The 144,179-nt window shown below is 43.2% G+C and overlaps 1 protein-coding gene and 1 long non-coding RNA gene across 2 annotated transcripts; one reads left to right on the top strand and one right to left on the bottom strand.

The window, feature by feature from the left end:
• Positions 1-77,238: 77,238 nt before the first annotated feature.
• On the bottom strand, positions 77,239-102,369 carry LOC122457000. Its single transcript, XR_006276257.1, has 4 exons — positions 102,314-102,369; positions 80,836-80,897; positions 78,390-78,462; positions 77,239-77,538 (listed from the first exon to the last, which is right to left on the bottom strand). It is a non-coding gene; the product is annotated as an uncharacterized LOC122457000 (long non-coding RNA).
• MYL10 (myosin light chain 10) lies at positions 99,133-127,159 on the top strand. The gene is made up of 7 exons (XM_043499615.1): positions 99,133-99,255; positions 106,326-106,415; positions 113,118-113,193; positions 114,819-114,923; positions 118,528-118,606; positions 124,799-124,847; positions 126,591-127,159. The coding sequence occupies exons 1-7, from the start codon at positions 99,253-99,255 to the stop codon at positions 126,687-126,689; spliced, it is 501 nt and encodes a 166-aa protein (XP_043355550.1). The 5' UTR covers positions 99,133-99,252; the 3' UTR covers positions 126,690-127,159.
• Positions 127,160-144,179: the final 17,020 nt, after the last annotated feature.

Genomic DNA, 144,179 nt, shown 5'->3' with positions numbered 1-144,179 from the left:
TTTTGGAGCAATTTATTTGTACATTTTTATTTAAACTCCACAAGGGAGGACTGGGACGATGCAAATTAACTATTTGTTCCTTACAAATGTATACGTCTACTGCCCAGTAGCCAAGGATCTGAAAGCACTTAACAAATATTAACAAATTATGCCTTGTGAAATGGCTTGTTATTTTCCCCGTTTTACAGGTGCAGAAACTGAACCACAGAGGGCCCTGGGAGAAGGGCCAAAGTTTTCCAAAGGGCTCAGTATCCACAACTAAATCCAGACTTTCAAAAGAGCTTGGCACATTGGGTGCTCAGCTCTTTAGAAAATCTGGCCACTCCTGTCACAGTGGGAACTGCTGGGTATTGGGCATTTTTGACAATCTACCCTTTATTTAGGTGCATAAATGTGAGATGAGCTCTTTTAAAAATTTGAGCTTAATTGTGGATATTGAACAATTGAAAATTGGTCCCTTAGGTCTTTTGGCCCCCACATTAAGTTTCCATGCACAAAAAACAACATATTTACTTTCACTCTAGAAGGACTTTATTTTAAAATAAGGAAAGTCAACAGGAAGACAAAAAGTAAAGTTTCCATGGGCAAGAGCACTTGATGTGTGTGACTCCTCTGTAACAGACAGCAAAAACTCTGTGAACAAAATGTATTGTTATCTTGCTGAATGTAATGCCACCTGAACCATGGAAGGAGATTGAGTGTTTCAAGGGCCTGATAGATTTCAGATTTATTAGACACAGGTTATACGTCTACACTGCAGTATAAAGCCAGCATTGATAAAACTCAAGTCAGCAGACCCTGGGTTTGTTAACCTAGGGCTTGAGTGTCTCCACTCATTTGTAATCCAAAGTTTGGAATTTGTTGAACCCTGGGTCCCAACCTGGGGTTCCAGTGCCTACACTGTATTATGTGGGACCAAGTCCAGCCACCATATTCAAAACTTCCTAGCACCCTCCCAAACGGTGGCTTCTTTAGCCCTTTGTTCGTGGTGCTGTTGGGGAAAACTTGACTGTCCAGAGGACAAAGAAAGTCAGCCCATGAGACTGTGGGATACATTTGGTGAACTTCCAGACCATGGTCTATGCTGCAAAGCAATAGGGCTTGAACCCAGGGTCCTGTCTTTACTCAGGCTGGGCCCCTCCACCTCCATGGGGTCCTGGGACCCTGGGTCCAAGTGATTTGCCTGTAAACAGAAAGGGGTTTAGGCTTGAGCTTGAGTTCAAACCCTAGGCTTACACTATAGTGTAGACACACACTAGGATTTCCTGCCGCCTTTCTTGTCTATAAGAACACAGTGTGGAAGATGATAAAGGGCAGACACAAGAAGAGCAGACTTTGTAGCCCTTAACATGAAAAAGACCTTTTCTGAATTGTGAAAATGTCTTTGCATGAAAAACTAGCTTCATTGTAAATGTTACACTATTCTGTAAACTTCTCCCTTGGAAGAGGCATTTCACTACTGCTGACACAGCTATGGCTGTGTGACAAATGCAACTTATTTCTTAGATGAAGAAAAACATAATTACAAAGCACAGATGGAATATTTATGCTGTAAGATAATACACATGTAACTGTAAATAATGAGGGTGAGATGTGATATTTCAGCTTTAGTTTCATTACTCATGATCTATGCAGCTTTCAAGATAGATTTGTTATACCACCACATTCCAGTATATGTTTTCCCTCCTTTAACCTTCTCTGTCTTCTCTAGCACATACATTCTATACAGAATTGGCAATTTTCTCAGTGGTAACACATACACACTGTATAAGCTACACAGAACTGGCATCTTTTTCAAAGGATATATTCATGATCCATTTTATGACGTTAACAAGGCTGAAAAAAAACTTGGGGTGTGGGGATATAATTTCAAATACTTTTTTGGAATGTTTCCTATTCAGAGAAGAGCTCCAAGGTGCAACTCTAATGAAAGGCTGCTTTATTCTAGTGTTACAGGATTGTTCTCTTGAACTGCTTGGACACGAATCACAACAACAACTGTCTGCTCCCATGATACAGAGCTTTGTTTCAGTGTCTACATGTTCGGTTGTGACATGGAATAACTGAAGTCTAAAATTAATAGCTCTAATATATTAGAATCAGCATGAAAATATATATAAGATTACTGTTCAATGAAAGGTTTCAAAGTAGCAGCCGTGTTAGTCTGTATTCGCAAAAAGAAAAGGAGTACTTGTGGCACCTTAGAGACTAACAAATTTATTAGAGCATAAGCTTTCGTGAGCTACAGCTCACTTCATCGGATGCAACTGATGAAGTGAGCTGTAGCTCACGAAAGCTTATGCTCAAATAAATTTGTTAGTCTCTAAGGTGCCACCAGTACTCCTTTTCTTATTGCTTATTGCTAACAGTAGCCAAGTCAGTAGGCCGTACTGAACCCTTATTGCTAAAAGTAGCCAAGTCAGCAGGCCATAAATTGGCCATGCAGTGACCCTAGCTTAACCAAGGCAGGAGGGAAGGGGGTTTTGGGTGCCACAGAAAGGGTGGCTTGACCCTGTGTCCTTCCTGCTAAGAATGTTGAAATTCCTGATATATGTATTTTAGAAAAACAGGAAGCTTGTCTATATGTGCCCTCAGGAATGTGTCTGTCAGGGCCTCAAGACCTGCACACTCTGAAAAAACACATCTGGTTAATTGATGATCAGAAGGAAACCTCTTGCGTGACCTTTAAAAACCACTTGTTTAGCGAGTTTTCTTTAAATGACATGTAATTGTATTACTAATGTATAAATACGGGGAAAAAGTTTGTGGTAGTTAGACTCTCCAGGAGAGACTCTTCAGGGACTCTCCCTCTGGATGCATCTTGTGGTCCCCACTGGCAGACAGAAGATTGGTCACCGGAAGACTGTCGCTGTGCCACTTGAGAGCCACACTCAGCTTCAGTAATTATTGAGGATTGGGGGTGTTTTACTAACCTGTTGCGGACATGTATAAGTGCTTGAGACTAAGTAACGTTTACCTTTAAGTGAAAGCACTCTTGTGTTGTCCTGTTCGTGCCAGCCATCTATCGGTCGGACGGCCGTGTCTCCCTTGATTTATTTCCTGATACCACCTCACACAGAGTAAAAGTTACCAAGAGCTTTGGGTTGAGTGAACCACAGGTAACACTGCCACTGGCCCATCTTGCCTCAATTTGCCAGTGTATAAAAGAGGGATGATTCTTCCTTTCCTTACCTTGTCAGAGAGTGTTGTGATGTCTGTAAAACTTCTTAGGCCCTCAGATAGCACCTAAGTGAAAAATGCTAGTATTAGTCAATATAAGAATTTCTCTTTACAGGCTATATTTATCCAAAGAACCCTTCCCTTTTGAAACACCTTCCCTCTGATGCACACCCCAGATAGCTGTGCCTGTTTTACCTGAAGGATGAGATGAAGATCCCTTTATTGTGGAAGCAAAATATCTTCCTGTTCATATAACTCCAGGAGAGAAGTTATATTAACTCTCAAACTTCTTCAAGTGATTTCCAGGAGACTTTGCAGGGCCCAAAGCCCACTTGCCTTAGTCAAGGGAACAGTCCCATTAAAGTCACGAGGAGAGTTTGAACCATTGAGGGGCACAGGAGGATCAGGCCCCACTTGAAGAGAACTGAGGTAAAATTGAGGTAAAACACTACTGTAATTTGCGTTGGACCATTCTCAGTTAGAATGTCAAGATTTTTAATGGGTTTCAGAGTAGCAGCCATGTTGGTCTGTATCCGCAAAAAGAAAAGGAGGACTTGTGGCACCTTAGCGACTAATAAATTTATATGAGCATAAGCTTTCGTGAGCTACAGATCACTTCATCCTATGCATCCAATGAAGTGAGCTGTAGCTCACGAAAGCTTATGCTCAAATAAATTTGTTAGTCTCTAAGATGCCATAAGTACTCCTTTTCTTTTTAAGATTTTTAATGTGTATTACCTAGTCTCCTTTCCTCTCCACCCAGTTTAACTTTGACCCACAATTATTGGTGGAAGTGTGCCTGTCCCAGAGGGCCATTAGTCCTTCTCAAGTGGCCTTCCAAGGAGAACCCAAAACATGGCAGGGGCAGAGAGGAAGGTCTCCTTGTAATAATACCTCTCTCCACCTCTGTGAAACATTCACACTGATTCACTGTGTGCAAAAATCACCCCTTATGCATCTATGGGAATTATTTTCACAGCTGGTTCAAGCAAGTATGGGACTATTTGAATGGGCTTTTCAGTAGCAATGGCCAATAACTTGCATGTGATCTTCTCCCTTCCTGTCCTACTCCATGGCCAACTGGATGGGCTGGGGTGGAAGGGATCAGTCCTGCAGAGAGGTGTATAGGTGATTGGTCACGAACTGGGGTATGTGCATTTGTCTAGGGACTTAAGGCAACAGGGGATGGAGGCTAGTATTAACCTGGAGGAAGGGGAGCCTGCAATGTGCCTCTAACCAGAGCCAAGACAAGTGTTGAGATGTCTGGATTCCTTAAGGGCCTCAAACTCAGTGCAGGGCTCCTGGTCAGTACAAGAAAACACTCTCTCTAAAACATACAACACAGGAGCATGAGAAGTAAACTTCCCACTAGCATCCTAATCTGTGCAAGCTAGGGTGGAGGAAACTGCTGTAGATTTGGCAGAATTGTCTGACACTGCCCCTTCTACTCTTCCATCACACATAGAGCTGGAGTTTGCCCGGGGGAGCACCATGGCAACTTGGCCGGCTGAGAACCCTGCTCTTAAATCTGAACTGAAAAGCTATAGAATGAAAGAAAGAACTAGTCAAGGTGCCAGATTAATAACTTCATTTTTTTTAAGTTAGTGACAGAAGCATTCTGAATTCTGCAGGGCAGGAAGGGTCTCCATTGTACAAATTCCTCGTGCTCTACTATATCAAATACTCACAGTACAGGAAATTCACTGGGAAGAGACCTACAGAAGGCTTCTGTACCATTTCATCCTCAGTTAAGCATGCACAAGCATCTACCCAGGAAGAACATGGGGATTACACCATTGGTCAGCCATAGAAAGTCTCCCAAGTATGAAAAAAGAAAATAGGGATCTGCTTTTCTTGTGGAAACACTATCAACATGCATAAGGGTTATGGACCAAGATCCACATACTGCAAACACATATACACGTGCTTAATGTTTATACATGAGAGGAGTTCCACTGAACTCAGTGGGATTGGGGCCATTGTTAGCTGGGTGGGAAAACCCAAAGTTTACGTTTGTCCAAATGCATAACCCCAACAGATATATTAAAAAGAGCCTGTGGCAGAGTAGCCGAGTCAGTATACACTGGTTAATCTGTTCAGGCTATTATCACTGTAAAGAGCTGTGATCAGATTTCAATCTACTGCTGAATCTCCGACTGAATTTAGCTCTCACCTCTAGTAACTCCTCCCCAAATATCTACAAAAAGTGCAGTTCAGGACCCGCTGGAAAAGAAGAGACTAAAGGAAGGGTCCCTTTCTTATTGTTACTGCTGCTTCCAGATTTTGTGATATGTTATTTAAAGCTAACAAAACCAGCTGTTCCTGCAAACTCTATTCCTCTAGAAAAGGTAAGTGGGATAAAGGCATCTTAAAACACCAGGGAATGCAAGTAAATTTTAGACACTGAAGGTCTGTAGGCACTCGAAGGTTGTGGTGGAAATGTGCATTGTGCACTCCTTATTTGCCACATAACACGTAACTTTTTTTAGTTTAGTCCTGGTGAAAGGGGCCTGATTGCCAGCCCGGGAGAGTGAAATTCTTTATCCCCAGGACATGTCCTGCTCAATAACATTTATATTGTGGTAATGTCTAAAGATAACAACCAGGCTTGGTACCCATTGTGCTAGGTGCTGTACAGACACATAATAAATGACAGTCCCTGCCCAAAAGACCTTACAGTCTAAAGGGGGCAGTACAAGTTTCCCCCATACTGTCCCACCAGTCTGATGCAATGCTACTCTGAAAGAATGACCTCTAAGGCAAAAAGGGTATTTCAGTCTGTGGCCTTTTCACTCCCTGATATCTCTGTAGGGCAAGGTTTAGGGGAAGGCCATATCAATGTTACCTAAGATAGCTCAGTTTTAGAACGGACTCCAGGCTGGCCACCCACTCATCAGCTGGGACAGCTTGGGTGGAGGGGAGGGAGCCTGCTCCATTAAGAATGCCCTCCCATCCCAGCCCGTTGAAGCAGCAGCACTAGCAGATGGAGCAGGAAGTTGTTGCACCAATGCATCTGTGCCCTGGATGCCACTCCCTCATCCAGACAAAGCTCACAGAGTCTGTCCCTTGAAGGGCACATTCCCTGCTGGGTAGAAGCAGTCTAAGACACCAGAGCATGAAGATCTGGCCCCACCATCTGTGGCATAACACTATAATTATTTACCCAATAGAAACACACCAACTCACTTCCCATGGGGCACTGAGCAGCCATCAGATGATAATGAGTTTCGGTCAATGGCCTGGATTTGAACTGATGCCTAGAGGTGAAAAGATCTGTATTCCATTACCAGTCTTCCGAACCATCCAGTGTCCCCAGGGTTAAATATTTTTAGCAACAGCTTGTTTACATGTCAAATTTATCAATGAGCTTCCGGGGCACAGCCACCATGTAGCTGTGTCAGAGGCTGGCCAGCAAGCTTTCTGAAGGGCTTGTCAGATATATTCTTTCTTCCGTGTTACAAGAGCAAGACTAATTTAAAAGAAACACTCTTTATTTCTACTTAAAACTGCTAAGGAAAATATCCAGTGCTGTCTTTTTTCTTGTCATTTGTTCAACAAGTGTCTCATAAAACAAATCGAGAGGTTTAAATTTCCTGAGACGAAAATCAATAAGAGGATAAAGTAAAGAATAGGAGGAAGTCAGCAGGCTGAGATTTATTTCCTTGGAAATATTTTTCAATGGATTTACTAATAAATCTAAAGTGGCTAGTGCAGCCACCTTTGATATACAATATCCCCTTTACTTAGATGAAAGTTGCACATGAAAAGGAGCCTTAAGGATTGATTTTTACAAAGGTGTTAGTCAGCAAAGCCTGTTGCATTAAATGTATCCTCAGCATATGCTTCAGGTTGAAATTGGGGGTGGGGGATTCTGTTTGTGTGGCAGGATTTTTCAGTGAATTCCCCTCCTTCCCTTGCACTTTATGGTAGCAACTAGAGGGCCCAATTGAGATCCAGGCCCCATTGTGTTCGGCACTGTATTTACATGTAAGAAGAGACAGTCTCTGTCCCAAGGACTTCCCATACAAATACTTCTAACTATAGCAAAATCCTCTGCAGTCCAAGACAAGCAGTGGAGATTACTGCCAAGGTGCAACCTTTGGTTGTCTTGTAGAATTTCAGGCTGCACCATATGGATGAATGTTGAGCAAACACAGAATGGAGGCATCTGGGAGCAAAGTCTGGGAAGGCTGCAATAAACGGAGAGGGCTTTGGGAAATCCAGCATGACAGGCACATTCCCTAGAGTGATGGGAGACTTGTTAGAACTTAATGTAAACAGGTGAGTTGAGACAGATAGTGTAGACAGGTGTCATCCCATGGTGCCCCCTCATGGCCTGAGGTGGTCCTGTGGGCATCCTGCCTCAGTTTCCCTCTGAGTCCCAAAATAATTCACATATACCCAGAGTCTTTAAAACAATATTACGCCTCTCTGAGGGGACTAATATATTTAGATGACTGGCTTGGAGCCTCTCTTTGACTCCCTGTCAAGTCATTTAATCATTCTCCTAATCCTTCCCAAGTGAGTTTAATAAGCCCAAATGCCTGTCTGTGTTTGTCTGGGAGAGAGGGGAGCCTTGCCCCACCCACTCTACAAGGCTTCTGGTTCCGAGTCCTTAAATGGCCTGTGATCTGGGTACCTTCCTGACTGTTCCCTGAGACCAACTCTCTCTCCATCTAACTGTTTCAAGGCCCTCATCCACTTTCCCGGCACACATGGAACAGGGCAATTATCTCTTTTGGCCTTAAAGGGACAATATCCCATTACAAGAAGAGAGTTGGAGGGACGCTTAGTGGAATAGGTAGATAGAGGGGGAAAATGTTAAAGCAGTCCAGAGAGGCCAGTAAGAGTTGGGTTGCTGCAATATATGGGCTAGACTCAGTGCAAGAAGGAATATTGTCATAGATGATGGTAACAATGGTTGGTCACTTTGACATGCTCACCTAGCAATGAAAGGCTGCGTCCCTTTACCAAGACCCTGAAATGTCCAGTCCTCCTGGCCGGACGTACCTAAAGATTTTGATCGTTACAATAGCCCAGTAGATGAAGAGGAAGCTATAATGAGCCCTTGGTTGAGTAATATTAGTGGTTTCCTCTGATTGACACACAGTGACGGATGGCTGTGGGTACAGAGCCAGTAGCTGGTGTGTGCTTATGTGTGCATATACACCGGGAGGGGTTCCAGACTTGCCATGGCTGGCTGTTCTATTTCAAATGCAACAAAGAGCCTTGGACAGATCTTCAGTGTCAAATGGGCAACCTGCCAGAAGCTAGCTGATATCTTATTATCCCTTCCTCTTAAATCAGTCTCGTGTTGCGGGAATTATTTCTCTGAACTACATTTCAGACGTGGGTACACTTAATCATTTCAATTTATCGAATCTGATGTTAGGCAAAATATCAAGAAATCAGAATATATCAATGAGATGGCCATATTAATCTCTTTATATAAATTGGATGGTCTCAAAGGAGACCAATGATTAGCTCCAGAAACTGGTATCTCTGTACTCTGAGTTGATTATTACTGGTATTATTTTTCTTAATTGTCTGTTTTCTGGCTATACCACCCACTTATCACTGGAGAGTGGCAGCACCAGCATATTTAGGACACCTAACACCTTCCATTTAAAAATTCTTGCTACTGTTATTGTGAAGAGCTTTAGCACCTCCCTGGCTTGCAGCAGGACTTCGAAATTGAAATGAAGCCATTGTCCTGTGAACAAAAATCATATATGATCAGGTAGTTAAGGACTGTACCATAAAGCATATGTATAAGGGGGTTGAATTAAGGATGCATGGGCAACCTTAATTCTGGCAGTTCCACAGGGCTTGATTGTGCAACCTAAATAACTGGGGGTTTTATGTAATATAAAGGATGATAATATGAGTGGATATCACACACACACACACACACACACACACACACACACACACACACACACACACAGAGTTTACACCCTCATCAAAGAAAGGAGAAAAAATAATACTTGCCTATACCACAGATCTATGGGTGAAGCAGTCCTGGCTGTACAGAAATCAATGGGAGTTTTGCCATTGACTTTAATGGGGCCAGAATTTCACCCAATATTTCTAGCATGGTATATAAATTGTGACCATATTTTATCCAGCCATCCACGTACCCAACACTTTGCAAGTATTCCGTTCAGCTCTGCAAGATGGGAAAGTATTATCCCCATTTCACTGAGGAGGAAGCAGAAAATTGCCAAAAGCCATCAAGCAAGTCACTATTAGAGTCAGAATTAGAACTCAGGGATACAATGCCTACTGGGGCCAAAGAGCATCCAGCAGACTTTTATGACCACAGCTGGTCAGGGCGTCAGTTTCACTTCTCATCCAGAAGGCGGCACTTCCAGCAGAACTCACATGGCTCTTGGTTCAGTAATGACTTCAAGGGAAGAGCATCTCCCTCTGAAGCATCCACACCACTGAATGTCCCATCCTGGGTTTTCATTGGAAGATTCCCTCTCCATGTCCAGACCCTACTTGGCTCAAGCTCAAAGCCCGAGGTAGCTGAAAGACACACCAGTGAAGTGATTTATCCTCACAGGACCTTGATACTTGTGGAGTTTTTTCTCCAGGAGATGCAGACACTGGCCAACTCAAACTCTAGACATCTTTCTTCTCCACACAGTTCCCTGCTCATAAAATGCAAACACGGGCCTTGTTTCCAGCGTGGCTTTTCTAGATTTGTGTGGGACACAAACAAACGCCATTGCATGGAGAGACATGACAAAATGCTGCAAAGAGGAGAGAGATATTAACTATCCTGCTCTATTAGCATTCTAAGATTTACTGTAATCCTACCCAATTAAATAATATACTCAGGATTCACTTCCCATTGCCCTTGACCAGACTTTCAAGCTGGGGCTAGGAGAAGCAGACCACCTCTTTTCCCAGAGCAGAGAGCAATCTTGGATAAAAGTCAGTTTAATTGAGAGAAAGAAGTAAAACAAAAATAGATCTTTTCCATAAACAAAGCTGCTTTCCATTAACTAACGTAAACAGGCAGATGCATTAAGAGATCATGCCATCCAGGCCCTGGAAATAGGAACAGTGAAATTTATTTCCGAGAGTTCTGCTGAAGGTGCAAGGATGGCTTGGGACTTACAAACTGCTTTACCCAAGGACAGCATGAGCCAGAGTTGCCTAACTCACACCTTGTGTTGCATCCACTAACCTGTTTTTATGCATTCAAATCAAGCACCTGTACATGTTTGCTTGTGCAATGTGGGTTTTTACAGCACACCTCATTTGTTTTGCAAACAATTTAAGACCCCAGTTTTGAAAGTTTGGTTCAGATATGGATCTGGCTGCATAGTGATTAATACTGCCTTCCAGGAAGTCTAGTGCCGGGAATTACTGGCTGAGAGCAGATCGGCTGAGGACCAAGCAAGTGTTGCTTTTAAAAGTTCACCAATTAAATTAAAATGCCATTGCCCCAGGAACTATAGGCGAAGAGATGAAATGAGAGAAGGTAAGAGAAAAGAAGAAAGCAGCTTCTTAGTTATGTTCTGGAGACTCTCTCTGCCTAACCTGCATCAAGCAACTGGGATAAAGCTAGGTTTTTTGGAGCCTGATCCTCTCCTTTTGCTCACCTGCCCTAAATCCATAACTCAAGTCTCTCACAGTAAGTGAAATCCACTCCTCTGCAGCACAAGGCCCATGTACTTTTTAAGCCATCAAAATAGGGCTTAAATAGTTGAGTGAGGAATACACCTTGTACTTGCCTACATGGGGGTGAATTTCACCCTATTATATGTCTTCTGTAACAGCTTAGATGGAGATACTTTGAGCTGCATTTCACAACAGAGTTAATAGAGGTGCCATAACACTGAGCCTTTCCATATGTAACATGCTCACCGGCAATCTCTCAATCCCTCTCTCTCTAGCTATCTATTACCCAATCACTGTATCATCTGACAAATAGATACCACAAGCCAAGTTCTGCACATATTTACATGGCTCTACACAGGGAGTCATTTCACTGAAGCCAATAGAATTACATGAGTAAAGTGGGTGTAAAAGAGATAAGTGAAGCTCCACCTCTCTTCTCAGGATATGACTATAAAGTTAAAGTGGTGCAACTCTCTTGTAATCAGTTTAAAAAACGTGTCATGAAGTTGGTACAAAGAATGGCTTGCTGTTTAGCTTAGTCAACAAGGACTTTAAGATGTGTGGCCAGTGGATTATGCACTGGACTAGGACCCAGGATACCTGGGTTCTAGTCCTGGCTCTGACACTAACCTGCCATTTAACATCGGGCAAAGAAAGGGCCCCCTGTCTGTGCCTCAGTTTCCCCATCTGTGAAACAACACTAATGATACTGACCTCCTTTGTCAAGTGGTTTGAGAGGCAAGAGAGAGGTATTATTGTTAAGGAAAGTTTGGCATTTGGATGCAGCCTAGATAAATACCTAGTATTTGAATGTTGCTTTCTTAAACTATTTAAACATCCTCTGGCTGGAAACCAGGTTAAAAATCAAATGAGAACACGAGGATTTCTGTTTTTTCCTGTTTCCTCTTGGGCCAGAAGAGCCTTTTGCACAAGGATTTTCACACCTGGGCCCAGGTAGCACCTGGGAGGTCAGAGCTGTGCAAATACAAAATAATTTAAAAACCAATCTGCCCCACCCTTTTTTCATTCTCAGAGGACCATTCATTTCAGGCTGAGTTTGAGATCTGGGGTAATATTGTACCTGATCTGGCTTTGCTCATCTGTACTGAGAGCCATTCCCTCCCGGCCCTGCCCCTCTTAGAAATCACTATTTGGCTGGAATTATTTTAGCTGAAACTGTCCCCTGGGTTCAGAGTAGCAGCCGTGCTAGTCTGTATTCGCAAAAAGAAAAGGAGTACTTGTGCTCAAATAAATTTGTTAGTCTCTAAGGTGCCACAAGTACTCCTTTTCGTTTTGTCCCCTGGGGTATGCCCTCTCCTTTCTCCTTCTCTTCCCTTCCTTTGTCATTCTTCAGTTCCCATTAAGAACAAGTCAGTGACTCATAATGATGCATTTCCAGAGCTCCTTCACTACAGAGGATTCCTTGGTGCTTGATCTTTGCCACTAAGACACACACAATTCTGTGGCCTCTTTCAAGGCCAAAGGAAACTCTACAAACCAGTGATTCTCTGTTTCCCTCAGGAACAAAACTGGAGCAGTGTGGCTGCTGTCTAAAGGCGTGTAGATCAGCCTTAAACTGCTGACCTGTTCAACATTTCTAGGACCCTTTGAACTGGGGCTCTTTGAAGTGGAGGCTGTAACAAACTAGTGTATAATAAGGTGGAACCCCATGCAGGGAAAAGGGGTGGCATCATGGGTTGATGGAAGCTTTTGAAAAGCACAGAATGCTATTAAAAGCTGAGAGGGATAGAAGTAAATCTCCTTTTCCAGGAGAGAAAAAAAAATGTAACCCTGAATTGTCACAATCTAACCTTTGATAGTTAGAGCTGGGATCACCTACAAAGGCACAATATGGAGCCAAATTTGCCCAGAGTTTCAGGGTGCTTGGATTGGGGGGTGGAGGGGTTGGTAGGGTTGGTTCTGGCCCATCTCTACTCAAATTAAGACTCACCATTAGAAACATTTCTCAGCCAATAACTCCCATCACCCTCCTGTACTGATTAATTACTAGGGATGGCAGAACTGGTTTGCGTAACAGCAATTATCAATTGTGTCAAGCCTTTTTATCTTCAAAGCCCTTTACAGACTCAAACTTATTAATCCTTAAACCAACCTTGTGAGGTAGGTGGGTAAGTATCATAAACTCTCTGGTCTGTTTCCCCATCTGTAAAATCGGATAAAAGTAATTTGCCTAAGGCCACAAAGGGAGTCAGTGTCAGAGCTGGGAATCCAGGAGCAGCCAGTGTCCACTCACCACCAGCCCACGCATCTCTAATAGGAACAAAACTTAACCTTCCTCCAAACCTTGAACCTAAAGGAGCACAAACCTTTTGGTGAGAGGGTTGAAGAAGTCTGGTTAATTCTTTCCTTAGAATGCAGTTCTAATATGAAAAGTGACTATGTAATAATGGTAACTTCTTTGCCAAAAGAGTTGCTCCCCTATGTATTGCAGGTAGAACTAGGCAACAATATTCAGCCAAAACTTTTTTCCAGCAAATAAAATGAAGATTCGGTGGCAACAAAATGTTTTGCCAATTCATGTAGATTTTACTGAATTATTCGCTCACGGGAAAGGAATTCTGAAAAAATTGAAATGTTTTGTTTTGGCATTTTCAAAATGAAACATTTTGATTTTTCATTCAAAGCGACTTTTCATTTAGAAAGTTCCTTTAATTTTATTTAGAAAACTCTCAAAACAACTGAAAAATATACAGAATAAAAAAAAATGCTTCCAGTCCAAACTCCGGACCCCACTTTTCAATTAGCTGAAAATAGAAAAATGTGTTGTTGGCTTCACACACACACCCGCAGCAATTTTTTGGCATCACCCCCTCCTGTTAGCCCTACAGAATCAGCACATCTCAGAGTTGGATTCTCTTCCTCCTTGTTTCTCAACATCAGAACTGTTTACTAAACTCCAGTCAGCTACCCCTGTGTAAACACATTGACAGCCATGGAGCTGTGCAGATGTCACCGAGGACCCAGTCTGACCCACAGGACCTCATTCCTGGTGATTGGGTATGAGATGGAAAGGCCCCAGCTTGACTCTCAGGGCTTGATTCCCTGTTGTGCTCAGCTGCTGAGCAAAGCAGAGTTGGGGGCTGTCGGCAAGCCAGTTACAGCTGCCTGGTTTACTGTGCCCCAGCTCATGCGCAGGCTACAGCAGCCTGGCAATGCTATAAAGTGCTCCAGCTGGCTGCAGCTCCTAAGGGACTATCTGCCTGCTAGAGTGCATTGGACACTGACCATTCCCTTTCCACATGTCTGCTGCACCAGGAGGGGTGTAGGAGCTAGCTATGCCACTTGGGGACTCCACCCTCCTGGGCTGGCAGTTAGGGAAAACAAAACAAAACTCAACTCATCTCTCCACTAAGCTGTGGAGATTTGCTCTGGAATCAAGACCCAATTGACATGATAGCCTCCATGATGCCTCTTTCACAAAGTCTCTTCTCAGAGTAGAATTGCACTTGTGGGACCCGAGTTTTGACAGAGCTCAGGGTCAGGTTTTTGAGTGTGCAGTGCCCACAGTTGGGATTAGGTCTTCCCCAAAAGCTCAGCTCCCATTTAGGCACCAAGATAAGGGCCAGGTTTTCAAATGCACAGATGCTGCAGTGGAAGGCAGGTTTTCTAACATGCATTCACTGTGATCAGCACTTCTGAAAATACAGATACTTATTCTGGTGCCTAAATGGGAACGTAGCTGCTTTGCAAATCTGCCTCTGATAGTGGGTGAGGAGACCTTCTGAAAGTTCTGGCTGTAACGTCTCTGCACTCTTGTACTTTCTTGTTGAGAGAGGTATTGGGAGCGGCAGTACCAGAACAACTTTAAGAAGGCTATCTTCACATGCCTGATGATCCTGCCTGATAACCCAGGAAATATGGGGAATCTCACAAGACAGCCTGTCCATTTTATTATTATTTATTATTTGAATTACAGTAGCACCTAGGGATTCCAGCCGTGGAGCAAAGACCTTGTGTAAGCGCTGTACAAACGTGTAAGGAACAGGTGCTCTCAGCTCTGACGAGCTTACAGTCTGCATACAAGATAAGAGACAAAAGGTTTATGCAACATAGTGAGCACAATGAAACTGAGACAAAATTCTTGTGAGCATCTCCAGCAATGTTTCCACAGCAGAACAGAACAGTTAAAGATAAGCGGAGATGCTTACAAGCGGAGATGCTTTTTGGCCCGAGGGCCATATCGGGGAATAGAAATTGTATGGCGGTCCATGAATGCTCACACAATTGGGGTTGGGGTGTGGGAGGGGGTGCGGGCTCTTGGGTGGGGCTGGGGATGAGAAGTTTGGGGAAAAGAAGGGTGCTCTAGGCTGGGACCAAGGAGTTCAGAGGGCGGGAGGAGGATCACTGCTGGGGCAGGGATGCAGGAAGGGCTGCAGGTTCTGACTGGGGGTGCGGGCTCTGGGGTGGGGCTGGGGATGAGAGATTTGGGGTGCAGGAGGGTGCTCCAGGCTGGGATTTAGGGATTTGGAGAGCGGAAGAGGGATCAGGGCTGGGGTAGGGGGCTGGGGCAGGGGAAGAGGCTCAGGGGGTGCAGGCTCCGAGCGGTGCTTACCTCAAGCGGCTCCTGGAAGCAGTGGCATGTCCCTTCTCTGGCTCCTACATGGAGGCACAGACAGGCGGCTCTGCACACTGCCCCATCCACAGGCACTGCCCCTGCAGCTCCCATTGGAGTGCGTAGGAGCTAGAGCCAAGCCCTGGCCAGAGCGCTGGAGCGTGGCCAAGCTGAATGGTGCGGCCCCCAACCCAGTGCCCTAGCCGGAGCAAGGCCGAACCATGTGGTGCAGCCCCTGACCCAGCACCTGGTTGGAGCGTCAGAGCAGGGCTGAGCCTCATGGTGTGACTTGTGGGCCAGCTTAAAACAGCTTGTGGGCCGGGCTGTAGTTTGCCTACCCCTGCCTTAGCTGAACCACTTTAAATCTTTTGAAATTGGCCCATAACAATTAACTACTCCTTTAACTGGACAAGATGATTCACAGCTACAGATGCTGTCTCAAAGCTCAGGCTCTAAGCAGATTTACTGTAACTAGTGGTGGCTGGATTGCAAAAAACTTGGCATTCAGGTTCGACTGAGATAACCAACCCTCTTACCCCCCTGCACCAGCTCTAAAAGTCTGGAGGCTTAGAGACAGCATGATTAAGCAGGGATTGACACTCAGGAATGGGAGACATGAGATCTGGGTTTTCTTCCTGCTTCTGGTACAGTGAGTTCTTGAGCAAGTTTCCCTCTCTGTGCCTCAGTTTCCTCATTTGTAAGATGGGGTTAATGATCCTGACCTGTCTCTTAGCTAAAGGGCTGTGAAACTTAGCTCATTAATATTTGTAAAGCTATCTAGGAGAATGAATCAGAGCCCATTGCCTGGAAATGACACCTATTAACTTCAGTGGGCTTTGCATCAGGCCCTAGATGTTTAGACAGAGAGTGCTATGAAAGTACAAAGTGTTAATTACTGTTATTAATTATGTCTGATCTGGATTACTCCTCCCTATTTAATGTCTACTCTGCATTTCTGAAGCACCTTTCATCTCAGGATCTCAATGTACTTTACCAACACTAATGAATTCAATCCTGCCATACCTCTGCAAGAGTAACCAGGCTGATAGATTAACATAGCCGGAAGGAGAAAATTGCCAAGTCATGGCCTTCTGCAGCAGCTGAAGCCACAACTGCCTGCAAGACACAGAGCAACAAAATGTGACTTCCTGGTGCAGTCCCCCAGCCTCACCTAAACTGTGGGGGGGGGGGGGAAGAGAGAGAGAGAGAGAGAGAGAGAGAATTTGTAGGGAGGGAAGGCAGCACAAAGGAACAAGTGATTTGTGCCAATCTGCAGACCAGAAGCACCAGAGAAAGGCTGAAATTCCTCATGTCACCCAAGAGTGCCCCCTTGTGGCTGACCAAGGTCCTGAAGGGGATTGTGTAGTGCTCTTCATGGCAGTAGCTACAATTGTGGGGGAGTGCATCTTCAGGCCGTGGGTAGGAGGAAATAGTAGCGAGGTCCTTAGCATCTATTGAGAAGATGTAAGACTCTTCTTGGAAAAGGGAGAGAGTCAAGGATGAGAATGAAAAGAAAATGGAATCGCGCTTGTTCTCGGACTAGAGCTTCTTGTTTTCTGGACTCTTGACTAATAGTAGAAAGCCTCTCCTGTGTTTGCTGGCTGCGCTGGCGAAAAGCCCTACGTGCAACACAAGAGCTAGTGCTCCAGTGAGCCCCTTGACGGGGCTTGGGCTACTGTGCCTGCTGGTGCCCTGCGACTCCAGGGAACATGGTGTGCCAGGCTGGGGCATGGCTAGGTCCTCAGCTGGCTCATGCACACACACGCTGCCCCATTTTGGAGCAGCAGAAATGGGCACGAGGCAGGGCTTCTCTCATCCAGCTTGGGCTGAGCCCTCCTGCCGTCTGTTGGCAAGACCTTAGGTTTGACTAGTACCACTCAGCTGCCCAATCCCAGTGCATGGCTGCTGTATGAAGGAACATTTCACCCTGTTATTAATCACCTCTTGTCTACAACTGCTGTACCCCAGGGCCCCGGCTGCTCCCTGCTGATCTCACTTTCTTAGTGAGGTCTCATTCAGACTGCAAGTTTTCCAGGACAAGGACCGTACTTCTCTTATGTTTGTAAAATGCCTAGCATACTTGAGGCATTAAATAATAACGCAGTGTAACATTAGTCACTCATATTACAACAACAGCGCACGAAATCCCATACTATTCACAGAGCACGTATGTACACATATGCAATTACAAATAACTGTATTTGATAGCTGAACTGAAGGGCTATTATACTTGCCAAGACGGAAGTCCAGACCCTAGGTTGAGATTTCTATTTCCCCTACTTCCGTTGTGGATATTGCTAAACCTCAAAAGCAGCACAGCATGGTCATCCCCTACCCTATACCTGGAGCTAGAGATGTTAGCAGTCAGAGGGCATGCAGAACCCTGAGTGCTAGAACTCTGGTCCCGGCAGCTAGGTGAAGGAGGAACTAATTTTAAGCTATTTTGTTTTGAAAGGTAGCGAGCTCACACTTAAGTCTGTGACATAAATGGTTTGCGATTTCAGTCAGGGATTTTTTGGGGAGGAAGGAGGAAGGAGATTTTGAACGGCATTTAGTCTACTTGTAAATATAGCTTATTTTTTTAAAGAAAGAAAGGAAAAAACAAATCGAGCTATAAAAGGCACTGGGTCAGTCTTTACTGGTTTAAATTGACTTGAAAAAAAAAAGATTGAGCAAGGATCATGCAGGGGGTTGGATGCTAATATAAGATTTAGAAGATGAAAGTTCAAATCCCTACTCTATTACAGACTTCCTGTGGGGCCTCTGGTAATACTCTTTGTATCACAGTTCCCCCAACTTTAACATGGGGATAACAGCACTTTGCTACCTCAGAGGGTAAAGATTGTGAGATACTCAGATTCTACAGTGATGAGGCCATATAAGTGCCTAAGATAGATCAAAACGGAGGTTCTGGCAGACTTATTAGCAGCTTATTTATTATTTGTATATTTTTAGCAGGGTTTCATTGACTAGACTAGCCACAGAGATCTGTCAATTAATGTATAATGAACTGAGTGTGTCTGCCCCACTGCCCTCTACAGGATGGAGTCAGAACTGTTCAACTGTGTATCATAGAGTCATAGATACTAAGGTCAGAAGGGACCATTCTGATCATCTAGTCCGACCTCCTGCACAGCGCAGGCCACAGAATCTCACCCACCCACTCCTACAAAAACCTCACCTATGTCTGAGCTATTGAAGTCCTCAAATCGTGGTTTAAAGACTTCAAGGAGCAAAGAATCCTCCCTCAAGTGACCCGTGCCCCATGCTACAGAGGAAGGCGAAAAACCTCCAGGGCCTCTTCTAATCTGCCCTGGAGGAAAATTCCTTCCCGACCCCAAATATGGCGATCAGCTAAACCCTGAGCATATGGGCAAGATTCACCAGCCAGATAAACAGAACTGACAGAACTGCTCCCAACCCCACCTCGGAAGCGTCTGTTAGTAACATAAATTCCCTATTAAAGTCCGGGGCTATGAGTACGGGGTCATTATAGAGGGTCGTCCAAAGGTCTGCAAATGCCCCCTCTGCTGCGTCGGTCCACTTTACCATGTCTGGATTTCGGGCCTTCACCAGGTCTGTTAGGGGACTTACCCTAGTGGCGAAGTGGGGAATAAACCGTCGTAGTAGCCTACCACACCTAGGAACGCACGGACCTGCTTCTTTCGGGTGGCCGGGGCCAGTTTTGAATTGCCTCTAGTTTATTCGTTTGGGGCTTCACTATGCCCCTTCCCACAATATATCCCAGGTACCTAGCCTCTGCTAGCCCTATGGCGCATTTAGCGGGATTAACAGTGAGGCCAGCCCACCTTAAGGTGTGCAGTACTACCTCAACTTTCTCCAAGTGGGTTCCCCAGTCTGGCGTATGGATGATGACACCATCTAGGTATGCAGCTGCATAACTAGTATGGGGGTGCAGCAGCTTATCCAGGAGGCTCTGGAATGTGGCTGGGGCCCCATGTTGCCCAAAAGGGAGGACGGTGTACTGGAATAGCCCATCCAGGGTGGAGAATGCTGTCTTTTCTTTAGCTTCTTTGGTCAGATGAATCTGCCAGTACCTTTTGTCAGATCCAGTGTAGTCAAGAATCGGGCACTACCCAGTCAGTCAACCAGTTTGTCAATGCGTGGTATGGGGTATGCATCAAACTGGGATATTTCATTCAGTTGGCGAAAGTCATTACAGAATCTCATGGTACCGTCAGGTTTAGGCACGAGAACAATTGGACTGGATCGCTGACTGTAAGATTCTTCAATAACCCCTAATTCTAACATTTTCTTTACTTTGGCCTTGATTTCCTCTCTTTTGGCTGCTGGGATTCGGTAGGGTCTCAATGTTACCTTGGCTCCGGGGATCGTTCGGATATGGTGATAGGTCTCAGTCGTCCGCCCTGGTTTTGTAGAGAACACATCTCTGTTGCGATTAATCATGTCGGCTGCCTCGATCTTTTGGATCAGTGTCAAGTCGGATGATATCCTCACTTGCTCGTGTAAGTTATCCTCCTGGGGAAGGGTCTCCTGAATGACTAAGCATTCCTCTCGATCGTGCCAAGGTTTTAGAAGATTGATGTGGTAAATTTGCTCCAATTTCCGGCAGCCTGGCTGCCACACCTTATAGTTCACCTCTCCCACGGTTTCGATTATTTCCCTGCCACTGAGCCAACAGTTTACTTTCTGCTGTGGGCACCAGTACCATCACCCAATCCCCTGGTTGGAATCGTCGAAGCTTCGCTTGGTGGTTATGATGGGTTCGTTGGGTCTCCTGTGCTCTCTCCAAGTGTTCCCGTACAATGGGCATAACTCAGTCTATCCGATCTCTCATCTGCAATACATGCTCAACTATGTTCCTTCCGGGATTTGGCTCCTCTTCCGAGGCTTAACCTACATGCATCCGACCAAATGGGTATTCACCCACAAAAGCTTATGCTCCAATACATCTGTTAGTCTATAAGGTGCCACAGGACTCTTCGCCGCTTTTACAGATCCAAACTAACATGGCTACCCCTCTGATACCATCTAACAAAGTGTCTCCTATAGCTGAAGAAGCAATGCCCTGTGCTGTTTGGAACAGAATGGTGAGCGTGCTAGCCCTGATCTCACTGTGAAGTTGTGCGTGGCCACATGGTACAGCATAGCAACGAATAAGTCTTAGATACCCTGGTTTTAATATATTCATAATACCTTTTGAAAGCATTGTTTTAAATATTGCCTATATCCAGATATAGCAGTGACCAGTACTTAGAGTCCCTCTTGCAAGCTGCCTTGCAATAGGATCAGGAAACACTTAGTTATATTGCTTTCAGAAAGTGATGACATGTAAAAAACTTTGTTCCTGGAATGCTGGCTGGCATGGAAGTCTCTGCAAATATGCAATTTTCATGCTGCAGCTGGACTCTAATGACCTGACAGGTACTAATGCAATGCAATTGGAATCTTTAATTATTCTGGTGACTAATAGGAAACCTTTCAAAAGGGTCTAGAAGAAAGAGCCTCAATCTTTGCTGAGAGTTCCAAAATGGGAACAGACAAATGGCAAGCCTGAGCAGAGACTTGGCTCCCAAAGGAGCAGAAGCTGAGAGATGGATGGTTTCTCTTTCCTTTGACAATTAGCTTGTCATATGTGATAAGCAGAGAGGGAGAGAGATAGAGAATAATATGCTGGGCCTGTTATTGGCTCAAACTTATTGGTACCTAAACTTGTTCTGCATCTCACCAGTAACTGGATAAACCTGCTGATTAAATGAAAAGATTTCCATCGGCTCTGTGTGCGTATGTGTGTGTGTGTGTGAGATAGATAAAAAGAGACAGAGAACTACCTACCACCTGCTAAATTAACAGAGACCATCAGACCTTAATATAACCCACTTGATAGAATTATTCAGACATTTTTTTTAAAAAAAAACCTTCTTACATCAGTGCTCAGTTGAAAACAACTAGCCTATACTTTGTGCTTGGTTACTGGCTGGTTGTCACACTGATCTTGAACTACAAGCATTCATCTTCACCAGCAATGGGTAGAAAGGGAAACAGAGGTGAAGTGGCTTATGTACGGTCACTCAGTACTGTCATAAAAATAGAACCAAGTTCTCCTAACTTATGGTCCAAAGCCCCATCCATTAGCTCACACTGTCTCTTCAGAAAAGGCCTAGAAAAATACAGTTTGAAATTGTTACACAAGAATGTCAGAGAATCACAGATTTCCAGGACAGAAGTGACGACTATGACCATCTAGTTTAACGTCCTGAATAACAATATTTCATCCAGCAGTTCGTGCATCAAGTAGTGGAGGAATTAGGTACCCGCTAAGGAGGAGGAGAAGCAGCAAGGTCTATGAAAACACTGGAGGACCTGAGAGGACTTTAAGGGTACATCTACATTTAAAAGAAAAAAACCCACAGCCGTAAGTCTCAGAGCCCAGATCTATAGACTTGGGCTTACGCTATGGTGCTAAAAATAGCTGTGTAGACATTCCTTCTTGGGCTAGAGCTCGGTCTCACAGCCCAAATGGGAATGGCTACACAACTATATTTAGTGTCATAGTATGAACTTGCAAAAAGAAAAGGAGTACTTGTGGCACCTTAGAGACTAACAAATTTATTAGAGCATAAGCTTTCGTGAGCTACAGCTCATTTCATCGGATGCATTTGGTGGAAAAAACAGAGGGGAGATTGATATACACACACAGAGAACATGAAACAATGGGTTTATCATACACATTGTAAGGAGAGTGATCACTTAAGATAAGCCATCACCAGCACCTACTGCAGGACAGGCCCAACAAAGAAAATAACAGAATGCCACTAGCCATCACCTTCAGCCCCCAACTAAAACCTCTCCAACGCATCATCAAGGATCTACAACCTATCCTGAAGGACGACCCATCACTCCCACAGATCTTGGGAGACAGGCCAGGCCTTGCTTACAGACAGCCCTCGAATCTGAAGCAAATACTCACCAGCAACCACACACCACACAACAGAACCACTAACCCAGGAACCTATCCTTGCAACAAAGCTCGTTGCAAACTCTGTCCACATACCTATTCAGGGGACATCATCATAGGGCCTAATCACATCAGCCACACTATCAGAGGCTTGTTCACCTGCGCATCTACCAATATGATATATGCCATCATGTGCCAGCAATGCCCCTCTGCCATGTACATTGGCTAAACTGGACAGTCTCTACGTAAAAGAATGAATGGACATAAATCAAACGTCAAGAATTATAACATTCAAAAACCAGTTGGAGAACACTTCAATCTCTCTGGTCACTCGATTACAGACCTAAGAGTGGCTATCCTTCAACAAAAAAGCTTCAAAAACAGACTCCAACGAGAGACTGCTGAATTGGAATTAATTTGCAAACTGGATACAATTAACTTAGGCTTGAATAGAGACTGGGAATGGATGAATCATTACACAAAGTAAAACTATTTCCCCATGTTATTTCTCCCTCCCACCCCCCCCCCCCACTGTTCCTCAGATATTCTTGTTAACTGCTGGAAATAGCCTACCTTGCTTGTCACCATGAAAGGTTTTCCTCCTTTCCCCCCCTGCTGCTGGTGATGGCTTATCTTAAGTGATCCTTACAGTGTGTATGATAAAACCCATTGTTTCATGTTCTCTGTGTGTGTATATCAATCTCCCCTCTGTTTTTTCCACCAAATGGATCCGATGAAGTGAGCTGTAGCTCACGAAAGCTTATGCTCTAATAAATTTGTTAGTCTCTAAGGTGCCACAAGTACTCCTTTTCTTTTTGCGAAAACAGACTAACACGGCTACTACTCTGAAACCTGTCAGTATGAACTTGGCAAGCCCGAGTCTGTAGATCCAGGCTTGGAGACTCATTGTGTTTGGGGGTGGTTGGGTTTTTTTGCAGTGTAGATATATGTGAATGGGAAGGATGGAGCACACTAGGGGAGGCGTAGAAGAGTTCTAACAGCAACATTAACTTAGTGCCATTGCACGTGTTGTAAAGTATGTATGTGCATTACTGCTCTCTACTGTATGGAATTTGAACAGCTCAATTGTGTTGCGTCATATGCCCCAGCAAAGACCCTGATGTGTTATGGGCCTTTTGAAGTAGAAGGACTTGAGTTCTATAACCTAATGCATCCGATGAAGTGAGCTGTAGCTCACGAAAGCTTATCCTCTAATAAATTTGTTAGTCTCTAAGGTGCCACAAGTACACCTTTTCTATTTCCTACTGCCTCCATGAAAGCCTGTGTGGCCACAGATCTGTTTGAAGAATTATTCATTTCTATTCCTGCTTTTCTGGTTAGATGTGTACAGTAATATATAATGGTTGGTCATAAAACATGCACCCATAACTAAGCAGGACGGGCAATCCAACTGAGTTAATGTTGAAGAAATAACTAGGATATTTTAAAAAATCATGTGATATTGTTGGTGACTCTTCTCATGGATGTGGCGAAAGAAGTGTGACTTTAGGTGAGGTTTTAAAGAAGGTGGCTGCTTGGTGGACTAGCAGAGGGTCTTTCATATCCAGGTGGCAGCTTGGTAAAAGCACAGAAATGGTTACTGGGGAAGCAGACCATTGGTGGAGAGGAGGGGGTGATAAGAGATTAAAGGGCTGATTCAGATCTCCTTTGCACTGATCTCAGATTTAAACCACTGTAAGAACGACTGGAGTTTTGCCCAAAGAGAGAGATTACTCGTGGGGTAATTCTGCACCACTGTGTGCATGCAGAATTCATGTTCCCTGCAGATTTCTTTGCTTCCCTGCAGAAAAATGACTTTCTGGCGGGGAAGCGAAGGAAAGCTGCAAGAGCAGTCATGCACCACTCTCTAGCAGCACAGCTACATCGTTTCAGGCACCCGGAGCAGTCGACAGAGATCTAAATCACCGCTGCACTGGGGACACCCCCGGCACTGGCTCCTACCCTGAGTCAGGATCAGCTGGTAGTCGCAGCTGGGCTGGAGGCAGGACAGGATGGAACTTCCTCTTCCCCTGCAAGGAGCGGCTGGGGCTCTGTCAGACCCACCCCCAGAAACCTCCTCCAGCTGCAGGAAGCTCAGCATCCTACCTTGCTACCTCCCCCCATCACTCCTCAGCTGTTGGGGAAGGGGTCACTGTATGGGAAGCTGCTCCCCCATCTGCCCAACCCCTCATGCATCCGGACCTCCCAGACACAGACACCCCCACCAAGCCTCATCCCATACACCCAGAATCCCCCTAGCACTCCATACCCAAACCCCACCCCACTAAATTTCAACTCCTGCATTTGGAGTCCCCCTGTACCCATACCCCCTGCCTCCAGACCCCCACCGAGCTCCCTGCACTCAAACCACCATCCTGATGAGCCCCACCCCCAACACCATCTTGAGCCCCAACATCCAGACCCCCACACCATTGACTCCCAACTGGTCGCACCCAGACCCTCACCCCACCACGTCCCACTCCCCCAGCATCCAGACCCCCCCCCCACGCTGAGACCCCACATCCAGACCCTTCCACTGAGCCCCAATCACCTTCACCTGAAAGCCTCTGCAGTGTCCCCTTACCCTTGCACCTGGAAACCCCCCCCCAACGAGCCTCTGTGCATCCAGATTCCCCCACACCTAGACTGCCCACTGAGCTACCTGCACCCAGATTGTCCCTCACAGAACCCTCTCACCCCACACTGAGCCCCCCTCACATTTGGATCCTGCCTGGTTGAGCCTGCCTGCCCCATACCTGGTGTGCATGGCCCAGGTCTTGTGCTATGTCAGGGTTGGGTCTGAGTCTGTTTCCCAGGTGTGGGGGTGCTGTAGGGTGATCTCCCACCTTTGTGCAAACAGTGGCCTGTGCTCCCCACTGCCATGCTGGAGTCTCTGCATTTATTTATTGACAAATAAAACTTGCAGAATTTTAAAATATTGTGCACAGAATTTTTAATGTTTTGGCACAGAATACCCTCAGGAGTAAGAGATGTAGGCATTAATCATGATGGGATGGGTTTTTTAATATACATTTCCTATATAGAGAATGCCTTTGTCTAAAGAGCATTCATTCTCTGTTCAATAATGTTTAGACTTTCTGCTTCTTTTTAATAGCTAGGTCTGAAGTTAGTTTACAAGAGGAATCACAGCTGATCAAGTATGCGGAAGGAACAAATGTGTAAATCTGTTCCTGGAACTGCATAAGCCTGCTTTTATGGTCTTTGTTCCCTTCAGTTCTCTCTCCCTTCAGTTCAATAACTTTGACTGCTTTCTAGAGCTTCCCCGGCCATCACGAAGCATCTGAAGGAGAGCGGGTGTGGCAGTTAAGGTGGTGACTGTTATATTGATAGCAGTAAATGAGACAGTGAGAATACAATGAGAATTTTAAATGCTAGAGTGACTGCACTGCCAAGACCAAAAGAGACTTCTTGTCAATGGTTTACTGAGCAGGAAGGACATGAACTGGGGGAAGAAGAGGAGGTTTGAATGGGAATCACTGGGGTATCTGCTTAACAACTTAATTTAGGTATTCCTGTGTGTCTGCTTTTAAAAATCACAATACAATTTGATTTAGACTCTTATTTACATGCTGTTCCAGCAGCAAGCAATAGCAGACCTACATCCAAACTGACAGCATGCCCAGACGCCTTCCCTAAAGTGATACCCTCCCAAAGAATCACTCAACTTCTCTGTTCCCTGCCTGCAGGAGAACTGTTATTTACTGTTGGTATTGTGGCAGAATAACTCACTGGTGAGTGTTACAAGGTCCCCTCTGTGCCACAGAAGCTATGAGCCTGTTACAGCTCTAAGTACCTAAACTGTCCCTTTAGCTACAGCAGCTCACTTATTTTTTTTTAAAGCTCTGCACATCACTGATTCAATCACCACCATGTTGGCCAAGATGGCAGCCATCACAAGACACCTCAAGTCCCTAATCAGGGATTAGGTTCCATTATATGAATCACTGTACACACCTCAAATGAAAAGGTGCTCTTTGCCTCAAAGAATTCATAACATAAGGCCTTATGTACATGGCAAGTTGCACTGGTTTACCTTTAAATCAGCATAAAAACAATTTTATACTGGTACAGATAAAGTCAGCCTAAAAATGGACACAAGACAGACAAATCACATTAAGAGTGCCCACTTCAGTTTAACTTAGTTGGCTTAAAAGTGACTTATTTAGCGAGACTGCTGGAACTCTGATTATAGATAAAGCCCAAGTAAATTGTGAGACATGTGGGTGGGTGATAAGCATTTATTCCCCTCAATTCAAGCACTACTCCGAAAGGAAAGTGTAACCCACCGCAAGGGCTGGGCCCTCACTCAGTTTTTACTCAAGGAAATCTCAATAGGAATTTTGTCCAATTGAAGATGTAAGCAGTTCCCCTCACCACCATAATGCCTGCTAGTATCGGGTCACGGCATGGCATGGGTCCCATCCCTAGTACCCTCTGATGACTACTTCTTTGGCTCCAAGATGGCCTGTCTGTTTACATCTTCCATGGCCCAGGCCTCCGATAAGGTTGCCTTTCAGTTCATTCCTCTTCCAGGGTAATAAAAGGACAACTAAGGCATCAAAATAAACATCCAAACAAGTGATTCTTCTGCCAGGCGTGGGGTATATTGAAGTTCCCTGCTCTACAGCTTTACTCCCAAGCACTATAGAGTTCCTCCTTAGATTGTACACTGCCTCCAAGGGCTCTTTGCAGGTAGGCCCTTCTCCTAAGCAGGTTTCCCCACTGTATCCCCCTGCCCCAGGGACTCCAGCAGCTGCACCCAGAACCCTTCCTACTTATTAGAGGACCTCTCTCAGAAGCCTCTAACCTACTGCCTGTAGGTCTCCCTTGCCTGCCTCCACCAAACTCTTCCCCAAGAGCAGGTACTCCCTTTGCTCCTTTCTCCTAGGTCTTGTCCACCTCTCTCTTTATGTTACCCTCCCTGAGCCTTTCACAGCTGGGGCCACTAATGGTCATCAAGCCACTTGATCAGAAGCAGCTGGGGGATAACTGCTATGTTACAGGCAAGGCTGAACCCCACTCCCCTTGAGGGGCCAGCTAGCCTATGACAGAAGACAAAGTAACTCCAGTGTAATGACTTAATGATTTATTCCCAAACGAACAAACACACATGTAGGAGTTGTAAGCATCTTTCTCAGCAACCACACAACTCAGATATGAAGCAAACCTGGGAGAATGTCAGGGAACTTTTGCCTTCAGTCATCCATGAGTTGGGCAAGTTTCCTTCCTTCACTGATTTTTAGATTGGATCACAAAAAGGTTGGTACGTCTTTCTTTGCATATTTCAGCAGTTTAGCAATGAGAAAGGCCATAATTTGACTGGAAGTTCAAGAGAGAAGGGAGTATATTACTAGGGACTAGAAAGCCTATCTCTTCAACTACATGCTGTCAACCATAAGTTATGTCTATTAAATTGGGAGCAAATTCCTCTACACTAGGAACAAAAGTTTAAAAAAAAAAACCCAGCCACCATCATATATTTATCTAGATCTATTGTCTGTTGTATTTCCTTTATAAAAAAAAATATTATAGTACTTTCCAGTCTTCTTCTTTTTTTTTTTTTTTTTTTTTTTTGTATGGCTTGGGTAGGTAGCAACAACTACAAATTTATATCTAAGTTTGAGAGCCAACACATTGCCACAGCAGTGAGCTGGTGAATGTCCTTCAGGCCCGCAGCAAAAGAATGCAGGGGACACTCAGATATGATGTGCTCTATTGTTTGTGCCTGGTGACTACAGTCGCATACAGGCATTTGCCTCATTTTCCATTTAGTCTGCATCTCCTGTGAGATGGCCTGATGCAATTCAATCTGCGCCAGTCTTTCCAACATAAATCAAAACCTGGTGGTTCCTCAACAGGATCAATGATTAACTGTTTTGAGTGGTCCAAGTGCTCCGTGTGACACTCCATTGAGCCTCAGCATCAAAGTTCGGTGTAAGGATCTTGATATAGTTCCATAGAGGGTTGTGGGATTTTAATCTTGTCTTTGGTGGGTTCTGCGGGTTATGGTGTAGTGGATCCTTGTATTTGCATTGACATGATTAAGAAAGGTTTCAGAGTAGCAGCTGTGTTAGTCTGTATTCGCAAAAAGAAAAGGAGTACTTGTGGCACCTTAGAGACTAACAAATTTATTAGAGCATAAGCTTTCGTGAGCTACAGCTCACTTCATCGGATGCATTTGGTGGAAATTTTTCCACCAAATGCATCCGATGAAGTGAGCTGTAGCTCACGAAAGCTTATGCTCTAATAAATTTGTTAGTCTCTAAGGTGCCACAAGTACTCCTTTTCTTTTTATGATTAAGAAAGTGAGATGTCTGAGCAGCTCTTCTAATCTGTGGAGGGCGGATGTGCGATAGGACCAGGAGCCAGTCAACTGGAATAGATTTGAGCGTCCCCAACACTATGTGCATAGCATTATTGAGTTGAGTGTCAAAGAGTTTAGTGTGACTGCTATGAGACCACACTGGTGCACAATATTCAGCTAAAGAATATACCAAGGCAATTGTTGTGCTTTTTAAGGTCTGTGGATTAGAGCCCCATAATGTTCTGGCCAATTTTTAGATAAACGCAACACAAGACCTGAACTTATCGTGGGGGTTCTTGAGGTGCTGTCGAAAGGTCAAACTCCAGTCCAGTGTAACGCCAAGACACACGGATTAACTTCATGGCTGACGCTCTCACTGCAGAACTGCACATTAAGTTTGGTATTAGCCATTTTATTGTTCAGATGAAAAGCAGTTAGCATGGGTTTTTTGGATTAGACTTAAATTTCCAGCATTGGAAATAACCAACCATTGTGCTAAGATCCTGGGTTAGGGTGCAGCTGATGGTATGGAGGCTTGTATGCTGAACAGCTAGGGCAATATCATCCTGAGGGATGCCCAAGTTAAGAGTTCTTGGTCTATTGATCTGGCCATTAAGGTGTACCTTAAAGCGGCAGTGCCCAGTCATTGCCACCAAGAGGTGTATCGTTCGCCGGCAGTGAATGATGCAGGAGACCTTGAGGAGGAGGCTCTGTCTCCAGACAATGGTCTCTTTCCACCCTTCCAGGCATGCTGAATTCAAGGACTCAAGCAGCGCACTGGGTTTATCTGGGTTGCCGCTCTTTTCATAATTCCATCAGGGGAGACTCTGGAGATTCTTTTGTCCAGCAGTGGGTGAAAGCCTTATAGTGACCATGCGGGATGTAGCGGTTGATTTTAGGATATTTGTAAAATGACCGAAGTGTCTAGGTATCGGTTCGAGCCATGGGATCCGAGGTTTCTGAAGTGTAGATGGGCCAGTCAGCCTTGCAGAAATTCCAACGTGGCTTTGGCACAGACTGCAGAAGAGGCACTTCAAGACCAATCTGAAGGATGATTGGCTGATGTTGACTATGTGGGAAGTGACTCAGGATAGTTCTTCCTGTGGCCAGTGGGACACCTGGACTATAATGGGTCACAAAACACAGATCAGGGTTGTCATCTGTTGTCCACTCACAGACCAAAAAGATCCAGGTTGCTTCAGATCACAGAGCGGGTGGAGATCTTCAAGAGAGGCCCATTCTGTGATCTGCTCCCTAGCTGTGTCATTTGGGCACTATCCCCAATCTTTGTGATGGTTGTTAAAGCCTATGTAGATGGCCGGATGAAGAAGGGAAGATGGGATCAGGCCACATGATGTTAGGTGGCTTGTATATGTTTACTATAATGATGTCAGTTTCAGAGTAGCAGCCGTGTTAGTCTGTATTCACAAAAAGAAAAGGAGTACTTGTGGCACCTTAGAGACTAACAAATTTATTTGAGCATAAGCTCATTTGTCCCTAATTCTAACCATGTTGGTCTCTCTTCCACTGGTCGATGATTCTTCCAAAACTTCCACATCCTCTAATCCATTTCACATGTACACTGCTAGCCCATGTTTTGGATAGTTGACAGCAGCGATTTTGGAATATTCATAGATTTTATGTCTGGCGGCTTTATCTTCTTCTTTCGTATGTGTTTCTTGGAGGGCCACATTGTCAATGTGATGGTCTTTGAGGGTTCTCGAGAGGTAATCTGCTTTTTCCCTGGACATCCCTTCTACATTAAATTGGTATATTCAGAGGACTGGCCCAACTGTTCTTTTTTGGTCCTGGAAAGGGTTGTTTGAGGAAGTATAATTGTTGCTACATTCACTGGTAGTTCGGTAAAACAACATCCAGTGGCCAATTGACGACATTGGTATTTGCACAAAACAGAGCACAAAAAACACCAGCACTTAACAGAAGCACCATGTGAAGGTTATGGTCTTGCTCCTGTACTTTCCAGTAATGCTCCCAAACACTGCAGTATCTCTTTGGTAAACTGGAGTATTCTGGATTCTTACTGTAGGACACTAGTACAATTTTACATACAGTTCCCTCTATTCCCTTGTGTGGCTCACAGGACTAAATGCAGCTATCCCCAGTTCTTACCCAAACAGAACTCTCACTTACTGTGGTTGGAAGTCTGCCCAAGTAAGGACAGCAGGCCTTAGTCCAAAGTGAGGGTAAAATTCATCCCTAGGTGGAGGAACACCCCAATGCCTATGTATTGCTTAAGCCATATCACCAACCCCAAGAATTCAGAAATCACGAGTCATGAGATTAGCTTAAAAATCATCATTACAAATATAAAATATTGTATTTTTATTAGTGTTCTGTTTTTTCAAACCCAGATCCAAAGGTATTTAGGCACCTACACTCCCATTGGTATTTCCAGTGGGAGATAGATGCCTCAGTTTTTAGAATCATATTTTCAAGCTTTACTCTACAACCACAAGGGATAGAAATTGACTTTTTTTAAATACAAGCTCACACGCAGCTAATCATGCAACTCCAGAAGCTGGGGCATGTCTCTCACTGCTGTGTTTGCCCAAGCTATCAACTGGAGTACAAGGCCATAATCATAAGGGATAGGATAAAGCAGAGTGAGTAGTGTTGCCAACTCGTGATATTTCTTGGTTTTCTTAAAGCCCCAGCTATGCGAGTGATGTGAATATATGAGAACCTCAGCTTTCCTTTAAAAAATTGTAAGTTTCTACCTTCATGGTTGCAGAGAAATGCTTGAAAATGTGACCCGAATGTTCCCCTCCAAGATTCAAAAATCAGAAAGTAAATAAATGGAACCCAAAATGTATGTTTTAAATCTCATGACTTTTAAGCCAATCTCTTGATTTTTCGCGGCTTGAGTCATGATTTTTGAATGCTTGGGGTTGATAATACAAGTAAGCTAGGTGTAACCACTGCAGGACAGGTCCCGACAGCTCCTTAACAAGTCATTTACTAGCTCTCATTCCCTTTGTACTCCCTTTTGTTCGGTGTGTTTAATTAATTAATTTTACATGTTCTTTCACCTGTCATTTTTTTTTTAATACTTGCAATTCAGAAAGGCAATAAAAATCCTTTTATTTGAAAATTGGAAGATGAAAACTAGTGTAATGAGCTTGCCATTTCCTTAAGTTCTGGTAACTTGGGTGTGATCTGATGATATAGATGATTCATAAGGAAAATTATAGACTTATACAGGTGTGTACAAGTGCCTGGGTGGGGTGTAGGCAAACAGGGAATTTTATATGATAATAAACATGGGCATGTGGTATAAAATCCTCACAGCCCTTTAAAAAATTGATAGGAACAAATAGAACAAAGCTGCATTTTTTCTGGTCAAGGAGAAAATCACCACTTTGCTGTGACTTTGGACGAGGCCGAAAAGATGGGGGTGGATAACCGTGCAGTACTGTCTATCTGCAAACAGGTGGAAGTGTCATCCAGCTCCTAACACAGCAGCAAAACAATGGGCTGTTATTGCCCAAATTCACCCATTTCTTAAGGTTTGCCTTTATTCTCGATGTAAAGCAGGGCTGTACTCAAACACTTTCTCCCAGATCTTCAAAGGGATTGAGGCTCTTCACTTCCATTGAAATGAAATCAGTAGAAATGAGGAGCCTCAATATCTTTGAGGATCTGGGCCTTAGCTCCTCCACCCCATGCTTCCTCCTGAATAGGGTGTTCTTAGGGTTTCCTCCCCGCTGGGCCTCCTGTCCCTCCCTTTTGGCTCGGAGAGGGACTCTCAGCCTTCTTATGTTCCTGAAAGGTGCTAATAGGATTCATCTGGTCTGACTATCAAAGATGATTCAGCTCTGCCCCTCCAAAGAGTACCCTAAAGTCTGACACTGGATCCTAATGTCAAAAAGTGAAAGTCAGGAGGCTGCAGATGGAGAAATCTGGTTTGCAATGCAAAGCAAACAAAACGTGTATCTACTAACACTGATTGTACAGGACTTGCCTCTTGCCCTCTCGGCATCTTCTGCTCACGATATCATTGGCTTCTTTGCCAGCTTTCCCACAGCCTTGCCACACTGTTTGTCCTTCTGCTCTGCAGCCCCTGCTGCTCAGTGCAGCCTCCCTATGCCTGTGACTCACTGCCTCTCCTGATTTCAAAGCTCATCTGAAAAAACCAGTGCCAGCAACTCAGGTGGTGTAACTCCAGGGAAGTCAGTGGAGCTAAGCAAAATCCTTGGAGGACCTGGGCCACATTTTCTCCTTTGTCCTATAACTTACTTCCTCTCTCCCTCTGCTGTTCATTATCATTCAGCTCAGTACGGCATTTGAGAAGTAAGGCTCTGATCCTGCTGTTGGAACCCTGCATGTGTAGGGGGCCACCAAGGTCAATCCAATCCCAGAACTGGGACATAAGGTTGTCTTGCACCAGGAGAGGGGAGGCAGAGCCCCATTGCCCAGTCTGTTGACTGACTGGGAAGGAACTAACCCTTCTGCCTAGGTGCAGCCTCAGCAACTAACAATTACAGACACATGCAAGGAAGGGTTGCATGACTGAACAGCATCAGCTGATAAATGGCCAAGCTCTGAGTTCAGTGGATAAAGAGGCCTGTAGAGAGCAGGATAGTTCTTGTGTATCAGGACTAGGTGGGTGAATGGAGGCGTCTTCACAGTGGGCCAGGAAGAAGGCCCAGGAAATGGAGCTTTATTTGAAAGTGGTTTGTGGTTCTGACAATAGACAAACTTTGATAAAACTCGTGCAGTTCCCAATCATCTCCTTCTGAAAGTTGCCATGGCAGATGTTGCATGTCCAACGGCAGGCAGATCTGCTTGTATGCATGTGGTTAGGAAAGAAAAAAACTGAGTCAAAGGAGCTGAAATACTAGCCTTGTTTACAGGACTTTCTCCTAATGAAAGATCCCAGCACTGAACATTTACAGTACCTGCCATGGCAGGAGGAAATGTTTAGAAAGGCACCATTTTTGAATTCCCTTAGATGTGACAATAAGATGGTGGGTGCGTATTTTACCTCACAGGAGGACCTGTAACTCAATTAAAGCAATGGGTCTGAAACATGATCTGCAGGCGCTTATGTGAGATAATTAGGATGTTTGACGGATGCTGATTACTCGTTTCATTTTATGCTTCTTTAAAGGGGATCTACAGAGAGGGGAAAGAACTGAGGGGAAATCCTATGTCTGGAGGGGGCCTGACACAACTACTCTGCTCAGAGAGAACTGGGGATCTGAGAGGGCTTCAGGCTCTGGCTCTATGATACCATTGGAAGTCTTGAGGAAAAGCTCACTAGGACTTTGAAGCCCTGCTTTGAAGGTGATTGGGGAAGCCTGGAGGAGGGTCAAAAGTATATGAAGCGCTCCGAGCTCTGGTGAAGAGATTGATTGTTTGTTTGTTTGTTTTTAATGTCTGGTCACCACTGGAAGTGTGGGGGTGTCTTGACTCTCCAAACAAATAATCATTTAGAAGCACTGGACTTGGCCTATCCAGGACTAGGAGACTGAAGTGTCAGGAGCTGCTGGAGGGGATTCAGCCAAAGTTAAGCACATATGGAAGGGCTTAGCTGAACTGGGGTCCTTATTTGCCCCAAAACCTTGTTTTGGAGAGATTTCTGATCTCAGACTGTATATGATTGAGAAAGGCCCGGTATGGAAATAGGGAGCCTTCAAAGGCATATTAGCAGGAGCTCAGGAAATGGGCCTCTCACTGAGAAAGAAATGTACTAAGAGTGGAAAGGAAGTCCTGTGGGTGGTGGGGGAGGATAGAGCATGAAAGGCCAGGGATATAAGTCTCCAGGTCAAAGCTACTGATGAAGGAATCATGCACTCACACCTTGAGGAGCCTCATCTGGGTTCAGATTCTGAAACCGCACAAAATTCAGGCCCATCTCCAACATATATACAGACTTGTGGGTGCTAATCCAAACTGAAACCGAGGCTCACGCACCTCCGCTACAGAAATTGGCAGAAAGCACAATGACAAATAAAGGACTTTGTCCATGCAATGTGCTGTACAACAAAGTACTAGGGTGGGAGAGGTCCATTTATTAAAATCATGTGTGTCTCCTTCAGTGGGGCTCATGTTGAGAATTTTTGGAGATGCCTGTAATCCTTCCCATAATAGCAACAGCATGTGAGGTGGAGGCTTCTGAGATAGACTGCAGGGCCACTTGGAGTATCAAGAGGAGGGTAACATTTGGTGACTAGAGGTGGTACTGCTGGGCTAACTGATGACTTTTTTTTGGCTCAGAAAGCAAAGGAAACCAAAGTGAAGGAAAATTTCCTTGTATGTGTGTGTTGGAGCCAAAGGGACTGGAATAAAGGATCACACAGAACAGGTCGTAGGAATGAGAGACGATCCCAGGGCAGCCTGAGGCCAGCATCCCAGAATCCTGGTACGCCTGGAAAAGGAAAGAAAAGAACCTGTGCAACTTGGCCCTGGCAACAGAAGTGTCATGGACCAGAGAGAGAAGTCATAACCTGATGCTCTTCCCTAACAGGACATCTCTGAAAGACTGCAGTGTGACCAATGTGAGGGGAGCAATTCAAGACTTCCTGGTTAAGAACCAGGACAGGCACAGACTGGTCATGGACAGTCGATGTGGATTTATACAGAGAGCACCATGCTTAACTAATCCAATTAATTCCCTCAAGGATGTGACAATGAAAGCTGACAGGAGCAGAGGAGCAGATATAATTTACTTGGACTTTGAGAAGTCTGTCCACATAAAGGAGGAGTATATCCTGTTAGCGAGTGCAGGAAAAGCACAGTGAAATTCTCAACTGGGTTCTGACATGGGCTTAGCAATTGAGGTCAAACAGCAGGGCGATAGACAGACACTGGCTGAGTGGGAGGGCGGTGACAAGTAAAATGCCATAGGCATCCAATCTTGTTTGCACTTGAGATCAGAAGAAGCAGCATGTGGAAAGGGTTAGGCATTTGCAAGTGAGACAAACCCCCTGATCGTATGCAAACTGTCTGTAGGTCTGGGGGGTTAGTTTCATAGATTCATAGCTCCTCAGGCCAGAAGAGACCCTGGTGATCTAGTCTGACCACATCATAATTGCCATAAGGGCCAGATTGTGCCATCTTTACTCCTCCTGAATACTCCACCAACAGAGCACCGAAATCAATGTACAGCAAGGTATTACTGAGTATGAGTAAAGTATGAGGCTGCATGTGGCCCTAAGGCAGTTGTGTCCAAAATATGGGCTATGGACCAATGATTGTGGCCCACATAGGCTGGGAACTGTCATCTCTGTAGGCAGAGTATCCTCAGATCAAAGTGGAAGAGCACAGGCTGGGGGCTCTGGGGGCTTCTTACCAACGAGGGAAGGTGGTTGCACTTTGCTCCATTCTATATAAACTGAGTACACCCCAGGCTTTTGATAAGAAGCCAATGGAGCTATCAGTTTGGGCACTAAGGTGTGGTAACCTCCAGCAGCTGGTCAGATATTCACTAGCACTAGCCCCTTCCTGATGCAAGGAAAGATCTGGTCACAGAGCAAGTAGTAACACTAAGAAACAAAATCTCTATCCTCTCACTACCAGCTAAGCACAAATCCAGCCCATCAGAGTGAGGAGCAAAGCACACCATGTCCCCACCCCATCCAGAAAACAAAATCAGAATGCCGCACTTTCTCTCTGTAAATAACTAGCAATTCCAGAGGAAATGGGTCCCAGATTTCCTTATGAATTGGGGCCTTAAATTCTGACATAGGGAGCTATTCATGGAGAAAATTCTAATCGAGTTGGGTTGTGCTTTTCCCCAAAATTGTTTATGCTCAGTCTGGGTCTGTGCTGGAGACCTAAAGGGAACTATGTGTTGCACCCAGGGTGGGCAGGTTTAGGTGAGCACTGTTTTGCACGCAGAAGTCAAACAAAGAAAGACAAACATCTCTCTGGCTCATAAGAGGGACGGATCATATGGTCACCAGCTGGGGCTGATGGATGGATCTGTGGACTGAAATAACTGGAGTTGTGCTTTGCTTCCACAACAGCAGCAAAAGACGGTGACATGGAGGAAATTGATGCCAACTATCCGCTCTTCTGATTCTTCTTAGCTGTGCAAGTGTGGATGTTTTAAAAAGAGAGAACCAGTAAAAGATTAACATAAAGGGCCTAATTCTCCTCTCTCAGATGTGTAGAAGAGGACTTACTCCACTAAAATCAGTGGAGTTACACTGGTGTAAATCAGATGCAAGAAGAATCAGTCCCTGTATTCTGTGCTGAAATTCCCTCATGTTTCCTTTCCTAGAAAATCCAAAAAACATTAAAGAGCCAGTTGGGGAGGCTGGCATGGAGCAGCAGTTTTTAACCTATTGCCTTTGGCGATCGGGGGCAGACCATCAGCTGGTGTAAGCTAGTATAGCTCCACTGATATTTGGGAGATTTGCAAGTTTACACCAGCTGAGGATCTGCGCTCTGGGTTCCAGTTCTGGTCAGTTCATACAAGTGTTAACCATTGTGGAAGCGGTAGCCTCCTCTTAGTCTATGGGTCCATAGAATTTGGCATAACTGGCACTTCCTGGCTACATGCTGAAATTAAAATGGAGTACTAATGTCATCCTGTACCTCTGAATGGTCTCTGCTTTATTCCAGGGACTTCTAGTCATCAGTAAGCTGGAAGCATGGGGTCAGCAAGAAATAAGTGTGCTCTAGTTCTGTCTGCTAATGCCCAAGATGTCCCACATCACCACATGATGTTCAAGAGCAGCCCAGGGCTGGAACAGCAAGCTTGCTGGAGTTGAGAAGTAAGAGACACTAGCAGACCTGCATGGCAGTTGATGTTACAGCAGATGTGCTGCAGGTCCTCACTAAAGTGCATTGGCAAGGCTGCATGTGTGGAAGCTGCCCATGCTATTCCTGGCTCCAGGCAGAGCTATTGGTCCCTTATGAGATTCACATACATGTGAAATAAGAAAGCTGGGCATGGCCAGTAATTGTAACTTCCCATTTCAAAAGCTGTAGAACACAGGGAGCTCTGCACAGTTGCCGTGTGCACTTTTTTCAGCACCCATGTCTCTTTGAAGAGCTCTCTGGTGAGGTGAACAAAAATGTTTCCTTCTGTATCTCCAAAAACCTGCATCTAGACCCCACACATGCAGCAGGAGGAGCAGAACACAGGCCCTTTGGGCTTTCAAGGCACAGACCTCTCCCACTCGAGCTAAAGAAGAGCATCAGTTTAGCATGCTACCATTGGGTAGCCCTTCCATTGTCTGGCTTGTTCCATTGTTGCATCCGATGAAGTGAGCTGTAGCTCACGAAAGCTTATGCTCAAATAAATTTGTTAGTCTCTAAGGTGCCACAAGTCCTCCTTTTCTTTTTTGCGAATACAGACGAACACGGCTGCTACTCTGAAACCAATTGTCTGGCTTGTTACTATTACATTGTAAATTCTCTAGGGCAGGGACTATCTCTTACTATGTGTGTAGCCCTATTCAGAACAGCCGGGGTCATTCTTGCAGGGGCCTCAAGGTTCTACCGCAGTATAAATAATAAAAAAACAACTGATTACACCTTCAAGATGTAGCATTTCCTGGAATATTGTTGGGGTGCAAAGAGGTACATTGTGTTGCCCCACGTGAGTTCCATCCTTGTCTGTGAATTAGAGACTCCCTCACCCCACCACTCTGTGTTCAAAGGAGGTCAGAAAATCTTCCCTGGGGAAGGAGTGAGTATTTGTGACTTCTCGAAGACAGGGTCTATATCTATGTAATGGTTAGAGAAAAAGACAAGGATTCAGGACTCTTGGCTTCTTTTCCCAGCTCTGCCCTGTCTCACTCTATGGCCGTGCAGAAGTCATTTAATTGTTCTGTGCCTCAGTTTCCCCCACCTTGATACTTCCCTGCCTCACAATGGTGCAATGAGGCTTTTATACATTAGTGTCTACAACGGACTTTGATCTTTTCAGGTGAAAGGTACTACTGAGGAACAAAGGATTGTTAATAGGTCACATTCACTGCTGCTGACTTGACTTCAAAAGAATTACTCTAGGGATAAATCCTGGCTCACTCTCTTCACTGGTAACTCTTGAGGGAAATATTCATAGGGGGTAACATTTCAAAAAGGTGCCTAAGTCACTTGGGTGCCTGGTTGAATTTTTACCCATAAGTCTCTTTAATACACTAGGTAGAAGACATGCAGCATTTTTTCCACCTGAAGACCACAAGATTCTCTTGCACAGCATTCACAGATCTTTGCTACATCTAGAGCCATCGTTTGACATGGGGGCTTTATTGAGCATGTTACAAAAATCTTGAGAATGGGGTCTCTCCCCTCTCCTGTTCCAGAGAATGGCTGAATCATTTTAGTCTCTTATTGCTGCACCCCTTTCTTCTTCTTCTTCTTCTTCTTCTTCTTCTGTTTTATGATGAAACAGACTTGACTGAGTCTATAGCTCCTTTATGCTCCAGAGTTCTTCCCTTTAAACTAAACACCTGGTTCCTCTCCCAGCGGGTGCTCTTCTTTAATTAAGTCTGGCCCACTTTCCAGGTGCAGCCAGCTAACCTAATTGGCCTGTCAGGCCCACGTTAACCCTGCCAGAGGTGGTGTGGAGTACTCATGCCATCCCAGCTCTTCAGCGACCCATCTCACTTCTTAGAAATTTTATTTCTTGGGTCTTGGCATGCTGAAAGCACAGCTCACTGGACAGACCTATCAGACAGCAGAATGACAGCAGGGGCAATTCACTACTTGTTCTCCTGTAACAGCCTGGGGCCTTGCTTTTGCTTGGAATCCTGTAAACTGTAAGGCTGACCTTGTCTAGTCAGATTTTCTGCCTCCACCAACTGCAAGGGGACATCCACCCCGTCCAGGTTTGGAGCAAAGAAGTGGTCCTGATGGGCTAGGTAGCTGAGAGTTATAATTTTTTCATTATAGGGCGCTGGGGCGTTAGCTTGTTCCTGGTGAGCAAAGAGTTAAATTGCAAAGGTGCGCACAGGGCTGTGTATGGCTGTATGGGGATGTGGGGAATATATCCAGGGAAATGTGGGCTCTATGCCCAGAATTTTCACAATGGGGGAGTTTCTCCATATGCTTCTGGGTTATTTTACTTTCTTGTCATAAACTCTGGCTGTCAAGGAAAAGACCTTGTTGACTTAGACTAACTTTTTTCTGATGAATTATCCCACCACCTTACAATCTGGAAGGCCAAGAGTTTCCCTTATATGAAGATTTACACATCCAGTGCCTTGAGCCTTCAATCAGGAGATGCATGTGAGTTTTCTCCTATTGACCTATGAAACAAACAGTCCATGGGTTATACTTAAGGCAGAAATGGACCCAAACCAAGCACTGGATCTGGAACTCCACCCTCTCCTGCTGAATGCTAGGGAAATTTGGGTTCTGGATCCAAACTTTGCAGCTATCCCCCTTCTCTCTTATAAGCCAAATTGGAACACTGAATCCAAAACAGAAGAGCTTTGGAGGAATCTTTTCAGATCCGATTTCAAATCCCGATTTTGTGACTCAAGGACATCTCTAGTTAAAAGCAGGGATGAGATGGCCAAAGGGTGATTGCTGATATTTCCAGTGGAATTCAGAATTTCTATGAGACTATATATAGCATACAACTTGTTTGTCTCACATGATCTGATTTGCTCTTATAGATTCATAGACTTTAAGGTCAGAAGGGACCATCATGATCATCTAGTTTGACCTCCTGCACAACGCAGGCCACAGAACCTCACCCACTACTGAAATAGACCCCTAGACTCTGGCTGAGTTACCAAAGTTCTCAAATCATGGTTTAAAGACTTCAAGAGACAGAATTCACCTCTTGAACAATCCATAACTGTCCAGATGTTGCAGTGGTAGCATTAGTTGTTATTGATCTTGCAAGGATTCTGCCTCCCTGTCATTAATTATGCTAATGAGATCTGGGGGTTGACTCAGAGACTCCATCAGAATGCCAGCCTGTCAGTATATGTCTTGAAGATTAGGCATGTTTATTGCAGATGTTTAGGAGAGGAGGATCCACATTTTCCCCTGCCTGTGTGGGGAATATAGGGGTAACCAAAGTAACACACAAAGTAACAACAAGCAGCTGTCCTTGCTGTATTTGAAGCTTTGTGACAAAAGGATTGACATTTCCATGAGACAAGGAGCTCTCCCTGCAGCCTCAGATGGGCAAAATGATGTTCCATTTCATACATTCTTTTCTCAAGTACAAAATGAATCAACTCACAAAGGAATAGCTCATTCCTCTGTGCTGGCACCCCATCCGGTATGTTGATAACTTTCCAGAGCTGATGTGTGTATTAGTCACCCTTGCTGGTTCATTGCTGATCTGAAAGACAGAGGTTAAATAATTGCGAAAGCAAGGTTGATGTCATCATGGTGCCTGATTGAAGCTAGTACTTGGGAACCGTCAAGAGAGATGTTTGCTTTGCTTTTGCTGAGGAAAGGGTCACACTGAGTTAGGGTTCTCAACCTTTTCTCAGAAGTGCAGCCCGATGCAAAATGTCTGTGTGACTGAGTCACCTCTTCCTCCACAAACTGCACAAAATGGACTGCACAAAGACTTGAGCTGCTGAATGCTAGATTGAATGCGACTTCCATTCTTCATTGCTTTTTAATCATCTTTTTCTCTGCTTTTCCCTATTTCTTTATATGTATAGGGCTTCTGATTTTACATTTTAATTGATGAACAGCAGTAATACACCCCAATTAAAAAAAATGAGTTTATCCAATAAATGCCAGAAATAGTTACTTGTATTTAAGGGCTTGTCTACATGGAGCAATAATGCGAACTACAGGGGTATGATTTCTCAAGTGAACTAACATGCTGCTTATTAACTGGTCTGTGTAGACCCCATTGGTGTGCACTAAAGTTTCCCCAGTGCACTTTAACATACTGTACTGCTGTGTGAAACAGTACCTACATTAACGAATACTTGGGAACATTACAAAGAGAATACTCATTACAGTATATAGTATTGTAAAGAGTAATGTATATAATATTCCAGTACAAAGAGGCCCCAAACCCTGATTTTTAATCAGCTCCATAAAGCTCAAAAATTGCTAAAACTAAAACCTGAAAAATTAAATTAATAACCCTCCCACAAAAGAGAAGCCCTACTTATGTGCTATACATATGACTATACATGTGAACTGCATGTGCTGTTCTATGTACTCTAAGATGTATATATGTGTGTCCAGGCCTATTTTATGTACTATACTGTCTATATAACTATATGTGTATTGTATAGGCCTATCTTATATATCACGTCTGTGCGATGCTTCCTTTGTGGATTGGAGGGTTTCGTTATGCAAAGAGCACAACATAGAAAGATGTCTGGATATGAGATTAGGAGAAGGAATTGTGTGTAGCTATGTTTGTGTGCCTGGTCTATATGTATCTAAGACGTATGTTCCATATACAGATGTGCCTGCTTTGTGTAGGAGTATCTTCCTTTATGGTGTTTGGGTTATACTCAGCTCTGGCATAAGATAGTGCAATTCCAGTGAAATCCAGTTTACCCAGTGCTGAATCTGGCTGTATATGTACATATACCTCTCCTTTTCTGGCTTGTACTCTTTCCTATGGATGCCCCATCTCTGTGTTGTGTTTGCCTGGTTTCATGTCTAACCCCTGTCTTGCTCACACCATAATATGGCTTCATGCTCTCTTTGGGAGCATATGGGAACTACTGACACAGAAGCAAAATTTCCATGCTGTGCATGCAGGAGGTGAGAGTTATTTGTAGCTGTGATTACTTTTCTGAACATACCGCACCTGGTAGGTACTGCTGTGGAAACTGCCCGTGCTCATAATTCAGAGCTATACAGCACTGTGCCCTCTGCAGCCGCAGCATTCCCACTGATATCAGGTGGGACTGTGCACGCAGCCTAATCTAGCATATACCCCTCACGGTGCTAGTTTGCCTCTTCACGCAGAGCTGGGTTCTCACAGGTCAGAGCAAAACTGGGCCACCTTGGAGTGAAAATTCTTCCTTTCTAAGCTCACACTCTGACCTCTCTAACGAATGCAATGTGCACAGTTTTCTACCCTCTTTTGATTATCTAAACTCTCAAAAGCTGCAAGTGAATTTGATTAATTGGGGATATGCAATTATTAGTAAAGGGCATTGTTCCCTCTAAGCTGTGCACGTGTGCGCGTGCACGCAGATCCTAAACCCCGTGCATGCAGTGATACACCGCGCACACAAACATTTGCACAGAAGCACAACAATTTGCGCAGAAGAAATTTTTTGCGCACACAGCCTGTCAAAAATTAGAGGGAACACTGGTAAAGGGTGAAGCTGTGTGTGGGTTAGTGTGAATACCTGCAAGAAAAAACGACCACCACAAAGCTGCTTCGGAGATGGAAAGACAATTGGCTGGTTGATTACTAGAGAGGAGTCCAAACCAAAGCTCTGGGTCTGAACACTGGGGAAGTTTGAATCCAGAACGCTGAACTGAGGCACCGTCTGGCTGAGAGGAAAAGCTTTGTTCTCTGATGCTTCATTTCAAAGTGGCACAGCTTTCACACTAAAGCAGGAAAGCTGTATGGCCAAGAAGATCCTATAGCTTCCTTACATCACATAATCTTGTAACATCATGACATCATGCAGCTCCTGAAGCTATTCAAAGACCCTAGAGCAATTGAATCATTGCCTATGGGACTTGTGTCTGAGGCTAGTTTAGTTCTGGCAGAGTTTAAATTTCATTGAGTATCAGCCATACCAGGTTTAATAATATTACTCCTTAGGTCTCATATGGCACAGCCAGCTTCCCCCCAGCCATTCTCTATATGTCAGGAGCTGTAAAGAGGGATTGTTTCTAGAGCCATTATGTTGGTTCTGCACCATCCAAGGAAGCTCCTGGTACAGGGGGGAATCCTCTGGTGGCCATAGCCACTTGTTGTAAGGCCCTGTTGTACCCCCAAAATGGAGTAAAGAGGCCATAACACAATAGAGAATTGGGCCTTTAGTTTTGATCCCTAGTCTAGGCCCTCACTCCCCAGGGGTTGGGAGTTCAATGGAGGCTAGCTACTGAAGGACTCCTTCTCCAGCAGTTGACTTGGTTCAGCAGTGACTTCCTTCGGTTATTTATGAGACGCACAGACAGCTCCAAAGGGAGAGTCATTCAATCTTCCATCTACTGCAAGGATGATTTATTGTGATGTGGGACTTCGCAGTTGCAGATGAAACTTGGTAATAAAACCTGAAACTAAGGGAATTGCTTCTGGCTTTGCTATGGTTCCTGAATCTTTCAGCAACCCCAAAGCTGAGTCTTGAGCAGTTTCAGGGCTGAGTTTTGAGCATGCCCAGAGCTAAGTTTTAAGCCAACCTGATCAAATTGATGGCTTTAGGTGTTTTATTCTGATTTTGATCCCTGAGCAGGTAAAAATCAGTGGGTACTAATCATACAAACAAACTGTGCAACCCTCTGTGAATCAAAACCACTGCATTTGAAACCGCTCTAGCCAGGAGCGGAGAGGTGTAAAATGGGGGGGAAATGTGCTGATATTAAAAGCTTTGAGAGATCCAGAGAAACCCCTTGAGGGGGAAAGTCATCATTACATTATGTGAGTAATCTGTTGTGATTTTTCTCTGATGTGAAGTAGAGTAAAAGGTGATGGGAATTTTTTTCTGTTTAATTTATTGAAGTTTTGAATGACTCTTGTTTTGCCTTAACAAATTGGCTGGTAGCTGTTTTACACAAAGACAAAGCATGCACTGAACTAAAAGGAGTTTCTGAGATCTCTGTTTTCCTACTTCTATAGCTGTTCCTTCACCTGACCCACACAGTGGAAGTCAAGGTTTTAGTTAATTGTATCCATGCCATTTCTGATATTAGAGACACCAAAGACATTCCCATTGGCTAGTGATAATAAAGCTGCCAAGGACTGTAGATTCATCCAAAAGTTTCTGCTGGATTGAAGTGTATCCAAATTCCTTCGAGTCTTTTTCCATCTAAAAACTGGCCTGGGAACCTTACGAGAAGATGTTTGCTCATCATGAGACTTTCAGTACCTCCTGATATGGGCTAGGTTGGAAATACCATGACCAAAGCTCCTCTTAGAGCCTTTCTCCTGTCGGGGCAGGCACTGGGGCAAAAGCTGGGCACTAGTTAAAAAAAAAATGTTTGCTGAACTTTAGGAACTTTTAAAGAGGGTTGATTCCATCTGAGCTGGGTTGAAAGGTCATAGCAAAGCCAGCTGCGGAAGTGATCTTTGTCTTTTGTGTTTATTGCAAACCTGAAACACAACTCGGATTGAGTGATACCTCACCTAGATCATACTTTAACTGATGTGAGAACTGAGCATGCTTGGACCAAGCCCTGAATGGGCTCAAGCTAAGTTCCAGTGAGCCTTGGTTGAGTTGTGTTTTGAATGCAAATCAGGTGACGCTTCCCGTGTGGCCAAGTTAGTTTTGAATTTGGAGATATTTTTAAACCTGAAACTAAGCAGCTTTGAAGTGTGTGAACCAAAACCAGATAAAGGAAGCTATGTGACCTGAAACCATTAGGTTTCTCCCTGTACTTATTTGTTGTGTTTTGAGTTTGGGGCAAAGGTGCAGCCCAGCTGCAACAGCAGTGCTCCTCCCTACTCTTATCCATTTTTCCTTCTTTAGGCAGGTCTCCTGAAACAGATTGGGGCTGGAATCATTTTGTTCCAGGTTCTGCCTGTTCCATTTCCTTAGCAGACACACAGTGCATTAGAGAAAAGAAAAGGAGTACTTGTGGCACCTTAGAGACTAACATATTTATTAGAGCATAAGCTTTCGTGAGCTACAGCTCACTTCATCGGATGCATTTGGTGGAAAATACAGAGGGGAGATTGATATATACACACACAGAGAACATGAAACAATGGGTTTTATCATACACACTGTAAGGAGAGTGATCACTTAAGATAAGCCATCACCAGCAGCGGGGGGGGGGGGGGGGAGGGGGAAGGAGGAAAACCTTTCATGGTGACAAGCAAGGTAGACTATTTCCAGCAGTTAACAAGAATATCTGAGGAACAGTGGGGGGTGGGGTGGGAGGGAGAAATAACATGGGGAAATAGTTTTACTTTGTGTAATGACTCATCCATTCCCAGTCTCTATTCAAGCCTAAGTTAATTGTATCCAGTTTGCAAATTAATTCCAATTCAGCAGTCTCTCCTTGGAGTCTGTTTTTGAAGCTTTTTTGTTGAAGGATAGCCACTCTTAGGTCTGTAATCGAGTGACCAGAGAGATTGAAGTGTTCTCCAACTGGTTTTTGAATGTTATAATTCTTGACATCTGATTTGTGTCCATTCATTCTTTTACGTAGAGACTGTCCAGTTTGACCAATGTACATGGCAGTGGGGCATTGCTGGCACATGATGGCATATATCACATTGGTAGATGCGCAGGTGAATGAGCCTCTGATAGCGTGGCTGATGTGATTAGGCCCTATGATGGTATCCCCTGAATAGATATGTGGACAGAGTTGGCAACGGGCATGGTTGCAAGGATAGGTTCCTGGGTTAGTGGTTCTGTTGTGTGGGGTGTGATTGCTGGTGAGTATTTGCTTCAGGTTGGGGGGCTGTCTGTAAGCAAGGACTGGCCTGTCTCCCAAGATCTGTGAGAGTAATGGGTCGTCCTTCAGAATAGGTTGTAGATCCTTGATGATGCGTTGGAGAGGTTTTAGTTGGGGGCTGAAGATGATGGCTAGTGGCGTTCTGTTGTTTTCTTTGTTGGGCCTGTCCTGTAGTAGGTGACTTCTGGGTAATCTTCTGGCTCTGTCAAGGTGTCTGTTGGGTGTAAAGAAATGAGCTGACTGGCACTTTAGCTCCCTGTGTGGGAGCATCTAAGGAGTTAGATACTTAATTATTACTAACATTCTAACTGGAGTGTGTGTGTGTGAGCACTTGCTGTTTGGATCTGGATTCACTGGGAATCCACGCTGGATATTTTCAAGTCATACTCTCCCGCACTGGGTCAAGCATAGACGGAGTCTGTATCTTACTTTTGGTATCTGTTAACCTTCAGTCTCCTCCAGTTGCAAAGACCAAAACAAACTAAGCGCAACAAAAAGAGTAACAGAATATTAAGGAAACATTAACAGGAAACGAACATCTTGTTAAAGCTCTGTAGATAAGAACCACAAGAATCATTCCTTTTATGTAATGCCTGCGGTACAACGTGTTCTGTACGCCTTAGCTGGAATTCCATGCTGGCCTGCGAGGAGGGCCTTAGCTTTTTAATGCGAGGCACTAGGTGTTTAAATCAAGAACATTTTTCCACAGTGTGAAATTATGTCAGGTGACTGCTGAAAGCCTGGGTTTATGATCGGCTTGCCAAAGTAGTTTCTTTGTTAGAGGCTCGCCACCTAGTGCTTAAATCTAGAACTGCTGTTATCTTTATTTGAGCCACAACTAAAGGACTTTAATCAAGGGTGGGAAAGCAACTTTTTAAATGTTTGTCTAAAAAAAGCAGCCATTGCATGGTATATGCAAAATGGAGGGACCCAAGACTGCCCTTGGGGGCTAGGATTCTGATGGGCACTTTAGCTTTTGCAAAGCATCATGTGCTATTAGGCTATAGCTACACTGCAGCTAGAAAGAGGCTTCCTGGGAGGTGGTGGGGTGGGGAGGTGTTAGACATATCTGCTAGCATGCTAAAAACAGCATGTGCAGTGGCTCAGGCTTGCCACCTGTGTGCAAACACACGAGGACCCCCAGGGTCCATTCTCAGGTGACTAGCCCAGGTCCCACCGGTGCTATCATTGCCTACACTGCTATTTTTAGTGCACTAATAGGTGTCAGCTCTGCTCCAATCTGTCCACCCAAGCTGGGACGCAGGCTCCCAACTGCAGTGTGGATGTATGTTTGTGACACAGATATTTTGATGCTTTAATATATATATATATATATATATATATATATATATATATAATCTCAGCCCTGATTGTCATTTATGCTAAGGCCCCTTTACACCACTCTGTCAGGGTAAGGAGCCTCAAAGAGAATGGAAGTATAATTTACACCACTGTGGTGTAAAAGAGTTGAAGTGAGAATAAGAGTCGGATCCATGGCATACACAGATCATCTTGATACACTGATAATTGCAAAGTAAGGAACAAATCACAAGTCAAACTCGCACCTGGATTCAACATGAAAAGATTGGCAGATTGACAGTTTTCTCAGGGGGGTACGGAGGGGGAAAATGAATGTGTGTGTCCATTCCAATGTATTTGGAACATTCCCCTTTGGGGCAGTTATAATAAAACCAGAAGTAAATTAAGTTTCCCATATCTGCATTCAATTTAGCATGAAGAGGAAAGCCAGTTTTTAATATGTTAACTAATAACATAGTCCTGGATTTTGCCACCATTACTCATGTTATGAAGAGTACCTTACTCTGCACGTAGTCCCACTGATTGAGCATAAAGTGCTACTCAGACTGAGTGATGGTGGCAAAATCCAGCCCCTAGTTATTCCATTAATAGACATGTTTCTGCTTTGGCATTGGTAATCCTGTCCCTGGATACCTATGACTTCAATAATCACTTGAGCCAAAATCCTGAAAGGTGCTGAGCCGCTGCAATTCCCATTGAAATCAGGGACTGTTGAATGTGTTCAACATCAATCTGGATTTGACCCTTCATGTTTATTTAACATGCAATAACCTCCTTATTGAAACCTAAGAGTCATGCTGATGATCCACCCTACAGTAAACAGGATTTTAGTAATCACTTGGTATTTATGTAACAGGCAATTGCTGCCTTATGGGAAGGAGTCAGTTTACTTAGGTCCAAATTGCTATGAATATACTTTGTAATAGTTATTTAATAGAGTCAGAACAGGAGTGTTGTCAAGTGGTTAGAGCTGGGATTGGGAAATTAGTTCTTGAGGTCAATATCCTCCTCTGCCATTGATTTATTGTGGGTTCAGGGGCAAGTCACTTAACCTCAATGTGCCTCCGTTCATCCCCTTGTAATACTGGTATAATGCATAGGTGCTGTAAAATTTAAATAATATTTGAAAAGTTATTCAATAACTCTCCTGCTGAAATAAAAGAAATATATTTAGATCTTTATATAGCAAAATAGAGAGATTAATGTGTTTTAGGACAGCAAAAAAACCTCCCTAGCTAAGGCTAGACTAACACCTCTGTCCACACACATCCTTCAGGAAATGCCACGGTTTCCCTTTGCTATGAAGTGCAAAGTTGATCTCTCTTCCAAATACATCTACTGAAGGAGCCTGAACTTCCCTAGTATTGATTGCACTGGCCAATTGACCAGGCATTTAGGAATACAGTATCTACAATCTAGTTTGGGCTTTGCTTTTATTTTAGTGTCAGGCTCGGACTTCCTTGTCCTGTTCCCCCTCCCACCTGGCCTTATGAAATGTAAAGTGCTTCAGAAAGAGGACTGGGTTTGTAAAAAGTTCATATTTAATAAGTTAATCTAATTGGATTTTTCCCCACTGTTGGTATGCACAGGTTATCTTTAAATGATTTACTGATGTATTGCAAGCACTGTTCATTTGACCTCCTTGCTGCACTCTTTGCCTGTGGATTCTTCTAACGATTCCAGCAAACAATCCGTTATTGAGTGCACAGTACACATATGCAACAAAAATCCCAAACGGAAAGCTGGAGAGACATTGCTGTTTTGGCAATATTGGGGCCCAGTCCTGCAAGGTGCTAGGTCTTATGTACAAAAGACCTCTCCTCCCACAGACCTTGATGGGAGATGAGTGCACCCAGCACCTTGAAGGATTGGAGCACAACCTCCCGCAAGGAAGGAAAAGGGGAATCTGTTCTGGGTCCCCCCCACCCCGATTGTTGAGCCACTCTGATGTGAATTTATGTGTGTAATCATCTGTGTTGTAATTGGCAGCCTGGCATATGAGTCACTAACCAAATTAACTGAAGTTTCCTTCAGGGAAAAATGTAATCAGTTACTACATTCAGATACATTGTGGCAAATTAACTCTTACCATTTTTAGGGGATGGCAAGGTAATGGGCTGAGTATTTCCTTCTAGGAGAAACAAATGGTAATCGGGGTTGGGGAGAGTAGAGCAACAGTCTCCCTTTATTTGCAGACAGCCATCTTGCTAACAGAACCCTTGAAAGGATCATTTGCACCTAGCCTAAGCATTTGAAAGTCATAATGACCTTGCCTGAAAAATCATGACATTTTCAAAGATTATAAAATATGGGTCCTTTTTATTTGCATCTGGGATTTAAGCCTTCCAGGTTCCCACTTTCAAGCTTATGTTTGGAGGCTAGAAACTTTCCTTTTAAAAATGAAAGCTGAAATTCTCACATAATCACATGACTCCAGGAACTGAGACTTTAAGAAAAACAAATATTGTAGGGCTTGGCAACACTAACTATTTAATTGCAGCCCTGCATTTTTTCCCTCCTTTAGGTGTAGGGGACCCAATTCAGCCCTCCTCTTCAACAGGAGAGGAAAGATGGTCCAGTGGTTAGGATATTAGCTGGACACTTGGATTCAAGACTCTCCTCTACCATAGACTCTGTATAATCTTGGATAAGTCACAGTCTATCTGTGCCTTAGTTTTCCATCTGTAACATGGGGGTTATAGCATGGCCCTGCCTCATACGGGGTAGGGTTGTGAGGATAAATTGCTCAGATACTTTGGTGAGGACCCAGAGGAGTATCTTAGGTAGGCAGATCATCTGTGCCCTTCACATACTGTTGTCACAGGAGTCTCACATACCAAAAGTTTCGGTAGTCAGGATGGGTGGAAGGAATCCATCCTCCAATAATAAATCAACAAGGCCCATGCAGCATTTAAGCTCTCAGAGCCCATAGGCGTTGTGTTGTCCTTTACATAGGAGTGAATTGCAGCCACTCAAAGGAGGAATGGCTGGGAAATTGATAGCTCCCCATCTTCAGGGAGAGTTTGTCCCCGGCTCTGGATATCAGTATTAAGTACCAACAGTATGCTTTGCTGCTGTTCAGTACGCAGAGGAAGATGTGGGGGGCCTGCTTGGAGGATGTTACTCTAATGGACAAAATATATAATTGACACCAAAGCACTTGTTGCGCAGAGAAAAAACAAACTGCAGAACTCGTTGCCCATTCCTGCACCCGCTAAAGTGTATCAGCTGGCACTTTGCAACTTAATGGTATATGTAATGGCAGCCTTTTATTTTAACCTTCAAAGTCCTTCCAAAAAGGACTAAACTTTTTTTCCCTTGACACTCCCTTGATAAATATTATACAAGCTGTTTTAGCACCCTTCTGGTATTGATTATTTTTATGGTCCTTTGACTTTTAACTATATTAATATTTCCCTTTATCTTTTAAAAACTAGATCCATCTATTGCCCTGATTGGAAGAATGCAAAATTCAATTTATCTCACAGAGCACCTAAACCTAATTCAGGCAGAAAGGCGGTGGGGGAAGATTTAGAACCTGACTGCAAGCTTTAGACTGGAGTCATTTGTCATTTTGCTTCACGGAGCCGAGCAGCGAAGGTTTTATAGTGTGAGGCTTTGGAGTGATAGAGCTGTGTGTGATTTCATACTGCTGTGTCAGGACTTCCTTTCCCAGGCCTTCTTAAACTTCTCATGTGAATTCACTTCTTCTCAAGTCGGTGCAGGAGGGAGTTGTGTGGGACACAATCCTGTGTTCCTTCATGTTTAGTGTGGGATACACCCTGTGCAGAGGACCAGTGCGAGGGCTATGCACCACTGCAGTCCCATTAACAGGTTTAACTGTATACAAACTTGCATCTAACAAGTTGACACAACATCACTGTTGCCTAAATCAGTTTTACAGAAAAGTAACCGAAATGTTACTGTCAGACAATAGAGATGGAAACATTTTGTGAGCTCAGGACTAAACTAATCACTGGATGTCAGTGAAGTTACAACAGGAATGAATTCCTCTGTGACACATGATGGGCTGTCTCTTTGAGGGAGTTGGGGGTAGCCTCTGCTAAAGTTGGTAGAAATTTTCCAAAGGAATATGGTTGGAAGATTCTGTTTTGTAGAAATCAAAGTTTTCTGCTGAAACGTGTTGATTTTGACAAAATTTTGTTGCAGAAAAATTTGGAAAAAACCCAGTGTTTTGACCTTACTGGAATGGAACATTGTGAGTTTTGGTTGTTTGTTTTTGAAATGACTTTGTTTTGAAATTTGTTATGCTATATTAATGTATAATATTAAACAAAGTCAGAATCAGAACAAAATGCTTCAGTTGCCCCCCAATTTTTGTTTTAAATTGTTTTGTGGGAAATTAAGAAAAATTATTCCAGTTCAGAATGAAAACAAATGTTCAAATCTCAGCATTTCCCCAGGGATAGAAATTCATTTTTTCTACCTGATTTAGCCCCAACCTGATACTAACCAGCTGCTTCCAGCTTCTGAGATAAAAGGCCAACAAACAGCTCAGTTAGTGGGGTGAGCTGCAGGGAGTAGGGAGGTGGCTGGTCAAAGAAAAGACCTCCAAGAAGGCTCGTGCAGGAGGTCAAACTAGATGATCATAATGGTCCCTTCTGACCTTAATATCTATGAGTCTGAGCTCAGTGGAAGACCTGGCTGGGATACCTGCTCTGCAGGCAGCAGCAGAAGCCCTTGCAGGCAGAGAGGCCTTGGAAGGGGCTAGGGGGCAGGAGCTGATTTAGTTTATGTCGAACTGTGTTTGAACAATAAATGCATCCCTAGGAAAAGGGAAGGAAATACTGATATTGGCGGAAGCTTTGTTAGTGCACCTGGCTTTTTAAAATGTATTTTTTGGGCCCACTTTTATCCTTTAGCTTAAACATAGGCCATTAGCTGCCTGATTAGTAATAAATACATAAAATGGAAATGTTATTGCCTACGTCTTAGACTTCCTTGTGATGTTTCACTCCATATTCTTCATGAAAATATGCTTATGATATGAATATGACAACTGAGATGTACTTTATGCAAGATGGGTCTCATAAGATATCATTGGAAAGGTTATAACTTACTGAATGGGAATATCCAATGTGTATGCCTGTATCATTTCAGCATCTGAAGTTAGTAATAGTGACTATGTATCTGTATTTCAGCTATGCTACTTTGGGCGACTCCCACTGCTAACATGTCAGGTACAACAATGGAAAAGCCAGAGAGGGGCGGATGGCCCATCAGCGAGGACAATGGACTGTGAAAAGGCTTCACCTTCCTGCAGACTGCTCCATACTGCCACTGACTCACGGACGCTGTGATCCTACAGAGTCAGGTGGTCTTGTCACCTAATACTAAGGGCTTGTCTACACTGGCACTTTACAGCACTACAACTTTCTCTCTCAGGGGTTTGAAAAAACTCCCCCCGAGCGTTGCAAGCATCAGCGCTGTAATGTGCCAGTATAGACAGCGCACCAGTGCTGGGAGCCGGGCTCCCAACCCTGGTAGCTATGCTCCTCATGGAGGTGGGTTTTTTAAGAGCACAGCGCTATGCCGCAACTACCCAGCCACGTTAAAACATCGCTGTAGCAGCGCTTTATCATTGCCAGTGAAGATGTGCCCTAAACATTACTTTGGACTTCTTGTAACTTTCCATTGGAAGGTGGGGTCAAGTTTGGGAAACAAAGTATTCCTGCCTTCTGTTAAATCCTATTTAAGGGTGGGGAGGAGGGCAAATGGGTCTCCTTCTCCTCCTCTCCATGGCCTGTCTGCTCCAAAGAAAGACTGCTAAAGCCACCTGAAGGGAAGGCAATGGGGGAGTCCAGGCTGAGACGGGGTCCAGTCTGAAAAGGAACAAAATGAACTCTGAATCACAGAAACTTTGCGAGCTGCCTAAAATAACATTTAGGGTGAGAATTTACATTTTGTAACCTGTTTCTTAAGTATATTGAGCTTAGCTTGTGTACTTTGGTTTGGTACTTTGGACAGTAATCTGCTTTGTTCTGTCTGTTATCTCTCATATCCACTTAAAATTCACCTTTTGTAGTTAATAAACTTATTTCTTGTTTATAATATAATCCAGTTTATGTAATTTCTAACTGGGGGCAAGAAGTTGTGCATATCTCCCTCCACATTGAGGGAGGGGGAAAATTTCATAAAACCTTTGGGTTTGTACCCCTTAAAGGGAGTGGGCACCAGAGTGCTGGAGCAAGCCCCTAAGGCTGATCTCTGTCTCTCTGGGCAGCTGGCTGTGGCCCTGCCTGTGTGCTTGCCTGGAAGAGGCTTGTGAGCCTAGCCCAGCAAGGCCAAGTAAAGGGGACCCAGCTGGCAGAATAGGCTGACTCAGTGGCACCCCAAAGGCCCAAACCTGCCACACTCCTCTCTCTCTCCCAGGAAGCCCCTCCTACCTCCCTACTATTCAGTTGTAGTAATGAGTCAGCTAAACACACTTAGTTTCCATAGTGTGGACATATCTTATGGTAGCATAGCTGGATCACTGTAGGTATGTCAGCATAACCCATAGAGTAGATGTAGCGGATGCATCCATGGAAGGGTTTTTTTCCAAGAGCACCACTACCTCTGCGAACAGTAACTTTGTCAAAGAAAGCATTTGGGCTTACACTGGGTGTTAGGTTGGCATAGCTGTGTTGGTAAGGCCACTGTATCTATGTCGACCTAATTTATGTCTAGACCCAGCAGCATTGCTCCATGCTGATAGCGTGGAGTGTTTTGGGCAAAGAATGCCAGCTTGTCATGCACCCCAGAGGCTGAAATATGCTCCCTTAAAATGTTTGTTTGGACAATACTGAACAATAAAAACCGTAAGTCTGTTTGTGGATCATTCCTGAGCAGAAAAACAGGCCAGGATGGTTTTGTGATTGATGCCCTAGGCTGGGACTCAAGAGATCTGTTCAGCTCCTAGCTCTGCAACAGGCTCCCTGCAAGACACATGGGACCCAATTCTCTATTGCCCTTCACCGTATGTACTTATTTACTGCTGTGTAAAATGCTACCATTCTGCACAGCCATAAATGACTATACAATGTGCAGGGCAATGGAAAAGTCCAGCCTATAATCTCCCTGTGCCTCAGTTTCCCACGTGTGAAATAGGGGTAACGATGCTGTACTTTCTTTCACCTTTGGTCGGTCATCTCTTTGGAGTTGTAGCACTGATGTAGAGACTGTCGTTCACTAGATGCACATACAGTGCCAAGCACCAGGGGTAACTGGTGAGATTCTGTACCTTTTGGTACAGCCACTGAAATTTTGTATTCCATCTTTGCAGTTCACCTGTAGGTGTAGATCTTATAGTATTTCTGTTTAATTATGGAAGCCTGGGAAATAGCCAATGCCTTTTGTGTTTACTTGCTGGGCAGGCTGTGAATCAGTACATCCTCCAAGCATTCAGTGCTTCTTCAACTTAAGTTATGGTTTTATATAAATAATATATGGAGCTAGTCAATGCTTGGGAAACTACATTCTTTTTCCTTCTGAAATATTTATGGAGTTGATTGCCTACTTACTACCCTGTCAATTTCAAGACCGGACTCTAGGAGGAAGGCAGTGTTGCCTTCAAAACATTGGCTAGAGGTTTGGAGGTGCAGACCTGTTCCTCTGAGAGATTCAGGAAAGCTGCCTTTTTATCCATAGATTTGTCAAGGTTTTTAAAATGGATTTTGTGCTGTTGAAAGATGTTGTATAGACTGGTAGGAGACTGAAACCCTGTGTAGCTGCACAGTATTGGTACAGCATAGGCAGCAGCTGTGGGGCAGGTTTGCTCTACATTTGACCAAATGAACTATCTCCAGGATGGAGGAGGGAGGAGAAAGTTATTCTACATGGCCTATTAAGTCCTGGTCCTTTCTGCTGAGCTGGCTAATGGGACTAAGAAACTATATGTAGCAAGTAATTTATTCAATACATTTATCCCTTATTTGGGATTTTCACTGAGTGTGTAATCAAAGTTATCGGAATGTTTTCTTTAAGCATATTGTAGTTTGAGTTGCTGTGGCTAGTCATTCACAGTGAAATTAGTCCCAATGTATACATCATTTAAGTTGAAGTGGGATTTACGACACACAGGCCTTGTGCTCTGTACCTGGTCAAATTTCAGTCTCAGGATTTGCTATTTGGGGTGCATGATTGGTCACGTTTGTCCTATTGCATTGTTCTGCTTCCTGATTGGAGCACAGAAACCTTCATAAAAAGAGGGGATTCCAGAACGGGGGGCAGATTTTCACAGGTTTCACATGTTGGGTACTGAGTTCTTTTGAAAACCTGCCTATAAGTATTGCAATGGGGCCTGATGGGTGCTGAGTACTTTGGAGAATCTGGCCCTTATTTCAGTGCCTAAGAGGGAGCTGAACCATTTTGAAAATATTGCCCCACCTGGGTTCTGAGCACTTTAATTCTGGCCCTGAGTCTTTTGAAAAACTGGTCCAATCTGCCCTTTTACATTTAATTTTAAACATTAGCAAATAGTAATGGACAGTTTTCTTTTGCCTAGCTCTGTCCTCTATAAACTGGACTGACACGCCCAACTCATTTTGCACAGGCCAACGAATAGCCATCACTGTCACTATCTAGCCAGGTGACCTATGACTAGATGACCCAGAAGTGAAAGGGTGTCAGTCCTTTCAATTATCAATCTAAATGGGGTACTGTCATGTCAAGACAGCCATTAGCCATCACAACAGTAGCTTTCATTGTCCATACTGAAAACTTCTAAGTAAAATAAAAGTTCTAAACATTATGCTCCATTTGGTTTTAAATAGACTACTATTTTTTCTGACCTCCAAATTTTCCCACAGAATTTTACTTTTTGATTAAACCCCATTTTCTGATGGTAAAAAAGTTTGATTAAAAAATTTTTTAACCAGCCCTAACAATGTGGATAGCAAATTCCATGCCCATAAAGCCTTTATACTACATCATCACAAATTCTCTGTCTACATGTACATTCACATAAATATTCAATAGTTACATTGATATTTATTTTTATAGATGTATAATTTTATGCCATTATCCCACTTGTTTTTTCCACTGCTAATGGCTTCAGTACAAGACTCTTGGTACATGTTCAGCTAACAAATAGTGATAAATAAGATATGCTGATGTAGAGATTATTATACATAAATCATTGAAAAATGCTCTTTTTGGAGAAGGGAATCACAAAAGGAGTCATTGACCTGAATAAGAGCGGCTCAGCTATCCTCCAGAGGATTGCCATTTCTGATACGTGTTAGCACTTGCTAACAATTGTAATTTATTAATCTTGTTCCTTCTTTTTGTCTGCTACTTGCATATTTATTCTTTATTGTAATCAAGAGTAGTATTGTCTTATAGGGGTGTAACCAGGAGCCTTTTAGGAGTAATCTTATGAGCATTAATCACCAGTAAAAATTATTTGAAGGACAAAACAAACAAAAAAACTTATAGGCTACTAACACAAAATAGATGGAGACAGCCTTTTACTTTGCGTTATTAAATTTTAATTATTTTAAAGGGAAGGGTAATGTTTGCATCCTTTGTGCTTATCTAAGGATAACCGGTGGTAATCCTCTCAGACACATCAGCATTAACACGCTCTTTAAAGCAATAGTATTGGGGGCCAGATCCTCAGCTCATGCAAACTGGCATAGCTCCATTTATATAAATGAAATCCATGAAGTCAGTGGCGCTATGCTGATTGATATAAGCCAGGGATCTGGCCCAATAACAATAAGATGTGCATATGAACAGAATTGTATGGTATAGTTCTGCAGTTCATATTCTGAAGTTCCTAATGTGCATGTAGGAGAATATGACTTGGCAAATAAACGAACCTACCCTTCCTTCTAGAATAGACTGAGTCAACATTACATCCCCATGTGATGTAGCATGGGGGACTGGTCATTCTGCCTCACGATGTAAGGTTTCATCTTATTTTTCCTTATGGAGTAATGGTAAAACACTTTGTCCTTCTCTAGCACCTTTCAGTTGAGAATCTCATAACAGTTTGCAAACATTAATGAATTATCCACATAGATATGTACACTGAGTCATAGACAAGTCGAGGATCAGATTTTAAAAAAGAGCTCCACCCCCATTTAGACACCAAAGTAATCTGGCAGATTTTGAGAAGAACTGTTTTCCCATGGGGCTGAACACTTTTTTTTTTTAAAAAAAAAAACACCTTCCCCTAGGTGTCTAAATGGGAGCTGAGCTATTCGGCCATTCTGGCCCAGTTGGATGTACTGAGCACTTGCAAGTCTGACCCTAAGTGACTTGATCAAAGCCACACAGAACAGAACACAAGAGCCCTGACTCCCAATCTGCTCTAAACATCATAGGTGAAAATCTAGCTCCATTGAAGTCTATGGCAAAACTCTCATTGACTTCACTATTTCTGGGATTTCACCCCACATTCCACAACATTTTCTTGTTGTGATGGCAAAACTTTCAGCCTCATCTTCCAGAACTGATCGCTTTGTGAAAAGTGTAGAAAATTAAGAGATGACTCATCCCCAAACCTTCCCCCTCCTTCTCTTTCCTTTCAATATTCTGTGTTAGTATTTATTCTATGCTATATATAGTGTGAAGGACTGACTTTATACCCTGTGGCACCTTAGAGACTAACAAATTTATTTGAGCATAAGCTTTCATGAGCTACAGCTCACTTCATCGGATGAATTCGGTGGAAAATACAGTGGGGAGATTTATATACACACACAGAGAACAAGAAACAATGGGTTTTATCATACACACTGTAAGGAGAGTGATCACTTAAGATAAGCCATCACCAGCAGGAGTGGGGGTGGGGAAGGAGGAAAACCTTTCATGGTGACAAGCAAGGTGGGCCATTTCCAGCAGTTAACAAGAATGTCTGAGGAACAGTGGGGGTAGGGTGGGGGGAGAAATATCATGGGGAAATAGTTTTACTTTGTATAATGACTCATCTACTCCCAGTCTCTATTCAAGCCTAAGTTAATTGTATCCAGTTTGCAAATTAATTCCAATTCAGCAGTCTCTCGCTGGAATCTGTTTTTGAAGTTGTTTTGTTGAAGGATAGCCACTCTTAGGTCTGTAATCGAGTGACCGGAGAGATTGAAGTGTTCTCCAACTGGTTTTTGAATGTTATAATTCTTGACGTCTGATTTGTGTCCATTTTATTCTTTTACGTAGAGACTGTCCAGTTTGACCAATGTACATGGCAGAGGGGCATTGCTGGCACATGGTGGCATATATCACATTGGTAGATGCGCAGGTGAATGAGCCTCTGATAGTGTGGCTGATGTGATTAGGCCCTATGATGGTGTCCCCTGAATAGATATGTGGACAGAGTTGGCAATGGGCTTTGTTGCAAGGATAGGTTCCTGGGTTAGTGGTTCTGTTGTGTGGTGTGTGGTTGCTGTATTCTTCTGGCTCTGTCAATCTGTTTCTTCACAAGAGTACCCAGAAGTCACCTACTACAGGACAGGCCCAACAAAGAAAATAACAGAACGCCACAAGCCATCTTCTTCAGCCCCCAACTAAAACCTCTCCAACGCATCATCAAGGATCTACAACCTATCCTGAAGGACGACCCATCACTCTCACAGATCTTGGGAGACAGACCAGTCCTTGCTTACAGACAGCCCCCCAATCTGAAGCAAATACTCACCAGCAACCACACACCACGCAACAGAACCACTAACCCAGGAACCTATCCTTGCAACAAAGCCTGTTGCCAACTCTGTCCACATATCTATTCAAGGGACACCATCATAGGGCTTAATCACATCAGCCACACTATCAGAGGTTCGTTCACCTGCGCATCTACCAATGTGATATATGCCACCATGTGCCAGCAATGCCCCTCTGCCATGTACATTGGCCAAACTGGACAGTCTCTACGTAAAAGAATGAATGGACACAAATCAGACGTCAAGAATTATAACATTCAAAAACCAGTTGGAGAACACTTCAATCTCTCCGGTCACTCGATTACAGACCTGATAGTGGCTATCCTTCAACAAAAAAAACTTCAAAAACAGACTCCAGCGAGAGACTGCTGAATTGGAATTAATTTGCAAACTGGATACAATTAACTTAGGCTTGAATAGAGACTGGGAGTGGATGAGTCATTATACAAAGTAAAAAGAAAAGGAGTACTTGTGGCACCTTAGAGACGAACAAATTTATTAGAGCATTAGCTTTCGTGAGCTACAGCTCACTTTAAGCTTATGCTCTAATAAATTTGTTAGTCTCTAAGGTGCCACAAGTACTCCTTTTTCTTTTTGCGAATACAGACTAACACGGCTGCTTCTCTGAAACCTGTCATTATACAAAGGTAAAACTATTTCCCCATGATATTTCTCCCCCCACCCCACCCCCCACTGTTCCTCAGACATTCTTGTTAACTGCTGGAAATGGCCCACCTTGCTTGTCACCATGAAAGGTTTTCCTCCTCCTCCCCCCCCCCGCTGGTGATGGCTTATCTTCAGTGATCACTCTCCTTGTATGTGTGTATGATAAAACCCATTGTTTCATGTTCTCTGTGTGTGTATATAAATCTCCACACTGTATTTTCCACCGAATGCATCCGATGAAGTGAGCTGTAGCTCACGAAAGCTTATGCTCAAATAAATTTGTTAGTCTCTAAGGTGCCACAAGTCCTCCTTTTCTTTTTGCGAATACAGACTAACACGGCTGCTACTCTGAAACTTTACACCCTGTTTGCTTTAGGCCGTACCTTCTTCACTGGCATGCACACAGCACATTACTTTCAATAATTAAAAATAGAAAGAACTCATCATTATTTTGATATCAAACAATAACTTTACATCAGGCTGAAGTGATGGATAAACCAGTTCTCCAGTAGGCAGGTTAGTTACCACGGCAAAGAGACCACTGATTCTAGTTGTATGAAGGCATCTGTCTTGTCCTATCCCCGTCAGATTATCTCAGAGGCTAGGAATGGAAAGATATGAAATTATAAGCTAAGTGACAACAGCACATAAAAGCTAAAATGGCACATGACTTATTTTTTGCAATGTGGCCCAGAGCCATATCTGTTAAAGAGCTGTGTTACAGTTAAAGATGACTAAATAAAGTAATAATAATAATAATAATAATTAGTATAAACAGTCAGAGCCTTAGTACACTAGTGGGTGCTATAGAAAGCCCTAAATTAGATAGGTTTCAGAGTAGCAGCCATGTTAGTCTTTATTCGCAAAAAGAAAAGGAGGACTTGTGGCACCTTAGAGACTAACAAATTTATTAGAGCATAAGCTTTCGTGAGCTACAGCTCACTTCATCGGATGCATTTGGTGGAAAAAACGGAGGGGAGATTGATATACACACAGAGAGAACATGAAACAATGGGTTTATCATATACACTGTAAGGAGAAAAGGAGTACTTGTGGCACCTTAGAGACTAACAAATTTATTAGAGCATAAGCATCGGAATGCATCCGATGAAGGGAGCTGTAGGTCACGAAAGCTTATGCTCTAATAAATTTGTTAGTCTCTAAGGTGCCACAAGTACTCCTTTTCTTTTTGCGAATACAGACTAACACGGCTGCTACTCTGAAAACTGTAAGGAGAGTGATCACTTAAGATAAGCCATCACCAGCAGCAGGGGGGGGAAAGGAGGAAAACCTTTCATGGTGACAAGCAAGGTAGACTATTTCCAGCAGTTAACAAGAATATCTGAGGAACAATGGGGGGTGGGGTGGGGTGGTGGGGGAGAAATAACATGGGGAAATAGTTTTACTTTGTGTAATGACTCATCCATTCCCAGTCTCTATTCAAGCCTAAGTTAATTGTATCCAGTTTGCAAATTAATTCCAATTCAGCAGTCTCTCCTTGGAGTCTGTTTTTGAAGCTTTTTTGTTGAAGGATAGCCACTCTTAGGTCTGTAATCGAGTGACCAGAGAGATTGAAGTGTTCTCCAACTGGTTTTTGAATGTTATAATTCTTGACATCTGATTTGTGTCCATTCATTCTTTTACGTAGAGACTGTCCAGTTTGGCCAATGTACATGGCAGCATTGCTGGCACATGATGGCATATATCACATTGGTAGATGCGCAGGTGAATGAGCCTCTGATAGTGTGGCTGATGTGATTAAGCCCTATGATGGTGTCCCCTGAATAGATATGTGGACAGAGTTGACAACGGGCTTTGTTGCAAGGATAGGTTCCTTGGTTAGTGGAGAACAACGCTTCCTCAGCTCTCGTCCTCTAATGCCCCTACTCTACTTGCGCTACATTGATGACATCTTCATCATCTGGACCCATGGAAAAGAAGCCCTTGAGGAATTCCACCATGATTTCAACAATTTCCATCCCACCATCAACCTCAGCCTGGACCAGTCCACACAAGAGATCTACTTCCTGGACACTACGGTGCTAATAAGCGATCGTCACATAAACACCACCTATATCGGAAACCTACTGACTGCTATTCGTACCTACATGCCTCTAGCTTTCATCCAGATCATAACACACAATCCATTGTCTACCGCCAAGCTCTACGATATAACCGCATTTGCTCCAACCCCTCAGACAGAGACAAACACCTACAAGATCTCTATCATGCATTCCTACAACTACAATACCCACCTGCTGAAGTGAAGAAACAGATTGACAGAGCTAGAAGAGTACCCAGAAGTCACCTACTACAGGACAGGCCCAACAAAGAAAATAACAGAACACCACTAGCCATCATCTTCAGCCCCCAACTAAAACCTCTCCAACGCATCATCAAGGATCTACAACCTATCCTGAAGGACGACCCATCACTCTCACAGATCTTGGGAGACAGGCCAGTCCTTGCTTACAGACAGCCCCCCAATCTGAAGCAAATACTCACCAGCAACCACACACCACACAACAGAACCACTAACCCAGGAACCTACCCTTGCAACAAAGCCCGTTGCCAACTCTGTCCACATATCTATTCAGGGGACACCATCATAAGGCCTAATCACATCAGCCACACTATCAGAGGCTCATTCACCTGTGCATCTACCAATGTGATATATGCCACCATGTGCCAGCAATGCCCCTCTGCCATGTACATTGGTCAAACTGGACAGTCTCTACGTAAAAGAATGAATGGACACAAATCAGATGTCAAGAATTATAACATTCAAAAACCAGTTGGAGAACACTTCTTCAATCTCTCCGGTCACTCGATTACAGACCTGAGAGTGGCTATCCTTCAACAAAAAAGCTTCAAAAACAGACTCCAAGGAGAGACTGAATTGGAATTAATTTGCAAACTGGATACAATTAATTTAGGCTTGAATAGAGACTGGGAATGGATGAGTCATTACACAAAGTAAAACTATTTCCCCATGTTATTTCTCCCCCCGCACCCCATCCCACCCCCACTGTTCCTCAGATATTCTTGTTAACTGCTGGAAATAGCCTACCTTGCTTGTCACCATGAAAGGTTTTCCTCCTTCCCCCCCCCCCCCGCTGCTGGTGATGGCTTATCTTAAGTGATCACTCTCCTTACAGTGTGTATGATAAACCCATTGTTTCATTTGTTTCCATTGTTCTCTCTGTGTGTATATCAATCTCCCCTCTGTTTTTTCCACCAAATGCATCCGATGAAGTGAGCTGTAGCTCACGGAAGCTTATGCTCTAATAAATTTGTTAGTCTCTAAGGTGCCACAAGTACTCCTTTTCTTTTTGCTAAATTAGATAGATATTGTGCCCATGATATCTGAACAACAGACTGAGGGCTTGGTCCTGCAAAAAGAATGAGCCCCAAGGAAGTCAATGAGGCTACTCAAATCCTTCCAATCCATAGGTCTTCTCATTTCAAGGAGGTTAAAGAGCTGCTGTTCTTGGCAGGGAATTGCAAAAATCCCTTTCTTCATTTAAATAGTGCATTCAGCTGTAACTTGCACTGAGTGCAGTTCTGAAATACCGGTAATCTTTATTTAGAAGATGTTTTCTTAACTACCTATTGAGCACTTGGAGCCTCCTATGTTCCTAATCTTTCTGCTTTGCACCACACACAAAATGAATCTCTTAAATACATGAGCCAATACCACAAGAAATAAAGGACAGATAAAGGAACTCTGTAGAAGGTTTTATTACCATTAGAAACTTGTAATAGCTGAAGGCAATATTGCCTAGTACATAGAGCATCTGACTAGGACTCAGGACATCTGAATGCTATTTCCACCTCTGCCACTGGCCTCCTGGGTAACCTTTGGGCAAATCACTTCCCCTCTCTGTGCCTCAGTTTCCCCATCTTTTGTATAGTTCTTCGGGCATTTCATCCATAGATCTCAAAGAGCTAGTTGTTGTTGTTACCATTATATTATTTATAATTATTTCTTATTTATTTATTATTAATAATAAAGTAATAGGGAAAATAACTTTTTAAAGTTGGAAGCAATTTCTCTCCTCCATGCCATTTACTTTCTGGGGCTTCTCAGGGCTGGGCTCGACTGAAAAGGTAAGTTGAATTAGCTGTGTTGCTCAGGGGTGTGAAAAATCCATACCCCTAAGCATCATAGTTTAAACTAACCTAACTGCCAACTTAGACAGCACTAGGTCAGTGAAAGAATTCTTCCACGAGCCTAGCTACCACCACTCAGGGAGGTGAATTAACTACCGTGATGGGAGAACACCTCCTGCTGTTGTAGTGAGTGTGTACACTGAAATGCTACAGTTGTCTGTGCCACTGTAGTGTTCTAAGTGTACACATAGCCTTAGAGTTTGAGCTAGAGGGATTAGTGCTGCTTATGGCTTCTGAAAGTGGTGATAGTTGCAAACAATAGTGCAGCTGATCCCTCTGCTTCTACCTGAACTGGATATCATCAGGACTTTTACCTAGAAGCCTCAATCCCCTTGTAAAAGGCACTATGCAAACACATCACAAGAGATAAATACCAGAGCATTTACAATCTAATGAGACATGACAGAGAAAGGGCGGGAAGGAAATGGAAACATGGGAAGTGATATGCCCAAGGTCACACAGCAGATCACTGGCAAGAACCCTATGTGTTAAATGGAGAGGACCTAATATTAGACAACCCCCCTCCTTCAAACATGCACAATTACCTTCACCACTTGTTTCCAGCTGACCTTCATATAGACATTAGTAATGGGAGGGTTTTTTTTGTTTTTATTCTTAGACACAAATGATAACAGACCACCATCAGTTTTCACAGGCCTATCGAGTAACCAATAAATCAGGCAAAACAGCAGCTGATTCAGAGACATTGTCCTGCCATTTGGGTTTCCTGAAATTGTCCACCTGGACCAAGATACAGTATGTGAGAATTAACTGTTTAAAAAAAAAAAGCCTTTGCAAATATAGTAGGTTACAATGCTCCAGTTCCACACTCTACCATCCAGAAGGAAACCTGCTTGAGAGATTCACTTTAGCAAAGTTACAAACTTTGACTGGGGAACTTAAATCAAGTTGGAAGGAATCTCTAATCCAAATATTGCATGGTTATCACTGCCCTAAGCACAAAAACTGGCCACTCTCATTTTTGCTGCTGTGTGAGTGGTCTCTAAGGTTATCCACAGCTCTTTCTGACTTTGTACAGAACAAAGAGGATAATACCCATGCCAGCTATGCCAACTCATGGAGTGAACAGCTGAAGAGAGCCTATAAAATTGCTATGATGAACAGCTACTACATGGAAAGCTTATTGCAAGAAGAGAGCTCCAAGCAGTGTTTTGTGTCCAGGAAGCAGTTGAGGTACAAAAATCTATCCAGACATGGTCAGATGGGGAACTCATATCATGTTATAAGGGTACATTTTATATTGTAGAAGAGGAAAGGATCTTGTATATAAGAGGAAACCCAAAGGAAGAATTTGTACAAATCAAGTATTTCACTGAAATCTTATCTTATTCCTGTGATTGCCTTCCAACTCAGAGGTAAACTGGAATACCATCCAAAGAGATTAGAGGCATAGAGACAATAGTAGACTGAGGAGTCAGAAGAAGATTGTAGCGGGACACAGGGCACAGCAATTAGAAGAGTATCCTGGAAAAAAAACAATGATAGTTGCCCCTAGAGATGACTGAGATTTGTTTTGATAGCACCCAGAGGCCTCAACCAATATCAGAGTCCCATTGTGCTATGCAAGGCACAGACCTAGTAAGGGATGATCCCTGCCGAAAAGAGTTTACAGTCTAAAAAAGAAAAGACAGAGTGGGAGAAAGGAAGTATTGTTACCCCCCCCCCATTTTACAGGGGGAAACTGAGGCACACAGATTACATGAGTTGCTCAAGGCCACAGAGGATGTCTGTGGCAGAGCCAGCAGATGAACTTCATTTCCTGGTTCCCAGTGCAATTCCCTAACCACAAAGCCATCCTTTCTCTTCAGAGAGATCAGAACTTCCTGACATTGCTCCAGACCAAAGGGATAACAGTGCTAGAGAGACTGAAGTAGATTTATAGAAGACTGAACTAGCTATCAGTGATGTTATTAGAAATAATGGGCCAGACAAAAAATGGACATTTATGGGCAGACACCATCCCTTGTTTGGACTGAACACTTACAATCCACGAGGGGACCAAGGGAAGCCCTGATTTATGTCCATTTAAGACAGCCACACAATCAGCTTCAGTGATTCCAATGCTACAATGATGACGGACCTCGATAGCTTTAAGAAGGACTCAACAGTGCAGGTAGAGAGCAATACAGTAACACCAATCCCAGGTCTTCCACACAAGGTAGTAGTCCTAAAGAAATTCTCCTGTGTGGTATGTTGTGGGGGTAGACTGGTAAGATAAGTCTTCTTAAAGATCAGAGTGGTAATGATTTTCCTCTCATTCCAGTGTAAAGCACTATGGTCAATAGAGTCACACTGGTGTAAAACTGGTATAAATGAGAAGCAAATCAGCCCCCTATTTCTAGATGATAGCAGATCCAAGCCCATTCAAAATTTGGCAGGACCCAGGCTCTGGAAGACGTTGTCACAGATTGTTTTGTCCTGTTGGAGATGCTTCTTAATGAAAACCCATAACATTTGCATTATATATACAATGTCTACGCTCTTCACCACTTCCTAGAGGCAGGAAAAGTATCCCAGGAGCTAAAGAGAGAATATATGAGTTGAGTGAATCTTTAGCTCCGGGCTTCTTTGGAATACTGGCAAGATACTTTTGACCTGTAATCAGTGACACTGATCAGTCAACGCTCAGAGAGCCTTATTGCTAAAGCCTGGGGCTTGTCTGACTTTATCTGACACCACGAGGAATCCAACTGTTAAAGGTCAGTGCATTAGATCAATATTAATTGAGCTACAGGCCAACAATTCGTCAGTAAAACGCTCCCATGTGTTGAGATGTTTTTCCCATCCTGTAGTTGTCACTGTTGTGAATTTATCTTTCTGGACCCCTTATCCATTTTCCCTGTGACAGCTGCAACCCTCCTATATCTGCCAGCAGGCTTAGACTGTGACATGATTGTCTGGCTTTGCCCCCACTCACCACAAACCCACAACAGCACCTCTTCTTTGTTCTCTAAGCATTTTGGCAGGCCACGTGCTGCATGGCAAGACTCTGGGTGCTGTGAGGCTATCACTAGCTGAGTGATAAACAGATGTCCAGGAGAAAACTGAACCTTGGCCAAAACCCCCTAATAGGGGAAAAATCTAAAAAATGTTCCCATGTAATGGTTTCCAACTTATGAACAGAAGCATTAGAAAAATGCAAGAGAGACTTTCCTCATGGTGTTAAGTGGCTACAGCGCTCAATGCTTCTGGTTAGTCTGTCCTCAGGCAACAGATTTTCTGTTGAAATATATATGGCAATTAACATGGCCTGAACTGCATATGGGCTGATCTGAAGTCTATAGTGTTATGGGTGTGATCACCCATAGGGATGTGTGTGTGTGTGTTTGTGAGAAAGAGAAATACCAAGTAAGGTTGTAAAAAATACATTACTGACTTAGGATCCTAAATCCCATTTGAAAAAGAGACTTAGGCACTTAGATGCTAAATCGCTTTGATTTTAGTGTGATTTAAACATATAGGAGCCAAAGTCTCTTCTGAAAATAGATCCTAGGTTCCTAAATCATTCTGTGCTTTTGAAAATGTTACCCACAATGTGTTTGTTCTGGATTATGACCCTACCTACGCACATAAATAAGTGATTTTTAAAGATGCGGCCTATCCACAGATTCCTTTGAAGTCACCATGATCTGTGGATGCTTAACACCTCTGAAAAATCAGAACATTTATTTAGATGCTTGACTTTAGATACCCGCATCTGAAAATGTTTGCCTTTGCTTTTATTAACTTTTGAGATTGGTGAGGCTGATTTAAACAAAATGAATGAGCATAAAGAAGTAAACTGTGGCAGGGGATTAAAAAGCAGGGAGATGAAGAGAGATTGTGGCAAAGAAATTAAAAGGCACCTTTTCAATGGAGTGTTTCTCCTTGTGCCAGTTCTGCTTTATCATTGGCCTTGCTTTCTTTGAGAAATTGCACTGAGAAAACTGCATCATGACTCTTCCACATGCCTGTATTTTGTAAGAGTGATGTATCCATTTGTAAAAAGCAGGTTAAAGGTTTGTGTGGGCAATTGTCACCTGACTTCTGAAATCACAGGGCTGGCATCTAGGGCTGGGAGGAATTAGTCATTTAGAAATTACAGTGTGCTTACTTTCTCTGTCCCCTGCCTCCCCCCGGAACTGTTCTCATGCTAAATCTGGTGAGTTCCTGTTTCTTGAGTTCTTGCTCGAAACTTGGACCAGACAATTCTTAGGTATATTTTTATAGTGCAAACAGCATTTCTGTGTTGGAAATTGTCTCCTGGCTGCAGTTCCTTACCCTCAAACTTCTTTAGCACTGCAGAATGTGCAGCATTTAACTTGGGAGGTTTGAATAGTCTACTGTTTGGATCCCATACATTAAACAGGGTCAGCCCACACCTTCAAGGAAAACACAGATGCTAGCCTGCAGGAAGTAGTGTTGGTGATTCGGTAGGTGGCTCCCTTTCCTTAGAGTCAGGACTGAACCCACAGGCCCTCTTGTCCCAGAAAGTATGGTGATATCTTTCAAAGGGTGGCACAGGAGGTAAAAGTAAGGTCTATTTTATTTATTTGTATTGATAAGGACAAGAAGAAAGCACCTGGCCCCGGGATTCAGGCACTTTTGACACAATATTAAAAATACATTTAAAAAAAACCTACCAGCTTCCTCAAAACCAGAAAACAACCAATTTAAGAGCTCAGTCAAAGGCTATCCTTTCATGCTCACACCACCACCCCTTTTCACCACCCCTTATCCCTCCCTAAAAGCCTGGGGGAAAAGATGGGTCCAGCAGGGTGCCCTGGAGGTGTAAAGATGGTGCTGGGGAATGAATTCCAATTGCCTTGTAGAGAGTCAACAACTGGGGGGGAGGGATAGCTCAGTGGTTTGAGCATTGGTCTGCTAAACCCAGGGTTGTGAGTTCAATCCTTGAGGGGGCCATTTAGGGATCTGGGGTAAAAAGTGGGGATTGGTCCTGCTTTGAGCAGGGGGTTGGACTAGATGACCTCCTGAGGTCCCTTCCAACCCTGATATGCTATGAAGAATGCTCCTCTCTCTCATACCCAGGTGGCCCCAGCCTGACTGCCCGTGTATTAGTAGGGCAAAGGCACTAAGACAGGCCCCAAAACATTATGGGCTTTGCAGGTATAGCCAACACCTAGAACTCCGCTTGGAATCCCTGCTTCTCTCACAGCGGTGTCATAAGATTAAAAAATCTTTGATGCCATTGGTTAGATTCAGCCAGAGACTTCCACGGGCTTGCCCTTCCCTCCCCAGCACTGACTGGGTGGCTTTTTTCTTTGCTGTGATGCCATTGTTTGGCGCTGCAGTTGCTGTAGGCCCCTGTGCTGTGAGTGAAAATCTCTCCTGAGCTGGGCAAAGTAGGGGGTTTCTCTAGGGAAAACATGCACCTGACTCCTCCCCCACACACTGTCTAGCTGGTCTCACCCTGCGCCCACATGCCGCTCTGGTCCTGAGGTGGTCGGTCTTCCCATGAGGTGGCCCTCCAGTCAGGTATCTTTTAGTCCTACGCATCCAAGTCCAACAGGCCAATGGTCTGGCAGCATCACACCAGAGCTTTGGCCAAGCTTCAGGCTTTGTAGGCCTACCAGCCTTTGGTCTGGGGTCTTCATACCTTCCTCTCCATGGGCCAATAGGAAAACTGAGGCCCACCCTCTATTTTAGGGTCCAGCTCAGGCATCCTGTACAAAGCTGATAAGGGCCACTTGTTCAGACCCTTTGCTGTATCTTTGGGCTGCTTTCTACCATGGTCTGCCACTAGGCCTTGCTTGCCGTCTTCCCCAGCTTACTCTTCTGCAGAGCCCAAAACCAAAGGGGAGCCAGACTAGTTATGAGGAGCAAAAAGGTTCTGCACCAGGCTTACCTGCCCCAATGAGGGTCTGACGCTTTGAAGTTTCTGGGCTTTCCTTCCAGGCAATCTCCGGTTAGACTCTGGCCCCAGCCAGACCTTCCTTCACAGGGCTAGCTTAAGATGTCTGCTCCCTCTTCCAGTAAGCCACTGCCGAGTGGGGCTTTTCCACTGTTCTCTCCTCCCTCTAAGCTTGACGCTTCACACAGGTGCAATGGGGTGGGGCTAACTGGGCCCACAGCCTCTCATTAACCTTTCCTGGTCCGTGTGGGGGCTGTATAGCCCACCACAATTCCTTTCCCACCTGTGCACGCCACCGCTCCGCTTTCCCTAACCTTGCTCCCTGCGGCTCCACACAAGGGTGGGAAGCAGGAGGATGCTGGGTCAGGCTGTTCATCCCAGTTTGAACAATCACACTCCGTGTATCTGTTTTGGACTTTTATACTGTCTGTCCTCACCCTCGCCTCTGAGCACCTTCCACATGAAGTCAATAGCCATAGCAAAGTCCCTTGTGCACAGGAGCGGACTTTTTGTGTCTTCTGGTGGGTGCTCCACGCCCGCTGCGACCCTTCCCGGAGGCCCCGCCCTCGTCCCTTCCCGCCTCCCGCTCCGACCCTTCCCCGAGGCCCCGCCCTCGTCCCTTCCCGCCGCCCGCTCCGACCCTTCCCCCGAGGCCCCGCCCTCGTCCCTTCCCGCCTCCCGCTCCGACCCTTCCCCGAGGCCCCGCCCTCGTCCCTTCCCGCCTCCCGCTCCGACCCTTCCCCGAGGACCCGCCCTCGTCCCTTCCCGCCTCCCGCTCCGACCCTTCCCCGAGGCCCCACCCTCGTCCCTTCCCGCCTCCCGCTCCGACCCTTCCTCGAGGCCCCGCCCTCGTCCCTTCCCGCCTCCCGCTCCGACCCTTCCCCGAGGCCCCGCCCTCGTCCCTTCCCGCCTCCCGCTCCGACCCTTCCTCGAGGCCCCGCCCTCGTCCCTTCCTGCCTCCCACTCCGACCCTTCCCCGAGGCCCCACCCTCGCTCCACCTCTTCACACCCCACTCCGTCCTCTCCCCCGAGGCCCCGCCCTCGCTCTGCCTCTTCATACCCCTGCTCTGCTTCCTGCCCCAAAGCCCCCTGCCCACCCGCCGCTCTCTGTGGCGGTGGGTGGTGGAGGGAGCAGAGCAGGGGTGGGTGGCTGGTGGGTGCTGAGCACTCTCTATTTTTTTTCTATGGGTACTTGAGCCCCGGAGCACCCACGGAGTTGGCACCTATGCCCTTGTGGACTTCTCGAAGTCTGTGATGGTTCTCCCTTTTTGGGATAAAAACTGTGCTTGACATATGATTTTTGTTTTGGATTTCTTAGATTGTACATATTTACCTTTACAAATGGGTTAGGTTGATTTATTTCAGGATTGGGGTTTTTTGCATGGGTGGGGGTTAACATTTTGGGGGGCTTGGTGGGGTTTTAAGTTAGAAAGTGGGTGTTAGTATTGTGAGTGTCATTTTTGTGGTTGACAGGCCTTTATCTCTGTGGGCGCAAACCACCTCTTTCAAACCCCTAACATTTCAGAAGTGGGGTTTTGGTTCAGTCCATTGTAGAGTTGGACAGTGATTTAGATCAGATCTGGATTTTGACCTCTCCCGAACACGAGCTAGGTGGTCAAATGTGAAGTTTTGGTTCAAGCTCAAATCTGCTACAATTACCTTTTGTAGTTGCCGGGAGATGTGGTATTTTTTCTTCAGTGTTTGTCTCAAAATTGTTGTGTAATGTGTCTGTACACTGTACAACAGTTACAATATTTCACCCATAGATGCCAGGGTTTCAGTGATGTTTGAAGTGATATCTGTGTGTATCCTAGCATTCGTAAAATGCTTTAGGATGAAAGACCCAATGGACTAGATTCTGCCACCTTTACCAATATTAGTAGTACCCTTCCTCTAGAATAGTGCCATTATTATTTCCCACATGTGGTGTTTAGTCATAAGAATGTAAGAATGACCATACTGGGTCAGACCAAAGGTCCATCTAGCCCAGTATCCGGTCTTCTGACAGTGGTCAGTGCCAGATCTTTAGAGGGAGCAAACAAAAAAGGGCAATTTATTGAGTGATAACAGGGCAATTTGTTGAGTGTCGTCCAGTCCCAGCTTCTGGCAGTCAGAGATCTAGGGACACCCAGAGCATGGGGTCGCATCCCTGACCATCTTGGCTAATAGCCATTGATGGACTTATCCTCCATGAACTTGTCTAATTCTTTTTTGAACCCAGTCATACTTTTGGCCTTCACAGCATCCCCTGGCAATGAGTTCCACAGGTTGACTGCGCATTGTGTGAAGAAATACTTCCTTATTTTATTTTAAACCTGCTGCCTATTAATTTCATTGGGCAACCCTTGGTTCTTGTGTGATGTGAAGGGGTAAAGAATACTTCCCTATTCACAGTCTTCACACCAGTCATGATTTTATAAACCTCCCTCATATCCCCCCTTCACCTTTTTAATCTCTCCTTGTACGGAAGCTGTTCCATCCCCCTCATCATTTTTGTTTCCTTTCTCTGTACTTTTTCCAATTCTAATATATCTTTTTTAAAGTGGGGGTGACCAGAATTGCAAGTCGTATTTCAGGTGTGAGCGTACCATGTATTTATAGAATGGCATAATGATATTTTCTGTCTTATTATCTATCCCGTTCCTAATAGTTCCTAGAATCCTGTTCGCTTTTTTGACAGCTGCTGCACATTGAGCAGATATTTTCAGAGAACTATTCACAGTGACTCCAAGATCTTTCTTGAGTGGTAACAGCTAATTTAGACCCCATCATTTTGTATATATAGTTCGGATTATGTTTTCCAATGTGCGTTACTTTGCATTTATCAGCATTGAATTTCATCTGCCATTTTTGTTGCCTAGTGTCACCCAGTTTAGTGAGATCCTTTTATAACTCTTCACAGTCAGCTTTTGACTTAAGTATCTTGAGTGTTTTTTATCATCTGCAAACTTTGCCACCTCACTGTTTACAGCTTTTCCTAGATCGTTTATGAATATGTTGAATACCACTGATCTGAGTATAGACCCTTGGGGGACCCCACTATTTATCTCTCTCCACTGTGAAAACTGACCATTTCTTCCTACCCTTTGTTTCCTTTTTTTTATCAGTTATTGATTCATGAGAAGACCTTCCCTTTTATCTCATGACTGCTTACTTTGTTTAAGAGCCTTTGGTGAGGGACTTTGTCAAAGGCTTTCAGAAAAAGTCCAGGTACACTATATCCAATGGATTACCCTTGTCCACATGTTTGTTGACCCCCTCAAAGAATTTTAATAGGTTAGTGAGGCAAGATTTTCCTTCACAAAAACATGTTCCCCAACATATTGTGTTCACCTAAGTGTCTGATAATTCTGTTCTTTACTGTAGTTTCAATCAGTTTGCCTGATACTGAAGTTAGGCTTATCAGCCTGTAATTGCCAGGGTTGCCTCTGGAGCTTTTTGAAAAATTGGCTTTACATTAGCTATCCTCCAGTGGTCTGGTACAGAGGCTGACTTAAGCAATAGGTTACATTCCATAGTTAGTAGTTCTGCAATTTCATCGAGTTCCTTCAGAGCCTTTTGGGAAAATACCATCTGGCCCTTGTGACTTATTACTGTATCAATTTGTTTCAAAACCTCCTCTATTGATACCTCAATCTGGGACAGTTCCTCAGATTTGTCATCTAAAAAGAATGGCTAAACCATGGGAATCTCCCTCACATCCTCTGCAATGAATACCAATGCAAAGAATTAACTTAACTTCTCTGCAACAGTCTTGTCTTCCTTGTGTGCTCCTTTAGCATATTGATCATCCAATGGCCCCACTGATTGTTTGGCAGGCTTCCTGCTTCTGATGTACTTAAACTTTTTTTTTTTTTTTTGCTGTTAGGTTTTGTGTCTTTTGCAGCTGCTCTTCAAATTCCTTTTTTGGCGTACCTAATTATACTTTTACACTTGACTTGCCAGAGTTTATGCACCTTTCTATTTTCCTCAATCAGATTTGACTTCCAATTTAAAAAAAAAAAAAAAAAAAGGAGTACTTGTGGCACCTTAGAGACTAACAAATTTATTAGAGCATAAGCTTTCGTGAGCTACAGCTCACTTCATCGGATGCATCCGATGAAGTGAGCTGTAGCTCACGAAAGCTTATGCTCTAATAAATTTGTTAGTCTCTAAGGTGCCACAAGTACTCCTTTTCTTTTTGCGAATACAGACTAACACGGCTGCTACTCTGAAACCAATTTTTAAAGAATGCCTTTTTGTCTCTAACCTCCTCTTTTACTCTGTTTAGCCGTGGTGGCATTTTTTTGGTCCTTTTACTGTTTCATTTGGTTGTACATTTACTTAAAGCCTCTATTACAGTGTTTTTAAAAAGTTTTCATGCAGCTTACAGGCATTTCATTGTTATGACTGCTCCTTTTAATTTTTGTTTAACTAGCTTCCCCGTTTTTGTGTAGTTTCCCTTTTCGGAGTTAAATGCTACTGTGGTAGGTTTCTTTGGTAGTTCCCCCTGTAAGGATGTTACATTTAATTACATTCTAGTTGCTGTTACCAAGTGGTTCAGCTATATTCACCTCTTAGACCAGAGCCTGTGCACCATATAGGACTAAATCAAGAATTGTCTCTTCCATTGTGGGTTCTAAGCCTCGTGGCTCCAAGAAGCAGTCATTAATGGTGTCTCAGAATTTTATATTTGCATCCATAGGCTCCAACTCCATCGGTGCTCCTGGGCTGGAGCACCCACAGAGAAAAACTGATGGGTGCAGAGCACCCAACGGCAGCCCCCCTATCAGATTCTGCCTACACTCCCCCTGCCCCGGTGCCTCCTGCTTGTCAGCGGCCCCAAGGATCAGTGCCTCACCACTCCCTCCCAGCACCTCCCTCCTGCCGCGAACAACTGTTTTGTGGTGAGCAGGGAGGCTGGGGGGGGGGAAGGAGTGGGGATGCGGCGTGCTTAGGGATGGGGGGCAGAACTAGGCGAGGGTGGAGCGGGGGCAGGAAGAGGTGGAGCTAGCCTTGGGTGAAGGGGTGCAGTGGGGGTGGGGCCTGGGGCCAAGCTGGGGGTCAAGCAGCCCCCGGCAGTTTGAAAAGGTGGCGCCTGTGTTTCCATCTCATCCGGAGGTGATATGTACCCATTCAATATGGGAATAGCTAAAATCCCCCATTATTACTGAGTTTTCTGGGTTTTTTTTAGCCTGTCTGATATCCCTGAACATTTCACAATTGCCATCATCATCCTGGTAAGATGGTCGGTAGTATATTCCTATTGCTATACTCTTCTTATTCAAGCAAGGAATTTCTGTCCATAGAGATTCTGTGGTACATTCATTTAAGACTTTTTACTAAATTTGACTCTGTAGTTTCCTTCACATATAGTGCCATTCCCCCACTAACACAATCTACTCTATCATTCCTGTATATTTTGTACCTTGATATTACTTCTCCCATTTATTAGCATTGTTCCACCAAGTTTCTGTGATGCCTACTATATCAATATCCTCACTGTAATACCAGACACTTAAGTTAGACATCTTATTATCTAGTATTTAGTAGACATCTTAATATTTAGACTTCTAGCATTTGTATAGAAGCATTTATAAAGTTTGTCAATATTTAGTTGTCCGCCTTCATGTGGCGTAATTGAATGGGATTCTTTTCTGCTTGCTGTTTCTCTTCTGTTCCTACTTGTACTTTATCAACTTCCATCCTCTCCTCTTTATGGTATATAGAGAATCCCCTTTAATAAATCCCCCCCTAAAGGATGTCTCTGTCAAAACCGTGTGCTGCTCCCTACCTGTCAGCTTTCCCCCAGCTCTTAGTTTAAAAACTCCTCTATGACCTTTTTAATTTTACATGCTGGCAATCTGGTTCTATTTTGGTTTAAGTGAACCCATCCTTTCTAGGTAGGCTCCTTCTTTCCCAGAAGGTTCCCCAGTTCCTAATAAACCTAAATCCCTCCTCTGAACACTATTGTCTCATCTCATTGTCTATTTATCATGGCCCTGATTCTGGAAAGACAGTTCAAGACAGTGTTTAATTACAAGCTTAACTGTAAGCACATTGGGTGGGTTTTCATAGATTCATAGATACTAAGGTCAGAAGGGACCATTCTGATCATCTAGTCCGACTTCCTGCCCAATGCAGGCCACAGAATCTCACCCACCCACTCCTACGAAAAACCTCACCTATGTTTGAGCTATTGAAGTCCTCAAATCGTGGTTTAAAGACTTCAAGGAGCAGAGAATCCTCCCTCAAGTGACCAGTGCCCCATGCTACAGAGGAAGGCGAAAAACCTCCAGGGCCTCTTCCAATCTGCCCTGGAGGAAAATTCCTTCCCGACCCCAAATATGGCGATCAGCTAAACCCTGAGCATATGGGCAAGATTCACCAGCCAGATACTACAGAAAATTCTTTCCTGGGTAACTCAGATCCCATCCATCTAATATCCCATGTCAGGGGATTAGGCCTATTTACCCTGAATATTTAAAGATCAAGTGCTCAGAATTGGCCTAGATGCCCCCACTAAAGTCAATAGGATTTTACTATGCATATGATGGGAGCAAAGTTAAGTCTGTGCTGAGAACTTTTGAAAATCCCATCCATTTAAGTCAATGGGGCTTAAGCACATGCTTAAAGTTAGGTACCAGCTTAACTTCTGTTCCTGACTAAGACTGGACTTAAGCACAAGCTTAAGTGCTTTTTTGAATTGGCACCCTTATGATTTAGTGGAATGTTGTCACCAATTCAGTCAGCTGAGTACAAATTAACAATTTATTGGTCATTATGGACATAGCTTTTAAATTGGATCTTCTCTTGGCTGCTGGAACTAGCCTGCACTTTCCTTTTGATAGTTCCTTTTGATCATATGTTTTGCCCCTTGTAATCAGATCTTGTTGCTTATTTTTGGAGGACTCGAATTTATATATTTCATGTTATTTTGGCATTTCCATGACAGTCTTACTGAGCTCACAGGTAATATGCAGTTCCTGACATTTCCTTCTTTTGAAGTCATCAAAAACAATTTCAGATTTATAAATAAAAATGTCCTAATGGATCTAATATTTGACTGGGTCTGTCTGCTGCCTGGCTTTTTAGTGTTTACACCAGGTGTCTTATGCCATCAAGAAACCAAACCATGAATAAATTTAATAGATTTTGTTTTAATTATCCCCCAAAGAGTTAGAAATGGAAAATACTATCAGAAACATTTTACAGTGTATAAAATATTAGACTATTTACAAAGCCACTGCACAGCATTGTAGAATGACAATAAAATATTCACTTACATGCAAAAGTAGATTTTACAGGGTCCGTCAGAAAACAATCTTTGCATTGACCAGTGTTAAGCTTTGATCATGCAAGCACTTGTTCAAATATATGTGAGTGGTACTGTTGAAATCAGTGTGACCTTTCAGGGGCTTAGCATTAAGCACATGTGTAAAAGTTTGCAGGATTGGGGCCTTAAACTGTATATATCCCCAAAAGCTTCAATTCCATAAACCGAATGCAACTGGGGATGGGGAATAAAATTGATCTTCAAGATTGGTGTACTTATTGTAGCACATATATTGGCAAACTGGATTCTCCCATGTGCAACATTTATTGTACTTTTAGATCCTCTAAAGGATGATGGTTTCTTATTATGAGTTATTCTTTGCCACATCTGCTTTTTCTTCTGTATCCAAAGCTGCCATAAGAGTTGTCAGTCTGTGAAATAACAATGATAACATATATGCATTTATAGAGCACAATTTTTCTAAAGATTTCAAACCTCTTACAGACAATAGCACCTCTCATTTATAGATCTCAAAGCACTTTATACATCTGAATAAGGATAGTTATCTCCATTTTAGATGGAAAAACTAAGAAATGAAGAGGTGAAGTACTTGCCCATGCCTCCTGAAAATCCAAAAAAAATGTGGATTAGGTCAGTTAGAATGTTTCATTTAGATAATTTTGAAATATTTAAACCTTTTAACCTATATTTTTTTTAAAAAAAATAAACAAATTAATGTAAAATTTGGAACAAAAAGATGTTTAGAATCAAAAAACTTTTTCATTAAGAAAATGTTGATAATTTTTGGCAACTTTGAAATGTTTTCCATTTTTTAAAAAATGGGAAATTCATTGAAACCAAACCTTTTCCCGTGAACAGTTTAACTTTGACTAATCAGCATTTTCAAATGAAAAAAAACCTTTAATAGAAAACTTCCCAACTAGTAAATTCTGGCCTCATATTGCCCAACTCTAGTCATCTGATATGAACTGGACTTACAAAAGATTAATACCCCTGTCACATGACAGCAATCAGTCTTCACTGACTCTAATGGCTCCTAATACAACAAATATTAGTTACTGAAGTCTTACAAAACTCCCATGAAACAGATTATTATTATACCCATTGTACAACTGAGACATAGCGGTGAAATGACAAATGAGACATTGGTAGAGCAGGGAATAAAACCCAGTAATCCTGACTCCAAGTCTGTGTGCTTTAGACATTAGACCATACTTAGTAGCAAAAACAATGTCTGACAGTAAAATATTATGAATATTACCTTTGGAAACACCTTCAAAAATGGCAATCAATTCTTCTGTGAGGTCACTCATAACCCAAAATTAATACAGGTGCTGGTAGGAGAGGGAAAGAAATGAGAGAGACTTTAAAACATATCTCTTACATTCAAGTTGTAAGAAAAAAGGGTAGAGGTCCAATTACTTTCCTACCCTTGGGATCTCTGTATTGTTTTTAGCAGTGTGGATGCCCTGCTGGGGCACAGACTGGGATATGTTCTCATCTTGCTCCATGAGACACATCTGTAATACTCATTAACATCAATGGGAGTTAGGAAGAGCATAAATCTTTGCTTACTCTGAAATATATACCCGATGTACACCGTACCACATCAGCTGCTGACTGAAGAGAAAGAGGAATTCCAGCACCTACAAACTGTACTTGAGAGTTCCTAGACTAAACAGTCAATCCAGCCAAAAAAAAATCAGGGATGAATTTCTACTCCAGACAAAGGTTCAGAAACATCAGCTGTGATACAGAGCATACCCCATGGGCAGATTTTGGTTCACACAGGAAGTCCATAAAATCCCTAGGAATCCCAGGTCAGCTAGTCAAAATCTTCAGTTCCATGAGGAATTCTAAAGAAGAGATAAACAATATACATTTTGTAACTCTGCACTGTGGTACAACTAAAGAAAAATATTACACTTTGCTCATAAATAGAGAGAAATTCAAAAGCCAAGTAGCAGTAACTATACTGTAGCTGACTTACAATTTGTGATTTCTTTGGCATTGAACCTAATGAAAAATCACTGTGATTTCCAACTACAAATATTTCTGGAACCACCAGACTTGCTCCCAAGTGTACATTAAATTAAGCTAATGCTCAAAACCTTTATAAAGCCCCAGAGGGAAAACTCAGATCAGAAAATTAACATTAGTCTTAGGAAGTCACTAGGAACTATTCAAGTTGCAGTCATAAATTGCAATAAGGAAGGAATATAAGAGCTTTTTCTCTCTGTCTCTCCAGTGTGCAGGTGTTATATACTGTATAGGTTAGAATCTCTGCATTAAGTAAAGTAAGTCGTTGCCCTTAAATGTTGCTGTTACCCAAGGTAAATTAATGACATCTCCACAGTATATGCAATGATCTAGTCTATACAAACTGCAGAGAAGTATTGGAAATACTGCAAATATTGAGGTAATGTAAACCAGTTATCTAAGGCAAAGCTGGAAAGTTATCTAAGTTAGTTATAATTATGAGTATCTGCTATATAGAATATGGGCCAAAACTGAAATGCCTAAATGTAGACACCTAAATCCATATTTAGGTACCTAAACAACCGTGGCTAAATTTTCAAAGCTGAGGAGCTCCTGTCAGCTCCCTTTGACTTTAACAGGAGTTGTGATTGCGAGCGCCTTTGAAAATCAGGTCATTGTTGTTTACTTAAATATGGGTTTAGATGCCTAATTGTAAGCACCTAAGTTTGAAAATTTTGGTTTATAATTATAGTATAGAAATACTATGGTCTCCTCCACACAATATTTGTTTCTATGGTTAATAAGAAAGGATGGGTTCATATAAGTTAGAAACCTGTACTGAACTGTTGCTTAGAGTTTGAACAGAACCAAACCTGAACTTTTATTGCAATTTTTAAGAAAAAAATTACCCCTTTTTTTTTTTAAATTTCTCAGTTTGGGTTTTGACAATTAAAATATCACAAGGAAAGCTTGTTCTTTGACATAGTGATAGGCATTAAAAAGGCAGCCTTTAGCAGGAGATATCACACCATTGTATTGGCAATACCACTGTATTTTCCTTTATTTAAAATGGGAAATAATGAGTGGATCCTGCTCCTGTTGAAGTCATTGGGAGCTTTGCCATTGACTTCAGTGGGTGCTGGATCAGGCTATTATGCAGACCATGTGTCCATGAATGTTTCCAATAAATGTTGTAACTACTGGCAATTGTTGACTTTTCAGTGGTGACTACTGTATTTCTGACAAAACCCAAAACCCAGGAAGCATGGGAACTCCCACAGGAAATCGTGTTCCACTGGGTTTTCTAGCCCAATGACTAGACCAAACTTTTGGAATCTCATCCAAAATGAATTGAGCCACTCAACCTTATGGAATTCACCCTCTGCTAATTATAAGGAGGGAAGTTATATCCCAAGTTCCTGAAATCAAGGCATGGAGACTCTATAGGGAAACATAGCGCTTTTTAAATCATCCCCAATGTAATTTGTAAAGATCTGTCACAGCAAGTACTGACTTCAATGTAACCTGTGAGATGGGATAAGGGCAGGCTCTGAGAACATAGGAATTATCATACCAGCTCAGAATAGTGTTTCATCTTCTCCAGTAATTTGTATGTGACAATGGACAGCGCCTGATGCTTCAGCTGGCTGTTGAAGAGAAATCTCTCTCTCTCTCTGTGACTATGACCTCCCTTGACAAGTACCTTATACTGAAACAATGAAACTGACCATCAACAGAAGAGGGCGTCCTGGCCACAGGAAGCAGTCCCTTTCCTGGAACTGGACCAAGACTGTAGAAACAAGAGATGAAATAATTGGTTATGGTTCGGAGAGAGCATTTTTATTTAAACATATAGATTCTCCAATCCACTTATCTTTCCTCTCAACAAGTGCGCACATCCCTGTACACTGGGTTCAGTGCAGGCTCATGGGGACACTTTTTGCAGGAGCACTTTGTTGAAATTGGAATGACATTGTCCAGTTATAAAGAACCACACTGACGATGGTTCATGGCCCAGTGGTGTGGAACCTTTGCAGGATGGCAAGATGGTCTCATGAGGAGAGAACAACATGGTATTACTGCCTCTTTCTTTCATCCCACAGTTTAGAAGCTACTTGTTTTCGTCTTCTCTGCTCTGCTTTTATCACTATTGTATTCTTTTCAACACATCTGAGCTGGTGACTGCTGATGGGACAAGTCCCTGAGCTGCCCCAGCATTTACACCAACCAAACATTCACCATGGAGTGGGTCATGTTCTAAGCTTGTCTGCTGTGGGTATTTACTTTGGTGGCATGACCTGGTACCCTATAGTAATGTATTTTTTCCCCTCTCAGTCCAACGTTAACACCATGATAAGCTTTCCTGTATTTCTGCTTTGATTATATAGAATGTAACATATATAGTTCCAGTAACACAATAGCAGTTAATGTAGATGAAATAACCATAAGCCCTCTTAGAAGCTGGGTTTAAAAAGGGAAACCAGTGTAATCAGATCCCTCTAGCTGGACAGCAGTCTGACAAGGGTATTTGGCAACCAGTCAATCTCTATTGTTATTAGATGAAACAAAGCCTGTGTTCTTTAGTCCTTGACCTTAGCTGCAGCCACATTCTCTTAATCAGACCTTAATTTAACACCTAACATGGTCACAGAAGGGATTAGTCACAGGCTGCCTGTTTAAGTACATATGGCTGATATCATCTAAACTAATATAACCGCATTGCTGTGTGCTGGGGGGTGGAAGGGAATTGCCTTGTAAATCACAGAGAAGAATAACGTGCAACATAATAAAATAGCAACATGCCATTTAAGGTTTGCAGCCTTCAATATTTAAAAAAATCACCATCTCCCTTTCTCTGTTTTGGGGAGTTGGCAGGTAACGGTGCGACTTTTTTCAGGGAGAACTGGCATCTTTGTCAAGTTTTGTTTGTCTATGCTGCTTCTCCTGTGATTTGGGTATTTTTGACTTCTCAGTGAGGGACTCCTAATTCCATTTCACCCTCATGGGTCCCAGTGCTGCATTACAGCTTCCAGACAGATCTACACCACTACTTTCCCAGTTTTCATAGCAGGAGCAATTGTATAAAAGTTTGTAGCATTTATTCAGAAAATATTTCATAACAAGGTTTTCATGTTTTGTGTCTGGCAATTTTGTGCTCAGTTCTTTGCAAAATTACACAAGATTTCTTTAAACATTGAAATATGAACATTCACATTTTAGCATGGTTCAGTGCAAAATTTGATCTTCTGAATGAATCTGTAAAATTTTGAAAAATATGAGTTTTTCAATCAGAAAGGGGGTTATTTGATGGCCAGGTTTTCACTCCAAAATCAACTTATTTTCAAGCAACGAACAAACAAGCAAACAAATTAAACCTCATGGTATTTTGCTAAAAGAAAAACTTCATGAAAAAAATATTTTCTTTTTGCGAATACAGACTAACACGGCTGCTACTCTGAAACATGGTATTTTGCTGTTTTTTAAAAAATTTACAACTTCTTCATGAAATCCCAATGAAACACAAAAAACCCAAATTCCTAGCTTTGTGGATTTTCTTGGAGTATTTTGCACAACCTTAACTGGAAGTTATATCCAGATGTCTGCTCATAATCCTTAACCCGATCAACAATGATGAGGCTCAAACTGTGGTTAAGTGATAGGCAAAGCAATTAAAAAAACCATAAACAACAACAACAATAATAAAAAATAAATAATAGGGAAGCAGTGCGGACTAGTAGATAGGGACTCAGGAGACATAGATTCAATTCCCAGCTCTGACACAGGTTTGCTGGGTGACCTGGGGCAAGTCACATCCCCTCCCTGTGCCTCGGTTTCCCAGCAGCAAAAATGGAGATAATGATACTGACCTCCTTTGTAAAGACTGTGAGAGCCACAAATGAAAAGTGCTGTAGAAGAGATAGTGGTAATTTATTATTTGTCCAAAACTTGAACCAAACTCTAAAGCACTATTGAAGGGCATTTAACCCTCTTTGCATGTCTTGGGGCTTGTCTACACATGTTAGTTTGCACTAGAGGAGTGCAAATTCTAGTGTGCGCTAGTATGTTGTGTGCTAACTGGCTCATGGGAACCCTGGTGGCATGCACTAAAAGTTCCCTAGTGTAATGTAGTCCTATTTCAAATAGTACTACCTTAAAACACATTGGGGTACTTTTAGTGAGCACCAGAAGGGTCCCCCCGAGCCAGTTAGTGCATAACATGCTAGTGCAGACTAGAATTTATACCTGTTTAGTGCAGACTAACACACTGTGTAGCCAACCCATTGATTTTAGTCTGGGAAGTGAAAATATCACTACAAAATCTTTTTTGTGGTATTTTCAACCTGGCCAGAACCAGAAGGTATGGAAAACCATTATGAAATTTCTAATCACATGTCCAGCCCATTGAGATCTGGGTAAACTTGTCTGAACCAGACAGTTGGAAGTTCAGCCATTGCTAATGGTCCAAATCCTGCAAGGTGCTTGGCACCTACTGTGAAGTGCTGAGCTCTCTGAATTCCCCATGACCTCAATATGGAACCTGCGGGAGCTCATGTTCTGCAGAACTGTGTAGGAAATACACAAAGATTCAGCATGACATCCTGGCCGCATTCTTGTGAAAAACTTGGTGATTTTGTGGTTTGGTGACTGTGAACCTTTTTGGTTTCTCTCCACTTGTATTCAGACCTGCTGGGGTTCATTTTTAATGCCTGATTCTCAGCTGACCCTATATAGTAATTTAGACACAGAAAGTCAAGTGTGGTATGCTTCCATTCTGACTTGAGAGCATTTTACACCCATTTTGCACAGGTGTAAATGACTATGCAAGTTGTCAGTTAACACAGAATCAAGCCTTGAGAGTTTAAGGTTCAGATAAATCCCTTATTTTAAAGCAAAACTCATTCAAATCCTCCACATTTTTGTTTTGAATGAAACCATAAATTCCTCTATGGAACTTGAAACTCAGTCCTTGTATATACCCAGATTTGTACCAACTAACGGTTTACCAACTAAAATTTGTACCCAGATTTGTATCAACTAATGATATTTTTTTAAACTTATTTAGTTAAACCTGTGCAAACCCCATGTAGACATTCTTATTTCAGTTTAAGAGTGACTTGTGTTGGTTTGGCGCAGGTTGCTACAGAGGAAGGATAGTCTAGTGCAGGGGTAATCCTGTTGGTAAAAGTCACACTCCTATCTGACATAGATATACCAATATAAAAAACTGTGTGTAGACCAGATCTTAAAGTGAAAGAAAAATATTGACACCTCAGGTTTTAAAATGATTTAAATTCTACTGGTATAGCTGTCTTGTGTAGATAAGCCCTTAGGCTTGTCTACATGTGTCTACACTACATGTCTGCACATGGAGTTATTCCAGAAAGAATAATTATTGCTGGATAACTTCACAAGAGGACATTCTTCATCTTATTCCAGAATAAGAGAGTCCACATGTGGATATATTGGGGAAGAGTTATGGCATTTTAAATTTACAACTTCCCTTAATTCAAATGAACTTTCATGTGTTGATAAGCCCTTAGTCCCAGACTCCCTTGAAATTTGCCTGGGGCTTGCTGAAAGGCCTTTGTTAACTTATTTAGATTTCATAGCACCAATCTTATACCCTAGAGATTTCACAGTAATTAAAATGATAGATTTCAACAGAATTTACGGTTTGCAAGTAATTGCCCCAAATCCTGCAGTAGCATTATTGTAAGCATTAGGCTTTGGGTCATTACGGTAGAATACTGTCATGTTTTGTTTTTTTTTAAAAGGGTTCACAAATCCTGATGGACGATTTAGTGCACCTACCTCAAGTCTGACGTAAGTGTACCTGGTCCAAAACCTGTTGAGATTTCAGAAACTCCCAGGACAGCAAGGTTTGGTCTGGTTTCAGTTTTTGTTATGATTGGAAGTTTTGCACAGCTCTAGTTATGCTAGTGCAAACACTGTTGATCTGAAGGAATGTAGATTATCCTGCAGAAATGTCAAGGTCTACCATTAAGACATCTCTCTCACACCTCCCCACAAGCATTCTGCATTACAGTGAGCACTGTTACTGCAGTGACATGTAATAAGTAAAACAGCACCAGAGAGAGCACAATTGCTCTGATGTATTCCAGTAACATGGTGTTAATGTGTCATTGGCTTTCTATATTTCAGCACCACGGCATCACTGCTCACTAGTGCAATAGTACAGGCAGAGAGGTTCCTGCTTTAACTAGCTTACATGCTGGTATTGTATGCTGGGCCAGTTGGGTAAAATCACCACATGCATCTTACCTAGTGATTTAACGCTAAGACTTGAATCCAGATTTTTTACTTCCATTAGCTCTGGATCAGACCCTGTCAGTAGTCTCATTCATTTCAATGGGACTACTTAGCCACAGTGTGTAAAGTTAAGTACTTGTATGTCTTTGCAGGATCAAAACCTTGAGTATTGACTGACCCACTGCATCCTCGGGTGAGCTGAAGTGGGCCAGGTTCTCTACTGGTGTAAGCTGATCTAGCTCCATTGCTTGCAATGGCCCTATGTTGATTTACACCAGCTATGGATCTGGCCCCATATTTTCAAATTACCCTGTCATGGATACATGGCAAACTGACACATCAGAGACAAATGAGGGAAAAGGATGTGCTTATAAAATATTGCAGTGGTGCTCAACCTTTTACATACTGGGACCCCGTCTTTATCTGGGCCTCCCATCCCATCTAGCAATACGGGAAGGGCATGGTCACTGCATGCCCTGAGGCTTGCTTGAAACCACCATGGGATTCACAGATTTCGTTCTATTGGACTTTACTGTTAGGCCACTCGGCCTATGCTCACCATGCAGTGTCTTAAATACTCATACCCCTTAAGAAGATATGCCACTATACAGCCCAGTGACCTGGCTTTATACCTAAAAATGGATTAGAAATAAGAGATGAGCAATGAGCTGGAACCACCAAATTCATATTCAAATGCCCATCCACCTCCAGGGTTCCCCAAGACTCAGATCAAGGTTTTTAATCAGACTCATCTCTAATTTTCAATAAAACTGGACTGGATCTGATAATTTCTATAGGAAAAGCTCCTAATATAGCACCATAGCTTGAGGTTGTTCTGAATACAAGCTTCCATAAAGTCAGTGGGAGTATACACATGTGAATTCTTGGCTGGATATGGTCCATAGCTTTAGGGATCTGCAGGATGGGAAATACTCTCTTAATTAGAGAGTAAATTCACTAGGACCCAGATTTTTGAAAATGGCAAGTTGAGGTCCACATGCAGAAAATATGCATGTAAATACACTTGTGTATTATGGTGAGATTGCACACCCATATAAGGGAATTGCACATGAGTGTGTGTATTCATCCAAGTGGCTGCTGCATGTCCATTATCTGATTGGCATATGCAAGCGCTGCAAGGGTGAAATTTTCCTCTGTGCAGAGAGTCAGCGCAAGCCCCGTGTATCATTTAAGACTTTGCATAGGCCTTATTGTGGGTCTCTGCACGGGGAGAATTTGACCTTAACTGCACATGAAAATGCAGGCACACACACATTTTTGCCTTTCACAGTTGGGTCTTTCTGCCTTTTCAAAAAATTCAACCCCAGATGTCATGTTAATAAGTGCATCTGGAAGGGGGTCATATGGTCATGAATTCCAGCCTCACCTATGAACCCTAGAGGGGATAGTTTGAGGAAGGCAGTTTGTTGCCATTCCTAGGCTGGTTTGTATTATAGCTTTATCCAAGAGCAGTGTTGCACCTACTGACTCAGCTGGCCTGGAAGTGGCAAACAAGAGCCAAGTTAAAGAGGAAAATGAGAAGACTGAGCAGAGCAAGGAGAGAGTCATCTCAGCATTAATTGCTTGTTATAGAGAGCAAAAATTGTAACTAATCGTGACATGGTTGTGCTGCTAAAGCATTTGAAAGCTTCCCTTCTCCAGATGAGCCATATGGAGGTTGGAAATGTAAATATAATTCGTAACTCGGAGCAGCATTTTATTACCGGCTTTTAAGAGGCACAGGGCACCTGTAACCCTCAATATGAAATTTCCGTTGGCTAGAAATACATTCAGCTCAGTGTTTTGTTTTTATTCCCCCTGTGGCACCAGTATGAGAAAGATAACATGTACCCTGCAAAACGTCGCTTGCTCACTCACTCAATGCTGAGGATAGAATTGGCTGGCGGATGAGGTTTTCATAGTTGTACTACTGGCTTCCTCACATTGTGCACTGGAGGGGAAAGCAAACCTATCCTGGGCTGAATCAGGGATGCCGAGTGCCTTCTGAGCAACTGTAGCTCCCAGTGGAGTCAGTGGGAAAAGCAGGAGTTTAGCACCTCTCTGAATTTGATGCTTAGTTTCAGTAACTCAATAGGCACAGACTGTGCTGTCCTGATATCATTTATTGTTATTATTTGTATTTTCAGTAGCACCCTGTCACGGACCATGACCCCATGGTGCTAGGTGCAGTACGAACATAGAGCAAAATGATAAACCCTGCCCCAAAGAACTGACAATATAAGACAAAATGACAGATGGATACAGATGGAGGAGGGCATGCCATTTATGGCTGTTAAATATGGTGGAGTCGTAGAAGATGTCGTAATGATTTCTCATTTATAGCTTGATCCTGCAAGGTGCTAAGCACTCTGGCTCCATCCAACAAGCCATTTGAGCATGTGCTTAACTTAAGCCCGTGAGCAGCCCCATTACAGGTCGAACGCTTCACTTTTAGGACACTGGCCAGTATGGAAGTTTCAAGTTTCCTTTAGAGTGATGGAAGCCTGCAGGGGGCACTGTGATAAGGAATTGGGAAGGGCTGTCACCAAAGAAGGCATGGCTGGCTTTGGATTCATGGGTAGAGATTGTCCCACTCCATCTCTCCCAGGCTGGAAATAAGTCCCCTCTTTACCTGTCCTGCTTCTAAGACTTGCTCCCTTTCCATTCCTCAACCTGTCTCTGCTGCCAGTCCTATGGCTTCCCACTGCTGGGAAGCAGCCAGAGGAGAGTTGCAGGCACAAATGGCACAGAGCCCACAGTAACTCTGTGCTCAGAGACTAGCCATTGAAGGAGGTCAGATGGGGAGAGACCAGGAGGTTCTTCACCCTCTGGCTAGGAGAGCGGCTATTGATTCATTCTCTGCAGGTCATGGGAGGTATAGAGAGGTTGAGGAAAGGGAAAGGCAGGGAGGGAGGTGGGGCTAGAGCAACAAGGGAAAGAAAGCTGGAGAGAGACTGGAGACAAGTGACTTGGGTGGTAGGGTGAAGTATTCCCCCCGGCAGGATTCCTGGGACTTGTCTCAAGTCTCAGTAGGATAACACACAGGGGCAGAGTGGGCATAAGAAGGGAGGGGGGAAATGGAGGAAGTGGGCTAGGCATCAGGGATCAGGAGTGTAATTTGGTCAAAGAATTCACACCTCTATTAGAATTATTGCTATTATTTATTCTTTGTATTGTGATAGTGCCTAAAGGGCTTCCCCGCTGAAGAAATCAGGAAGGTATCGATTGCATGATGTGGTAGCAGAACATCCACCACAAGATCTGCCATTTCAACGATTGAGACACTCATTCTGCAACTCCCAGAGAGCCAGGTCAGGTTAATTTGTAGGATATAGTAATAGCCATGCAGACAGCTCAATGAGCCATCAGTTTAATCAGAAACCACTTCTGTCTGTATTGAGCTGGAGCCTCTTACGTTCCTTTGCTTTGGGGTTTGATGCCTAAGGTCATTTGCAATAAGTGTGTCAACTTCGTACATTGGATTTCTCACAGAAAGGTGGCTAACAGGAAGGATATTCTTCTGTCCCTGGTCTTACTGCTCTCCATTCCTCGTTGTTGTTGCTGTTGCACATTTCTTTTATATTCAGCGTACGTGCAATGCCAAATGATTCTTCTGAGTGGTGCCCTGCAATATTTGAATCAACCTTCATCTCTCATTTTGGGCTGGGCCAGATTGTGAATTGGCTATGCTCCTGTGCAGGGGAGTCCATTGACCCAATGGGGCAGCTGCCTCAGAGGGAGGATTCACCCTGGGTGTCAGGGGACAACAGGTGATAGATATGTGCCATCCTTTCCTGTAGTTCCCTCACAGAGGAGCAATGTTAATCTATAAGATTCACAACAGCGGAGATTGTCCAGCCCTTGCACTGAATCAGCATGTCCTTTGGGTATTCTGACTCCAACCCATTTACCTGGGCCTACAGCCACCTAGTAGATTGGGAATTGTGAGCAGATTGCCCCCACCCCACTTTGAGCTTTCTGCTTCTGGGCCCTTCATCCAATGAAGAGAGCTCTGAGGGTGACATTTGATTCTCATGCACAGGTTCACCCTGCTGAATTCAGCAGATTTCAGTTTTACCAGCTCTCATGATTTTATTGTTAGTCTTGTGAGTCTCACGCTCCAAAATAAATGGAAGATTCTAGCTCTCAGGGTTACAGAGAAAAACTTGAACATATAAACAGTAAAGGCTTAAAATCAAGAAGCTGAAATTTTTTTTTTTAAATTCTCATGTATGTTTAGACCACTTTGTGATTTTTGGGGGGGCTGACATGATATTTGAATGACTGGCATTGGCCATGCTGGGGTTTATATGAATGTCGTGTTTGAATTGGCACTTGGGTGCCTGGTTCAGCTGGCTCCCAGGTTATCCATGGGACTTTGTGTGGCACCTCTCAGTATGTCCAGATGGGCTGCATACATACATAGCTCCTCTCTTTTCAAGCTTGTGGAATGCAGAATAGGTTAATTAACTGACTTGGGTGCACAGCAGGTAGCAGCACATCACAATGATATACTCCATCCAACAGAATGTCAGTCTAGTTTTGCGGGGTCCTAGATAAAAAAAGAAGCTTGATTAACTCTCAGCTCACACATGAAGTGTGAAAAGGCTAGCAGTCTCTGAGCAAAGACCTTCAATGGTGACTCAGGGCCCCGTTTCAAGAGGTTGGAAGTTGAAGGTGCTCAGCACCTCTCAGAAGAGCTCAGTGCCTAGCAAGATTGGGCCCTCCATCATGTCTCACACCTGTAAGAAGAGATGTCCTCCTGTATCACAGCTGAGCTGCCCCGGTCTTGTAAAATGCACTCCCACCCCATCCCTCTATGACACATTTCACAGACAGTTCCTGGGCTCAGATACAAGGCCTCAATGTCTAGTGCTGTCATCTACAGAAAAACAAGCACTATTGAACCAGATTCTCATCTGTCATGCCCCAGCAAATCCTGAGTCACTCTACTAATTCCATGAGGTTATTCTGGATTTACACTAGTGTGACAAGAGCGCAGAATCTGGCCCATTGCTTCTGTGTCATGCTCCTTATGTTTGTGATGCTATTTAAAGGCTATTTAAAGGCTATGTGAGTGTGGTTGCCTCTTTAGTACAAAACAGGAGGGTTTGCTTTTGTTGCTCTCATAATGATGTGTGAGAAGAGTGCCTAAGGATTGAATTAGGGGTGGGTGACATTTCCAAAGGAAACGGCAACATTTCTCTATGGTTCCCAGATTTTACAGCTACTGTGCTGATTGAATAACCACCCTGTTACTGTGTCCTACTGACAGTATCTGGAAACCAGTCTCAGGTTGGTAAATCAAGGGTCTCCAATCAAGCGGACTAGTATAACTAGCTTTTGTCACTGGACTTGGTTGGTGGATTGCCACTCACTTAGCACACTCCCTATTGCAAACATCCTTATGACCATGCAGCCCCAAATCTGCGCTGGGCCCTGTTGTGCTATTATTGCCTACCCCACATTTAGTTGCATGTTTGCTCTAGTCCGCAATGGAACAGAAGCCACTCCAAACCTCAGTCTCATGTGATCCACACATTCTGGGATTCATCTACAATTAAACCACAAAATGCATGGCATGAGTTTAGTCCCTGGGTCTATATTCCTATATTATTTTTTGTAAACAAAATTCTCTTGTGGCCTAGATTTTTGCAGCCCTAGCTCTCTGACAGAAAAGGTATAAATGCAAGTACAGCTGAGGTCTTAGCCTGGTGAGTTGATACTGTTTCCTTGAAAAAGTTAGGAGCCACCATGCTGCATGTATTCCAAATTTTTCAGAAATGGTGTATGTGCACAAACAGAAATTGTAATAGATTAGAATAATTTAGAGAAATACCTTTTAATCTAGCAGACAAAGGCACAACAAGATCCAGTGACTAGAAGGTGCAGATTTTTGACAGTTAGGGCAATTAACCACTGGTACAGCTTACCAAGTGATGTGGTAGATTCTCCATCTCTTGACATCTTTAAATCTAGTTTGGATGGCTTTCAAAAATATGCTCTAGCTCAAACACAAGGTATGGGCTTGGTGCAGGAATTACTATCGGAGATTCTGTGGCATGTGTTATGCAGGAGGTGAAGCTAGATGATCATAATGGTCCCTTCAGGCCCTTAATGCTATGACTATGACTCTACAAGACCCAATAGACTCCATTGTAATCCATCAACTAGTCTCTGTTAGTTTTTATTGGTCTCTCTTGGTTTCTACTGGGGGAATAGTAGGCTAAGGGACCAATAAACCAATGAATCCCTTGTTCCATTCCAGACATAATCACCTGCTTGAACTAGTAAGGAACCACATGAAAAATTTCAACCAGGAATTTGTATGAAGGTAGATACTTGCATAACCTTAGCTCTCCTCCATTGTGCTTATGCCTTATGGTAGACATTTGCCATATATTTATTTTTCTACACCCTCTTGCATGTTCTTTGGGTCTGTTGGGTGGAGAACAAAGCAGGGCTGTGTAGTGAATTGGTTTGGGGTCCTGCTTTGCTTGCAGTTGTATGAGGCAGTATGAAATGAGCTGGTATCTGTTTCATTCACTGTGGAGGTTGGCTGGTGTGTGGTGTAGGGATGGGTCTGTGGGAGAGGAAGAATGTTTTTTGGGGTTCTGGCACTGGGGTGGGACCTATTCCTGCCTCTGTCCCAGAGTTCCTTTGTGACCTTCAGCAAGACACTTCTTCTATGCCTGAGTTCCCCATCTGTAACATGGGGAGAGCAATGCTCCTTGACGAAGATAACTTCATTATTGTTCTTGAGCAGCTCAGATACTATGGAAATTAGTGCAATACAAGAGCCTATAAAGATAAGGGGGGCAAACCTTTACTCAGACAATGATTTGGATGGTGTGCAGTAAATGAGGCATGGGACCATATACTAGACATTGATTATAAAAAGAAATAGTGGACAGCTGCTTTGTTTGCTGAGCACCATCCATCCTGTGCACTGAATGAGGCTGGGTCCTGCAGAAAAAAAGACTGTAAAGCATACCCCCAACCAGGCAGACTTAAGGGTGCAAGAGCTACAGTACTATGCATCCAATGAAGTGAGCTGTAGCTCACGAAAGCTTATGCTCAAATAAATTTGTTAGTCTCTAAGGTGCCACAAGTACTCCTTTTCTTTTTGTGAATACAGACTAACACGGCTGCTACTCTGAAACCAGTACTATTGTAATTTCCCGACTTTTGAATGCTTCACTTTCCAGATTTGATGTACTTTTAATGTTATTTTATTTGTAAGGAATAAATAACTAGGGCCTGATTTGCCCTAATATAAATCCTGAGTAACGCAGTGAACTCGGGGAATTACATCAACAGGAAACTGAGCAAGAGGGGAATCAGACTTCAGTTTACAAACTATCCATCAGAATTCCACCCAAATGCCCAGTGTCTGACGCGTAGGTGGGTATCCGATGAAATACAAAACAATGACAACAGTGCATTCTTCTATGGTCATATCACAGTATGTCACTCTTGTCAGGTTGAGTTACATTAGTCTGCTTTTCATTATGTTATGTTATGCCACTTGACACAGTGCAACACACTGTAAGTAACATAAAATGACCTCCAAGTATAAAAAAGAACACAGTTTTTGTCAGATTGGATGGTGGCTATAAATTCTCAGAGAGAGAGAGAAAGGTCCATTTCATTGCACTGAACAACAACTGCACAGAACTTAAATTAAAACTGCAGAAACCCAGCTGCTTTGGCTGTTTCCAAATAGGTCTACGCTCAATCCCTGCTCTACAGAAGAAGAGAAGTGAATTCTCAGTGGGACTCATAGTTGTTAAATGTACTAAAAAGCTCACAGTGGTATCTGTAATAGCTCTTTCTTTGGTGTCGGCAGTCCCAGTTACAGTACATGTAAGACTAACATCACTGAGACTCACTGATCCCATTGCTAGTCTTCAAAATTTAGTAATCAGATCAAGAGTCACCAATGGGCTTTCTGAGCTTCAGTGTGTAATTTTAGCAGGGGGTTAATCAGCTGCCAACTGCTGAAGAAGGAGGAGGAAAAGGGGGCCATCTTGTCTCTGAAAGGAAAGAGAGACCCTAATTAATTTAAGCTAATTGAGGAAGAGTAGATGGCTCAGGGGAAGTCAGTGTCTTTCACTTCTCGTTTGAAATTCCAGCTCTGGTTGGCAGTGGTGACTAAGGAATTTAGCAATTTTTGGCCTAGGTGAAATGAGTCCGTATTCTCCGGGCACGGCTGTACAAAGGGATAGTGTACAGCAAACTGCCATGTAAATGTACAGCGCTCTAACATGCTGCACACTAAGTTATCTCGCGGACACTACTACCTCACACAAAAAGTTCCATGGTGCTCTTTGACCTTTGGAACCTTTAGTGCACAGTAATAGGATCCACATGGCGAGTTAGCACGTGGCACACTAGAGTATTGTACATTTACACCTCAGCTTGCTGCGCACTAGCTCTCCATATAGACAAGCCCTCAGTCTGGTTCCTCCTAGCAACGGGATTAAAGATGGTTCAGTTGTTAGAACACTAGCCTGGGACCTAGGAGACTTGGGTTCAATTCCTTGCTCTGCCCCAGACGTCCTGTGTGACCTAGGGCAAAGCATGTAGCATCCTTGTGCCTCAGTTTCCCATCTGTAAACTGGGGATACTTCACAGAGCATATTGTGAAGTGCTCAGATACTACAGTGATGGGTAACCATATAGTTACTAAAGATAGCAAGATCATGCCACCAGATAATGGCAGTAACTCACCCCTCTTCAGAGAATCAACATGCAGCTCCTTTAAACCCTAACTTGAGGTGATGCATAGGACTTTCTGTACAAGGCTAAATTTTCCCCACAGGGACCAAGGTCTGACTGGTGCATGAAGAGTGAAATTCTCTTTTGCTAGAGCTGGTCCCACCAGTTCAGGGCTGAGGTGCATTAGAAGGGCAAAATGTTGTAAGGCAGCCCACATCACTGAATGTGTCTTGGGCTCTATAGATTGAGGAGGGAAGGTTTCAGTTTTCAGATTTATTAATCTCAAAATTTCTTTCACATGCACGTATTTTCTATATAGCACATAAAGCTTTAGTGTTATTTCTATTCATGCTGAGGGCCCAGAGAACTGGGAAAGGGCTCTGGCTTTCATTCTGCCTCCCAGATCACCAAAAAGGATTGCTGGCTAACTTCTAGTTACTTGATCTGTGCAGGTGGTGATGGTATCAGAAGCAAAAAAGGACCAAGGTTATGAGATTCTAGTGCTGAGTTGACAGAGTGGCATTGTCAGCCAAAGACATTTGATATGGTCTCACTGAGAGGAAATGAACATGGAAGCCTATTTTAAAGGATATTTTTACGAGCATGATCGCACTTCAGGGAAGGGGGGTGGTTTTGTGGAAAGAGGAAGCATTATCTAGTGGTTAGAGAAGCGGGGAGCTGGAACAATTTGTAGAGTGGGGGTCCTAAGAGCCATTGAACCAAACTGTAAACCCTGTATATAATGGAAACCCCTTCAAGGCAGGGGGTGCTGCAGCACACCCCGCATCCCTAGTTCCAGCACCTATGTAGAGGACACTGCATCAGAACTCCTGAATTTTGCCACTGACTCATCATATGACTTTGGAAAAGTCACCTGACTTCCCTCTGCATGAATTTCTGCATTTGTAAATTGAGTAGAAACTTCCTTCTTTCCAGGTTGTCTTCCTTTAGAGGCCGGTGTGAAGTGCTGTGAATTCTGATTTATTATACTATTGAGCGTTAGAGCATTGAAGAGCTAAACAGTTACAGTTTTTGAACTGTACCTAGGAAACCTGCTGAGACCTGCATCCTGCAGGCAGATCCAAGCAATCACTTGCATGCAAGGGTCTACCTACATGAATCATCTTGGAGCATCAGAGGCTGCGTTATTAAACATGAGACAGTCTGGCAAGAATTTTGAAGACTGTAAGGAAAATCATTACCTTGATAGCACATCAAACCATCCTTAAGGACAAGGAGACATGGGGACTTTACAACAGAAGAATGTCAGCCAGAATGGATCACCAGAGAACTCCTGTTGTTATTTTATTTTCTAATAAATCAAACCCGCCCCTGTGACAATCTGACTCTCTAAAGGAGTGTCCTGTTCTGATGGGCCACATGAGGGGAAAAATACAAAGAAGGAGAAAGACAGATCAAAAAAGGCAATAAAAAGGGCCCTAGAGGCAGACTTAAGTTTGGTATTTAATTTTTCAGGTACAATACTCACTTAGCATCAATTATCTTTGTTTTTTTTTTCCAAAGGAAATTGCCTTCTGAATCAGCCAGCTCTCTAATTACCAGATTGAACGATTGAAATTTTTAGGGCAATTAAATTCAAGCCTTCCTTTTTCAGACCTCATGTTATCCCCCTCTTCTCCCTCCCCTTTCCAGTCTGGAGCCTTTCTCTAATTTGGAGGCAGTTGCAAGAGGCAAGCAAACCTTTAAAGCCAAGACGTATGTCTCTCTGAATTCCTTTGTGGATTTATTTTATAGATGAAGCAGAGAGGGACCTGGTGAGCTTGTGCTCTCACTACACACATGTAACAAACATAATGCAGGGTGGGTTTTAGTCTAATGTGTCTTTTTTTTATTTAAAAAACCCTGAAAAACTGGCTTGAAAGAATTAATTAAATGTAGAAACTTTCATGTTGAAAAATGTAGAAAAAACAAAGATCAATGCAGGAAAAATAAGCAATATAGAAAGAAACCTGAAGATCAACATAGTAAGCAATGTCACAAATTGATGATGATGATAATAATAAATAAATAATAATATATCATAACACCCTAAAAATCACAATAAAATGAAATACAAACAATTCTGGTCATGCAAGTGCTAACAAGTACATACAATGGTTAAATGGCAAAGGCAAATATTCCTGCAAAAGAAATCAAAATAGGCAGGGTGAAATCCTGACTACTGAAGTCAAGGGCAAAACTGCCAGTGTATCATTATTGTTATGATTAAGGCCAAGCTCAGGCCTGGCAAAGCACTTAAGCATGTGCTTAATTTAAATACATGAGCAATTACACTGACTTCAGTAGGACTGCTCACTGCCTAATGTTAAGCCCATGCTTAACTGCTTTGCCGGATGGGGGCCTAAATCAGTGGGTGACGTTGAATAAAAAGAGCCTTTATCTCATCAACCACAGTAAACTTTTGATATCCTATTAGTTTATCCTCAAATGCCTTATTCTGAATTTTCAGTTGAATGAACTCAGTCTACAGTACGGACACTGGACTGCTGTCTACCAAGCAGCTGCAGGGGAATGGACTGCATGGGTCTGATTCTACATTGGGTTTACACTGGTGTAACTCCACTCAAGTCAGGATAATGCATGCTGTTCTAAATTCGGACTTGTAACCAGGACAATTTCACTAAAGCCAATGGAATTATAATTATTTATTATGTTTTTAATTATTCATTACTTTACTTATTGTTTGTTGCTCATTGTTGCTTAGTTATCACCGTAGCTATTCACAGTGCTTTAAACACAACAGCTGAAGAGCTTGCCATCAAAGTTAAGATACAAACAGCAGGTAGATCACGCAGCAAAGAGTTGGACACTGGGAAGAACAGAGGACCTGATTCAGCAAAGTACATAAGCACGCACCTAACTTTAGGTTTGTCTGACTTCAGTTTGCTTAAACACCTTGTTGAATCAGGGCCAATGGGATTGCAGTATACAGTTACTTGGGAGACTAATGCACATGACTAAAAAGCATGGTTTTAAAAAAATGCATTTTCTACTTTATCCTAGGCATTTATATTGTTTACATTATCGTGGTATCTGGTATATGAAGCTGCACTATGTAAACCTTCTTGAAGAAGTGATTTGTGAGAGGAGATGTAAAGGAGGGGAGACTATAGAACACAGGATCAACAAGTAGGTTCCAAGCATAGGAATCATTGTTAAATGGATCGCAGCAGTGAATTTGCCCCCATTCTTTGTATATTTCACGTTCTTTAGTCTAGGTTCTGCTCTAATACAGAACGGGAAACATGAAGTATTTTCATATATACATACCAGATTTTCAGGTAGTGGCAACTGTTGTACCTCATTGACTTTGAATAAAATTGTAACAATTTATACAAACTGAGGATCTGACCCATTTTAAGAGTCAAAAATAATTGCCGAGTTGTTGGATTGAACTTGTGTGTGCATGTGCAATGAGAGATGTACTCAATCATAGATTGACACTGGGCCTTTGGCATTTACAGATACATATGTGTCACCTCTAATGAAAGTGTTATATCTCTGGATTTGTCTAGACAGATACTTCTAGATATTACATATAAACTCTTTGTGACAGGGACCATCTTTTGTTTAGTGTCTGTACAGCATCTAGCACAATGGAGCCCTGGACAATGACTGGGGCTCCTAAGCACTACAATAAATAAAGAGACCAATTAATAATAAAAAGTAGTTTTTTGTGGGGGGAATCTATATGAAAATGATAATGGAAATCTCTGTGAAATGGCTAGAATCATTTTCCATGAATGGAGATTGTAGCGAATGTGTCAGATTCTGCTCTCAGTTAAATGGATGTAAATCCAGAGTAACTCCACTGAAATTCTTTGATTTAATCTGGATTTTTACTAGTATAAAAGAAAGCAGAATTTGGCTCTATGTATTTTCTGAATTTCTAGCCTTACTGGATTTATAGTAACCTTCAATAGCCAGAAGATAATTTTTTTCCTTTAAAATTATTTTATTTTATTTTTATTTGTTTTTCTGCAGCACCAAGAGGCACCCAGTCATGGATTGGGGCCCCATTGTGCCAGGCACGGTACAGAACATGAGATACATTTTATACTTTTGTTTCCTGCTTTCTAATAATTTGTGCATTTCAGTTAAACAAAGCAATGAATCTACAACAAGGCCCATGAGATAAACCAGGGAAGTCCTGGCACAACACTATATTTAGCCTGATACCTCTGCCTAGTGTTCCATGCTTTGAAGTTCATGCATTGCCATCGATTCACACTAGCTAAGGGTCTAGCCCACAGATGCCTTTATTTTCACTGGTGGAAGTAATAGGAAAATCACAACGGTTGCCATCCTTCAGTAAAATGATCTTCGAGTGTTTACCCCAATTACTGCTGTATCTGCAGGGAGCCTCCATTGACCTTACTGGGGGTCTGGGCAGGGGCAGCAGCCTGCCATGTGCTACACATGGCAGGACCAAGGTCTCAATTTAAACAAATGTAAATTAAATATAAATAATGATTAATAATGGGGTTTAACTATACAGGGTTGTCCATGTCATGCAAAAGGTGAGTTTCCTATAGACTGGTTACTTTCCCACACTCGAATGGGCCACACATAGAGCATCAGATAACTACCACAATGGTGTTCGGGTTGATGACACAGTTGGGCTGTGGCTGGCGTTCTTTGTCTCTATGTGGGTATCACTAGGAAGGGCCTTGATGGTTCAGTTCCAGCCTCTCTCTCTAGTTCTGAGCAGCCTTAATGGCCACAAATCACTGTTAGTTTCTTCTGCACTTTCTCAAGGAGTCTCAGGGCTTCCCTCTTTACAGGAAGCCTTGACAATTTACAATCTTTTTTAGTGAGTGCTTGTATTCACTGTTTAGAAGCACATGGGAAGCCCCTTCAGCTCTGGCTGATAGCAAGGACTGTACAATTGTATCCCAACTGCCTATCTACTTATCTGCTGCAGTATTTATGTGAAAGCAAAAGCCCTGCATGGAACAGATGCTTGGAATGGTATTGGGATCCAATTACTGCACTTTTCCAATCTTACATCTATTGTCTAAACTTGGAGCAGGCATATTTTTACTCCTGGTGACGCTATATAAAGGAACAATTGGCATTGTGAATGCTGGCTGGCTAGTTGGCACAGAAGGGGCAGAAGGAACAACAACACCATGGTAGGAGTTATTTTTTCCCAAGCTCGCTCTTTCTTTCTTTCTTTCTTTCTTTCTTTCTTTCTTTCTTTCTTTCTTTCTTTCTTTCTTTCTTTCTTTCTTACCATATCTACTTTAACAGGAGCAATGATAATAACAATGTCAGATCTCATTCTTAAAGAGAATCACATTCAGACTGAGGAGATAGCCAGCACTGGGGACACTGGATGAGCTGTGACTTTCAGAGCACCCTTTTGCACTCTGTTAATAAATGTGCTAGATCTGGAGACAGTCAGAGCAAACTCTTGCCCATGCTGCATGGATTCACCAGCTGGGGGAAATAGCTTGCTGGGAGTCTCTTTTCCAACTTAGTCACACCTTGGGTGCTTCATTGGGGTAGCAACTAATGCAGCTAGCAGGGCTGAGTAGCCCGAAGATAAATAGTCTGCTGCGGCCGAGGCAGATTTGTGACTATGTTGTCATTGACACATGGAAGAAGAGGCAAGGAGCACTACAGAGATTGTAGTCTCCATAGCCTACTCCCTGCCCTCCCAGCCCCACTTGGGGCATCCTGCCCTGTGTTGGCAGGATGGCTCCGGGACCTGCTGCATGGCTACCTCTGCACTATTGTCCCAGCCTCTGTGGTTTCAAAGAGCAAGGGCAGAATTTCAGCCCAAGATGGAATCTGTGTAGCTGGCTCTGCACTTGCCTTCTGCAATTTCACTGGAATTATTAAAACATCATTAATGAAGGGCTGGAGCGCTAGACATTTTTCTATCTTAACAGGGAGGGAAAGGAATACTGTGCCTTTAATTATTTGCTTTCAACTCTTTTTCTTTATTTTCCTCCTTCTCTTGCCTCCTTTCAGGCTCCCTCAGTGTAGCATTTCCCACTGGCACCTATGACTGCTATCTGGAGCCTATTGACACCAGAGTCCTGTGTTTGAACACCCTTGTTGAGCATGGTTCAAACCTGGCTCCCTTTAAGCAGGAGATGAATGTGGCCCAACCACTGTTCTGAACAGGACCAAACCACAATCAAAACAATTTCTAAAAACCATGCTGAAGGCCAGGTTGTAACATCAGCCTTCGCATAGTGAAAATGGTTTGGCCCTGTACACGCCAGCAACCAAACCATGTTCACCACTGGTTTAGAGGAGAGTGTATTTGTCCCGATTTTCCAACTGGGACCTCAGATATATAGACTACACTTTAATGGATTTCTCTAGAACCTAAGCCAACCATTTATCTGGTGGCATGTGTTGGGTCTTGACTTTTTCTTTTTCACCCCTTTAGGTGTCTTTCTCTCCCTCCCTCTCATTCTGATGAACTTACTCCTTTCCCAAAATGCTATCTGCCTTTTGGAATAATTATTCCAAGACTATCTGTGGCCAAACTGGCCAAAGCTATGGATCTCAGAATGTGGCAAAACATGTCCCCAAAGCCTCATTGCTACTTAAGATTGTCCGTGATGTGTCTTTTCACTGTGCCTTCTGGGAAACCATCTTCTGAGGCACCTTCCAATTCATGGACACATGAAACAGATTTAAAATTGAAAGAAAAAATTGTCTTAATGAAAGAAAGCTGAGAATATCTTTACATAAGGAAGAGATCATTTTTTATTAATCAGAGGGAAATGTATATGTAATTATGCAAGATGCACTCTGTGAGGAGGGTTTTTCCCCCCTTTATGATGTCTTAAGGGATTTATAAATATTACAGAGGTTTTATAGCATCATAATATTTCAGATGTTCAGTAAAGCTACTTTCAAAGGATTAGTGCAGACAAAGCACTACAGTAAAAAATAATTAGAAGTCAGCCAGTGCTACTAGATTCTGACATACAAGATTGAAGAGAATGAGAATGGCAGGGTTCAGGGAGATAATTTTTCTAAGAAGAAGCAGACCACACAAGTGTTACAGGATGGAATTCTGAGAACTGTGTGTCTATAGGTCCCAGTTAATATCAGGGAATTTTCAGTCAAGTTGGATCTGTGATGTCTCTACATGTGAGCGAGAGAGACCTTTTACATATTCCAACAACATTCCTGCGTTCATTCAGCTCGGTGATACTTTGTAGCGAATTGTGTGTGCTGAAAGGAATCACGTACCCAAAAATAGATCGCATTCTGATGAAATGTGTTTTGCAGCTTGCTAGACTGCCTGGAATGTACCACCTGTACTAAAAAATATTGACCGCAATAGAGCCAGGTCGAGTTACACCAGCTGGGGATCTGGCCCATGGCTTTCCTTTGGAAGTGTGTGTGTAGGTGTAGGGGACTTTGTGTTGGAGGGGGTGAGCTGTTCATTTCTGTGTGCTTGAGAGGAGGCTGTTTATGTGTATACTTGCCAGAGGAGAAAAGATATTGTGTACTTATGTAGCACAAGGTGATCACAGAGGAGAGTTGGGGGCACAGGGTTTGACCAGGCTGTCGTGGAGACCGCGGTATATGTGTGTGTGTGTGATGGAAGCCGATGGACTGTGTGTGTGTGTTTATGAAAGAGAGCGTGATGGCTGGGGCAAGGGATTTTGTAGGGAACAGGACAGATTGTTTGTTGGTATGATGTGTGGGGGATGGATTTCAAGGGATATGGAAGGGATCATGGAGGGAATCAGGGACTGTGTGTAAGATGTGTGTGGGAATGTGAGAGGAGGGATTTGTTTGTGAGCGTAGGGGGGTGATAAAAAGATCCTGTGTTTCTCTGCTCTGATAGTTCAGGTTTTTATTTGAGTTCTCGGAGCCTGTTGTGTGGCCTGCTTGAAATGCGAATTGTGGCTCTCAGAGCAGCTTGTGCTGCTTACTCCTCTAGAATAGATCATTCCTTGCAAGACCTGCATTTTGATGGGTTGTGTGTGGCTCACCTGCCACTAAAAGGATCCAGATTGTGCGAAATGGACAGGCCAAGTCTACACTACAAAATTACATTGACCTAACTTACATTGGCATACAGTCACCGCAGTTATTAAGTGGCTTGTGTGTGTAGGTCACCTTTAAAGCAGCAGAAGAAATTCTTCGCCTGTAGACACAACCACACACCCTCTCCCGCCCCCCCTTCCCTCCTCCCTCGATCCCTGTTCTTACCTTGCACCCAGAGAGGCGGAGGTGACGCTGACTCACTGTTTCTGTCTGTCTTTGTCAGTGCACTAACCTTGTTCTCTCAGACTCCCAGGCCCTACCAGACAGGAGAAATGTAAAGAATCTCAGTGAAGGAAACCCAGAACACAGCAAGCACTGGGCTAGCCTGAGCTGTCTCGGGGTCAGGGTTTTTCATATTCCGCTTTTATTTAAAGCGTCTAAAAATTATCAAAAAGATCCTTAGAAACGTAAGCCAACTGAGAGAGCACTAGCGCGGGTGATATAATCCAGTGATGTGTGATGGCTCTGAGGTTCCCTTTGAAAAGGAACTGTTGTCGTCTTCACACGGGGGTGATAAATACACCCAGGCTGGAATTGTATCAGACATGTTCAGACATCGCAACATTCTTCCAGACTCTCTTCTGTCAGAGGCCTTCGAATCTCAGCTTGGGGAATCTGCATCTCCTCATAGCTCTTAACATTCGTATCTAACACTTTTCAGCAGTAGATCTCAAAGCACTTAGCAAAGTTGTTATTATTAGCCACATTGTACAGATAGGGAAACTGAGGCACGAGGTGGCGAAGTGATTTGCCAAAGGCCATGCAGTAAACCACGGATATATCCAAGAATAAAAATGAGGTGTTCTGCTTCCCCATCTGCTGCCCTGCTCATTGTTCTGTGAGGTAAAACAAATATATTAGATTATTTTGGAGAGATAAGCCTCAGACAAAATCCTGGTTTAATCACTGCAGAACTGCGGGGAGTTTTCGGTCCAAGCGCAAACTCTGCAGCTCAGACGCATTTCTGCTCTCTTTTATTTGCCTTTTGGGTTTCACTTACATTGCCAACAAGGTGAAGTCTCATCTACTGCCATTAGCCCCTCAGCCTGCCTCACGTTTCCATTCTCCCAAGATTCTGAGTGAAGCTGCTCTGTGAATATGGATCTCCTGGCAATTCAACACACACCACCCATAAGCGAGGATTTGGGAGGCTGGATAGCCCAGCGGACTGATGATAATCTCTTGAGCCCTAGATCCAACAGTTTGAATTGGGAACCAGTGATGGAAAGGCACTGCCATCTGACAGCTGCTTGGTGGCCTGTGTGACATGATTTGGTGGTCTCAGTCTGATCCCACGGGTAACCACATCATAAAAGGTGTTAACTGGGACCCATACTTGGACTTTAAGCAGAAAAATTAAAGACAGAATGGTCAATATTGGCAGTGAACAATCCTTTATCAACCCTGGAGGGGTCAGGATTGAAGTCTATTAACAAATCATTAAGGTGGTGGGGTTAAGGGTTTGAATTTTCCCGGTGCGGTACTTGTTCTGTGGATAAATAGGCTTCAGTCTCTATGGGCTTTAACATTTTTTTTTAAAAAGTGAGCTGATTTTTTTTTTGTATTGGCAATGTGCCACTTCTCTGGGTTTTACCACATTATTTCATAAAACTGCAACTCCTGCTTAAAGACCCTACTGTGTATGCACTCTGAGGTATCTATATAGACAACTCACCAAAATTAGCCAGGGAGTACCCATTGCATGGTGTAATCAGGCCTTGCCCTGGGAGGAGTAGGATTCTAGCTCTTTTTATTGTGGTGTTAACCTTCAGAAAGTAAATTGATTATTAGGAAGGAAAATTTATCAGGGTGAATTAAAAAAAATCATACATGGACTGAGCAACAGGGCTCTCCTTATTTGCAGCAAAAAAAAAGCTAGTGATGGCTCAAAAATTGCCCTTTCAGATTGGTCAGTTAAGTTTGAGGAGCCCTTATGAAACCATCCTCCTGACCCTCCCCCAAAATCTAAGGCCAGCCCTGCAGGTACTGCTTACATTGTGAAGTCATTTGCCCCTAGAGAGGTGTCAGTGTACTTAATGGGCTAACATCTGTTCTCTTTTTACCTTGGGGAATGAATACACTGTTCGTAAGTGGGGTTGTCCCTAGATTTCCATTTTAACTAGAAATGCTGAAAATGTCCACCAGGCACCTCAGATTGCATGAAATGCTGCCCATTTTGGCTCAAATCCACACTCATTCTGTGTGAGGAGGAGGAGGGAATCTGTTTATTTTCCAAAATCAATATTTCTACATTAAATAAACATTCCATTTGTTCACATATCTTTCCACGTCTTGGGTGGCATTTTGTCTTTGTTTTTCTTCCCAGCAAATACATTCTCTCATGCATTTCCCATAGTACAGGAGTTTGTATTCCAGAAGATAGGTACAATGTGTGTACGTGTGTGGAGTATATACCATAACATGAGATTCTCACCAGGATGGCTGAATGCTGAAATCTGCATGGCAAGTTAAGTTGACTGGACACTATATATTTCCAGCAGTGCTAAGTGGAAAAAATGTCTTTGACCAGCTCACAGTCCCAGGATCTCATCTGAATCTTGGCAGATTTTGGAGAGAGGAGAAAGTTGCCTTCTGTTCTTACAGCATAGTCCAAACAGAACAGAATTTTTCTTCGTTTTCTATTACTTAAGGGGCAGACAGGACTATAATACAAATGGGGTTAAGGATGGGTCCATTGGTTAGGACTAACCTACTACTCAGGAGGCCCAGGTTCATCTCCCTGCTTTGCCACAGATTCCCTGTGGGTCTGTCTACACAGCAAAAACCCTATGGTAGTGAGTCTCAAAACTTGTGTCTACAGATTTGGGCATATGCTAAAAGTAGGTGTTCTAAGTTGGGCTCTGAACCTACTGGGCTTCAGAGCCTGAGCATCGACAGGGCTATTTTTAGCTTGAATCGGCTGACCTGGACTCGCTGATGAGGTTTTTTTTCCCTGTGTAGACGTACCCTCAACCTTGGGCAAGACATATGGGCCCAGATCCTCAAAGGTATTTAGGTATTGAAATCAATGGAAGTTAGGCCCCTAAATACCTTTGAGGATTTGGGCCTTTGGCTCCATCTCTAAAATGGGGATAATAGCACTGACCTTCCCCACTGCAATGTTGTGAGGACAAATGCATTAAAGATGGTGAGGCGCACAGATACTGCAGTGGTGGGGGCCATGCAAGTACTGAAGGGAGCGAACGTAATGTCTGATTATACGTCAGCTGGCTCTTTTTTGCTGGAACAGAACTCGGGGCGTGTGCTTTCCTCTGAACGTACACAGTGTTTGTACCTTGGAAGGATCTGTCCACTCAGTACTGCATGTTTTCACTTCACAGCTCCATATTAGAGGCCTTATAGAGTCTGTCTACACTGCAGCTGGGAGTGAGCCAGGCTTGAGAGCCTGAGCTCCAGCCCATGCCACAATGTCCACACTGTTACTTCTAGTGTGCTCACTCGAGCCTCGCTAGCGAAAGTCTGTCTACCCAGATTGGGAGGCCCAGCTGCAGTGTAGACAGACCCATATAGGGCTTAATTTTGAGCCTGGCTGCCTGGCCATTCAGGGGAGTAAAGTAAAATAAGGAGCTTCCTCACTCCCCAATGCAAGCTACTTGCATTACCAGAACCGGCAGGGAAAGGGGAGGGAGCAGCTGCTGGTGGGTGCTATCAGACGTTGGGGGGAGAGGTCAGAGTCTTAGCTTCTTCCATCCCCAACCAGCCAGCCAGCATAACTCAGCCAGCACTGAGAGGAAAGTAATCAGCACTAGCAAATGAGCTGGCATAGACCACTGCCCCCAAGAAGCAAGGAGGAAGCAAAGACCACCTTGTGGCTCTCCAAGTCTGGTTCCTGCACTGCTCCTGGGGCAAAGTAACCAAGTACTGCCTCTTACTCAGGCTGGATTATCAGGTTACAATCCAGTCCACAGAAAGCCACTGGCAATAAAACTCCTTGGTAAAAATGCACCCTGTGTTCTGTAACCAAACAGCATTTTTCTGTGTTTATATATTTGTTGCACAACTAAATACTGAATCAAACATGGGAGAAAATATAACCAAATACAACCCTCTCATGCTACTTGTGCATGCATATTACCTTCCATTATAAGTATGGTTGTCTTACCTGGTGTTCCAAGTGTTATTTATTACCTACTGGATTTCTTTATTTCTTTTATAGTCTCCAAAAAAGGCAAAGAAGAAGACAGAAGGAGGTGGTTCCAATGTATTCTCCATGTTCGATCAAACCCAGATTCAGGAGTTTAAAGAGGTGGGCCAACTTTGTTATCCTGTATGGCTATGTTATACATCTCCCATCACTGCCTAGGATTAGTTTGCAGTCGTTACTTTGTTTATCTGCTTTAATAGAATACACAGTTGTTTTGTGAATCATCTTAGGGGTTTTGGCTGATAACTCATTTTGCTTGTTCACTTTTATGAATTTTTCTTTCTTTCTTGACACAAGATCTAGGTACTACATGTTATTTAAAAACCTACAAAGCTCAATACAAAAAAAAATTACTATACAATTCACTCGGAAAAGCGTTTGAGCACATGCTTACGGCTATTTACATTCAAGACATCATTTAAGCATATGCTTAACTTTAAGCATGTGTTTCAATGCTGGGATACTTTCCTGAACTGGGGCTTTAATTAATGGATAGTTCCGTAATACCCACCTTTCTCTAACAACTAGGGTGACCAGACAGCAAGTGTGAAAAATCGGGACAGGGGGTGGGGGCTAATAGGAGCCTATATAAGAAAAAGACCCAAAAATCGGGACTGTCCATATAAAATCTGGACGTCTGGTCACCCTACTAACAACCCAATCTCCAAACCAGAAACCAAACTCCACGAAACCCTCAACCTACCTCTTCCCAAATGCCCACAAAAAGAAGGACTTTACAGTAGTGCACATAAGGTTAACTAATTCAGGCTCCTGCAGATCAAGAAAAGTCTGAGTTAAGTATGTATTGTTGATTCCTTGATCGGTTACCTGTGTAGAGTCAAAACTAATGACTTGGGCATAAGAGCTGAATGAATAATTAATGATGGATAATTTATTTGATGTATTTAGGCTATTTTTCTACTTCTGGAATGTCCAAGAGCACATTAGAGTTTCCTCAGATTTGTCATTTTAAATTATTCATTGCTTCCCCCATGACTTTTGTTAACTTTGTATATTGACTGCAAGTTGTTTTGTATGTTCATTCTTTGAGCTGTGTTGATTAGCTCTGGATAGTCAGATAAGATGTATCCTATCATGTCTATTCCCTGATTGAACAAAAGCACTTCCAGAGTGACTCTTGGGGTGTGTGAATATATACAATTCATTTTCATACACATGGCTTTAAAATTCACTTTCTATGAGGATTCATGTTATTGAAGCTCAGTGTTATGAATGACCATTGGAACCCACCCAAGAGATTGTGAACATGACCAAAGAAAATTCATCGAAACTGTTGACCTTTTCTGTGGAATTAACAGTAAGTGTTCAGCACTACTTAACCAGCTTTTATCAGCAACGAATCAATGCCCCATTTTCTTTCTTAAAGGGTTGCCATCTAAAACCCAACTGCACAAACTAGAGCTGGTCAAAAATGCCAATTTTTGTGTGAAGTATTTTAAACGATTGTTTAAAAATATTTCTTGCAGAAGTTTTGTTTTACTTTTCCCTATTCAAACTCAAAACCTAAAACCATTTTTGGTAAGTTTTCAGTTTCTGGTGGAAAAACTTGTGAGTTTTGACTAAAATTAAAAATTACAGCCATTTTTCACCAAAAAGAGTTTCACAACGTCCCCCAAATTTCAGCCAACTCTATACACTTACGGCCTGATCCGAAGCCCATTAAAATCAGTGAAAAGCGTCCTATTGGCTATAATCAGCTCAGAAGATTATTCAGTGGAACTATTCACATTCTTCAGATTGGGCACATTCTCAATGACTTTCCTGAATCAGGGACTAGCACTGAGTTTAGTACACACCACTATGAGTTAGTCCTGCTGAGTCAACAGTGTGCCCTTGTTGCCAAGAAGGCGAATGGCATTTGGGGCTGTATAAGTAGGGGCATTGCCAGCAGATCAGGGGACGTGATCATTCCCCTCTATTTGGCATTGGTGAGGCCTCATCTGGAGTCCTGTGTCCAGTTTTGGGCCCCACACTACAAGAAGGTTGTGGAAAAATTGGAGAGAGACCAGCGGAGGGCAACAAAAATGATCAGGGGGCTGGAGCACATGACTTATGAGGAGAGGCTGAAGGAACTGGGATTATTTAGTCTGCAGAAGAGAAGAGTGAGGGGGGATTTGATAACTGCTTTCAACTACCAAAAAGGGGGTTCCAAAGTGGATGGATCTAAACTGTTCTCGGGTACCAGATGATAGAACAAGGAGTAATGGTCTCAAGCTACAGTGGGGAAGGTTTAGGTTGGATATTAGGAAAAATCTTTTTCACTAGGAGGGTGGTGAAGCACTGGAATCGGTTACCTAGGGAGGTAGTTGGATCTCCTTCCTTAAAGGTTTTTAAGGTCAGGCTTGACAAAGCCCTGGTTGGGATGATTTAGTTGGGGATTGGTCCTGCTTTGAGCAGGAGGTTGGACTAGATGACTTCCAGAGGTCCCTTCCAACCCTGATATTCTATGATTCTATGAGGCCACAGTGCACTGTTGGAGCCAATGTGAAGCCCTGGCAGTGGACACTTGATGACGCTTGCAGAATTGGGCACTAATACCATAGTTTAAAAGCGGAAACATGACTTTTTAAAAATCAGTAATAAAATCCATGGTCAATTATAAATATAACCATTCTTTGCAGAGTTACAAACCAACACACAATATTGTTCTGTTAGTGCATGAGAACTGCCTTATTTGTGCACCTATTTCCAGGTATAGAAGGATTGTTCACTATCACAATGATCATGTTACTTTAAATGCCGCTTGTCAAGAAGCACACATAGTATTTATATCATATATTGCCTCTCTTCTGTGCATGTGTGTAGAACTGTTCTATTCACATTACTTCTGTTCTACTTGTTCTACACAGTCAGCCCTGCAAGAGGAGTGAAAATAACTCAGGAGAAGTACATTTAAACTTATCATTGGATGGGTGCACGGCATAGGAATCAATGATTGTGAATGTACACTACTGTAAATGATCACAGAGGCACACTGGAGCTTGAATGTTGAGGTTTTATGAGAAATCGAGGTGGGACTTCATGAAGATATGATGATAAAACAGAATCATGGAAGGGGCTGCACCTCACAGAGCTGTAGACTACAAATCTATACAAATTGCACCGCTACAGACTAGGGACCGAATGGCTCGGCAGCAGTTCTGCGGAAAAGGACCTAGGGGTGACAGTGGACGAGAAGCTGGATATGAGTCAGCAGTGTGCCCTTGTTGCCAAGAAGGCCAATGGCATTTTGGGTTGTATAAGTAGGGGCATAGCGAGCAGATCGAGGGACGTGATCGTTCCCCTCTATTCGACACTGGTGAGGCCTCATCTGGAGTACTGTGTCCAGTTTTGGGCCCCACACTACAGGAAGGATGTGGATAAATTGGAAAGAGTACAACGAAGGGCAACAAAAATGATTAGGGGTCTAGAGCACATGACTTATGAGGAGAGGCTGAGGGAGCTGGGATTGTTTAGTCTGCAGAAGAGAAGAATGAGGGGGGATTTGATAGCTGCTTTCAACTACCTGAAAGGGGGTTTCAAAGAGGATGGCTCTAGACTGTTCTCAATGGTAGCAGATGACAGAACGAGGAGTAATGGTCTCAAGTTGCAATGGGGGAGGTTTAGATTGGATATTAGGAAAAACTTTTTCACTAAGAGGGTGGTGAAACACTGGAATGCGTTACCTAGGGAGGTGGTAGAATCTCCTTCCTTAGAGGTTTTTAAGGTCAGGCTTGACAAAGCCCTGGCTGGGATGATTTAACTGGGACTTGGTCCTGCTTTGAGCAGGGGATTGGACTAGATGACCTTCTGGGGTCCCTTCCAACCCTGATATTCTATGATTCTATGATTCTATGAAATTATGGTAGGCAGATAGAGTGAGCTAGCTATATGTACCTGTGGATGTTACCTCTCTTTATAGTCAGTGTATCAATAAACAAGATGATATCTGGGATGGTAAAAGATACAGTACCATGGAAATGGGCGCAAAAGATAGGTAGAGAGATAGAGATAAGGTGAGTGAGGCAATATCTTTTATTGAACCGACTTCTGTTGGTGGAAGGGACAAGCTTTTGAGCTTCACAGAGCTCTCTTCAGGTCTGGGGAAGGAAACCAGAGTGTTGCAGCTAAATACAAGTTGGGACAAATTGTTAAGGATAAGGAGTTAACACGTGGTGGGAGACCACTTAAAATGAAGTGGGCAATTCAGGGGTAGAGTATTAAGCATAAGGGTTTACACATGCTGTAGGAGACTACTTATAATGAAGTGGGGAATTCAGGGTAAGCAGGCAATGGGTGTGTTACAAATTGTAATGAGCCTTAAAACCAATGTCTCTGAATCTATGGTTTTGAGTATCTAGCAGAGTTATGAATTTAAGCTCCCAGGCTTGCTTTTTGAAGGGTTGTGCAGGTTTCCTTTGAGGATGAGTACCAAGAGGTCAGATCTGGAGCAATTGTTTCATGAAAAGCGTTCACCCAGGGGTGAAATGGTGTTTTTGTCTTTTATCATTTTAATGTGCAAGTTCATTTGAGAGTGTAGTGATTGTCTGGTTTTATTCACATAGTTGTTGTTGTTGGGGCATTTGATGCCCTGGATGAGATACATCACATGTTCATGCCTATATAGGCATGTAGAACACATGAACCTTGAAAGGTGTGTTTTGGGAGATGTTCATCATTGTAGCAGTGGAGATATGTCTGTAGGTTTTGCATCTATTGTTCTGGCAGGGTGTGGTACCACTTTGAGTTGGTGGATCCTGGTCTGTGGGGAGCTTGCTTCTGATGATCAACTTGGTGAGTTTGGGGCATCATTTGAAGGCCAGAAGAAGGGGTTTGGGAAAAATTTATTTCAGGATGTGAGCCCCATCCAACATGTGTTTGTAATGTTTGATAATACCTCATATATGTTCCAGTCTGGGGTGGTAAGGTGACCACTAGGGGTGTGCAGTCAATAGTCCGTCCCCCCCCCCCCCCGATTGAAGCATGTTCTCCCAGGGTATATGTGATCTACTTCACTGGCAGAGTGTCCTTGTTTAGTGAAGGTTGTTTTAAGTGTGTTTAGGTGTGTATCCCAGACTTCCTCTTCAGAGCAAATTCTGTGGTATCTGAGTGTCTGGGTGTGGACAACAGATTGTTTTGTGTGTCTGGTGTGCATTTGTGAAGATAAGTGTGGTGATCTGTGGGTTTATTGGGTCTTTTGTAGGGTTCTGTTGCTGAAGCTAATCATGATGTCCAGGAAGTTGGTGGTGTGGAGTGTTCTAGAATGAGTTTGAAGGATGGGTTGTTGAAGTTATGGTGCAAATGAAAATATCCTTGATATATGTCAGGCATATCATTGGTTTGCAGTGCATTTTTCCAGAAATTCTTCTTTGAGGTGGCCCATGAAGAGGTTGGCATATTGGGGAGCCATCTTAGCACCCATGGCTGTTCCCATAGCTTGGACAATGTGTTTGTTGTTAAGTGTGATGCTGTTGTGAGCGAAGATGAAATCGATGATTTGGTGATGCATTTAGAGGGATATGTGAGTGTTGTACATTATCCTGTAAGCATTTGAGGCAGGCAGCAATGCCATCATGGTAAAGGATGTAGGTGTAGAAGGAGGTGACATCAATGGTGGCAAGGATGGTGTTCTTGAGGAGATGTTAATGTGGCGTTTCTGGAGAAAGTTGGTAGTGTCTTGGGGGAAGCTGGCCTGTTGTGTGCTGAGTGATTTGAGGATGTTTTCTCTGAGTACTGAGTTTCTTCCAGTAAGAGTGCTGTAGCAAGATATTATGAGTCTGCCTGAGTTCCCTTGATTGTGTATCATTGGGAAGCATGTAGAAGGTCCCTGGGATGGGTGGATGGATGGATGGATGGATAGATAGAGAGATGGATATATAGGTAGATAGATAAATACCACTTTCAGAGATATTATTGGTTCTTCCAATGTTCCCATTGTAAGCTCAGGAAAATATCTCTCAAATCATTAAAATCTTTCAAGATATAAGAAAATTTTAAATTATGACCATTGTGTGTATGTAGGTAGGTAGGTAGGCAGATAGGTGTATTTAATGATGAATGGGGAAGAGGTTAAAGTTCCGAAATTGTGTGTTGGCTAAAAACTACAAAACAACAAGTGTATTTTCTGCAAACTATCAAGAATTGCCTGACAGGAGATATTTTAAGGTCAACATACTGAGGTCATTCAGGGAACAATTAGACCACAGCCTGAAGGACACAGTGTGTTGGAAAGAGCAACAAGCCTGGGTTGAATAAATAACACATCGAAGTCGAGATTTCTGAGTTTTCTTCCTTTACTTTTGTGTTTTTATTTCCTCTATGAGACTTTCCTGTTAGCCCCCACAGAACTTTGATTTTAACTCAGTACCAGTTTGTGATGGCCATTGTTGTTAATTGTCTTACAGCTTGTTCTAGCTTCACAGGGCAATGTGATATAGGCAGGGATACACACCCTATGTAACAGCCTCTGTGGCAACTGTGACTAGAGCTTCCCTAATCCAAGCTTTCATGGGTTAAAGCCTGAATGGCTGGATCTGACAGCACTGGCATAGATCCAACTACATGCTGCGCCGAGTGTTAATTTAGTAAGAAGTAGTTTGGGTGGGTTTAATTAAATCTCTTGCCAAGATACATTAACGTGTTGAAAGTAAGTAACGCAAAATAACGCTGTATGTTGTGGATTAATAAAGGAAAGATAAATATTCCCCTTTCTAATGCAAATATAATACCACATTGATGAGTATCAGGATTTACTATGGGCCATCAAGAGGCAATGGTAACATAATGCCCCTTTTCTCTTAATAGGCTTTTACCATCATGGATCAGAATAGAGATGGCTTCATTGACAAAGCAGACCTGAGAGATACATTTGCCGCACTAGGTGAGTGAACAAACAAACAAACAAATAAATAAATAAAAATACTCTAAATGCAATTTAAATTTCAAGCGCATATGAAAGGATTATATTAAAATTAGAGCTGGATGAGTCATAAGATATGCATGAGGCTCAGAGAGCCAAAGGGAAACCTGCCAAACCTGCTCAATTTGATCCTTCTCCTCTATGGCTGGTAGCTGCTATCTTGGCTGTCTATCTCTAGCAGGGAAGTTTACTGAGCAGCCCCTTCCAAAGGCTAAATGAGGGCCATTCTGGGATTCGTTGGCGGGTGATAAAGAGTGATGCAGCTGTCATCCTCTCCTAAGAGGCTGATCCCTCCCCATCAACCCTTTCATAATTAGCCCACCCATGTAGGGGTCCGTGCCAGGCATTTCTGATTTGCCTTTTTATCTGGGCTTCTTGAGCTGCACCTTTTTCATCTAAGAGTCCGGTAAATATCTACCAGTTAATGTTTCTGTCATGGACCAGCCGCCATCCTTCCCACGCCAACGTGGGAACTTCATGTGAAGGTCTGTTCCTCTGTGCCCTGACCTAGATTGGAATGTGCTTGTCATGAGGTTAAGAAAGGCCTTTTTCAAGTCATAAGTCTAGAGGTCATTTAACACCTTACAACATCGGGCCTTCCCATGCAGTGGACGGTCAAAAGGCTCATAAACCCAAACCTGGAGCTACATCCCTTTTGCAGCATTTGAGGCTTGATGTAGGTGTCTGGGCTTTTGCCATCTGGATTTTATCAAGAGGAGTTAATGATTAAAATCTGCAGTGCTCCCTGTGGTGGAATCAGACTTCAGCAGAGTCCAAACAAAGAGTTGCAACTACCCAAATCTTTATAGTGATAGTGAGGAAATTGCCACCTGTAACTAATGTTACTCTGGAATGTTCATTTCCTAGGGCCAGTTTCTGATACCCTTAATTCATGCCAAATAGCACCTCACCCTTCAGCTAGGCCCACTGAAATCAATGGGACTGCACACTTAGCAAGGTAACTCTCAATTTGAGCAGGGCTGTCAGAATCTCAACTCTAGTCAAAGTCCTGCAGGATGGAAGGGAACAAACAGGGTTACCCAAGTCATCTGTCCATTCTTATTATGATTCCATCATCACAAAACCATCTCATGTCGAGTGACTGTGTACTAGGACGATGGCTGAAATTCTGGATTTCACCTGCGGTGAAAGAGAATCAGTTTCTTTAGAAATGGTCCCCCATGTTGGCTATTATTGCCCCCATATCTATTACTTTCCCTTCCCATTCCTTCTTCTGCCTTTTTATCCTGTAGCCAACTCCTTCAGTTTGTTTTATGATGGTGACTTTTTGAATGACATCTACCTGAAGTTGGGAATGGGTGACCAGAGATGGGTCACTGGATGCTGACCTGCTCTGTTCATTCCCTCTGAAGCACCTGGCATTGGCCACTGTCAGAAGATGGGATACTGGGGTAGATGGATCATTGGTCTGACTCAATATGGCTGGTTTTATGTTCTTATGTCTTACCACATCATTAACATTGTTCTGCTGAGCCCAGACCAAGACAGTGGGAAGGGGGTAGTGTGGAATCACTTCTTGAAATAAAATGATTATTTATTATGAAAAATTATCTCTGCTTCTACAGGTCGTTTGAATGTCAAGAATGAAGAGCTAGAAGCCATGGTGCAGGAAGCTCCAGGTGCCATTAACTTCACTATTTTCCTGACTATGTTTGGTGAAAAACTGAAAGGTATGTACCATTGGTGGGTTAGAGAGGTATCTAACAGTGTACTTATATGGACCTCTTTGTTGTAATACCTCAGCACCTTGCAAACCTCGATCTATGCATCTGGAAAACACCCCTGTGAGGTAGGGAGGAATTATCTCCATTTTTGCAAACAGGGAATTAGGGCACAGAGAGACTAAGTGACATGCCCTAGGACACACCGGGAATTTGTGGCAGAGCTGAGAACTGAATCTTGGTAGAGTGCCTTAGTCACATGGTCATTCTTCATTTTTCCTGCAGGTTGGAGACAGATGACCCAACCTTGGTGGGATTCATATCAATGGGAGTTTTGCTATTGACTTCAGTGTGATGAAGATTTGGCCCAGACACTGCTGATTAGTGGGCAAAGTGAACTGATTTAATCTCAGTTGACTTTACTAGAGTTATAACAGAGGGGAATTTTGCCCAATGTCATGTAAAATACAGAGATTTCTGCCACAGATACTAGATTCTAACCTGAAGCCAGTAATTTAGTTCAATTTTTTGCATTGTACATGGCCAAGAATTGCAGAAGAAAGATCCCAGTGGCTAAGATGCACCTCCAGTATCTTCTCAATAAATATTAATGAGGAGAGAAAGCTTTGGCCTTCGCATCATGGTAATTCTGTTCTATTCTGTTCTGTTCAGGTTCTTGTACCACCTTCATCCCCCTACAATCTGAACACCGTCCAAAGTCCATTAAGTGTTATAGCTAGTGTCTCTCTTTCCTCCCATTTCCTCTCAAGGGGGAATATTATGTTGGGATTTGAAAAAACAACAACATATTTTTTGAATGATTTATTTCATGTTTGCTGTGTTGTGTGTCTATATTATTAAAGTCAAGGTCAAAGTACTGCTCCTTGCTCTTGGAACAGAAAGTGGTAAGGTTTGAGGTGGACTTGAACTTAATATGGGTTAGGTCAGTAGAACCAGTAATATCTCTTAAAGTTTATCTAATCTCTCATTCTCTCTCTAATCTGCCCATCACAGTGGCGTGTGCATCTTTATTTATTTAAGACAAACCCTTAGACCCTTAGGGTATGTCAGCCCTGCAATCACAGGACATGATTACAACTCGTGTAGACATACCCTAGCTAGTTTTAATCTGGCTAGTTTGGGTACTGGAGCGGTGAAGCCATGGCTGTACAAGTCTGGTATCCTGGGTAATTACTTGTGGGGCTAGCCTGCACCAAACTGCCATAGCTAGCTACATTAAAGCTAGTTCAGGTATGTCATCCCGCACCCGGTGATTACAACATCTGCATACCCTCAGAAGGTAACACTCAGCCTCCTTCACAGTGCTCTAGCTGGAATCTGGTGGATATGCTGATTCACCCTTCTGGAGTGCACTAGTGCAGACTCCTGCCTATTCATAATGTCCATGATCACACAGCGCTTGGCAAGGTGCCTCTTTTCCTTTCTGTCCTTTGCCTCTCAGAATTGCTGAAGCCTGGTGGGATTCCAGCCCTGCCAACTGTGTGGCATGAAAACAGAGACAGCACAGGAAGGTAAATGGGTGAAGCGTACCCCTCTTGTCCACAGGTTTCCTGTTGGCTATTAGCAGGAGAGCTTTTTTTTCTTCTTCTTCTTTCCATTTGTCAAAGGGAAAAATCACAGCTGTACTTGTCATGCCCTTCTGGTTGGGTTTGTCATGCAAAATAAGGAGAGCCAAAAGACTGCACATTCCCAATCAAAACTAATTGGGATGAAGAGTCTTTGTAGTACAATTATAAAGGGAGAATGGGCTGGAGGAAGTGGATATGGCAATTTTGCAACACTTTTTATTATCTAAGTACCACTCAGAGAGTTTGATGAAAGGTGCTTTCTAAGTAAAATTTGTTGTGCTGTAATTGATTTCTGTCATAAAAGGGAAGCTGGGACTTTTGAGAGAAGCTTTAGCTTTGTATATTGATATTATGATGCCAGATGAACAGCTAACAAAACTCAGTTTATGTTAATGCCAACCACATGGAGCTGTTTCTACAGGGAGTTGGAATAATGCAATTTGTACAGAAAACAGAGATGCCTCACATCAAAGAAACCACTTTATTTACTAGCTAATCAATAAAGAATGCCCGCTGCACTGCTTCTCTTCAAAGCTGAAGTCCAAGGATATGACAGAGAAGAAAATGTGAAACGCACTAAGAGGAAAAAAATCCCCCACGCAGAGGTGACTGATTAAAATGCAACCCCCTCCTCTGAGCTGGGATAAGTTTCACTGCATGGGACAATCAAAACATTGAATACCAACACTCTCTGCATTGAACGCATAGCCATTGCAGTTTGAAATTAGTGTTCAGAATTGTGCAGAAGAATACTCATGGCCGGTGGTACAAAGGCCTAGAAAGAAGTCCTCTAGTTTATCGATCATTGACCAAACTGTTATGGGCCACCCTGTCAGTTCAGCTACTGCACAGCCATGTGCTAAATATCCTTGTGAAACTTTAGCGAGAAAGAAACTTCTTGGGGAGTGGTCAGGGAGTGTGGATTGATAGACAGAGCAAAGAACTGGGAGTCAGAGCTTCTGGGTTCTGTCTCTGATACATTGTATGACATAATGGCATTGCTACATTGAGAGCATATTTTCCTATTATAATTACACTTTAAAGACTCACCATTCCAATTAATTTAAATGATCTGTGTGGCTCAGTTTACTTGTTTGTACATTGGATTTTGTACTATTGTTGTTAATGGCTATTTGTATTACGGTACCACCCACAAGCCCAAACCAAGATTGTGCTCAGAACTGTAGAGACACATAGTAAGAGAGTCCCTGTTCCCAAGAGCTTACAGTCTAAATAGAAGAGACAGACCCAAGGTGGGAGAAAAGAAGGAGTATTATTTCTGTTTTATGGACACAGTGAGTTTGAATGACCTGCCCAAGGTCAAGCAGAAAGGCTGATCGGAGAAGAGGAGCCACATCCCCTGAGTCCCTATCTAGTGCCTTAGCCAAAAGACGATCTATTTTCTCCAACTAATACTTATCTGCTTCCCAGGCATGTCAGTGAGGGTTATATGGTGCTTTGAAATCCTCAGATGGAAACACAATACAGAACACAAGGACAATTCACTACTGTACATTGATCATCCTGTTTCCATTGCATTTCATTGACACTTCGTTTTGGTGACGAGCTCCATTTCCTTTGGTGAGGGAAATAACCTCTCCTCTATATAGTGGAGAACAAGTAACATCAAAAAGTGTTTGTACAAGGAATGTACAGTACAAGATTAAAGGAAGCCAGCCAGGGAAACAGTTTGTTATATTTTCATTTCTGAAAGCTGCTAATCCTCTGGGTACTGATATTGGAGACCAGTTCCTGGAAGTTTTCTCTCCTGCAGACACAGAATAGATATGAGTTATTATTTTTAAGCTTCTGAACACTGAACTATTCACCTTTATTGTTTATCTGACATGATAAATGCTGCAGACTTAAGAAACCTTTGTCTTCAAACTCATGACTGCTGGGTTCTCCATTTTGCTCCGTTTTCAGATGAATGCAATTATTTAGCAAATATTAGACAGCCATACAAACATATACACACTCACACACACACAGAGACATCTACATTATATTTCATTTTCTTTTAGGCACGGACCCAGAAGAGACCATTCTGAATGCTTTTAAGATTTTCGACCCAGAAGGAAAAGGCCACATAAAGGCAGACTAGTAAGTTTATTTATAATCCTTAAAAAAAATAAGTGCACTGCTTAAAGGGGCAGTTTAAAGGATGTACATTCTACAGTATTCTAAGAGCCAGACGAGCTGGCAGGCAGAAAAGCATGTAGCTTTGTAAGCTACAGTCAAAAGACTAGACTCTTGTATAAATGTCCTTGTATCCCCCAAAAAAGAGATGTTGTTGTCTTTAGACATTGCAAGAGGCAGCGGAAATGTAATCACATGCATGCCATTAGATAGCCTCTTTTCAAGGTCTGGATATAAATCAACACACGACTCACTCTTTATAGATCAACTCCATATGTAAAATGAAAATGCAGAATGCTCAAAGAGGGCTTGAATTGAAGGGAAAGGCTAGTCCTCTTTTAAAAATAGAGCAATCAGCTTAATTAATATAGGGAGACGGCTTTGGAGAAAGGATCTTCCCTTGTTAAATGTTTACCATTTGAGCCTTCTACTCCTAGATGATCTTTTTCTCTAGCTTTCTAGATCACCAGTGGACATTGTGGAAACTCCATCATTAATTATTACCAATAGTAGTATTTATTATTTTAAATACAGCTCCCCAACTGCGCTTATATGAAGACGTGAGGTCCAATTTTTATTTACATACAATAGGCCTCTTTACACCAATCTGGCAGTGTAAAGGAGCTTGAATGTGGGTATTAAGTGGCATAAAGGGCCTTAATATAAACGAGAATCAGGCCCATGAGATAAATTATTTGAAGGAGGGCAAATAGCTAAGGAACTCTGACCTATGAGTTCAGTGGGACTGCTCACATGGTTGAAGCTAGATGTGCTTAAATACCTTGCGAATAAGGGCCTAATTACTTATGCTACAACAGCCAGTTTTGGGGCCTTTCACAATGTCCATTTTTTAAATGATACTAATTAGGAAGCCATGAGTTATAAAGTGATGACACATCAAGGGGTTCTGTCAACACTGTGATAACGTGCGTGAACCTCCAGCAGCCTGTGCCGCTTTCAGACTCCCTGATGTGTATGTGTAGCCTGAAGCAGAGTATTCGTGGACTATGTTTGGTGTAACTGATGGATAGTGCAAGTAAATTAAAAAAAAAAATTAATGTACAATGTTGTCTTTATTTACTGTTATTTATTTCTCTTACACTTGAGTCCCCAGTCGGTATCGGAGCCTCATTGTGCTGGGTACTGTACAAACAGAGAGGAATGGCATTTAGTTTTGCAGCAAGCAGGGGTGTGAATCTCCCCTGTACTTGCCTGCCACAGTCTACTGTCCCTGTGCACTCTGCTGATGCACAATGACAGTTTGTTAACGTGCTTTGGTCTAGTCATGTTTCAAAGAGGACTAGATCAAAATGCATAAATGAATTGTTAGTGCACATCAGTGGGGTCCATGCAGACAGTTAGTCAATGGCAGGCTAGCACCCCCAGCTTGCCACGAACTAAGTGTTCATGGAGATGAGCCCTAAAAAACAACCCTTTCCCTAAAGAGTCTACAACCCAATTTAATCAAGTGAGTGTAGCTAACAATTGGAAGAAACTGGAGGTAAGAGTCCTCCTGTTTGTTTTTAGGCTAATATTATCCAGACAGTTTGGGAAGAGCTCCTTCCTGGGCAGTGGGAGTGGGACATCTGAAGTGACTCAGCATATCAGAGTTCAGTTTATCCTATTGCTTAGTAGGCCATATCACATAGTAGTGAAATCACAACCTTGAAATATGATCTTCTGATGATACCAGAACCATGAAATGTTATTTTTCCCACCACCATCTTTAGCAACATATTGTATACCAAATATGTTGCTCCCCTTCCTATGCCTGATCCTGAAGTCTTTGCACATGCCAAGGTCCAAAAGAAGCCTCTTAAAGTCTGGGGCAAATTAGGAATTAGGAATGACTCCAAAAGTGAAGAAGAGAGCATGATACTTTTTTTTTCCCTTGACGGAAAAGGTCACCCTCCCCACTTCCTCTGCACAGCTAGCATTAGACAATGGTTTTAGTTCATCACCACAACAGAGCATAATGTTTACTTATTAGACCCGAGGGTAATGTTGATCATTACAGAACAAACCATTAAATCAATTCCATAAATGTCTTTGAGGTTTAACTTCTATTCATATGCTTCCAAATTTTAGACATTTGAAGGGTTTGCAATCGTTTTTACAGAGGCTCACCCAACCCTTTCAATATGACAGTTAATATCTTAATAAATAATACTCCTCCATATTAAAAACAGTGGGATGGCTCGCCCAAACTCAGTCACATAGACCTTTCAATCAAAACTTATTTTTTAGGTTCATATAGTTAACATCCTTCTGGAGATTTGTATGTCTCTTCCCACTGCATGTTTTCACCTCTTGTCTGGAAATGACTCACTCAGTCCATCCGATGGCAACTGGGATGGACTTTTCTAACCTTTCCAAAAGCTCCAGGAGTTTGTAACAGACTTCCAATTTCCATGACAAACTTTGTTTCTCCACATCATTTTACCACACACAAACTCCCTCCTATACAATGATGTCAAAAAGAGAAAATATTTGGGGCCAGATTCACAGCTGGTGTAAACTGGCATAGCTTTTGGAAAGGTTAGATGACTCAGTCTCAATTCTCATTGATTGAACTGAGTCTGGTCAATGTCAGCCACTTCTAATAATGAAGTCAACGAAGCTATGTTGATTTACACCAACTCAGGAGCTGGCTCTTTGAATTTCAATGTTTTCTGGCGCTTTGGAGATTTGACTGGATAGGACTGAATTGGGGATGTTCTCCCATAAAGTAGACCAGTGCTTACATAAACCCATATAACTTTTTCCAAGACTGCATTGCGTGATGGTCTCCTCCCATTAAAAAGCAACTTGCCCCATGGATTTCAAAGGTAATTTTCTAAAATTATTTGGAAATCAAAGGAGCAACCAAAATATTTTAAATATTAGAAACAGTCGATATTAGCCAGAACAGATATAATCTCATGTGCCACATCAAGGCAAATGGGCACTGACTAGTTTCTGTAAAGTCACCACAAGGCTTTGATTTTATTTATTTATTTATTTGTTTGTTTGTTTTGGAGAAAAAAATACTATGCAAAATAAAAAAAAGTACATAGCTTCTAGTTTTGGAAATTGTGAGTGTTCGTTTCCCTGTGAAATAAATAATGGAAAATGTGCATAGGTCCTTAACTCAGTCCTCCTTACTTGTGAGAATGCCAAAGGTGGCTGAGCTATCCATCAGAAGATTATAATTAGACATTCTTTTTTTCTTTCCAAAAACACTCTAAGCCTGTGAACAGAGGACACATCGCACCCAGCTCTTTTCCTAATTCAAGCCTCTATGAGATGCAAGTTTATTTGGGATCCCTAAAACACAACAAGTAGTTTTAAGTGCTTCTTCCCATTCACCAAGCTGCTTGCTGTATCAAGTGCCCTCCTCTTTATGTTTTTCTTCTGCTATTTTTTATAGGGTGCAAATATCCAATTATCAATGTGTTTCCATGAGAACTATCTTGCTAGCTTTTAATTACAGGCAGCAGCAGATCATGTGATAATTATATTGCAAAAGCAATGGTCATGTAACAAATGGTCTGGTTAAGAAGACAAAAATTATTAGTGACAAGGAAAGTCTTTATATGACTTTGCTAAATAAAGATCATGGGAAAAGAATACAGGAAATTTACTGTAACGTAACTAGAGCTGTATTAAAATATAGAGCTGTGTGGAAAATATTTTCCAGAAATTTTGCATGAATATTTTCACTATTTTGTTCCTCAGGCCCCATTGGTAATCCAGAAATTTCATTTCTCACAAAATGGCCCCTTCCCAGCAAGAACATAAGAACGACAGTATGCACATTCAGAAGTATATATATTGTATGCAAATTGACTTCTATTAGGGGGCTTATTCCTTCACCCACTTACTTCCCTGGTCTTTCTCGCATAAACAGAGAGCAACAATACCCGAAGTCCAAAGGTGCAAACAATTCCATGTTTATTGGAGTGAACTTCCAGCAAGCATGATTCCAGTTTCCCCCTTCCCAGCTCTGACATCACAGAGCCTTACCTGTGTCCCTGTTCCCATTCCCCCCCTTAGCAAAACATGATTCCAATTTCCCACCCCCATTGCCCCCACCCACGCACTTCCTGATTGACTGCAGACTATATAGTAAAACTTGAGTTCTGCTTAGCTATACCTTAACCAATCATTTTCCTGAAATTTAACTAACCAATCCTAACGTATTCTAACATGATTATGTAACCAATTTTATCCCACCACTTTAATTAGTTTACACCCAGCAAAATTAATTATACAGCAGACAGGAACAATCACAGAACCAGACAGAGATTATGCAGACAAACAATAGCGAAGTAGGAACTATGATGACAAAACAATACAGAAGTGAGGATTTCACATCCCAGCTATTGATAAGTGAGTTCTTGCCAGACAGGATGCTATCAAACTAAGTTTCCTTTTACACCTTCTAGGCACTTCCCTTTCTCTGGAGGCGATAGGCATTATCAGGACAGGACTGTATCCTAACAGCTCAATAGCACCTGATTTCAATGTGACTAGGTTGGAATGTGAGGATGTGACTGTTCACCTCCCAGCTTATGGCTGCTTCTGTTGCTTAGCCAATGGCCTTAGCCTAAGCACAGGCTGTCACAGGGAGAGGAGGCCCTTACACCGGCAGACAGTGATTTTGATTCTTTCTTTTATACCTCTAGAACTAGCTAAGTGATAAGAATACACCGAAATTCTTAGAGTATAGGCCTTTACAGACAGGCCTGAATAGCTATATCCTAACAACTTCTATCAAAGAAATTCTGATTTTTGTATTATTCATTGGCACTTTTCATTTCACAAGGGTTCTATTTTCACACACCCCTGACATTGCACAGGGCTATTTTTTATGTGTTTCAAAATCAGTTCCATTTTCAAAAATGTAAAACTGAAATGGAAATCGTTGGATTCAATTCTTGTTTCAAATTCTGCGCACATATCTAACTGTAACCCACTGTCACCAATTTATAATCTATTTCCTCTAGATTTAGGTCTATATCTATTTCCTCTAGGACTTTCTGAGAGTGCACAAGTGTCCTTTGGTAACAATAACAATAAAGACACTCCTTTAATTTGCGCTCTAATAATTGAATAAAGGATGGGGGAAAGGTTGAAAGTAAAAGTGATCTGGGCTTATCTACACACAAAGTTGTACCATTTTAGCTATACCAGTATAGTTAAAGTAGTACTACCCCAACTAGAGTGGACATGGGTTCTTTATACTGGTATAGCTATTCCTGCACTGGAGGGGAATAAGCTATACCATATATAAGTATAAGGTATGGTTATACTGGTATAACTGCATCTACACTAGGGGTTGTAGTGGTTTAATTATTGGGCTTCATATAGGGGGTAAATGAGTGGAAATGTAATGGCCCATGATACACAAGATGTCAAACTAGATGATTCAAGGCTCCCTTCTGGCTTAGAACTCTATGAATCTGAAATTTCAGTAAAAAAATCACACCCCTATTTGACAGGTATACTAGTACAGAAACAATGCGTAGGCTAGCTAAGGTTCTGGCCCAGAGTGTTTTCACTCTTTGATGTCGTTGCCTAGGAAGGAGTTTGTGTGTGGTATAAGGTCTGTGTTAAAGTTCAATAGTTCCAGATTAAGATACTTTACTGTGAAATACAGCAGTTCACAATCTCCTCTGGGAATGAGTGGTTGCAAAAAAAAAAAAAAAAAAAAAAAGGATATTCGTGGTGATTTGGAATAGCTGCTGGAGTTCTTTCAAGTCTTCTTTCTCATGTCCGCTTTCTCATTTCATGCTCTGTTTCTTTCATCATTAGACATCACAAAAATGCTCTCTTTTTCAGCTTTGCAAAGTTACACACATTTTTAAACAGCTATCATGAAAACCACCATTTTAGGGTAAGATAAGCGTTGAAAATGGCTATATTACAAATATAATAACTGGAAACAATCTTAAAATGTTACAAAGCAAAATAACTTGGCAGAACCATGTGGTGACATTGATGGGGAAAGGCTCTTGGAACCAAGATATCATAGTAAATCTCTTACAATATCTTTCGAAGATTAGCAGCTCTAATTTATGTAGTCACACGCATTTTCAGAAAGCAGCTTGAAATCTGAGATGTGATCTGCAGTTATCTTCCTTTTAACCAGGTAATTTCATTTTATTTGAACAGCATCAAAGAAATGCTTATGACACAGGCAGACCGATTCAGTCAAGAAGAGGTAAGGACCTTTTACCTTCTTTGAAATACGAATATCTCTGTAGCTGCTATTCAGCAATAGGCATTTCCCCTTCTTTTGCTATATGAATTCAGCTCATGTCAAGACTGATACAGAGATCCATGCTAGCTCTGGCAATTAGGAACAATACAAAAAACCTCCCCTAAGTTATTTCATGGCTAAATCAGCATCACATACAAAAATCATTCCTCAGATTTCCATGGAGGTGTAAGAATGACCTATAGTCAGCTGTTCTGTTCTGCAGTGAGCTAGGCAATGAAGTTCTGTTGGATGTGGGCGGGAACATTAATCTGGGCTCCATTTCTGTGGGAGTTATCTCGTTTGGAATCTTGTTGGATTCCTGAACTAATCTATCAAAAATTCTTCTTTGTGTGGGACTTAGCCTAGGTTCTGCCAGCTGAGAGGCGGGGCTCTGAGAGGAGGTTCAAACTAGAGTCTGTTAGTTGAGAGGCTAGACTGGAGTACTGAATGGAATTCTACTGGGTGAGGGGCTAGCTTTGATGATGATGAGATTTCTTTTCATTAGGGAGCTGTATTGGGTTTCAATGGGAGTGGGTTAACTAGGCCAGCTGTGTGTGATTCCTGTTCCAATAACCATTTAAGTCAATGGAGGATTTTCCGTTGTGGGCTGTGGACCAGGCTGCAGAGGAGCTGAACTGGGTTGGAATTCATATGGAGATTGTGTACCCTGTGTTGCAAGCACCTTGCTAAAACCTCCCCACAGCATGAGGAAGCATGCCTGCCGGGGTCAACTCTCTGATCCTCCCAGCCAAAGGCAACACAAACGCTCCCCTTGCAGGCACCGCTGACCCTGATGCAGGTTAGCAGTAGACACACACCAACCCCTGACTCCTCCAAGCATCCCTCTGAAGTTCCCAGCCCCCATTCCACTGAAGGGTCACAGAACTCTTAGCTTGGCTCCTCCCAAAGGAATAGCTTATCCCAGCTCACTAGTTACACCTTAGAACACAGCTTCACTTTACACACAGGACTTAGATTTGTTTACAGAGAAAACGAACATAAGTTTATTTAGCAAAGAACAGAGATTCATGTGAAGCAAACTAAAATATTGGAAACAAATGGGGACACAGAAAATAAAATCACAGCACACCTTCTAGAGCCTACACTCAACTAACAAGATTGCTCTCCTATCTAATATGGTCCTACTTTCTCCTAAGTCCTTCCCAGAGCATTTTCCCACTAGGATGGCAACTTATCTTCAGGAAGGGAAGACAAGTGGGGGTTCATCTGCACCCCAGTTATAGTTCCAAAAGTTCATTGTTTTTTCTCCGACACAGAATAACCCTTGCTGCTTTTGTTTTTTCCTGCAGCCCTCCCCAATCAATTTGCTTGGACTGTAAACAGGCATCTATTGTGCCCCCTGCCTGACAGGGGTCTGTAGATCACCTTTTGGTGTTCTGCCCTAACTCGCTCGACCTAGAGAACAGGTATATACACATAACTCCCCACATATTTTCCATATGTACATCTCACAATTATTATGATGATTAAGCCAGCGTGACACAGGCTTTCAGCAGACACTTTACATGGCACATTTTGGCCAACTCGCATGGGGATCCCAGACCCAGGGGATTTCTGTAACCCTTATGCATCTTTGTACCCTCTGCCAGTTGGCACAAAGAGTTCCCTGGGTCACAGAGATCAGAACAAGTTCCTGTTGTACCATCCTGCATTTGTAATGCTTATTTCCTGTTTGTTTTGCAGGTCAGCCAGATGTTTGCTGCTTTCCCTCCAGATGTCTCCGGTAATCTTGACTATAAGAACCTTTGTTATGTTATCACCCATGGTGAGGAGAAGGACTAAGAGGAGATGAGCTTCTCCTCTGAAGAGATCTTATGCTGCATTATTTCCCAGTGCTTTTGTATGGGGGACAGAGAGCTAAGCATTCAGCATGCTGAAACCATATGGTCATCAGAACAGAACCAATAAAACAATTGGAATTAGATTAAAGTTATGCTTCTGTTTTTAGAAAAGCTGAAAATACCAATTTTGTTAGTTTTTCTCATCCCCTTTTTTCCCCATCAGTTTGAAGTGGAATTTTCTTGACGAACTGGTACTTTCATGATTTATTGACAGTTCTAATGTTCACCAGATGGTCCACTGGGCAGTGCAGTGTTGCTTAACCTTTTGTCTTTTATACATGAGCGCCACAAACTCATTGAGAAATGCTCTAGCTTATTGCATTAGGAAGAGCATTTTGTAAATAGAATTCTGTTCCATTTCACAGCCCCTTACAATGAAAGTGTAAATAAAAAAAATAAGTTTTTGTCTTCTGTCTTAGTGATGTGGTCAGTTTCATAAATCACTTGACTTGTTTTCCGTCATGCAATAAAATAGAAATTGTAGAATTATCCTAGTTTATTAATAACAGAATTGCAGCACTTTTAAGTAGACACTATTGGAAACAACTGAGGGATGAACTTCCACCCTTAGAAACACCTTTGTTGTAGGGGGAGGAAATTGTTCCTGGGTCAATCATACAAGCAATCAGGGTAGATAAATTATTCACCAGTTTCTAGTTTCATCACAATCTTTCTATAAGGAGAGTTTAGGGGATACAACCCCAGAGTAATGAATGAGATTGCTTTGCTTTGGTATAACTGAGAGCAAAATTTGGCACCTTATGGTACAGACCCAAATCCTCCACCCATCTGTGTAACTTGACTGGGCATTGAGGAACTCCGAGGGGGAAGGAAGCTGGTAGAAATCCTCTGTCCAGATCATGGAACAGGTAGAGCTGCTCCAACACCACTGCTAGAGTTTGATTACCCTCCTGGTCTTTGCCCACCTCTGGGGCAAAGGGGTGGAGGAGCTACATACCAGTGGTCTTCTTTGGGCCCAAACCACCCTGGTACAACAGTTGGGCTCCACCCAGGGCAGGAGGTGTGATCCATCTGCACGGTTTCTCCAAGTCTCTGCCTTGCCCAGCAGTTCATCTGCAAGAGGGAAGGATTTTTCCATGTGAGTGTAACACTGACAGATGAAGGACAGGATTGAACCTGGGATCTCTGGAGCTAAATGCATGAGCTAAAAGCCACATGGCCCTTAGCTAAGGCTGTAGAGCAGACTCGTTAATCTCTAAATGGACTTGGTGCCACTAGATGGGAGAGAACACCACATCCAGGAGGTGTGTGGGTTACATACTTCCCCTACCTGAGGAAGTGTGTCCCAAGCTTCAGAGACTTCCCAGTTGAAATCCCAGATGAGTCCCCACGTGTAACACCAACAGACCCAGTTGTTGGCAGGCAGGATTGAACCTGGGACCTCAGTGCATGAGCCTCTACTGCATGAGCTAAAAGCCACATGGCACCTAGCTAACGCTGAAGCAGATTCATTAATCTCTAAATGGTCTCAGTGCCGCTCGAGGGGACAGAGCACCGCACCCATGAGGTGTGTGGGTTACATGAGCACCATTCCTCCCTCTGGTTTGCATGGTGGATCTCATCTCCATGGCACATATTTCTGTTCACATCAGAGGGAGTTCTGCTAAAGGGACGAGGGCAGACTATGGGACAGAGAACCATGCGGATAAGGGGTCTGCATATGGATCAGGGACACAGAATGAAAATCATTTGTGGTCGTCAGCCTTGGGCTCCCAGGCCGGGGAAACAAATGACATCATTTCTCAGCAAGGAGTTTGCTGCTGCTAGCGAGAGACTCAGAACTGGTGATGAACTGTATTTGGAAAGCAATCCAAGGGTGCTACATGGCAAGGAATGCTTCCCATGACCTCATCATCTCTGAGACTCTCCTTATATCCCCCTCTAGAAGCTGCTCTCAGGCAATCCCAATGGTTGATCTCATATGGCAGTGGTGGAGGGCCTGCAGCTCTGGAGCTGGCTTCTATTTATCTAGCCCTCATCAGAGTATCTGAGTCCCTCACAAACATGAACGGGTTAATCCTAACAATCCCTCCCAGAGGTAGAGAATTATTATCCCATTCTTATAATGGGAGACTGAGGAAGGTCAATATTGTGGCCAGAATTATCCACAGAGTTCAGCATCCACAATGGGGACCAAATTTTCAAAAGGGCTCAACACCCAGTTGGGTACCAACATAAGTGGTCATCTTCTCAGCAGCCCTCAGCACCCAACTTACTGTGTTCTTACGAAAATCGGCCCATCAGTGTCACCATGGGAGCTGCTGGTTGCTGAGACCTTTTTAAAATCGGGCCCTACATGTGGGTGCCAAGGGCTGGAAAAATCTGAATCCTGAGTTCTACTGAAGATTTTGCCCCATGTGCCTTGAAATTTGTGGTCTCCTGGATCACCGGTGCAGTGCTTTAATCACAAGATCATCCAGCAAGAGGCTCTGTTAGAGCTGATTTCTGTCCACCCTTATAGCATGGCACATGGTGCCCCTCTCTTCTGTCTATCTGTTCTCTGGCCAGGGGCTCTGAGTTGGGGGTGGAAAGGGTGGCTCAGCTCATTGCCTATGAATAGGAGCATAAATGAGATTTTAATTGTGGATGTGGGGCCCATGTTGCCACATCCTAACAAGCTTTAATAATAACACAACAAATAATAATTAATATGAATGTTTAAAAACCTAATCCAGGCAAATGGAGGCAGCTTTTCTGTAAGTATCCTCATTCCACTGTTGCAGCAGGGCCTTTTGTAAGCTCCCTGGGGCAGGGGCCAGCTTTTTGTTCTGTGTGTACAGCTCCTAGCACAATGGGGTTCTGGTCCACCACTGGGTCTCATCTGCACTATGGTAACATAAATAATAAACCACGAGTTGACCATTTTGTGGCTTTGCCTTTGGGGATTTTCAAATTCCAGGTCTGTGCCATTCTGTTCCTGTGCCACCAAGAACACTTCCTAGCCTTGCATGGCAGGAGCAGAGACTCTCTCTGCATCTCTCTGTGGCTGAAGCCGATTCTCTATCTCCTCCCAGCACCCCCTCTCTCCCCACGCCAGCTAAATAAGCAGAAGTTGTGGAATATCATCAACTTTATTGGTGAGTTGTGCACATCCTTCACCCAGCCACGTGTCCCTTGGACAAACAGGAGAAATGCAACACCTCATCAGCTGGTCTGTTACTGGAATGAGAAGACTCTTTTTGTTCAGCAGCCAGGGGGATTCTGCCCTTCTAGCTGGCTGTGCTTAGATGGAAACTGCTCTTGCTTGTGTTGTTATGCATGCTGCCCTTTCCCTGGGTACATCCCATGCCTCTGCTTCGCCTATTGTTGGAGGGGAATTTGCTCTTGGGTTGTGCTCTGCCTCTTGGACATCCTGCCTCACCAGCAAAAAGGGTACAAATCGTCTGTTTGGCTTCCCCTGCTGCGTCTCCCAAAGGGCATTTGAATGAATGAGAGAAATGGCAACCATAGATCACACATAGCCTTGGCCACCAAGACTGAATAGATCCAGGTCCCTACACTAGCAATCCATTCCTAGATCCATTTCATGCCACAGGACATGCACAGCACACTCTTTTCCCAGACCTTGACTGCGGGTATGTCATTGTGTGCAGGCGGCAGCTCACATGGCAAACAGGGCCAGAAGACTTTCTTCATGATATTTGTGGAAAGCCTGTGGGCATTACCATGTGGTGTTTGGGGGCCGGGGCTGTTCTCATGTCCTGAAACCACATGTCCTTGAAGCCATTGATGCGTATTTCTTAGATCAGTAGTATGTTGTTTTAATATGTCACTGGACAGGTGAAATGGCTTTTGTACAGGGCTGACAAATTTGTGGCTTCTTGTCCTACCTTCTATGAGAGGTTTTTGTGCAGCCAGTTTCAGAAGGACCAGGAAACCTGATGCTTGACCAAACCGCTCCAATCTGGGTACCTATGGGTAAAACTCATCTTGTGCAGTGACCCAGGTCTATTCATTGCTTAAGACTTCAGAATGGGACTTAAGAGCATCTTAAATGGTGCTAGGCGTAATGTTGACCCTCTGCAAAGGGGTGAAATTCAGCCTGCATGATCCAGCAACCAGAGACTTTGGGGGCAGGACACTTTAAAAGTGAACTTGGACATGTTACTGAAGGTCCTGCATGATCTTTGTGGAAGCCTTTTTATACACTGAACATCCTGTAATTGGCAACCTGTTAATGAGCATGTAGGATATGCTATGATAAACACCATGAGAGAGACAGGGTTGATTTAACCTCAGCAAGTGGGGAGGTCTCAGAGCCCAGGTCTCAGGGCAAGAAGGGAAGTCTATACTGCTGTTTTTAGCCCTGTAGCACAAGCCCCATGAGCCCGAGTTGATTGACCTGGGCTCTGAGACTCACTGCTGTGGGGTTTGGTTTTTTCCCCAGTGTAGACATACCCCAAAACTCCTGATCAAATGGTCAGGTGGGAAATGAACTCACATGAACACTGGTCTTTTGCAGCTGCTTGTTTAGCTCTGTCCCTTTCTCAAAGGATTACTTTTTGGACTGGATACAGAAAGAAACATTGCAGAATTCATAACCAGCCTCATGAACAATAAGATGTTCCAGTCGGTAAGCCTGTCCCAGATCTCGTGAATGGGTACAAGATGCGGTGTAGGGTAATCATGCTGGGCCCAAGGTGCATGAAAGGTGCATATTCAGTGCCACAGTTCCAACTGCCCCTGCATAGCAGAGCACTGCAGTGCCAGTCCGCAGACTTCCTGTCTGGGAAGCTAAATCACTTAGAAGTACAGTTTCCAATATCACAAAAGGTAACAGGGTCCTTGATTGACTTTTACAACTGACAAAGGCCTCAGACACCCACTACAAAATCAAATGAGTTAGTGAAATGGATTTCCTGCTATGATTGTGGCATCCTGGATAAACTGTGCTTGCCTGAATCTAAGTCCTGATTCTGCACCTTTATCCACTCAGGCAGACCCAATGCCAGGGCTGAGTCCCACCACAATCAAGAGGGCTCCATCATCATGGGTCTAATTGCAGGATTGGGGCCCTGCTTTTATTTAGGAACTTTTCCAGATGGGTTGATGCTGTGCTGTCTATCTATAGACTATCTGTACATCTGCTTAGCTAATGCAGCTGCTATTTTGTAAGGTTCCTTGTCTCCTAATCCTATGAAGTCTTCTCCAGAACTCATGCCAATGCCTTTCTTGCCCTTGTGCAATTCCTGATGATATAAATGGGACTTGGGTGTGGAAACGAGATTTCAGACTAGAAGGTGGACTGTAGTGCTCCCGGACACTCACTCCTGGGAATTAGAAATATGGGTTTCCCAATACATGAACTCCGAATTTTTAGAAGCTGGGTGATTAACATTGTGTGTTTAAGGCTGTGTGTGTTTGTAAATGTTGGCATTTCTCAGAGGCAATCTCCAGTTTTATTCGCCAGTTAATATGCACTGTGACTTGAGGGACATAGTCAGGTAAGAGTTTTCAAGTATGTAAAAGGTTGTTATATAGAGGAGGATGATAAATTGTTCTCCTGAACACTCAGGAAGGAACAAAAAGTAATGGGCTTAAATTGCAGCCAGGGAGATTTAGGTGAGCCATCAGGAAAACCTCCATCACGGAAGGTTTTTAAGAACAAGTTAGACAAACACTTTTCAGGGATGGTCTAGATAATACTTAGTCCTGCTTCAGTGCAGGGGACTGGACTATATGACCTTTCAAGGTCCCTTCCAGTTCTACATTTCTGTGATTCTATGACACAGCAAATTCAGAGCAGCCTGGTGAACATGAAAATAAGGTGTTTTATTGGCATACATGGTTCAGTAAGAGATTTGAGGCACTGGGATGGGAGGAAGAATCTCCTTTTTTTTGTTATGATTATTATTTGTACAGGCATAGCGTAGGCCCAGTACATACACATAGTAAGAAACATTATCATTTAAATAGACAATTGGTAAAATATAAAGTGGGAGACACAGAGAGACAAAGTGACTTGTCTGAGATCACACAGCAGGTCAGTTGTGAACTAGAAATAGAACACATGTCAGGAGCCCTACCCACTAGGCCATACTGCCTCTCTAATAATCTGGGCTCCAACCCAACCATCTTAGACATGTGGGTGGACCCCTCTGCTTACACAGAACCCCACCAAGTCCATGAGACCCTATAGAGACACGATGGTTCACCTACACATATGAGCTTGCAGGCTCAGGACCTTAGTCTATCACCTGAATGGCTGTTCTCCACTCCCTAACCTGCTCTCTGCTTTCTAGGAGCGAAGCCTCCCTGGACTTAGCAGAGATTTGCTACAGTCCTTACAGATTCTATTTTCCTTTCTAAAGACAGCTCTGGGAAACAAGCTTGGTTACTTGGAGGGGGTCACCAAACACTGAAATACCCAGTCATATTGTATATGGCTGTAACAGGCAGATATCCAATCATGCCGCAATAAATGCCATGGGGTCAAGTCCCTGTTTTCAAGGACTGTTCCTGGCCTACCCCACTACCGTTATCAGTATAGCACTCTGAAGTGGTGGTATACCCTGCAGTGCTCTTTAAGAGGAGATTGTTGTACACAAAGCTGGGTCCATTACCAGATAACTATATTTTTACCCCTGTCTCTTTAATCCTGAGACTCTGCTCCCAATCAGCAGCACAGCTGTGGTGACTAGAGAGTGATTTGCTGCAGGGACTTGAGCTACCTGGAACGTGTCCCCGGTAGGCTGGGACTCCTTCGAATTTGCAGGTACTGTAACCCCTTTTTGAGTTTGTTATGATCATCTGCAAAGGTGATAAAGCTTAAGTAGCCATCACAGAGGTCTCTGTGAAACTGAATTTGTTAGGCTCAGGGGAAACCAACTTGTAGCAAGGTTGTAAAGTGGGCAAACTGTGGCTGACTTTAATATTTACTGCATGAATCAAATGCTAAAGAGTGCAAATAATGCTTTTGTTTATCATTAAAATTTGGTGGCAGTTTTAGACTAAAGGAAATGTGTTGTTTATAGTCCCAGTGCAGCTGATGCAAGTGGTAACTAGGTAATGCTGAAATAGGATGTGGAACTTTATTTTGTGTTACTTGAGGACATTTGGAAGAGTTGTAGGGTTAAACACCTGTACAGGGAAGAGTTCTACCCAAAGCTGGATAAAATGCCAGAGCTGTATGTTTTTCATTAAATCTGAGACTCTGCTTCAGGTCAGTAGTATAGCTGTGATGAGCAGGCAGTGCTATGCAGTGGCTTCACCTGTGTGCTGCGTTTGGTACTTCTGTAGGGGGCTGAGTTTCCTTTGATTAGCAGCTGTGCTGATTAAATAGAGCTGTGTAGGCAATGGGTTGCTCTCCCAAAGGGAAGAAGCAGGGCTGTGCTTTGAAATCCCCCCAGCAGAGCTGGCCTGGTTTACATGCCCACTAATAGGATGGGCTAGCATCTGTGCTCTCTAGTCAATTTGGAAGATACTGGTAGAACGTCTCTAGGAGGGTGCAGCTCTGCTCGCTCCACGTGAGGGGCTGTGCCAGCAAAATACAATTGATCCCACAGTCTGCATGTGAACTTACCTCTCTCTCCCATTGAAGGGTTATATCCAGCATGTGATGCAGTTGTTCATAAAGGGCCTGATCTGTTGGGTTTCACTTGGATAAAAATTCCTTTTGCCTCATGTGATAAGCTGCAGGTGACCTCACTTCAGGGACTAAATTCTGCTCTGTGAAAGCTTTGGGCTGGGTCTTTACCCCAAATATGTGGTGAATCCCTGGGTGGTGCAGAGTTGGAATAGCCTCCTGCCCAGGCTTCTGGTGAGTGGGGAGCTGCTGCTCTGAGGATCCCCACCTGCAGAGTGGTCTATTGGGGGGGCCACTGCCAGCCAGGGTAAGAGTGGGTAATCCTGAGGTTGCTCATACTTTCACTAAGGCCCAAATGGGCTGATTTGGGGAGCATGAAGGTAGTATATAACCATAGTTTTCCCCCTCCCCAAATCCAGTCCGTGGCTCGGTCAGACCTGAGGATTAGGCTTTATGAATCCAGTATTGGCAAGTGTGTTTCCCTTCCCAGTAGCGTGTTAATTAGAATATTCAAGCCCTTATATCGCCCTGTGGTACATATCCAGTAAACTGTTCATTTTGTTTGTTTTAACCATGAATGACTTTCAGTGCCCTGTTTAGTCAGCTGTATCTTATGATATAAAGTAACCCTCTGGCTTTCCATAGAACATGTAATGCTTATCACCTTCTTCCAGCTACTACACCTCAGTACACTCATTAAAGCAGCCCTCAATCACAGAAAAAACATTTGCAGTATTTAAGATCTCCTGTGTTTCAGAAATTCACATTGCTATCAATGTTGTGTCAATTAAACTACAGGCCATCAAGCCACATGGGCAAGGTGCTGGCTGGCCAGCTCTTACAGACAGGGTCTGGTGGGGCTTATGTAGCAGCATACCTTTCTGACTGGATCGAACTTTTAATCAGTTCTTTCCCAGATGGTCCCTCTAGTTGGGTCCTAATGGATTGGTTGGTAAAGCACTGACAACGCAAAAGTGGGGGTGTTACAGCTCATCCACTGCTGATTTCTGCCAATTCCAGAAGGAGCAGAATACAAGCAAAACTCTTTTATCTATGATGTTTGACAACTGTTGGTACTGATTTCTGTTGCCCTACATTGGGAATAAACCCCTGCTATATGTGCATGTCTTTTCATAGATGAGCAGGGAATGACTTATGATGTTCCATGTGAGTAAGTTCCCTTCACCCTTTCCACCCTGGTACATCTGTGGTGGGGCAGCCACAGACTGGCCCTGTATGTCATGACAGAAAATGAAGGGGACATGGCTAAAGGAGAAGTACTCTGGGCCAGGGCAAAGCTCTTTTTTCCTTCTATATGGATCATTTTCCTAGTGAAACCTTGTTAGCTCATCAGACGCTGTCTCTTTTCAGACTACCAACCATATGAATGCTCAGCGGGGCATGCACACAGACAGAGGTAGACACAAACAAAATGTATACTGTATGCAGAAGTGGCATATTGAAGCAAGTGTGCAATTTGTCATATGGGAGTTCTGTACAACGGAGAAAGAGGTACATATGTACATGGGGTGTTATTGATGGGGCTTATCCCCAGTGACCTGCTTGATTGAATTTGCCCTCATTACATCAAAATCTCAATGTCTACTCTGGGGGCTTAAGTGGTCACATACACAGGAGTGAGTTTCACCCTCCTCCCCCAATCCTGCAAACAGTTATGCATGTGCTTAACTTTGTAACCAACAACCATGAGTAGATCCACTGATTTCAATAGGACTACTCATAGAGAAGAAGCATGTGCATAAGTGTTTGCAGGATCAGGGCCTAAGATAGGTTCTGTAGCATGCACTATAACTTCTAAAGACGGAGACAGGCTTGATTCTGCTTTTTTAATTTCCAGTATCTTCCCACAGTGCATTGGTTTTTAGTTTTTCTGTGTTGCAATTCCTGGATCAATTTCACATTGAATACTTAGTTGAATTTAATTTAACTAGCTGAGAAGAAAACTTCGGAGTTTGGATTATGTTTGTTTTTCCTTTTGTTATTAGAATTGTTTCCTTCTACTGTTTTTATGAATATTCCATTGCCCAATGATAGGAGGTGGAAAACGAAATTCCAAGATTGTCTTTTAAGGAGTGTTAATTACCATGAATGTAACCAACACAGTTAACAGTTACGCAAAGAGATGGGAGACCGTTCTCTTCTTTTGACTAAGGATCAGTAGAGCTTTCTTATTATCCTTAGGTCCCTTCTAGAGAAGAGCAGGATATTAAAGGGTAACTTAGGCTAGACATTTCCTTCGTAGCCTCCCTGTTCACTTATGCCTACTGTTTTTTGACATCCTTAAAGGTGTTGTTTAGTCTGTTTTGCATTACTTTCAAACAAATGAGTTTTTAAAACCAGCTCTTGAAGTCCATGGAAATATTTACTAACCCCGTTTGACCAGAGGGGCAAGGTTTTTATTCCTCAGACAGGCATTCCACAGAAAACACAAAAGAGGAGGTTTTAATTTTTGCAGTGAGGGGAATCTCTACTTCAAAAAGCAATGTTTGTGGGAGACAGGGAGTATATTAAATTTTCATGCACTTTCCTGGATTAGAGTGGGGAGCTCAGCAGTAGCGTATCATGTCATTTTTCCAGTGGAGAATCACTTAACTAAAGTACAATTCCGCTCCCGCGAACTAAAGAACAGAGCAAGGAATCAGTTAACCCCTGGAGCAATGAGAAGATACAGAATTACTGGACAGGAAAATAACCTTTTCGATTTACAAGTCTGTCGCCTTAGGTTAATTTCAGCCCCACTTCCCTCCTTTGTCACTGTATCCTTCAGTCTCTGCCTGTTCTGCCTCTAGCTGCCTCTTAAACTCATTAATATCATTTGCTTTGATGGTCTTAAATTGTTAGCAACTTATTCCAGATGTTTACTACTCTGGGTGAAATAGATTTATCTGAATTTCCTGTTTACCCTTAGTTGCCACATGTTTTTGAACCTCTTACCAGTCGGAACACTCCTCATTTAATTGCCTGTCCCCTCGTACCATATTCTGAAATTTGGAATGACTTTGTATCTGATATCATCTTTCTTTTTTCTCATGGGAATAATCTGGGTCTCTTTTACCTTCCCTTGTAACAAGTAGAGCTGGTTGGAAAACTTTGTGTATTGAAGCTTTTTATTTTGGGGAGGATGGGGGACAAAATGTTCCCAGTAGCAAATGTTCTTAGAATCTGGACTCATCTTTATTATCCTCGGCTGTACCTCTCTGGGACTGACAATATCCCAGGGACTTAAAAGTGGAGACCATGGGTTTGATTCTCCTTGTTAGGCTTGTCTAAACACAAAAGGGGTACTGTTTTAATGACACTTAACATCGTTAAAGTGGTACAACCCCGCTAGTGTGGATGCAGTTATACCAGTATAGTTATTGGGGAATAATCACACTGATCTATGGCATCTTTCCAAGTGTATAACTATATCCGCACTAGGAAATTATACCACTTTAACTAGTTTGGTAAAACATAACAGAAAATACAAGTACAGAAACCGTGTAGCGAATGCTTTAGGCCCCAGTCCAGCAGATAGTTTTATACATGCTTAACTTTACCATCATGAATAATCCCATTGATTTCAATGGCACTGCTCATGCAGTAAAGCTAAGCAAATGCATATTTGTATGATCTGGGCCTTACTTACCTGGTAGTGGGGGGAAACTGGAATTAACTCCAGTGAGGTTAATAGTTAATGTGTGTAAGAGGTGAGTTTTATGCATCTAGTATCTGGATTACTTTTGTAAAGAGTATATTGTGCAATGCCAACATTGTTTTGCTTGGCTTGTATACTTTCTTTGAGTTTCTAGACTGACTCATGCTGTTTTGGTTGCAGTTTCGTAATTGGCTGTTGGTGTCCCCGACATGGTAACAAAAGGCATTGGGTTTTGTGTTTGTCTTGCAAAACAGCAAAAGTGATTTGGTTATAGATTGATCAGCTGTAATATATTATGAACTTGCAAAAGTGACTTTGAATTTCAAAAGCAGTCTGGAAGCGTGCCTTCCCAATCCCAGCATTCTCCCCCGTAACTGAAAACTGCCTAGTAAAGGCCACGTTTTCTGCTGATATAAATGGAAGTCAGTGGAGCTGTGCCCTCTTCCACAGGCAGAAAGTTTGGCCAAAAGTCTTCAAAAATGTAGGTAAGATTCTCTCTTGTGCTGAGAGATCTCTATGCCCATTGTGAACATGGGTTATGAGTCATTTCATCTCTGGTGTATCATGGATAAGGACATAATTTGGTTTGCTTTTGTAAAAAATATATATACACACACTTTAGGGAAACTAATTATTTTGTATTAAAGCAGAAACAACACAACCCAATATTGCTGCCAGTTATGTCCAAATTCCCTAATCCTGTGCCATTAAATGGAAAGAGGGTTTACACCTTTCAACAGCTTTGCTTTGTTTAAAAAATGCATGTTGTTAAATTTTACAAAATAGCAGCAGAGTGAGACCGTGAAGCCAAGAAGAGCTTGCTCCTTTTATGCTAGATCATTGAGCAAGAAGATGGTTGGGATTACGAGGTGCATACCTGGGTGTTTGAAATGCTTGAGGGGTGCACAGTGATCAGTGATATCTCTTGTACAGTGGGTGTGATTCATTTTCAGAGTTCTGCTATTGCATTTGCTTAGAATGGGAAATCGTGCACATATTGCAGTAAATGAACAACTTTGGATGCCAAGGACCTAATCCCCTCGCCAGTTTGAAATCAATGGAAAGACTCCCATTGCCATCAAACAGGAGTTGTTGAGCGCTGTCACGTACCAGGCATGATGCAGTCTGGTAGAAGACCAGGGACCAGAAATATTGGGAGTTCAAGTGATAATGCAGTAGGGCTTCTCTAAGTCTAATAAACTCAAAAAAGCAAAATAATTTGTCAGTCAGGAGGCAGTATGGCCTAGTAAAGAGTTCTCAAACTCTAGTACTGGTGACTCCTTTCACATAGCAAGCCTCTGAGTGCAACCCCCTTTATAAATTAAAAACACATTTTAATATATTTAACACTATTATAAATGCTGGAGGTAAAGTGGGGTTTGGGCTGGAGGCTGACAGCTCACGACCCCCCATATAATAACCTCACGACCCCCTGAGGGGTGCCAACCCCCAGTTGAGAACCCTTGGCCTAGTGGCTAAGACCCTGGGTGGGGAATTAGGAGATCTGGGTTCTGTTCCTGGCTCTGCCACTGGCTTTGTGTATACTTCCCCTCTTGGTGCCTCTGTCTTCCTCTCTCCTTGTAACTTCTCTCACTATGTGTCTGTACAGCACCTAGCACAATGGGGCCCTGCTCTCAGCTGGGGCCTCTCGTACTGTAATACAAATAATAGCCTTCGCTTGCTTGTTTACTGTTGTGTTTTGGACTGTGCAAACACAACTCGCATAACCACTCCAGGTGAATAATCTCAAAATCCCAGCCGTGGCACTGTTCTTTCCTTTTGTGAATCAGCATGTACTGCCCCTTCTCTGCCCCTCTTTCCTATTATGGGATCTGAAGCCTTTTGGAGCTGGACCACAGTCACAGCTGCTCCCCCTCCTTCCTATGGGTTAAGCCACTACACTTACTGGGTATGGTCTTGGGTGCTGCTACACGTTCTCCAGGAAACCAGTAGTGATCCCGGCCCTTGACTAGCCTGAGGGGAATGCTGCAGCTGTGCCTGCCCTTCCTCCTAAGTATTGTTTTTGGGGCACTGCCACTGCTACTGCCAGAATCAGAGGCTCTAATTTAGCTCCTGTTGCTGTTACTGTCTCAGCTGCCTTTTATTTTGTGTGACAGCTCTTTGGGCAGAAGACCTGAACTGCAAACCGGTAACTAGAGGGATTGTTCACTATGTGTTTTCATTTCTTCTTTCCCCACTCCCCCTGTGTCTGATCCATGCTGGTCCCGTCTCTCCTTTCTTCTGTCTTTTTTGCAATCTTTGGGTGGGATTATCTGTAAACATTAGAAGGAGGCAATTTTTGGCTCAGAATCTTTAGTTAGGGTTAAGGTAAGGTTATGAGTCTAGGCTTAAGGCTGGACCATAAGACTCTGGTTCAAAGGCACCAACATCTTGTGAACCAATCTTGCAAGACCGCAGCCCAGACTGGCAGAAATCTCATTAGCTCTGCTAATCTGGTATGATTTTTTCCCCTCCATCTTGAATTGGTGGCACACTTGCAAAATCAACTGTTTTTAGTGAGATTTCCACCGTCTTGGCTTACGTCACAACCAGAGAGGCCCCTGGTGTACTGCACACCTGTAGTGAAATCAACAAGAAAATATGTAAGCTTACATCTCCCTGGAAGAATCCTTCACTTCACACCTATTCTCCAGCCCTAGTTCCTTCAATGAAACAACTTTTAAGTGAGAGCAAAACATGTTGGTAACTAAATGACCATGACAGGGCATCTTAATGGCTTTTAAGTTGCTAATATTTTTCTTCCATCATTTTATTTTTTTATTACAGTGGTACCTGGAAGCCCTACCTGAAATAATGGCCCATTGTACTGAGCATGGTGCAAATGCATAGTTTGTACAAGCAAAATGACACCATAACTCTGAAGATTTGAAAGTCCAATTAGACAGACAAGCAAAAGCAGGGGAAGGTACTGAGAGGCGTGTGACTCATTCAAGGTCCCATGGCAGGGTTGGGAACAGAGCCCAGGTTAGAGATTTGCAACCACCCAAACCCCACAAGTGTTGGGTTAGATGGGAAGGTAACTGGACCCCTTTGGGCTCGGGTCAGGTCAGATTTCCTCCTGCTGCCTGTTGGGCTGGCACAGAGGTGGCTGTTTGCCCATCTCCTGCTGGCTGCCCCACACCTTGCTGCACTGTGTGTGATGCGTAACGTGTGCCGAGGAGTGGCAGCTTGCATGCAGCCAGCAGGGGGCAGTGCACGCAGCTGCCACTGTGCCATGCAGTGGAAAGAGAGCTTACCCCCTTGGGCAGGAGGTGGTGGTGAGCACCTCAACCAACCCTCTCCGTTCACGTCAGGTTGGGTGGACTTGGAACTGGATTGGATCCAAAAATCGGGCCTGAGCAGCCTCTAACCTAGGTCTCCGGATCTCTAGTCTGACCCACTGCGCCATCGTCTGCCTCCGGAGATACTTGTAAAAGCTCCCAGCCTCTTGTAAGCCCCTTTCACAGAGCGGGTTCAGCTAATGCCATTCAACCTTTGTTAGCGAAGCTCTTTCCAAATCTAGATCAGCGCATCTGCATGGCACTGCTGGAACAGGGCTGGATTTGTAAGCCCTTCAGACAGGCTGTGTAGCAGCAATCAAAGGCAGGGCAGTGGTACCGTACCACGGCTAAGCCTTCCAAGAGAACGATCTGTGGGCACAAACCAGGACACCCATTCTTAAACCATGCTCAATTCCTCCGCTAGGCAACTGGACGCTCCTCAAGCCTATGAAATGAACCAATTAAACCAAGGCAATATACAGTGTGTATGGGCCAAGGAAAGCAGTTGTGGGCGTAACTCTCTGAAGGTGAATTATAGTCACTGCTGATCATGCTGTTACAGTAAATGTTGTCAGCGTTTCCATTAACAGTGCCTGTTTTTTTTCCCAGTGAGTTATTATTGAACTGTGTGAAAAAGTTTTTGCATATATTGCAAAACCAGTGAATCCTGGCTCTCCAAAGCGCCCGAGAGGATTCATGAGGGAGACAGACTTAAGTTGCAAAATTTGGATCCAAACCCAGATTTCAACCCCCCTAAGCTCGGTGGTGTTCGGTTCATGCCCACCGCTTCCATTCGCTTTGGCTCTTACTTGATCACAGAACAGGCTCTAAGACTGCTAGTGTTTTAAGTCCTGTGGGTTGGAACTGGTGGTGTGGACAGTGCTCTACTGTCTTGATGAGTCTTAGTGTTAGACATCAGGGCCCCTTGTGCAAAGTGCTGTACATCCACATAAATGACAGCATCCGTGCCCCAAACCTTCCCCTGATGATTAACTTGTATTTCAGCCCACAAGAATGTGCCGTTAGTAGTAGTATGATGGTGGCTGGGTACCAACCCAAGAATAGGGTTGCCAACTTTCTACTGGCAGAAAACTGAACACCCTTGCCCTGTTCCTACCCCGCCCCTTCTCCGAGGCCACACCCCCGCTCACTCCATCCCCCTGCCCTCCATCACTTGCTCTCCCCACCCTCATTCACTGGCTCATTTTCATCAGGCTGAGGCAAGGTGAGCGAGGGGATGAGGGCTCCAGCTGTGGGCTCAGGGATGGGGCTGGGGTTGAGCAGTTTTGGGTGCAGGGGGGCTCCAGGCTGGGTCAGAGGGTGGGGGTACAGGAGGGAGTTAGGGCTCTGGCTGGGGGTGTGGGCTCTGGGGTGTGACCAGGGATGATGGGTTTGGGGTGCAGCAGGGGGCTCCAGGCTGGGGCAGGAGGTTGGGTTATGGGCTCTGGGGTGGGGCTGGGGTTTGGGGTGCAGGAGGGGATTTTGGTAGCTGACTTCTGTGCTGCTTACCTCAGGTGGCTCCCGGGAAGCAGTGACATCTCCCTCCAGCTCCTAGGCAGAGGCATGACCATGTGGACCTGCACACTGCCCATGCCTGCAGCTCCCATTGGCTGCAGTTCCTGGCCAATGGGAGCTGCTGAGCTGGCGCTGGGGGCAGGGGCAGCGTGCAGAGCACCCCGTGGCCATCCCTCCATCTAGGAGCCAGAGGGAGATGCCAGCAGTTTCCCAGGAGCAGCGTGGAGGTGGGTAGGGAGCCTGCTTGCACCGCCAACGGACTTTTAATGGCCCGGTCAGCGGTGCCGACCGGAGCCGCTAGGGTCTCTTTTTGACCGGGCATTCTGGTCGAAAACCAGACACCTGACAACCCTGCCCAAGAACAGAGCCCCTTCATCCTAGGCACTGTACAGCTACAGAGTAGTAGACAAGTATGTATGCTGTGGCATACAAGTAGAAGTGACCCTTTACCCTTGACACCTGCCTGTGATGCAGGCTTCCATGGTCTGTTAGCCTGCTCCTGCTTAAGTCATTTTGCACACAGGCAGAGAAAATGTTACTTTTCCCATTTGTTAACACTTGACACCTGCTTTGCACTGGTGTGAATAACAACTGATGGCTCGGTGCTGGAGAGGTAGGCTCACAATGTGTTCTGTGATGTGCCAACCAGTTCACCTGGCCAAATCTGCTTTTGGAGTCAGATGTCAGATAAAGTCAGTGAAAAATCAGTTTCCTCTCTCTTTTTCTGGGGAATATTTCTGAATTGGAAAGGCAGAATTCAGTGGTTTGGAATTACAGTATATATCTGTTGTTTTTTTTTTTTTTTGCATGCATAGGATCTGGAAATGCTGACCCTACACTATCTGCACTGACTGTAATGCCATATTGAAGAATGAGTTCTACCAGCATTATTTGCTTTGGCCCGTATATGTTGTATACTGCCTCGATTTAATTGGTTAATTTAATAAACTTCTGAATTGCTGTATCAGTTGCTTGGCTTAGCTCTTTATCCACCAGCCTGATGAAGAAAGTATAAATTTCAAAAGCTTTCCTGTATGATGTTAATCAAATAAAAGAGATCACCTACTGTACTTTGCTCTCTGTGTGTCTTGGATGGACTAACTGAGCCGACACATTTTTACAATTAAAGCATTTAAAAAACCCACCCTTTTATTTAGATAATGTTTCAGGTTTGACTTGCCTAACTTCAACTAACAAAAGTCAGGAAATTCAAGCTCAAGGCTCTGTAATGCTGCAGTAGCCACTTTTGACTAATGGTTGGGCCATCCTCTATCTTATGTAGGCCTGGGCAGCTGGGGGTGGAGAAATGTGGCACTGTGATAGTGATTTACATGTACTAGAGAAGGAAGGCTGTTGTTGAGGTTAAAGCACTAGACTAGGACTCAGGAAATCTGGGTTGAATTCCTCAAACACATTCCCTGTGTGACTGTA

The sequence above is a fragment of the Dermochelys coriacea genome, chromosome 17 (assembly GCF_009764565.3).
Source record: "Dermochelys coriacea isolate rDerCor1 chromosome 17, rDerCor1.pri.v4, whole genome shotgun sequence".
Taxonomy (NCBI): Eukaryota; Metazoa; Chordata; order Testudines; family Dermochelyidae; genus Dermochelys; species Dermochelys coriacea.
The sequence above is the reverse complement of the archived record's forward strand: the minus strand, read 5'-3'. Positions and strand labels throughout refer to the sequence as shown.

Coding starts and splice junctions, on each gene's coding strand:
- MYL10 (XM_043499615.1), top strand. Junction 113,194..114,818: donor AGATACATTTGCCGCACTAG/GTGAGTGAACAA, acceptor CTGCTTCTACAG/GTCGTTTGAATGTCAAGAAT. Junction 124,848..126,590: donor ACCGATTCAGTCAAGAAGAG/GTAAGGACCTTT, acceptor TTTGTTTTGCAG/GTCAGCCAGATGTTTGCTGC.